Source organism: Equus asinus, chromosome 2 (assembly GCF_041296235.1).
Source record: "Equus asinus isolate D_3611 breed Donkey chromosome 2, EquAss-T2T_v2, whole genome shotgun sequence".
NCBI classification, from domain to species: Eukaryota; Metazoa; Chordata; class Mammalia; order Perissodactyla; family Equidae; genus Equus; species Equus asinus.
The window spans coordinates 78,174,588-78,287,072 of NC_091791.1; the positions used below are offsets into that span (position 1 = coordinate 78,174,588).

At 37.8% G+C, this 112,485-nt stretch overlaps 2 protein-coding genes across 5 annotated transcripts; both read left to right on the top strand.

The window, feature by feature from the left end:
- Positions 1–14,110: 14,110 nt before the first annotated feature.
- On the top strand, positions 14,111–98,422 carry LOC106827061 (zinc finger protein 33B). Of its 3 annotated transcripts, XM_070491959.1 has the most exons (8): positions 14,111–14,249; positions 18,587–18,645; positions 23,830–23,956; positions 24,243–24,338; positions 56,476–56,531; positions 87,177–87,321; positions 87,595–87,690; positions 93,927–98,422. In XM_070491959.1, exons 2-8 carry the CDS (start codon positions 18,631–18,633, stop codon positions 96,011–96,013), a joined length of 2,622 nt encoding a protein of 873 aa, XP_070348060.1. In that variant the 5' UTR covers positions 14,111–14,249; positions 18,587–18,630; the 3' UTR covers positions 96,014–98,422. The 3 variants fall into 3 exon arrangements, with proteins under 3 accessions (XP_070348060.1, XP_070348067.1, XP_070348077.1); XM_070491976.1 differs by lacking the exons at positions 14,111–14,249; positions 18,587–18,645; positions 23,830–23,956; positions 24,243–24,338 and adding an exon at positions 55,107–55,305; XM_070491966.1 differs by lacking the exons at positions 14,111–14,249; positions 18,587–18,645; positions 23,830–23,956; positions 24,243–24,338; positions 56,476–56,531 and adding an exon at positions 55,088–55,305.
- LOC139041296 (zinc finger protein 892-like) lies at positions 23,914–29,907 on the top strand. Of its 2 annotated transcripts, XM_070492102.1 has the most exons (3): positions 23,914–23,956; positions 24,243–24,338; positions 27,967–29,907. In XM_070492102.1, exon 3 carries the CDS (start codon positions 28,076–28,078, stop codon positions 29,591–29,593), a length of 1,518 nt encoding a protein of 505 aa, XP_070348203.1. In that variant the 5' UTR covers positions 23,914–23,956; positions 24,243–24,338; positions 27,967–28,075; the 3' UTR covers positions 29,594–29,907. The 2 variants fall into 2 exon arrangements, with proteins under 2 accessions (XP_070348203.1, XP_070348209.1); XM_070492108.1 differs by lacking the exon at positions 23,914–23,956 and having other exon boundaries at positions 28,564–29,907.
- Positions 98,423–112,485: the final 14,063 nt, after the last annotated feature.

Here is a 112,485-nt window from a genome sequence, read left to right on the forward strand (position 1 = left end):
ATCTTTACTCATTATTTGTCTGTTCAGATTTCCTATTTCTTCCTAATTTAGTCTTGATAGGTTGTATGCTTCTAGGAATTTTTCCATTTCTTCTAGGTTATCTAATTTATTGGTTCATAGTAGTCTCTCATGATCATATGTATTTCTGTAGTACGAATCGTAATGTATTCTCTTTCATTTTTGATTTTATTTATTTGTCTTCTCTCTCTTTTTTTCTTAGTTACTCTTACTAAAATTTTGTCAATTTTGTTACCTTTTTGTAAAACCAACTCTTATTTTTGTTGATATTTTCTGTTGTTTTTATGGGCTTGAATTCATTTATTTCTCTCCTATTCATTTATTTCTTATTTCTGCTCTGATCTTTTTTTAAATTAAAAAAAATTTTTTTATGGAAGTAACATTGGATTATGACATTATATAGCTTTCAGACGTACATCACAATATATTTTGAGTTCTGTGTAGATTACATCATGTTCACCATCCAAAAACTAATTATAGTCCATCACCACATATGTGAGCCTAATCACCCCTTTTACCCTCCCCTCTCCCCCATCCCCTATAGTAACCACCAATCCAATCTCTGTTGCTATGTGTTTGTTTGTTGTTGTTTTTTTCTTCTTGAGATCATATGGTATTTGACTTTCTCCCTCTGACTTATTTCATTTAGCATAATACCCTCAAGGTCCATCCATGTTTTCAAAAATGGCCGGATTTCATCATTTCTTATGGCTGAGTAGTGTTCCATCGTGTATACATACCACATCTTCTTTATCCATTCGTCCCTTCATGGTCACCTAGGTTGCTTCCAAGTCTTGGCTATTGTGTATAATGCTGAAATGAACATGGGGGTGCATGTATCTTTATGCATTTGTGTTTTCAAGTTCTTTGGATAAATACCCAGCAGTGGAATAGCTGGATCATATGATAGATGTATTTTTAATTTTCTGAGGATACTCCATACTGCTTTCCATAGGGGCTGCACCAGTTTGCACTCTCACCAGAAGTGTACGAGGGTTCCCTTCTCTCCACATCCTCTCCAACACTTGTTGTTTCCTGTCTTGTTAATTATAGCCATTCTGACCAGAGTGAGGTGATATCTCATTGTAGTTTTGATTTGCATTTCCCTGATAGCTAATGATGTTGAGCATCTTTTCATATGCCTGTTGGCCATCCATATATCTTCTTTGGAGAAATCTCTGTTCAGATCTTCTGCCCATTTTTTAATTGGGTTGTTGGTTTTTTTGTTGTTGAGTTGTATGAGTTCTTTGTATATTTTGGATATTAACCCCTTATCTGATATATGGTTTGCAAATATCTTCTCCCAGTTGTTAGGTTGTCTTTTTGTTTTGTTGATGGTTTCCTTTGCTGTGCAGAAGCTTTTTAGTTTGATGTAGTCCCATTTGTTGATTTTTTCTTTTGTTTCCCTTGCCCGATCAGAAATGGTACTTGAAAATATGCTGCTAAGACAGATGTCAAAGAACGTACTGCCTATGTTTTCTTCCAGGAGTTTTATGGGTTCATGTCTTACATTCAAGTCTTTAATCCATTTTGAGTTGATTTTTGTGCATGGTGTAAGATAATGGTCTACTTTCATTCTTTTTTTTTTTGCATGTGGCTGCCCTGTTTTCCCAACATCATTTATTGAAGAGACTCTCATTTCTCCATTGCATGCTCTTGGCTCCCTTATTGAATATTAGCTGTCCATAAATGTGTGGGTTTATTTCTGGACTCTTGATTCTGCTCCATTGATCTGTGGTCTGTTTTTGTGCCAGTACCATGCTGTTTTGGTTATTATGACTTTGTAGTATATTTTGAAATCAAGGAGTGTGATACCTCCAGCTTTGTTCTTTTTTCTCAGGAATTCTTTGGCTATTTGGGGTCTTTTGTTGTTCCACATAAATTTTAGGATTCTTTGTTCTAATTCTGTGAAAACTGTTGTTGGAACTTTGATAGGGATTACCTTGAATCTATAGATTGCTTTAGGAAGTATGGACATTTTCACTATGTTAATTCTTCTAATCCAAGTCTGCTCTAATCTTTATTATTTCCTTCCTTCTGCTAACTTTGAGCTTAATTTGTTCTTTTTTTCTAGTTCCTTGAAGTCTAAAGTTAGGTGGTTTATTTGAAGAATAATTTATTAATATATGAATTTTCCTCTCAGAACTGGTTTTGCAGCATCCCATCTGTTTTAATATGTTGTGTCTCCATTTCCATTTCTTTTGAGATTTTTTTTTATTTCCCTTTTGATTTCTTCTTTGACCCATTGGTTGTTCAGAAGTGTGTTATTTAGTTTCCACATATTTGTGGATTCCCAGCTTTCCTCTTGTTATTGATTTATAGATCATATAATTTTGTTCAGAAAAGATACTTGGTACAATTTCAATCTTAAATTTGCTAAGATTTGTTTGTGTCTTTCATATGATCTATCCTGGAGAATGATCCGTGTGCACTTGAGAAGATTTTGTATTCTATGGCTGTTGGATAGAGTGTTCTGTAGATGTCTGTTAAGTCCATTTTGTCTAAAGTATGGTTCAATTCCATTGTTTCCTTGTTGATATTTCTTCTGGATCATCTATTCATTACTGAAAGTGGGACATTGAAGTCCCCTACTATTATTGTATTGCCATCTATTTCTCTTCAGATCTGTTATTATTAACTTAATATATGTATGTGCTCGGCTGTTAGGTGTGTATATTTACAACTGTTATATCATCTGGATGAACTGACCCCTTTATCATTATATAATGACCTTCTTTGTCTCTTATTACCATTGTTGGCTTGAAGTCTATTTTGTCTGATATGAATATAGCTACCCCCACTTTCTTTTGGCTACCATTGGCATGGGATACCTTTTGCCATTCCTTCACGTTGAGTCTACGTGTGTCCTTAAAGCCAAAGTGAATCTCTTGTAGGCAGCATATGGCTACCTACAAGAGATTCTTGGGTCTTGTTTTTACTCCATCCATCCAGTCTGTGCCTTTTTATTTGTGAATTCAATTCATTTATTTTTAGAGTAACTATTGATATGTAAGGATTACTAATGCCATCTTATTGATTACTTTCTGCCTGTTTTGTATTTCCATTCTTTTCTTTTCCCTCTGTTTCTGCCTACTTTTGTAAATTGGTGATTTTCCATGGTGGTATGCTTTGTTTCTCCTTTTTTCATCATTTGTGAATCAACTCTGGATTTTTGTATTATGGCTACCATGAGGCTTACATAAAACATGTCATAGGGCCCAGCCCTGCGGCTGAGTGGTTAGTTTTGCATGCTCCGCTTTGGTGGCCTGAGTTCATGGGTTCAGGTCCCGGGTGTGGACCTACTCCACTCACCAGCCAGGCTGTGGTGGTGTCCCACATATTAAAAAAAAAAGTAGAGGAAGATTGGCACAGATGTTACCTCAGGGAGAATCTTCCTCAGGAGAAAAAAACATGTTATAGATAAAACAGTCCATTTTATGCTGATGGCCACTTATCTTCAATCAGCTACAAAGGCTCTGCCCTTTTACTTCTTGCTTTTATATTTTTGATGCCACAATTTACCACTTTTATGTTGTGCATTTATTAACAAATTATAGTAGCTATAGTTATTTTTAGTACTCTTTTTCTTTAACTTTCATATTATGGTTAAGTGGTTAACATACCGTCCTATTACAGAATTTGAGTTTTCTAAATCTGGCTACATATTTTTTGCCTTTACCAGTGTGTTGTATACTTTACATGTTTTCATGATGCTGATTAATGTCTTTTCATTTCAGCTTGAAGAATTCCTTCCAGAATTTCTTGCAAGGCACGTCTAGTGGTGATGAACTGCCTCACTTTTGTTTGTTTGGGAAAGCCTTTATTTTGCCTTCATATTTGAAGGATAACTTTGTCAGATAAAGTATTCTTGGCTGGCAAATTATTTCTTTCAACACTTTGAATATGTCATTCCAATCTCTCATGATCTGTAGAGTTTCTGCTGAAAAGTCCACTGATAGCCTAATGAGTGTTCCTTTGAAGGTTACACGCTTTTTTCCCTGGCTGCTTTATCTTTGATTTATGACAGTTTCATTATAATGTATCTTGGTGAAGGTCTTTTTGAATTGAGATAAAGGAGTGATCTGTTAGCTCCATTAACTTGTATGTCCAAATCTCTCCCCAGATTTGGAAATTTCTCAGGTATTGTTTCTTTAAGTAATGTTTCTACCCCCTTCTCTCTCTCTTTTCCTTCTTAATTCCTGATTATTCTAATATTTGTTGTATTGATGAAATTCCATAGATCAAGCAGGCTTTCTTCACTCTTTTTTACTTTTGTTTCTTTCTTCTCTTCTGTGTTATTTCAAAATTCCTATCCTCTAACTCACTTATTCTGTCTTCCAACTGCTCTACTCCAGTACAGATGCTCTCTATTGCATTCTTCATCTCATTCATTGAATTCTTCAGCTCCAGAATTTCTGTCTGGTCCTTTTTCATGATTTCTATCTGTTTGGGAAAGAACTCATTTTGTTCCTGTGATTCTTTTCCTGATATCATTGAATTATCTTTTGAATAGTTTTGTAGCTCATTGAGTTTCTTTAAAATGGTTATTTTGAATTCTTTATCAGCTAGATTGCAGTATTTTGTGGCTTTGTGTTGTTGTTGAGAATTATTGATATCTTTTGGCTTTGCCATATTTCCTTGATTTTTCATGTTCCTTGTCATTTTGCAGTCTGCTTTCACATTTTAAGTAGCAAATATCTGCTTAACTCCTTGCTGATTGCCTTCAGTTGGGGTACTGTTTGTTGGTGTTGCTATATCTCGGGTTTCCTAGGTTTTGTATGGGTAGACCCGCTCCACTCTTCTTGCTTCTTCCTGAGGCCGAATTCTTAATGTCTTCTGTTGTTCTTACAACTCACCAGGCTGGCTGCTGGAAAACTCTCTTGTTTTCCAGAAGGTGGTGCTATCACTTAAGTTTGTGGTTTTTCCCTTGCCCACAGACCCTGATACATTTTTTGAGAGCACTCTGATCATAAGACATTTTCTTGCCACTGCACTGAAGAATGCACACAAGAATGTGGTTGCAGAGTGAGAGGATCTTTGAATTTAGAACTTGGGGCATTGGGTGCACATAGACCAGGTGGGGAGATCCTCGGCGGGGGGTCGGGGGTACTCCCTGAGGCTTGTGGACAACTTTTTGCTGAAGTCTTGAAATTATGAGCAGGGACTGCATCACTTTGATGGTCTTTGAAATTCTTTTTTTTTTTTCCTGAGGAAGATTAGCCCTGAGCTAACATCTGCCAATCCTCCTTTTTGCTGAGGAAGACTGGCCCTGAGCTAACATCTATGCCCATCTTCCTCTCCTTTATATGTGGGACGCCTACCACAGCATGGCTTGCCATGCAGTGCCATGTCCGTACCCAGGATCCAAACCAGTGAACCCCGTGCCGCCGAAGCAGAACGTGCGCACTTAACCGCTGCACCACTGGGCTGGCCCCTGAAATTCTTATCTGCTTGTTTCCCTTTCTACTCCTTTCCTCCACTCAGGGAGGTCCCACTTCAGAACTTTGGGTACACGTACCTGGGGTAGCTGGGCACTCGCTCACTGCTTTCCACCTCCTCTACAATAGCGGTCCTGCCAATGGACAGCTTAGCCCCTTGCAGTGTCACCTTGGCTTGAGGGGCAGCTCTGGTGGAGTTTCTCCCTCTTCACTGCATCTAAACTCATAGCTTTCCTACTCCAGTGTCATGCTGGAATCTCTTCTGAGGCAAGCTGGACTTTTACAAATTCTCTCTCACCCATGTGTGTCTACCCCGGTCAGCACTCTCTAGGATTTTTCCCCTGTCTGTGGTGAGAGGGGTTGGGGCATGTTCACTGACTCTGCTGGATCCACAGCACTTACCAAGGTCTGTCTGTCTATTTTCAGGTGCACAGGTGGGTGAAAGTCCTCCTGGGTCCTTTGGCATATAGTGCTAGGTCCCAAAGCTCCCACTGAGTTTGTTCATGGATGGATGTCTAATTAGTTGTTTAAAAAGGAGGAGAGAGGCTGGTCTGGTGGCATAGTGGTTAAGTTCACATGCTCTGCTTCAGTGGCCTGGGGTTGGCCGGTTCAGATCCTGGGCATGGACCTATGCATTGCTTATCAAGCCACACTGTGACAGATGTCCCACATATAAAATAAAGGAAAATGGCACAGATGTTAGCTCAGGGCCAATCTTCCTCAAAAAAGGGGAGGGAGGGGGAGAAAGGAGGTATATCTTACACCACCATGATGCTGAGAACACTCTCCCCTGGTAATTTTTTTTTTCCTGAGGAAGATTAGCCCTGAGCTAACATCTGTGCCAATCTTCCTATATCCTTTTGTATGTGGGATACCCCCACAGCGTGGCTGGTGAGTGGAATAGGTCCACACCTGGGATCTAAACCCTCGAACCCAGGCTGCCAAAGCAGAGCATGTGGAACTTTAACCACTCAGCCACAGGGCTGGACCCAGTCCCTGGTAATTTTTTTATAGTATTTTTAGAGTTAGTATAGATTTTATATCTCTGCAGGTTTTTCCAACTCTTTCTTAAGATGTTTCACTAGTTTCTTGATTCTGTCTTCCTATCAGTTTTTCCTAGTCAGCCTTTACTCACTACAGAGCCTTGGTTGTGGAGACTGGAGTGGGAGCCGTGGTACTGGGATCTGTTACTTTTCTTCTCATTACTCACTCTTATTCTGCCCTATTGGCATTCTCTGTCTACAGGTAATGCTCAGTGTGAGGGGGCTTTTTTAACAGTAATTTCACAGTTGTGAAGTTATTTTGAATTATTTGATGAGGAAATTTTGGGAAATTGCTTCTGACACACTTGCAATTATCTTCAGTGAGTAACACTCTTCTAAATCATTCGAGGGTCAAAGAAGAAGTCAAAATGTAAATTGGAATGTACTTAAAGCTGAATGGAAATATCAAAATTTGGGGAGGTGCAAGTAAGGTAATATAGAGGAAAATTTATCTCAGTAAATGCTTATATTAGTAAAAAGAAATTCTCAAATGAATGATGCCAGACACCACCTTAAGAAACTAGAAAAAGAAGAGAAATTTAAACAAAATGAAGAAAAACATCAAAGTGGAAGTCAGTGAAATAGAAAATTAAAAAATAGGGAAAATCAATTAAATCAGAGCAAATTCTTTGAAAAAATTGTGAAATCGGGGGTGCACTTCTAGTTAGGTTGATCATGTCAAAAAACAATAGGCAAGGGACCGGCCTGGTGGCATAGTGGTTAAGTTCGTGTCCTCTGCATCAGTGGCCCAGAGTTTGAGGGTTCAGATCCTGGGCACGGACCTACACACTGCTCATTAAGCCATGCTGTAGCAGCATCCCACATACAAAAAATAGAGGAAGATTGGCACAAGTGTTAGCTCAGGGCGAATGTTCCTTACCAAGAAAAACAAATAGGCAAAATTACCAATATCAGGAATACAATAAAGGATATTACTTAGAGATTCTAGAGGTATCAAAAGGATAAAATTTTATACCAATAAATTCAACAGCCTAGATAAGAAGGACAAATTCCTTGAGAGATAGAAACTGCCAGAACTCAACTAACAAAAAATGGATAACTTGAATAATCCCATATAAATTCAATTTAATAAATTGAATTTATACTTTCTCATAAAAATATCCAGGACAGCATCATTGATAAATTATACAAAACATCTAAGATAGAAATGACACAAATTCTACACAAACTCTTCCACAGAATTCATGGGGAGAGTAATTCTCAATTCACTTTAGAAGACCAGCACTGCTCTGACATTAACACCAAAGACATTAAAAAAAAGAAAAGAAAACTATAGAAACGTATCCCTCATAAATAGTTTCAAAAATTCTATCCAAAATTATAGTAAATCAAACCTGGAAATATATAAAAAAAAGTATGATACGTTGTGATTAAATGGGATTTATCCCAGGAATGCAAGGTTTGTTTAACATTTGAAAATCAACTAATGTAATTTACTATACTAAGAGGGTAAAAACAAACAAACATTATCATCTCAATAGAAGCAGAAAAATCCAACGTCTATTTCTGACAAAATTCTCTGCAAACTAGGAAGGGACATTTAGAAAACTTACAACTAACACTGTATTTGATAGTGAGAGACTGATGCTTTACTGCTAAGATTAGGTATAAGGCACATGTGTGTATTCTCACCTTATCTGCTGAGTATTGTCCTGAAGGTTCTAGCCAGTGCTATAGGGCAAGAAAAAGAAAAAAAAAGTGTTCATACTGGAGTGGAAGAAATAAAAGTGTCTTTATTGTCACATGACATGATTGTATATGTAGAAAATACTACAGTATCTACAAAACAGTTGCTACAGGGCCTGCCCCATGGCCAAGTGGTTAAGTTCGCACACTCCGCTGCGGTGGTCCGGGATTTCACTGGTTTGGATCCTGGGCACGGACATGGCACCACTCATTAGGCCATGCTGAGGCAGCATCCCACATGCCACAACTAGAAGGACCCACAACTAAAATATACAACTATGTACTGGGGGGACTTGGGGAGAAAAAGCAGAAAAAGAGGAAGATTGGCAACAGTTGTTAGCTCAGGTGCTAATCTTTAAAAACAAAAACAAAAACAAACGAACAAGAAAACCCCAGGGATTAAACAAACAAACAAAAAAAACCAGTTGCCACACAAGCATATTTTGAAAGGTTGCATAATACAAGATCAACGCACAAAAGCTGATTGATTCACTAATGCTGACAACGAACAACGGAAAATTGAAATTTAAAAATTGACATTTATAATAGCATGTAGGGATAAATCTGACAAACGTGTGGAACCTGTATACTGAAAGTATAAAGTACTCCAGACAAAAATTAAAGGAGATCTAATTAAATAGATCGATACACTACATTCATGCATCAGAATATTCAATTTTGTTAGGATGATAATTTTCCCAAATTGATACATAGATTTAATGCAATCTGAGTCAAAATACCAGCCAGCTATTTGTAGAAATTGACAAGTTGATTTCAAAATTTATATGGAAATAAGATGACAGATCCGTACATGAAGGGCTCAATATCACTTGTCATTATGGAAATGCAAATCGAAACCATACTGAAGTACCGCGATGCACTAACTTGAAGATGTAAAGTTAAAAAGATTGATGATACCAAATTTTGACAAGGCTGCAGAGCAAACAGAACTCTCATTTTTACTGCTTGGAATGTAAATTGGTACAAACACTTTGGAAAACTGTTTGGCAGTTTCTTAAAAAGTTAAACATACACCTACCAGGTGACACATCTATTCCCTTCGTAGGTATTTACCCAAGAGAAATAAAAGCACGCGCTCACGGAAAGACATATACACCAATGTTTGTAGCAGCTTTATTTTTAATAACCCCAAACTGGAAACAACTCAAATGTCCTTCAACAAGTGAATGAATAAAGAAATTATGGTACCCATAAAATGAAATATTACTACTAAAAAGGAACGAACTATTTTTAAAAAAGGAACAAGCTATTGATACACACATCAACATGGATGAATCTCAAACTAATTATGGTGAGTGAAAGAAGCCAGTCAAAGAAAAAGTACATACTGTATGACTCCACTTAAATAAAATTCCAGAAATGCAAACTAATCTATACTTACACAAAGGAGATAAATGATTGCCAGTAGACATGTGGGGTTGCGGGGGAAAGGGTTCAGGGAGTGGCAAGAGGGAGGTCTTCCAGATGGTCACAAGGAAAGTTTTGAAGGTGATGGCTATGTTCTTGACTGTGGTGAAAGTTTCATAGGCTGATACATAGATCAAAATTATTAAATTGTACATTTTTAATACGTGCAGTTTATTGTGAGTCAATTAGGCTTCAATAAAGCTGTTTTCAGTTGTGGTGACTATATTGGTCTGCTCAGGCTGCCATAACAAAATATTATTAACTGGGTGGATTAAACAACAGAAATTTATTTTCTCAGAGTTCTGGAGACTGGAAGTCCAAAATCAAGGTGACTATTGGGTTGATGTCTGGTGAGAGCCCTTTTCTTGGGTTGTTGATGGCCTCTGTCCTCACATGGCCTTTCCTCTGAGTGTGTGCAGAGACAGAGAGAGATCTCTTGCTCTTCTTATAAGGCTGCCAGTACTATCAGATTAGGGACCCACTCTTATGACCTCATTTAACCTTTGTTGCCTCCTAAAGACGCTGCCTCCAAATACAGTCACATTGTGGGTTAGGGCTTCAACATATGAATTTGGAGGGGAACACAGTGCAGTCCATGACAGTGACCTAGAGGGAAAGAGGCTTAAATCATGATGTCTTTTCTACACGGCATAACACGTTGACACAAAATTAGTGCCTTAAAACAACACACAATTATTATCTCATGATTTCCATGGGCCATGAGTTCATGTATGGCCTAGCTAGATCCTCTGCTCAGAGTATCACAAAGCTGCAATCAAGGTGTCATCCAGGGTTAGGATCTCACCTTAGTCTTGGAGCCCTCTTCTAAACTAACCTGGCGTTAGCAAGTTCACTTCTTCACAGCTGTAGAACTTGGGATGGCTTGCAGCTTCAGTGCCAGCATGAGGCTCTCTTTATTCTTCTCTCTCTGACCTTTAGATTCCCTTTTAAAGGGCTTACCTGGTTGGGTCAGGACCACAAAAGATAATCTCCCTTTTAATTAATTTAAATTCAAATGCATAGAGACCTTAACTACCTGCAAAATCCCTTCACCTCTGCCCTAATCATGAGTGATTTCCTATCACCTTCGCCATATAGTTAAATGCAAATGACAGGTCTTTAAGAGTCTGGGTCTTTGAGGGTCATCTTACAATTCCGCCTTAACAAGTGATTTCAGATTTTGATCTGGGGAACCATGGATGTAGTTACCATTCATTGATGAAGGGTAATTCACATATACAGGTATGCAAGTATAAATAAATGTGTCACTTTTATTTTTTTATTTTTATTTTCTTTTAAAGATTTAATTTTTTCCTTTTTCTCCCCAAACCCCCCCGGTACATAGTTGTATATTCTTCGTTGTGGGTCCTTCTAGTTGTGGCATGTGGGATGCTGCCTCAGCGTGGTTTGATGAGTAGCGCCATGTCCGCGCCCAGGATTCGAACCAATGAAACACTGGGCCGTCTGCAGCGGAGCGCGCGAACTTAACCACTCAGCCACGGGGCCAGCCCCGTGTCACTTTTATTTTATGTTTGTTTAGTACCTGACTTATTCTCAAGACAGCTTGGGTGTTCACTCCCACAATTGATGGATGGACATACAAAATATACAAAACACATAAAGAAATAATCTCTTCCACGAAAATATGCATACACACAAGCTCCCTGTCACAATAAACACTTGCAACGTTCACATATCCTGACTGGAAACGATAGGTACAGTTTATTTGAGCACTTACCTTGTGACAGACACTGTTCTATCTCTATGAATGGAGATACTTTCCAGAGACCGCTGGAGTGTGTCTTTTTTTTTTTTTAAATTTCAGGATATAATTTGAATATCCCTTGTACGACTTAGTATACTTCTACCTTATCTCATTTAAAGGCTGCTGCTTGTTATTGTACTTTGTGGATGATTGTAATTTATTTTACCCATAAAATCTGTTGAATATTTGTGTTGACTCAAGTAAACTGTGAAGGACCTTTTTTATGTATGTCTTTAAACAATTATTATATTTGCATATAACCCCAGAAGTGGAATTACTTGAGTAAAGAACTTGCTCATTTAAAACCTGGCTACAGAGTAGCCTCTAGAATCTCTGATGAATTACACTGACAGTATAAATGAATGAGAATGGACAACTTTTCAAACTCATGTAAATCCTGAATAATATTTTTTAAAAAATTTTCCCTTTTTTTATGCCAAATATTATTCTTTAAACACAGAATTTAACTTTTTTCTCATGATGACTTTTCCCATTGTTCTTATTGTTCATTTGCATTTCTTTTCTTAAAACCTGTTTGTGTTTAGCGTATCTTTACTATAGTGTTGATCCTTTTGTTTATTTGTAAAACCTGCTTATTAATTAAAACAAATTACTTGTCTCTCATATATGTAAAAAACGTTTTCTTAGTCTATTAGGTTTTAAACCCTGTTCATTTCCCCCGAGATTGAAGTGTTTCATATTTTCCAATAAACCTTTTTGGTCATTAACTTTGTGGTTTGTCTTAATATCATGTTTTCCTAACCCAAGAATTTAACATGAAAAAAAAGAGTACATATTCTCTTTAAAGATTCTTGAATCCATGAGAAATGTATTTGTTGTAACATGTGAGGTATTCCAGGCATTCCATTTTTATTCCAGATGACTAACTAGTAGTCCTAACATGATTTATTGAATTTTCCATTCTTTTCTCACTGCTTTAAATATTACTTTATTATATAGTAATTCTCAGAAACCTATTCTTAAATACACTTATTCCTGGAATTAATCCTTTATGGTGTCTAACTTTTGAAAATACTAAGACAAATGCAATGGAAGGGGTACTTTATTCAAGCAGTTGCAATAGAGAGGACAATCAAAGAGAGTATCTCCCCAAACATGGGGATGGAGAAACGTTATAAAGGGGAGAGAAAAACTTTAGAATACTCTGTATAAGTTTGGTAGACTTTGGTCAAGTAGGTGTTGTGATCTTGCAGAAAGGAGTTGTTTTTCTTTGTAATTTAGCCTGTCTTGGTCTATTATATCCTGTTCTCAGAAGTGTGGACTCCAAGAAGGAATTGAGAGAAAGTGGGTGAGTTTTGATACCCAGAGAAAAAGAGTTAGTGTAAGTACACAGCAGAAAATTTCACAGTTCTCCAACATGGAATCAAGACCAAATGACTTTAAATATTATAGTAATACCATATAGGTTACAATTTGATATTATGACATTTTTTCAACCATTTTCTGGCTATTATTCAATTTTTCTTTCTTCCAGATGAAATTATGTTGTTCTGGAATTGTTCTGTTAGGTAAATCAAGTATACAAATGACAAAAAGGAAGAAACACATATTCAAAAATTTGTTTAGATTCTCAGAGTTCTGTCAAGGGTTATTTAAATTTTCCATGTACAAAACGTATGTTTATTTATTCAAGTCTTTTTCAATGTCAAAAGGCAAGTTTGAGAAGCTTCTTCATATAAGTTGTATCTTAAAATCTTAATTCTTTATTTGCTATTGTGAATGGAAGCTGTTTTCTATCTTACCATCATAAGAAGTAATTGATGTTATAAAATAATACTTTCCAAGAAAAACATTCAGGATATATTATGTACTGAAAGAATCATCATTAATTTTTACATCCACATGTTCTGATTCTGTGCACCTAGTAATTAAGCAAAGTCATCTCTGGGAGCTTTTGTGAATATTCACTTTTTTCTCTTTTTTTTGGTATGCACATCTTTTCTGGCTTATTTACAAATTTTTGTATTGCGTCCTTAATCCAAAATTAGTTTCCTTTTCTTCAATTTCGAGGCAAACTCTGCTTGGTAGAGATGTTATTTTCTTACTGTATTACTGAATCCCATTTTTAAACATTTTAATTAAATTCCCTATTCACAAGAACTGATAACTGACATATACCTTCCCTTAGTTTTGGGTCTAAAAGACAGTGTTTTAAATATATCTGTTTTTTTGTTACTTTTTCCTTCTTTTATCGAACCTTCTATTTTCAATCATACGGAATAATAGAGAAAAGGCGAAGACCCATATACCATTGTCTATATCGACCAAATTTCACATTTTGCCATATTTTTCTCATATTTTTCCTGAAACATTTAAAAATAAACTGGTATTTTTCACTCCTTAATACTTCAGTATGTATCTCCAAATCTAAGTACATTCTTTCACAGCGGATCCATATTCAAACTTCCGTAACTGCCCTCAAATGTCTCTTAAAGAGATTTCTTTTTCCAACCCAGGATGCAGTAAAGGACCACAAATTACACTTATTTGTTATTATAAGTAGAACCTAACCGGGGTGGCACTGAAAAAGCCAGAACTGCAGGCCTTCCAGAGCAACAATCCCCCAACCAACTAAACAAGATAGATTTATTCGCACAGTTACTTTAAGAAGTGGACGCGAAGGATTATGGGAAGCGCAGTCTTGCGTTTTATTTGCTTGCCCTGCAGAATTTTAGCCGTGGCAGCTAAGTGTCCTGCGCATGCGCCGCGTCGCCATGTTGTTGGTCTCCCTTCTTGGGCCTACAAATTTCGTGAAGCCCGAAATCCCTAAGTTTCCAGATTGCCCAACGACTCTCAGGATCTTGGTTTCCCAGCTTTTTGGAAGCAGAGGTTAGAGCGTGGGCCGGGCGGGAGACGGCGGTGCCCCGCGGTGGCGAGGAGGCCAGCGGACCCGCAGAGGGAGCCAGGACGGCAGACGAGGCCGTCTGGGTTAGGACAAGGGGCAAGAGGCGCGACTCGGGCCAGCTCAGATCCGGCGGCGCTGTGCGCGCGCCCGCGGGAGGGGGCGCGTGCGCAGAGCGTCCGCGCGCTCGGCCCGCGTGGGGTGGGGCGGGGCGGGCCGTGCGACCTGGAGCCGGCGGAGCGGGATTCGGCTTCTGGCTCTGTCCTGTAGCGCGCTGGGCGCAGCGTGCTTGCTTTGTCTTTGTCCTCAGTGGCTCTAGTTTGTAGGGACCGGTATTCTCTGGGACGATAAATTCCAAGAAATGCAGATTTGGGGTCCTGGGTGAGGGTTCCAAACATGAATTTGTTCTCCACTCTTAGAGCCTAATTTCCAAGGAACACACCCTCTCGTATGAGGTTAAGGAGCTGGGACTGCGGAAGCAGAAATCTGTCCTGGAAGAGACCCAGTGGGACATTTGATCTCTCTCTAGAGTTTCACAATGGAGAGACAGTCCCAGAAAGGGATAGATCCTAGAACTTCAGGGCACAGTAATTCCTTCTCTTCCTGTTGAGTGAGGTCCCACGACAACCACCACATAAAAGACAGAGACAGTGGACGCTAGGGTAAATTTCAGAAACCAGAGATGAGCGAGGTCGAGGAGGACAAAGGGCAGATTGCAAAGGAAATGTCATTTCCCTGGGGAGGTAAAGCAGCGTGGGCTGGGCAAAGAGGTCACTAGTCACAGCTGAGGAAGTCTCCCGAAGCCTTCCCTAAAAAGTCTCACCTTCCTGGGTCTACCCTCATTGGTTCTAGATTCTGAACTGAGTTAACAACATGTCCATCAGCACATATGGTAGCTAACAATCTGCTTCAAAGATTCTTTTGAGAAACTATACACAACTTTGGAAAGCAGTTTAAAAATAGACTTCCCCTCAAAGCACTTCATCCTTTTTATGAGAGCTTTCTGCGGATTATCTCCCTCGTGTATAAACAATGTTAGTGAGAACCTGGTAAAACAATATGGCTTAAGTACTTTTGTATGTTAGTGTTGCTGAAGGCCTAGTGTTTTTCATCTTTTTGGTGTAGTGAAATGTTTTTGAGTTTTATTTTCTTATTTTTAATGGCTTTATGAAATATAATTGACATAGCATAAAATTCACTTGTTTTACAGTTAAATTTATAAAATTGTGCAGGTACTGCCATAGTCTAATTTTAGAATATTTTCATCACCCCAAAAAGAAACCTCTTGCCATTGCCATTAGCAGCCACTCCCTATCCTTCCCCACCACCAAACACACATATACCTGCAGCCCTAATCTAATCATTATCTGCTTTTTGTTTCTGTAGATTTGCCTATTCTGGACATTTCCTATAAATGACATCATATGTGGTCTTTTGTAATTGGCTTCTTTCACTTAGCACAATATTTCTGAGGCTTATCCATGTCATAGTCCTTTAGTCCTGTTTATTGCTAAATAGTATTCCGTTGTATGTGTTTGTGGTTGTCCTGCAGAGGGTAGAATCAACCCCTCAATGCAAATTTTGGTTCTGACGTAAAGACACGCCAAAGAAGTAGAAAATGATTTATTATTCACATCATGGGACTTTCTGGGCAGAGCAAGGGAATACCCAAAGTAGTTTGAAAATGGCTTGAGCAGCTTGAGAGAGAGGAGTAGCAAGAGACCCTGGTTCCAATTGGTAGGGTAGGGCCCTGGAACAGTTCCTGAGTCAGCATCCTGGGCCTTGTGTGGTTTGACCCTCCAACCAGTGACAAGGGAGGGAACCCACGGGCTTTGTTATTAGCTTGTCTAAATATGGAACCAATGGGAAGGGAGAGGGTGGGGTTAGAAAGCTGTCAGTGTCAAACATCAAAAATGGAGTCAGACTATTACACTTCACCCCTGATGTTTGACTGAAATGTGCTATGTTTTATTTAGTTGATTTTGGAGTTAAGTAAGCTGTTACCACATTCTATGAGGCCTGCAGCTTGAAGCCAGTGAGAGAGATGCAGATTCTGTTGAATGAATGCCTTATTCAGGAACTCAGTGTTGTGCATTTCAAGAAGTGAAATGAATGCTTTGGTTACTATCAGTAATGTTTAAAACTTCAAAGAAGATAAGAAGTATTGTGGAGAGGCCTTGTATTGTTGCTTTAGTATGTGGAGAGGCATGTGTGACAAAGAATGTTCTCTGACCACAAAAGAATTAGAAATCAGTAACAGAAGAAATTTGGGGAATTCACAAATACGTGCTTAGAGGGAAATTTATGGCTCTTTACTTGTTGTAAGTCTGCTCAGATTTTCTATTTCTTCTTGAGTCATTATCAGTAATATGTGCCTTTCCAGGATTTTGTGTATTTCATCTGACTTATGTAATTTGTTGGCATACTGTTGTTCATATAGTCCCTCAAAATTTTAATTTCTGTAATGTCGGTAGTGATGTCTCATATTTGATTCCTGCTTTTGATAATTTTTTTCTCTTTTTCTGTGCTCACTCTAGCTAAAAGTTTATTAGTTCTGTTGATAGTACCAAAGAACCAACTTTTGGTTTTGTTTTTGTCTCTTTCTATTTCAGTTGTTTCTGCTCTTTGTTTTTTTACTTCTTTCTTCTTGTTTTGGATTTAATTTGTTCTTTTTCCAGTTTCCTAAGTGATTAGGTTGTTGATTTGAGATCATTCCTTTTAACATAGAGGTTTAGAGACATAAATTTCCCTCTAAGCATGTATTTGTGAATTTCCCAAATTTCTTCTGTTACTGATTTCAAATTCTTTTGTGATCAGAGAACATTCTTTGTGTGATTTAAATCCTTTAAAATTTATTGAGACTTATTTTATGGCCTAGCATATGCTCTATCCTGGAGAATGTTCCCTGTGCACTTGAGAAGTACGTGTATTCTGCTGTTGTTGGGAGCATTGTTGTAAACGTGTCTAGCTAGTTTATAGTGATTAAGTTTTCTATACAACTGTTAATATTCTGCCTAGTTAATCTATCAAATATTGAGACTTGGGTATTGGAGTTTCCAACTCTTATTGTTGAGTTGTCTCTTTCTCTCTTCAATTGTATCAGTTAGCTTCATGTATTTTGGGGCATTTTTGTCAAGTGTATATATTTAAAACATTGCTATTTCTGTCTGATGGATTGGTCATTAAAATATTCTTTGTAAAAAAAAAGTAACACTTTTTGTCTTAGAGTCTATTTTGTCTGATATTAGTGTAACCATTCTAGCTCTCTTATGATTGCACTTGCCTGGTATATATTTTTCCATCCTTTTATTTTCAACCTGTTTGTACCTTTGAATCTAAATTGTGTCTCTTCTAGACAGCGTAAAGTTGAAGCTTGTTTTTTAATCTCATGTGACAATCTGCCCCTTGATGGAAATGTTTAATCCATTCATATTTTAACGTTATTGTTTACTTGATTAGGTATATGTCTGCCATTTAGCTGTTTTTCCTTATATGTCGCATGCCTTTTTTGTTCTTTTGTTTCTCCTTTACTACCTTCTTTTTGTATTAGGTGAATGTTTTTTATTGTACCATTTTCCTTAAATGAATTTTTAAATAAATTATTTTTGAACAGTTTCTAGATTTACAGATTAATTGTGAATATAATGCAGAGATTTGTGTATACCCCACATTAATTTCCTCTGTTTTTAACATGTAACATTAGTATGGTACATTTGTCAAAATTTACAAACCAGTATTGATACGTTATTATTAACTAAAGTCCATATTTTTTCCTATTTCCTCAGTTTTTCCATAATGGTCTTTTTCTGTTCTAGGACCCTTTCTGGAATACTGCATTACGTTAGTAGTCGTGTCTCCTTAGGCTCCTCTTGGCCTGGTGATATTCAAACTCATCACTTCCTAATTTATTTCCTTCATTTTACTCCTATCTGTGCTCTTGAAGCTGTTTACCTGTTTTCTCAGTATGGTGGGATTATAATATAGTATATAGTGGTGTGCTGTTGCACACCTCTTCCCAAGTCTGTTCAGCAACATCTTGTTGGTAGTTTGAAATTGGCCATGATAGGAATATTTATGCCTCAGAAATTGGCAACTACAAGTCAGGGCTTCTTTTTTTTTTTTTGAGAGCCTGTTATTAAATATTTCACTCTATTGGTGCTACCTCTATGTGGCCATTCCTTCTCCTTTCAGGATCCCTCAGGACATTGTCCCACAGGAAGGCATTTTACCCACTGGTGTGCAGAGATTTTGTAGGCAGGTACATCCAGGAGCTGTAGGGGAGGCCAGTTCTCTTATGACTCATTTCTCTTTCCTTGTTTCTCAGTTGTATCTTTGCAGGTCTCTATAGTTTTTTAAGAACAGCAGAAAATGAACAAATTCCAGGTGAGTTTTTTTTTTAATTTCTTTGTTTTATGTTGGATTTTATGAGATGTACAAGGTATAACCATTAAAATGTAAGTGTAGGAATTAGTAAATGTCAACTTTGGGGGAAATATGGAGTAGCAGATTAGTAGCAGGGCAAAGGTAGTATGTCAGTGACTTTGAAGTCCTTATGTGAAAGTTAGTGTTGAGCTGTATGTCTGTCTCTGAGAGAAATAGCAGACGTTATCACAGGAACTGCATTGAAAATAAGAATAAGCCAGACTGATTCTTCTTGGAACATAAAAGGCTTTCCTGACATTGAAGTCTGAGAACAGCGTTTTTGTATCAAAATGGTCATGTAATACAAAATATTGTATTAGAACAACATTCTCATAACAACCTTGAAACAAATGAGGGCTGTTGCCTCTGATGGAAGAGAGCATGGTAGAAACAGAGGGTATATTGCCAAAGCTTAACTGGTATGGATTATCAAGGGACCGTAATACCAGGGTCTAGATAGAGCTGTTCTATGGTCCAGCTTAAAGCTGGGATAAAACCTGCTATCTGGAGGAGTGGTGAATGGGCAGTACAAAATAATTTACTGTAACCCTTCATAAGAAAGTTTTTGGTTTTTATTTAGGTTTTCGTATGCTGGTTTTTCAGCAGAAAGTTCAAATTATATTCTCTGGAAAATATTTCTGCACATCATTTTTCCATTTTAACTCATTGCATGCAGTTTTGGTTCTTTCCCATTATCTGCCTGAATTTGTTCTGGTGAAGGTCACTAGTTATTGATTGGCAACATTTCTTCTTTTCCAATAAAGCATTTAATATTTTAAATTTCCATCTAAGCACTGCTTTAGCTGCATCCCACAAATTTTGGTAAGTTGTATTTTCATTGTATGTAAAGTATTTCCCGTTTTCCTGAAACTTATGTTCAACCCATGGGTTATGTAGAAGTGTGTTGTCTAATTTCCAAGTAATTGGAGATTTCCAGAGATCTTTCTGTTACTGATTTCATGTTTGGTCGGAGAACATAATGTGTATGATTTCTTTTCTTGTAAATTTGTTGAGATTTATTTTGTGGCCCATAATACAATCTATTTTAGTGACTATCCCATGTGCATTTAAAAAGAAAGTATACTGTATAGTTGTGGGGTGGCATGTTCTGTAAACGTCTCTTAGGTTTAGTTCAGTGATGGTGTTGTTTGAGTCTTCTATATTCTTTCCAATTTTCCAATATTGAAGTCTCCACCTATTATTTTTTGTCTATTTTTCCATTCAATCCTATCAGTTCTTACCTCATATGTTTTGAAACTCTTTTGTTAGGTGCATACACATTTGGTTTTGTCTTGGAGAATTGACCCTTTCTCATTGTGTAATGGGCCTCTTTGTCTTTGATAATATCCCATGTTATGCAGTCTATTTTGTCTGATGTTAATATAGCTGCTCCAGCTTTCTTTGGGTTATTGTTTATATGGTATTTCTTTCTTTATCCTTTTACCTTAAATTTATCATATGTTTTTATAGTTAAAGTGAGTTTCTTATAGACAGTATATGGTTGGCCCTGCTTTTTTACTGGATCTGACTCTGTCTGTTTCTGGTTTGATTAGAACATTCAATTTAGTTTGATTATCAATATGGTGGATTAAAATGTTCCATTTTGCCAGCTATTTTCTATTTTATTCTTTGTTTCTTTTTGTATTTTTCTTCTCTTGGATTAGTTGAGTATTTTTTATTATTCTGTTTTATCTTTGCTATTGACTTACTATTTTTACTTCTTCTTTTAACTTTTAAAATAGTTGCCCTGGGGTTTATAGTATACATTTTTAATTAATCACAGTCTCCCTTTGAATATTAAACCACTTGATATCTAGTATAATGACCCTACAACAGTATATTCCCACTTCTTCTCTCCTGTCCTTTGTGCTATTTTTGCCCCATGCGTTTTGCTTTAGCGTACGGTATTACTACTACTTTGGCTTTAGACAGTCAGTTTCCTTTAGAGCAAGGATCAGCAACCTGCAGCCCATGGGTGAAATTCAGCTCACTACCTGTTTTTGTAAGTAAAGTTTCTTGGGAACACAGCCACACGTATTCTTCTATGTATTGTCTGTGGCTACTTTCATGCTACAACGGTAGTTGAGTAATTGCGGTATTTACTGTATGACCCACAAAGCCTAAAATATTTACTATCTAACTCTTTACAGAAAAACTTTTCCAACCTTTACTGTAGGGCAATTAAAAATTGGGGCAACAGGCCAGCCCTGATGGCCTAATGATTAAGTTTGGTGTGCTCCACTTTGGCGGCTTGGGTTTGGTTTCTGGATGTAGACCTACACCATTCTTATCAGTGGCTCTGCTGTGGTGGCAGCTCACATAGACAATAGAGGAAGATTGGTAACAGATGTCAGCTGAGGACAAATCTTCCTCAGCAAAAAGAGGAAGATTGGCAACAGATGTTAGCTCAGGATAACTCTTCCTCAGCCAAAAAAAAAAAAAAAAGTGGGGCAGGAGGAATTAATTTAATTTTTCCCTTATTTAGCCATTCCTATCACTCTTCATTTTTTTGTGTAGACCCAAGTTTTACTCTGATGTCATATTCCTTTAACATTTCTTGTACAGCAGTTCTGGTGGTGAAGAATTCCTTAAATTTTTGTTTTTCTGGGAAAGTATTACTTCTTCCTTCAAGATTTTCTCTCTCTGTTTTTTTAGCAGTTTTAATATGTGCCTAGTTGTGCTTTGAGGGGAAATTGTATGCTACTTGGTGTTCTTGAGCTTCTTGGATCTTTGGTTTGTTTTCTGTCATTAACTGGGAGAAATTTTTTTTTTTTTAAAGATTTAATTTTTCCTTTTTCTCCCAAAACCCCCTGGTACATAGCTGTGTATTTTTGGTTGTGAGTCCGTCTAGTTGTGGCATGTGGGATGCTGCCTCAGCATGGCTTGGATGAGCGGTGACATGTCCGTGCCCAGGATTTGAACTGGCGAAACCCTGGGCTGCCAAAGCAGAGTGTTCAAACTTAGTCACTCGGCCACCAGGCTGGCCCAAACTGGGAGAAATTTTAAGCCACTATTTCTTAAAATATTTCTTCTGTCCTATTCTTTCTTTCTTTTCTTGGTCCCAATTATGCATATGTCAGAACATTTGATTGTATTTCACAGCTTTGCGATGTTCTGTTCTCTTTCCCTTTTTTTCATTTTTTCTTCTCTTTGTGTTTCAATTTGGGTTATTTCTGTTGACCCATCTTCAAGTTCATTGATTCTTTCTTTGACTGTGCTGACTGCTGTTAAGTTGGTTGAAGATATTCTTCATCTCTGTTACTATGTTTTCATTTCTGGTGTTTCTATTTGGTTCATTCTCCTGAAATCACTCATCTAATTTTGCATGTTGTCCACCTTTTCTGTTAGAGATTTAAACATATTAATTGTAATTATTTAAAATTCTGTTAGTTTCAACATCTATGTCATATCTGAATCTGGTTCTTATGATTACTTTTGTCGTAGTAGTATCTTGTTAGTTTCCTTCCTTTTCATATGCTTCATGATTTTTGGTTGAAATCCCCATGTTTTGTGTTGACTCTAGACTCAGGTAAATAGATTTTATTCCTGGAAGTGGGTGTGACTTTCCTGCTAGGCTTTTAGTCCAGGGGTTGGAGTTAATCTAGTTAGGAGTTGGGCAGGACTTGAGACTCATTGTTTCTGTTATTACCCTCAGTGCACTACAGTCTTCAGATTTCTCTAGAGATACCTTGCATTTTAGGATAGGGGTTAGTTTGCCAGAGTTGTGTCTGTTAATTTCTGAGTTTTTAGGTTTTCTCTTTGATCTATGCCTCAGTGAGGGTCTCTCTGCATGTTCTTACTTATCTCCTGTCCCTCTGTCAGCCATATTCTATTGGTACTTGTTATTCTAAGCTTATTAGAATGTGGGGTTGTGGGAAGTGGTGGACAGAGTGTATGTTCTATTGTTCTGAGGTAGCCTCAGTCTTGGGTATGCTCTGTGTCCCTGGGTATTGGGGATGTGGCCTTGTTGCTTCTCCCACCCCTTCCCCAGCTCTGATTGTAGGCTCATTGCATAAACCTGCCCTTCCCACAGGGATACAGTAAGTGCCCAGTGGGATTCATGGAGAAAAAGCCTGTGAGAAGGTGCAAGCCCTGTCATTGTCTGTGACCATGAGTGTTTCACACTGTGCCAGCCCACACTCAGTCTTCATCAATTAATATGCCACCTATTCTCGTTGAGTTCTCCTTGCCTAAGGTCCAACTTGGGTAGACAAGAAGGTACACTTCCTCTCTTCTTGCAGATGCATTCTCTCCCTAAATTTGGGCCACTTGGGTGCTTTGCAACCTTGGCTCTCCAAAAAGTTAGAAAAAAAGTTGTGGATTTGAAGTTAGTCTGGGCTTGTTTTCATTGTAGGAAGGAGAATGATTCTCCTTCTTGCTTTCTACATCCTGGGGCGTAAACTGAAGTCAACCCATATGTTTTTAATGCCTCTAATATTTTGTTTGTACTATGTTGCCTCATAATCATAAAGAACATACATCCGTCATATTTAAGGCCTTAAGGCTTTTCCTTTCCAATTAAGCACAATCTATTGACACAAAATAGAGTTAATTTTTCTTTTCTTTCCTGACCCTAGTATACTTTTTATATATTCTAATATATTATAGTAACACCTTATGTTAGTGTTCTTGAGTGTGTTGTGTTTGTATAGTATTTAACCTTCTGAAGATTAGCTCTGAGCGAACATCTGCTGGCAATCCTCCTCTTTTTGGTGAGGAAGACTGGCCCTGAGCTAACTCCGTGCCCATCTTCCTCTGCTTTATATGTGGGATGCCTATCACAGCATGGCTTGCCAAGCGGTGCCATGTCTGCACCTGGGATCCGAACTGGCGAACCCTGGGCCGTTGAAACGGAATGTGTGCACTTAACCGCTGCGCCAACAGGCCGGTCCCCAGTGTTTTATTCTTCATATCCACAACAGCCAGGACATTTCAAGGCATAGAACATTAATAAATTAGAACAAAAGCAGGATATTCTATTATTTTTCTTTCTTCCACAAAGACTAATACAAAATAGTGTACATAGTCAGCATATTATAACATAAACTCTCAACAGTGAACCTGGTAAGAATTCCTTTCCATACATCTTTTCTGTGCTACCCTGATTCCAACCACTTTAGACTGAGCAGAAATGTACTGTTCTAGGGGTCGGTGTCATTTGGAGATGTGGCTGTGGGCTTCTCCCAGGAGGAGTGGTGGCACCTAAATCCTGCTCAGAGGACCCTGTACAGAGATGTGATGCTGGAGAACTACCACAACCTTGTCTCACTGGGTAAGCAAAGTTTCTATATCAAACTGTGTATAGCATGCATTTTATTTCTTAGGTACCAAAATTTGTGGTCTCTTGTGGTTATTATTGTTGAGGCTTTTGATTCAAGGGTCTGAGATTGTTAATCTCTTTTGAGCACCAGGAAGAATAGTTGTATTCTCACATCCTATAACAGGTGTAAATGAGCCTCATCAAGGTCCAGCTCCAGAAAAACTGCCTTCTTCCTCCTTTTGAGTTGCTGTAGCCTGTGCAACCTGGCCCAAATTCTGTGTCATTTTTTCTTCTACAGGGTGTTTCATTAGCAAGCCAGAGGTGATCTTCAAGTTGGAACAAGGAGAGGAGCCGTGGGTATTAGAGGAAGCATTTCTATACTGGAACTACCCAGGTGAGTTAGTGAGTACCAGGCAAGAAGAAGCCAGAGGCACTTAGTTCTAGGTGGTCAGTTTAGGATTTGGACATTTAAACTGTTTTCTAAGGATCTCTTCTTAGTGGACCTGCTCTGGAAGTATAAAAGGATATGTATATGTTAAAATTGGAAGAGGAAAGGAAAATACCTGAGAAGAAATGTAAGATGATTTTCTAGTTGTTAAAAACTCGGATAGTCCAAGGATATCATATATGCAGGCAAGTCAAGTAATATAGGCATTTGCATGTTTAATAGTACAAAGATGGAAACTAAGGAAGGTAATAAAGTCTACTAAAATTTAGTTCATGAGGAGAAGAAGAGAAGAAACACTAATTTCACTGTTACATGTAGTATATTATTACTTGATGCTATCTAAACAAATAGGTAATTAATTAATGGAATTACAGCTTCATACTTAATAAGATTAATTACCATAACAAAATTATAGCTTCCTGGTTTTACAAGATTATATTTTGGTTTTTACCTAAAAACAATGAAAAAATACTTTAATATGCCTAACGAACATTTGCAAACAAGGGAAAGTATGTCATGCTGAAAGGAAACCGTCAATAAATCCTACAAAGTCAAAATATGGCATTCCCTAGTTACAGTCTGATAAAACCAGAAATTGGTAACAAAGTTGTCAAGTATGCAATTCTTTTTTTCTTCTGTATTCTTGAGTGTTTTTTCTTTGTAAACTTCTAATATTTCTCATATTCTCACTTTCCACTGACATCAGTAAGAACCATATTCTTTGATACTTTTATTTTTTTTGCAATTCCTATTGTAGTTAGCGAGGTTTTTTTGTTGTTAGTGGTGGTGGTGTTATTTTTGTATTTTTGTTTTGCTTAGAACATCTCTTTTTTTCAGTAGACTGACAAGATAAATCTATGCTCCCCCTATTATTTATTTCATGAAATTTAAATTATTTGCCTTTCAGTGACTACCACATTATGGCTGGATTTGGCTGCCCCAGTTTTACTTTTCTCTTGCCCATACTCATGGTAAACATCATTTGATCCAATCTCCTCAGATGTCACTTAGACATACCATATTCTTTCCTGTGTCACACCTTTCTTCATTGTGTGCTTTCCCTGGCTGGACACTAAATGAATTAATAAACAAAAAGTGCTTTGAACATTATTTAGTATATAACAAAAGATTATTTTTACTCTTACTATGTTGCATATCTTTAAAGTGTAGGTTAAGTTTATTCTCTTCCAAGAAACAGCCCTCGAATGTTTGAGCCACGTAATCTCTTCTTTCTCTCGATGCTCAGCATGTAGCAGCAGGTCTTTCACAAAAAACTAAACCAAAGTCATATAAGCTGTTACCTAATAGTATCTAACTTTTTCACACCTGACTTATGATCTAACAAAGAAAATGGCCACTGTGTTACTCTTTCTTTATTTTTTTTTAAAGGTTATTTTATTTTATTTTTTGAGGAAGATTAGCCCTGAGCTAACTACTGCCAATCCTCCTCTTTTTGCTGAGGAAGACTGGCCCTGAGCTAACATCCATGCCCGTTTTCCTCTACTTTATATGTGGGACGCCTACCACAGCATGGCTTTTGCCAAGCGATGCCATGTCCACACCCAGGATCCAAACTGGTGAACCCTGGGCCGCCAAGAAGCAGAATGTGTGAACTTAACTGTTGTGCCACTGGGCCGGCCGTGTGTTACTCTTTCTTACTGTGGTGTATAACCTGAAATAGACATTTGGTAAACACATGTTGATTAGAATCAGATAGAGGGAAAAGCTCATATTTTGAAAGCACTATGAAGTAACTCTCTCTGAAAACATGCTCAGATATATTCTGATTCATCAGGTATAAAATGACAGTGTCTAAATATTGTATTTGAAAAAGCTCTTTAGGTAATGTTGATACACACAGCTTGTTGAGGTCTGTTTATTTAAAATCACTCAAGTTCAAAGGAAATCAGAGAGTTAACAACATTTGCTATGAGCATTGGTTATAGTTGGATCAGAGATTGGTGACCTGTGGCCTACAGACCTACCACATGTTTTTGTGAATAAAATTTCTTTGCAATACAACCATACTCATTTGTTTACATATGAGTTTTGGCTGATTTCACGCTCTAATAGCAGAGTTCAATCTTGTGACAGAAGATATGGCCTGCTAAACCTAAAATATGTACTATTTTGCTCTTTAAGGAAAAGTTTTCCATCTGCTGAATTGAAGAATGAAAATAGAATTGCATGAAGCATTTTAGATTCAGCATTTAATTGAGAAAAATTTGTCATATTCTCTCAAGTCTAAGAAGCTATAGTTTCTAACTGGACCATTATTTGATGAACTACTAAGGAAAAAATATTCTGCCCGTTGTACTGTGATCTGCTGGTCACAGGTCTGTAATCAATTATAAGATACATTTGATTTTAGAATGTTAAATATATGTGTCTTACAGTAGCTGCAATACTGTAGTTACAAAGTAGTGATAGCTAAGATTGTGTTAAAACAAGTGGTCTAGACAGGAACTACTTTTAGATTTAGAGTAAATATAACTTTTAAAAGTAGGAGGATTTGAAAAGGCATTTTTGAAGATTTAGAATAATTATATCATTATGTCATTTTTCTAGATACTAAATAGAGCCAAGGCTGGAATGTAAGCTGAGAGAACACACTTTGAGCTTGTTGTTGTGAGTGAGCAATTTAATGTTACGAAGAGCTGACTAGGGCAGAGGACAGTGACTGTGGAGTCATAGAGTGGTAGCTTGAAGATCTGATGTGCATTAAGTTGGTGTAAATTTTGTTTGCTGGAATGATGACTTGTTACAGTTGTCCATGTGGTACTTGGCTCAGGTCAGTGGTTTTTTTAGCTTGGGATAGACTTTGTTGCATTGAGTAACAAATGTGGACAAGACTTTTTAAATGGCAAATAAATATACATGTTATTTTCCGATATTGGGTTGAAAAATATGATCCTTAAATTCTAATATTAAATAGATAACTGAAATGTAGTAATATGAGATGTAAAATGTAAAGCAAGATTAAGTATTAGTATTGTGGCAGGGGCATCTGATCTAGCTTGCCACGAGATCACTTATGCTGTCATTGTTTTGTACTTTCTTTTGGACATTGATATTCCTGTGAATCATAGTTAGAAGGGGAATTAGAGTGCAAGCCAATGACTCTTCCCTTAAACATAAGGCAATTGGTGCATTCAGATATTTACTTTGCCATTAATGTGCAGAATGGAAATAAGGGAAAATTCAACTGGAAACATGAAAACTTGTCAGGATGTTACTAAAACAGTATGGGTTTGAAGGTGTTAGACCTACTCTGTAATTGTCTCCTCAATTTCTCATACTTTCCCCATCAACAACTTTGTCCACTGGTTTTCCTTGTCATTCCAATTACTCTTCATTAGCTCAGTAGGACCCATCCCATTCTCTGTGATTTTCCTCCTGCCTGGATCTACCACTCCAGTAAAATCTTCCATTCTCTATTGACTCTTTCTTGAATTTATATCTTCATCTCTATCCATTTTGAAATTTTTATTTGTAAAATGCTGAATAATTACATGTCTGCTTATTAATAGTTTTTCCTCCCTTTTTTCCCCATTTGTTTTCCCAAACAAACTAGACAGGGAAAAGGCACTTTGATCCTGAGAGACTACTGAAACCAAAAGTCAAATATATAAAAGGACACCTGTATCTTAGTCCAATTCTATTAGGCATTTGTTAAAATTCTTATGGTATGTTCAATATTTTCATTTCTAGAAGACTGCAAAGCTCATGACCTAACAGAGAGAATCCAGGAAAACCAAGACAAATATTTGCCACATGTTGCATTCAGTAACAAAACACTGACTTTAGGGAAAGGTAATGCTTTAAGAAAATCATCTAATATGATCACAAACTTTGTTCCTTCAAGAAAAATGCCCTATAAAAATGACTTACGTGGAATGAGTTTGAAAAATATTTCAATATCAATTGGTAGTAGTAAAAACTCCCCAAGAGAGAAGCCTGACATGTTAAATGTGTATGAGAAGTTACTTGATATTAAGCAGGAAAAAGCTCATACTCAAGAGATTTCTTATGAAAATAATCAAAATGAGAAAGCCCTTGGTCATAATACTGGTATTGTTCAGCACCTAAATATTCAAACTTCAGAGAAGACTTTTAAAGATAATAATGGTGGAAAAGCCTTAGAAAAAAAGACTGTAATAATTTCACACAGGCAAGTTCACACAGGAGAGAAACTCTGTGAATATAATGGACGTGGAGAAACCTTCTGTGAGAAGTCATCTCTCTTGAAATGTCATGGAATCTACATAGAAATGAAACAGTATGAAAGCAATAAAGTTGAAAATAGTTCCAGCAGGATGTCACACTTCACTCAACTTCAGGAAAATCAGAGAGGAAAGAGCATATTCACATGTTATGAATGTGGGAAAACATTCATCCACAAGTCAAACCTCACAGTGCATCAGAGAACACACACAGGTGAGAAACCCTATGAATGTACTGAATGTGGAAAATCCTTCCAGCAGAAGTCAGCCCACATAGTCCATCAGAGAGTTCACACAGGAGAGAAACCCTATGAATGTAATTTATGTGGGAAGTCCTTCAGTCATAAATCAGCGCTCACAGACCATCAGAGAGCACATACAGGAGAGAAACCCTACAAATGTAGTGAATGTGGGAAGTCTTTTTACCGGAAGTCATCCCTCACTCAACATGAGAGAACTCACACAGGGGAAAAACCCTATGAATGTAATGAATGTGGGAAAGCCTTCTGCCAGAAGTCAGCCCTCATTCAACATCAGAGAACTCACACAGGAGAGAAACCCTATAAATGTAATGAATGTGGGAAAGCCTTCTGCCAGAAGTCAGCCCTCAATCAACATCAGAGAACTCACACAGGAGAGAAACCCTTTCAGTGTGATGAATGTGGGAAAGTTTTTCACATGAAGTCAGCTCTTACTAAACATCAGAGAACTCACACAGGGGAAAAACCCTATGAGTGTAAGGAATGTAAGAAGAATTTCTGTCAGAAAGCTACCCTCACTAATCATCTGAGAACTCACACAGGAGAGAAACCTTACAAATGTAGTGAATGTGGGAAAGCTTTCTGCCAGAGATCAACCCTTACTAATCATCAAGGAATTCACATAAGGCAGAAACCCTATGTGGCAGAAACTGGCTGTGTTTTTCCCAATACCCATTTCCTTTTTTTGGTGGGTACACAACTAGTCAAGATTTTCTAGTCTTCCTTTCACCCACGTGGGGTCATGTGACCAAGCTCTGGCTCAGAATATGGGCCCAAGTGATATACATTATTTCCAAGCCTGTAAAAGACTGCATTTGGAATCTTTCCTACTTCCCACTTTTTTCCCCCCAGTCAGAGGGCAATGAAGATCATTCTCTGGACAACTTGGGAACTTGGGAGCTAGTCATTAGAGTTTATAGATTCACAAGTTGGGAGAAACGGGGGTCTCTGAAAGGCTTCCTGAGCAGAGTCCTTCCTTCTCTGTCATCACCCTTAAATCTTTTCATGAACAAGAAATAAACTTGTGTTGAGACGTTCTGTGTTTAGGTCTATTTGTTGCCTTTGTGTATTGTAGCCATCCCTTATCTCATATTCTCTGTGCATCTAATGAAAGTGTGAGAAACATTGCATGTCAGAGAATTCAGTAGGGGAGAAACCCCTGTCAATCTCCTACATGTTAATAAACCTTCATCAACAAGTCAAACATTTTGTAAATCAGAAATTTACAATGGAAAAACCCAAAAATGAAATTTTCACAAAGAAACAAATCTTATTGAACATTAGATAATCGAGAGTAGACTAAAGACTTACAATCTTGAAAAAAATTTTAAACTTTATATATCAGAGAACATGTAATAAAAGAAAATTGTCAGTTTAGGAAATGTGGAAAAAAACGTCATCTAGAAATAATCTTATTCTGGAAGCAATGTGTTGGATGCAATACTAAATATTTTATTAATAATATAACACTGTATGTTTACATCTAGTCATACTCACCCTGGAATATGTAGCTTTAAAAAAAGGCACAAGTGAATTGGATTGTTAGAGCATCCAGTGTTAAATGTATGTGAATAGCCTCTGAGCTCTGTCAGGCTTATACATGTGAATATGCTTTCTAACAACTCTTTTTTTTTTTGGTGAGGAAGATTGGCCCTGAGCTGATATCTGTTGCCAATCCTCCTCTTTTTACTTGAGGTTGATTGTTGCTGAGCTACCATCTATGCCAGTCTTCCTCTATTTTGTATGTGGGATGCCCCCACAGCATGGCTTGATGAGCGGTGTGCAGGTCTGCGCCTGGGATCCAAACCCACAAACCCCAGGCCACCTAAGCAGAGCATGCAAACTTAACCACTGCACTACCAGGCCAGCCCCTTTAACAACTATTTTGTGTATGCTTGATTTTTGTTTTAGACCTGAAAATAGGTATAGTGGAAATGATGTGCCTTTTCTCAAATAACTTTTGTAACACATATTAGGATTTCCTACACTAAAAACTATTGTTATCTCATCATATATTTACACCACAATATATATTTTAAAAGAAACATTGAATGCATAAAATAGCATATGGCATAAGTGTTCTCTGCTGTTTGGTGGCACATATAAATGGGTATAGACGTAGTTACCAAACTTTGCTTTCAGTAAATGATCCAAACAATGTTTCATAAAATCAAGATTTACTTAAAGTATGCAATGATCTGGCATACAACTGTTTGTTTATAACACACATCTGAGTTAATTTTCAAAAGTAGCCTTAAACAATAGTACTTAGTACCCTGTACGGATTAAAAGCAGTGCTTGTTGAAGAAATTATCTCCATTTTACATTTGTGATATATCTAAATGATACACTTCTGTAAACTTAAGTGTGAAGCCCAGATGATGTGTGAGCCACGAACTATCTACATTTGTATTTAGTGTTCTGCCACTTATTTATGGGACCTATGTAGTGATTTAAATCTCTCTCTGCCTCTATTTTCTCATCTGCAGAATGGAGATAATATCACCTACCTCACATACTGAACAGTTTAACTTGGAGTTTTCTGTTATTAGAGGTAAAGGCGTTTATTTCAGAACTTGAACAATAATTCCATCATATGAAAGGAATTTCTGCTTCTTGAGTTGATACCAGAAGATTCCTTTTAGAACTTTGCATTTTGTCAGTTTTATCTTCTCTTTAAAACATATGAAACAAATGTGTTTAAATTAAATTGAATGAAGTATTGACCCCTCTCTGTTGTTGCTTGATTAAATATGGTGTGAAGTAAAGATCCAACTTGTTTTTTTCCCAAATGAATAGCCAACTGATCTTTCACCGTTTAATTCATTCACCCCTATTTCACTGATTTGAAATCACTTTTTTATTGTATACAGAATTTTCCTTTGGAGTGGCTATTGCACTTGTAGGCTCTGCATTCTTGTCCACATCGTTCTACTGTTGGTGCATAACCAAAATGGGCCAGTCGTAGGTCACCACCCTCCTAGCCCTACATTGTATTTCATCGACGAGTACTTGACCTAAGTTGAGCCAATGACAGCCTTTTCTAAGACTTTTATAATTGGAGGCATTTATATTCCAGTTATGTGATGACCCTGGAACAGCTATATAAAGAAAATGCATTTGCAGTAAGAGTAAATAAATATGTAGGGAAATGCAGAATAGTAAAGAGAAGCTTGATGGTGAACAGGCTCAAGTAGTGTGCCAGCCGACAGTACTTTATCCAGCAAAGTTACCCGTCAGATATGAAGGCTAAATAAAGGCTTTCCCAGACAAAAACTGAGGGAGTTCACCACCCCTAGACCTGCCTTGCAAGAAATGCTTTAGGGAGTTCTTCAAGCTGAAATGAAAAGATGCTAATCAGCAGCATGAAAATATAGAAAGTATACAACACACTGGGAAAAGTGAAAAATAGACTTAGAAAACTGTAACTGTATCAGGATGGTGTGTTAACTGCCCAACTATGCTGTTAAGCTAAAGGAAAAAAGTAGTAAAAATATAGCTATTATATATTTAAAAAGTCATAGCTACTGTAAAAGCAGTATTGTGTAAATTGTGAGTGTATGCATCCTATATTTGAAAAGAACATATAGTGTGTTAATGTACAGCATTTTATGTGCACACATAGACATATATTATTTGACATCACATCTGAAGTCCTTAATCAGGTAAGACATTATAAATAAGGAGACAGTGACTTAATGAGAGAGTATTTATAAATATGACGATATAATTTTCCCTATCTCAATGAATACTTCTGGGTGCCCAAAGCAGAACCCTGGAATTCATCCTCAACTGCTTTTCTCTGTAACCTTCAAAAATTAATCAATTATTTTCCATTTCAACTCCTAAAGTATTTAACACGTGTGTTCTCTTCTTCCCCATGATCAGTAACATTTTGCCCTTGGGCTGACTGCAGCAGTGTCAGTGGTATCCTTCCATCCAATCTTATTTCTTCCAGTCCATCCCCCACAGTAGTCAGAATGAGTTTTTTTATGATGCCCTGTTTAGTAAAATCTGTGGTGTCCTCCTGCCCTGAGACCAAGGCTGAATCTCTTAACTTGCTTAATTACAAGTTCACCTTGACTCACTTCTGTTTACTCTCTGCTTTGCACCACCATGTATAAACTCCAGTCATGAATTTCAGTGGTTCTAGTAACATTTTGTCACCTCATACTTTGTGCCTTATCCTGAGCAATCTTCCTTTATGAAAACCAGCATAATGGTTTTGAGTTATATTCATGTTGATATATTTAGCTCTAATTGATTACTACCAACTAATATTACTATTGATTACTATTACTCCATTTTATTAAAATAACTTATTCTGTTGAAAGACACCATGTTTCTAATTTTTCATTATTATGAACAGTACTTTTGTGGACATTTTGTATTTATTTCCTGCAGACTCTAGAGCTGGATCCTCAGTCCACATTAAGAAAAACATTTTTGTGAACCTCTATAACTATAGCACCATATATTTGTTGATTCAACCCATATTTATCAGTCACTATATAGAAGGCATTGTGCAACAGTGAATAAAACATACGTAAGTCGTACCCTTGCAGAGATTAAATTCTATTGAAGCACGTCAGTCGGGGTCTGTTCAGAAGAGAGAAACCACAGCAGTGATCTGAACAGAAACAATGTGATATAAAGAACTGTTAACTTGGTATACAGTCGTTAAGGAGGGAACTGAAAGGGTCAAAAGAGAACACTAAGATAGCATGAAGGTAGTGAGGATCTGAAAGGGTAGAAATCTGTAATTCCAAATATTGAGCACTGTTGCTTCTAATCCTTTTAGTTAGTTCTTTCCCAGGCTTTGGGCAGTTCCCTCACACACGTGCTTTTATCGTCTCTGAAGCTTCCTCTCTGTGTAGCTCTACTCTCTAGTGCTTGGCCCTGCAAACTAACTGCTTTGGTGAATGCTATTTAGTGGTGTCCTTTTACCCGTAAGAAAGTAACTTCATCTGTGTCAAGAGCCTACAAATGAAACACAGGCTGGTTTATGTGCTGCGGGATCTTTCTTAGATGATCTTGTGAAGCATTAGGCCAGCTCTGGTGGTCTAATGGTTAAGATTCAGTGCTTTCACAACCGTGGCCCAAGTTCATTTCCTAGTCCAGAACCACGCTACCCATCTGTTATGCTGTGGTGGCTGGCTGTTGCTTTATGCTGAAAGCTATGACACGGTATTTCAAATACCAGCAGGTTCACCCATGGTGGACAGGTTTCAGCAGAGCTTCCAGACTAAGACAAGAAGAGGACCTGGCCACCCACTTCTGAAAAAATTGGCCAAGAAAACCCTATGAATAGCAGTAGAGCACTATCTCATATAGCGCCAGAAGGGGAGAGGATGGCACAAACAGGCCTGGCAGGGTTCTGCTCTGCTGTACACGGGGTTGCTAGAAGTCAGAATCAACTGATGACACTAACAACAAAATGAAACATTGTAGTTTTAACATTTTTATGTAATTTTAATTTAAAAAAGACTTTGGAGTATAATTTTGATGTTAACGTGACGTATAGAAGGTGAACCCCCCCACCATTCAGCAAATAATAATTATAGGAAGATACTTTGTGCAAAATATATGAAATAAACAGTGTATTAAGGCAGAAATACCTTTTGATGCTCATAAATAAATGTTCTTGGAGAATGCGTCCATTCTTCTTTACATATATTCCTGTTGTGGTAGGCAGAATAGTGGCCCCCTCAAAGATGTGCACATCCTAATTCCCAGAACCTGGGGATATGTTACCTTACCTGGGAAAACAGGCTTTGCAGATGTGGTTAAGTTAAGAATCTTGATATGGGGAGACTATCCTGGATTATCTATTCTGGGTGGGCCCAGTATAATCATAAGGACCCTTAGAAAGAGGGAGGTAAGAGAGTCTGAGTCAGAGGAGATGTGACAACTTAGACAAGTCAGAGTGATGCAGGACCACAAGCCAAGGACAGCCTCTAGAAACTAGAAAAGGCAAGAAACAGATTCTCCCATAGAGCTTCCAGAAGGAACAAGGCCCTGCTGACACCTTGATCAGCAAAATGCATCTTGATTAGTCAAATGAGACTTATTTTGGACTTCTGACCTCCAGAGACGTAACATAATAAATTTGTGTTGTTTTAGCTACTATGTGGTAATTTGTTATGGCAGCAGTAGAAAATTAAAACACCTATAAAAAGTTAATTTTGAATTATGTGGAGTGTGAATTTGTTTTTCTTGATTTTTTATTATTTTTCCTTAGGATAAGTAGGTACTTTTATGTTGAGATATAATTGACGTATAACATTGTGTAAGTTCAAGGTGTGCACTGTGTTGATTTGATACATTTATATATTGCAGTATGATCACCACTGTAGCATTAGCTAACACCTCTCTCATATCATATAATTATCATTTCTTTTTTGTGGTGGGAACAAATAAGATTTAGTGTCTTATCGACTTTGAAGTTCATGATACCATATTGTTGTCTATAATCACTGTGATGTGCATTAAATCTCCAGGACTTATGTATCTACTAGTTGCCAGTCTGTGCCCTTAAAGAACTCTACTATTCCCCCCATCCCTCAGCCCCTGGTAACCACCATTCCACAATCTGTTTTTACAAGGTTGGCTTTTTTAGATTCCACATATAAGTGAAATCACAGAGTGTTTTTCTTTCTCTGACATTTAATGTAGCATAATGCCCTCAAGGTCCATCCGTGTTGTTGCAAATGGCAGGATTTCATTCTTTCTCGTGGCTGAGTAATATTCCATTGTGTATACATATATACCACTTTTTCTTCATCCATTCATCTGTCAATGGACACTTACGTTTCCATGTCTTGGCTATTCTAAATAATGCCGCAATGAACATGGGGGTGCAGGTATCATTTTCAGATATTGTTCTATTTTTCTTTGGATAATTGATGGATCATATGGTAGTTCTATTTCTAATTTTTGAAGAACTTCCGTACTGTTCTCCATAGAGGTTGCACCAATTTATATTCCAAACAACATTGCACAACGGTTCCTTTTCTACACATCCTCATAAACACTCATGTCTTATCTTTTTGGTAATAGCCATTTTAACAGGTCTGAGGTGGCATCTCATTGTGGTCTTGATTTGCATTTCCCTTATGACCTTTTTATGTACCTGCTGGCCATCTGTCTGGAGAAATGTCTATTGAGATCCTTGCCCATTAGTAATTGGATTGTTTGTAATTTTGTTGTTGAATTGTATGAGGTCTTCATATATTTGGGATATTAACTGCTTGTCTGATGTATGGTTTGCAAATATTTAGTCCCATTCTCTTAGGTTGCCTTTTCATTTTGTTGATAGTTTCCTTTGCTCTGCAGAAGCTTTTTAGTTTTATGTAGTCCTGCTTGTTTGTTTTTGCTTTTGTTGCCTTTGCTTTTGACGTCAAATCCAAAAAGTCAGTGCCATGACTGAGGTCAAGGAGCAAATGATAATTATGTGACTTGAGAGAGGTGTTTTCTTCTAGGAGTTTTATGGTTTCAGGTCTTACATTCAAGTCTTTAATCCATTTTGAGTTGACTTTTGTGTATAGTGTAAGATAGTGCTCCACTTTCATTCTTTTGCATGTGGCTGTTCAGTTTTACTAACACCATTTATTGAAAGATTTACAATCCTTTCCCCATTGTATATACATGGCTCCTTTGTCGTAAACTAATTGACCATGTATGTGTAGGTTTATTTCTGGGCTCTGTATTCTGTTCCATTGATCTATGTATCTCTTTTTATGCCAATGCCATCCTATTTTGAATACTATAGCTTTGTAATATAGGAAATCAGGAAACATGATGCTTTCAGCTTTGTTTTTTCTCAAGGTTTCTCTGGCTGTTCAGAGTCTTTTGTGGTTCCATACAAATTTTAGGATTGTTTGTTTTTTATCTGTGAAAAATGCCACTGGAATTTTGATAAGGATTGCACTGAATCTGTAGATGAGCTTTGGGTAGCATGGACGTTTTGACAATATTAATTCTTCCAACTTTTGAACATGGAATATCTTCTCATTTACTTGTCTTCTTCAATTTCTTTCATCAATGTCTTATAGTTTTCATGGTACAAGTGTTTCACCTTCTTGGTTAAATTTATTCCTAGGTATTTTAATCTTTTTGATGCAGTTGTAAACAGGCTTATTTTCTTAATTTCTCTTTTTGATAGTTTGTTATTAGAGTATAGAAATGCAACTGATTTTTTCATGTTGATTTTTCACCCTGCAACTTTACTGAATCAGTTTATTTTTCTAACAGGTTTTTTGTGGAGTCTTTAGGATTTTCTTTATAATATAATGTCAACTAAAAATAGAGATAGTTTTACTTCTTCCTTTCCAATTTGGATGACTTTTGTTACTTTTTCTTGCCTAATTGCTCTGACTAGGACTTCCAGTATCATGTTGAATGAAACTGGTGGGAGTGGGCAACCTTGTCTTGTACCTGATCTTAGAGGAAAAGTTTTCAGTTTTTCATTACTGAATATGATGTTAGTTGTGGGCTTGTCATATATGACCTTTATTATGTTAGGTACATTCCCTGTATATACTTTGTTGAGAGTTTTTATCCTGAATGGATATTGAATTTTGTCAAATGATTTTTCTCCATCTACTGAGATGATCATATGATTTTCATCTTTAATTTTGTTAATGTAATGTATCACATTGGTTAATTTATGGATGCGAAACCATTCTTGCATTTCAGGGATAAGTCCCACTTGGTCATGGTGTATGATCCTTTTAATGTGTTGTTGAATTCAGAATTTGGCCTGGGAACTTTTGCATCTGTGTTCATCAGGGATTTGGCCTGTAATTTTCTTTTTTTGTAGTGTCCTTGCCTGGTTTTGGTAACAGGGTAATGCTAGCCTCATGAAATAAGTTTGGGAGCGTTTCCTCTTCTTCTATTTTTGGGAGGATTTTGAAAATGATTGAGAATAATTCTTCTTTAAATGTGTGGTAAAATTCGCTAGTGAATCTATCCATTCCTGGACTTTTGTTTGTTGGGAGGTTTTTGATTACCCATTCAGTCTCTTTCTAGTAACCAATGTGTTCAGAGTTTTTATTTCTTCATGATTAGGTATGTATGTTGTATGTTTCTCGGAATTGATCCATTTCTTCCAGGTTGTCCAGTTTGTTGGCATTTGATTGTTCAGAGTGGTCTCTTAGGATTCTTTGTATTTTTGTGCTATCAGTTGTAACTTCTTTCATTTCTGATTTTATTTATTTGCATCATCTCTCTTTTTTCTTGGTGAGTCTAGCTAAAGGTTTGTCTATTGTGTTTATCTTTTTAAAAAAACCAACTCTTCATTTCTTAGATCTTCTCTATTGTCTTTTTAGTCTCTACTTCATTTATTTCTGCTCTAATCTTTACTGTTTCCTTCTACTGACTTTGGGCTTAGTTTGTCCCTGTTTTTCTCATTCCTTGAGGTGTAAAATTAGGTTGTTTATTTGAGATCTTTCCTGTTTTTTTAATGTAGGTAGTTATCACTATGAAATTCCCACTTAGGACTGCTTTTGCTATATCCCATAAGTTTTAGCATGTTGTGTTTTCATTTTAATTTGTTTTGAGACTTTTTTGATATGTCTTGATTTCTTCTTTGACTCATTGGTTGTACAGTAGCATTTTGTTTAATCTCCCCATATTTGTGAATTTTTCAGTTTTCTTCTTGTAATTGATTTCTATTTTCATTCTACTGTGGTCAGAAGAGATGCTTGATATGCTTTTAATCTTTTTAAACTTACTAAGACCTGTTTGTGGCCTAGCATGTGATCTATTCTGGAGAATGTTCCATGTGCACTTGAGAAGAATGTGTATTCTGCTGCTTTGGCTGTAAGTTCTGTAAATGTCTATTAATCTGTCTGGTCTGATGTGTCATTTAAGTTCTATATTTCCTTATGATTTTCTGTCTGGATGATCTATCCATTGGTGAAAGTGGAGTACTGAAGTTCCCTACTATTATAGTATTGCTGTCTATTTCTCCCTTAAGGTCTGTTAATATTTGCTTTATATATTTAGATGCTCCTATGTGGAGTGCTTAAATATTTACAAATGTTATCCTCTTGTTGGATTCATCCCTTTATCATTATATAATGACCTTCTTTGTCTCTTAATTATAAGCTTTGTTAATAATAAAAATCTTATTATAATCTTTTAAAGTATGCAAATATACCTTTTTCAGGGGGAGACTGGTGGGATAGGTGTTTCTGTCTGCTCCCTCTGCACTGAGCCCCGGAGTGATAACCAGTTAAGTGCTGTTTTTCTTGTTTGTTATGTCCTGTTGAACTCATGAACACAAGCCCCACTGGCCACCAGAGCCAGGCTATTAAGGGATATCTCCTTTGGGCAGTACCTACAAAAACTGAGGCAACAGACTTGTGCAAAAACTCCTTTCTAGGTGATACCTTCACCTGGAGAGAGCAAGAAGGACAGAGTGAAGATGTCACTTGCCAGCCTCCCTAGTGTTTGGAGAGTATTGCAATTGGCCCCTTGATATGTGTTAAATTGGAAGCTTACCTTCAGGCTGCAGCTATTAGAGTAAGAAAATAGGGCTTTTTCACAGAAAGAATGGTTTCAGTCTGCTGTCTCTGCTGGACTTAGCCATGGTGAATCTACATAAGCCCTCTAAGAACTGTCTGTATTGGCTATAGCCTGTGGGTTTTGTGTATACAGGCCCTGTTGGTTTTTAAAGCTAGATACTTTAGAGGCTCATTTCTCAGCTGAAAGTCTTAAAAGTTGGGGCACCAGATGTGGGGTCTAAACCCTTTACTCCTCAGGGAGAAGCTGAGTTGTGAGTTCCCTCCCAGTTGTGTGTCTCCACATTGGGGTGGGGCTTATGGTGAGATTGTGTCTCCACTTCTACCATTTTGATGTGGGATTTTTCTCATTCAACTGATGTGTAGGAGATGCTCAGTTAGTTTCTGGATTTTTCTTTCAGAGGGAATTGTTCTGTATGTAGCTGTACACTTGGTATGTCCATGGGAGGAGGAGAATTTAGGAGCCTCCCACATTGCCATCTTAAACAGAACTTAGTATGGACATTCTAACAATATTAATTCTTCTGGTTCCTTAACATGGGATATCTTTCCAGTTGAGTTGTCTTCAATTTCTTTCATCAACATCTTGCTTTCGTTATACAGATCTTTCACTTCCTTGGTTAATTCCTACATATATTATTGTGTTGATGCTATTGTGAATGGGATAGTTCTCTTTTTTTTTTTTCAGATATTTCATTATTAGTGTATAAAAACGCAAGTGATTTTTGTATGTTGATTTTATATTTTGCAATTTTATTGAATTCGTTGATTAGTTCCCACAGTTTTTTGGTTGAGTCTTTGGGAGTTTGTACATTTAAGGTTATATCATCTGCAAATAATGACAGTTTTCCTCCTTCCTTTCCAATTTGGATGACTTTTATTTCTTTGTCTTGTTTAATTGCTCTAGTTTGGACTTCCAGTACTATGTTGAATAAGAGTGGTGGGTGGGCACCACTGGCCTGCTCCTGATCTTAGAGGAAAATCTTTCAGTTTTTCAACAATGTGTATGATGTTAGCTGTGGGCTTGTCATATATGGCCTTTATTATATTAAGGCACATTCCTTCTATACCCAATTTGTTCATTTTTTTCAATCATGAAAGAATGTTGTATTTTATCAAATGCTTTTTCTGTGTCTATTGAGATGATCATGTGATTTTTATTTTTCATTCTACTAATGTAGTTTATCACATTGATTGATTTGTGTATGTTGAGCTATCCTTCTATCCCAGGGATGAGTCCACTTGGTCATGTTATATAATCTTTTTAATATATTGTTGAATTTAGTATGCTTACATTTTGTTGGGAGTTTTTGCGTCTATATTCATCAGGGATATTGTTCTATCATTTTCTTTTTTTGTTGTGTCCTATCTGGCTTTGGTATCAGGGTAATGCTAGGCTCACAGAATGAGTTCGGAAGTTTTCCCTCCTCTTCAATTTTTTGGAAGAATTTGAGGATTGGCATTAATTATTTTATAAATGTTTGGTAGAATTTACCTGTGATGACATCTGGTCCTGGGGTTATCTGTGTTGGGAGAGTTTTGATTACTGATTCAGTACTCCTTATTGGTATTTCTTTATGATTCAGTCTTGGTAGGTTTTAATTGTCTAGGAATTTTTCCATTTCTTTTAGGTTATCCAATATATTGGCATAGTTGTTCATAGTAGTCTCTTATGATCATATGTATTTCTGTAGTATCAATCGTAATGTCTCTTCTTTCATTCTGATTTTATTTATTTGAGACTTGATTCTCTCTTTTTTTCTTAGCTAGTCTAGCTAAAGGTTTGTCAATTTTGTTTATCTTTTTGAAAAACCACCTCTTGGATTGTTGCTTTTTTCTATTATTTTTGTAGCCTCTATTTCATTTATTTCTGATCTGATTTTATTTCCTTCTTTCTGCTAACTTTGGGCTTAGTTTCTTCTTTGTCTAGATGTAAAGTTATGATATTTACTTGAGGTCTTTCTAAATTCTTAATATATGCATTTATTGCTATAAAATTCCCTCTCAGAACTAGTTTTGCAACATCCTGTAGGCTTTGGTATGTTGTCCTTCCATATCACTTGTTTCAAGATATTTTTTGATTTCCCTTTGATTTCTTCTTTGACCCATTGGTTGTTCAGACGTGTGTTGTTTAATTTCAACGTACTTTTAGATTTTGCAGCTTTCCTCTGGTTGATTTCTGCTTTCATACCATTGTGGTTAGAAAAGATACTTGGTGTGATTTCAGTCTTCTTAAATTTGCTAAGACTTGTTTTTTGTCTTCTCTTATGATCTCTCCTGGAGAATATTCTGTGTGTACTTTAGAAGAATGCATATCCTGCTGCTGTTGAATGAAATGTTCTATAAATATCTAAGCCCATTTGGTGTAATGTATGGCTCAAGTCCAACTTTTCCTTCTTGATTATCTGTCTGAATGACCTATCCTTGCTGAAAGTAGGGTACTGAAGTCCCCTGCTATTATTGTATTGTTGTTTATTTATTTCTTCAGATTTCTCAGTATTTGCTTAATATATTTAGGTGCTCTGATGTTGGAGGCATGTATGTTTATGGTTGTTATATCTTCTTGATTAATTGACCCCTTTATCATTCTTTGTCTTGTTACTATTTTTGGCTTAAAGTCTATTTTGTTTTGTGTAGATGTAGCTTCTTCTTTCTTTTGGTGTCCACTTGCTTGGAATATCTTTTTCCATCCATTCACTTTGAGACTGTCTGTCCTTAAAGCTGAAGTGAGTCTCTTGTAGGCAGCATATAATTGGGTCTCATTTTTTAATCAATCCAGCCACTCTGTGCCTTTTGATTGGTGAATTCAATCTGTTTACATTTAGAGTTATTATTGCTGTGTAAGGACTTACTAAAGCCACTTTATTAATTGCTTTCTGGTTGTTTTCTATTTTCTCTTTTCCCTCTGTTTCTGACTACCTATGTAAATTTGTGATTTTCTGTGGTGTTATGCTGTTTTCCCTTTTATTCTTTTGTGAATTTATTCCAGGGTTTTGCATTGTGCTTAACGTAAGGCTTACGTAAAATATCTCATAGATAGTAATGTCCATTTAAAGTGCATAGTCACTTAACTTTGCCTACAAAAGCTTCACACTTTTATTCCTCCCTTTTCTACTTTGTTATAATTGTGGTAACATTGGTTTATAGCATCATAGAAATTTTGGGGTACATCATTATATTTCAATTTCTCTGTGGATTATCTTATATTCACCACCCAAAGACTAATTACAATCCATCACCATACACATGTGCTTAATCACATAATCTCTTTGCCTCCCCCTGCCCACTTCTCCTCTGGTAACCACCAATCCAATCTCTGTTTCTACATGTTTGTTTGTTGTTGTTCTTATCTTCTATTAATCAATGAGATCATACAGTATTTGGCTTTCTCCCTCTGACTTATTTTGCTTAGGATAATACCCTCAAGGTCCATCCATGTTGTCACAAGTGGCAAGATTTCATCCTTTTTTATGGCTGAGTAGTTTTCTGTTGTGTATATTTACAACATCATGTTTAACCTTTCTTATCTTGATGGGCACCTAGGTTGCTTCTAAATCGTGGCTATTGTGAATAATGCTGAAATGAACATAAGGCGCATATATCTGTATGCATTCGTGTTTTCAGGTTCTTTGGATAAATACACAGCTGTGAAATAGCTGGATCATGTGATAGTTCTATTTTTAATTTTTTTAGGAATCTCCATACTGTTTTCCATAGTGGCTGCACCAGTTTGCACTCCCACCAGAAGTGTATGAGGGTTCCCTTCTCTCCACATCCTCTCCAACACTTATCTCCTGTCTTGTTAATTATAGCCATTCTGATGAGTGTGAGGTGATATCTCATTGTAGTTTTGATTTGTATTTCTCCAGTAATTAGTGACGTTGAACATCTTTCCATGTGCCGGTAGGCCATCTGTATGTTCTTTGGAGAAATGTCTGTTCAGATCTTTTGCCCATTTTTTAATTAGGTTGTTTGGGTTTTTGTGTTGTTGAGATGTATGAGTTCTTTATGTATTTTGGATATTAACCCCTTATCGGATATATGGTTTGCAAATATCTTTTCCCAATTGTTGGGTTGTCTTTTTGTTTTGTTGATGGTTTCCTTTGCTATGCAGAAGTTTTTTAGTTTGATGTAGTCCCATTTGTTTACTTTTTCTATTGTTTCTCTTGCCTGGTCAGACATGTTGCTGGAAAATATGCTGCTGAGACTGATGTTGAAGAGCATACTGACTATATTTTCTTCTAGAGGCTTTGTGGTTTGGGGTCTTACGTTCAAGTCTTTAATCCATTTTCAGTTAACTTTTGTGTGTGGTGTAAAATAATGGTCTACTTTCATTCTTTTGCATGAGGCTGTCCAGTTTTCCCAACACCATTTATTGAAGATTCTTTCTCCATTGTATGTTTTTGGCTCCCTTGTCAAAAATTAGCTGTCCATAGATGTGTAGGTTTGTTTCTGGGCTCTCAATTCTGTTCCATTGATCTGAGTGTCTGTTTTCGTGCCAGTACCATGCTGTTGTGATGACTCTAGCTTTGCAGTATATTTTCAAATCAGGGAGAGTGATACCTCCAGCTTTGTTCTTTTTTCTCAGGATTCCTTTGGCTATTCGGGGTCTTTTGTTGTTCTGTATAAATTTTAGGATTGTTTGTTCTATTTCTTTGAAAAATATCATTGGAACTTTGATAGGGACTGTGTTGAATCTGTAGATTGCTTTAGGAAGTATGGACATTTTAACTGTGTTAATTCTTCCAATCTGAGAGCGTGGAATAGCTTTCCATTTATTTGTGTCTTCTTCTGTTTCTTTCAACAATGTTTTATAGTTTTCAGTGTATAGGTCTTTCACCTCTTTGGTTAAGTTTATTCCCAGGTATTTGTTTCTTTTTGTTTCAATTGTAAAGGGGATTGTATTCTTAACTTCTCTTTCTGCTACTTCATCATTAGTGTATAGAAATGCAACTGATTTTTGTATGTTGATTTTGGATCCTGCAACTTGACCATATTCATGTATTATTTCTAAAAGTTTTTTGGTGGATTCTTTAGGGTTTTCTATGTATAAAATCATGTCATCTGCAAATAGTGACAGTTTCACTTCTTCCTTTCTTATTTGGATCCCTTTTATTTCTTTTTCTTGCCCAGTAGCTCTGGCTAGGAGTTCCAATACTGTGTTACATAAGAGTGGTGAACGTGGGCATCCTTGTCTGGTTCCTGTTCTTAGAGGGATAGCTTTTAGTTTTTCTGCATTGAGAATAATATTACCAGTGGGTTTGTCGTGTATGGCCTTTATTATGTTGAGGTGCTTTCCTTCTTTACCCATTTTATTCAGAGTTTTTGTCATAAATGGATGGTGTATCTTGTCAAATGCTTCCTTTGTGTCTATTGAGATGATCGTGTGATTTTTATTCTTCATTTTGTTAATGTGGCGTATCACACAGATTGATTTGCAGATGTTGAACCATTCCTGCATCCCTGGAATAAACCGCACTTGCTCATGGTGTATTATCTTTTTAATGTATTGTTGTGTTTGATTTGCTAGTATTTTATTGAGGATTTTTCATCAATGTTTATCAGTGATGTTGGCCTGTAATTTTCTTTTTTGTGTTGTCCTTGTCTGGTTTTGGTATCAGGGTAGTGTTGGCTTCATAGAATGAGTTAGGAAGCTTCCCCTCCTCTACAGTTTTTTGGAAGAGTTTGAGAAGGATAGGTATTAAGTCTTTGAATGTTTGGTAGAATTCACCAGGGAAGCCATCTGGTCTTGGACTTTTATTTTTTGGGAGGTTTTTGATTAGCATTTTGATCTCCTTACTAGTGATTGGTCTATTCAGGTTCACTATTTCTTATTGATTCAGTTTTGGAAGGTTGTATGATTCTAAGAATTTATCCATTTCTTCTAGATTATCCAATTTGTTGGCATATACCTTTTCATAGTATTCCCTTATTATCTTTTGTATTTCTGAGGTGTCTGTTGTAATTTCTCCTCTTTCGTTTCTCATTTTATTTATTTGAGCCTTCTCTTTTTTTCTTGATGAGTCTATCTAACGTTTGTCAATTTTGTTTATATTTTCAAAGAAACAGCTCTTTGTTCCATTGATTTTTTTTGGTCTGTATTTCACTTAATTTTGCTCTGATTTTTCTTATTTCCTTCCTTCTACTGATTTTGGCCTTTGTTTGTTCTTCTTTTCCCAGTTTCTCTAGGTACACTGTTAGATTTTTTTATTTGAGATTTTTCTTGTTTGTTGAAGTAGGCCTCTATTGCTATAAACTTCCCTCTTAGAACCACTTTTGCTGTATCCCATAAATTTTGGCATGTCATATTTTCATTTTCATTTGTTTCTAGGTATTTTTGATTTGTCCTTTAATTTCTTCCTTGACCCAATTGTTGTTCAGTAGTGTATTTAATCTTCACATATTTGTGGTTTTTCCCATTTTCTTCCTGTAGTTCATTTCTAGTTTCATACGATTGTGGTCAGAAAGGATGCTTGGCATCACTTCAGTTTTCTTAAATTTATTGAGACTTGTTTTGTGGCCTACTGTGTGATCTATCCTGGATAATTTTCCATGTGCATTTGAAAAACATGTGTATTCTGCAGCTTTTGGATGGAATGTTGTGTATACATCTAATAAGTCCATCTAGTCTAATGTGTCATTTAAGGCCAATGTTTGCTTATTAATCTTCTGTTTGGATGATCTATCCATTGGTGTAAGTGGAGTGTTAAAGCCCCCTACTATTATGGTGTTACTATTTCTCCTTTTATGTCTGTTAATAATTGCTTTATGTATTCAGGTGCTCCTATGTTGGGTGCATAGATATTTACAAGTGTTATATCCTCTTGTTGGACTGTTCCCTTTATCATTATGTAGTGTGCTTCTTTGTCTCTTGTTACAGCTTTTGTTTTAAAGTCTATTTTGTCTGATGTAAGTGTTGCTACCTCAGCTTTCTTTTCATTGCCATTTGCATGGAGTATATTTTTCCACCCCTTCACTTTCACTTTGTGAAGATCTTTAGGTCTGAAGTGTGTCTCTTGTATGTAGCATATATATGGGTCTTATTTTTTTATCCAATCAGCCACCCTATACCTTCTGATTGGAGCATTTAGTCCATTGACATTTAAAGTAGCTATTGATAGGAATGTACTTATTGCTATTTTGTTACCTTTTTAAATGAGTGTTTTAGTAGTTCTTGTCTGTTCCTTTCTTTTCTTGGTCTCTTCCCTTGTGCTTTGATGGCTTTCTTTAGTATTATGTTTGGGTTCCTTTCTCTTAAATTTTTTGTTTATTTATTATAGGTTTCTGGTTTGTGATTACCATGAGGTTCATATATAATAACCTATGTAAGTTGCTGGTCTCTTTAATTTGACCACTTGCTAAAAGCTCTACTCTTTACTTCCCTCCTCCCATGTTTTATATTTTTGATATCATATCTAACATCTTTTTTTTTGTGCATGTGTATCCGTTACCCTCATCATGGAAATAGATAATTTTAGTACTTTTGTTTTTTGATCTTCATAGGTGGTTCATCTGCTACCTTTACTGTATATTTGCCTTTACCAGTGATTTTATTGCTTTTTTTGTTTTTTTGTTGCATGTTTTGGTGAGGAAGATTGGCCCTGAGCTAACATCTGTTGCTAATCTTCCTCTTTTTGCTTGAGAATTTTGTTGCTGAGCTAACATCTGTGGCAGTTCTTCTCTATTTTTTATGTGGGATGCCACCACAGCATGGTGTGATGAGTGGTGCATAGGTCCACGCCTGGGATCCAAACCTGCAAACCCTGGGCTGCTAAAGCAGAGTGCATGAACTTTATGATGCCACTGAGCCGGCCCCATTTTTTGTTTTTGGTACTTTTCTTATTCCTATTTGTGGCCTTCTCTTTTACACTTAAATAAATCCCTTTAGCATTTCTCATAAGGCTCATTTCTTGGTGATAAACTCCTTTAATTTTTGCTTGTCTGGGAAACTCTTTATCTCTCCTTTCATTCTGAATGATAACCTTCCCAGGTAGAGTATTCTTGGCTGTAGGTTTTTTCCTTGTAGCACTTTAAATATATTGTGCCACTCCCTTCCAGCCTGTAAGGTTTCTGGTGAGAAGTCAGCTGATAGCCTTATGGGGTTTCCTTTGTAGGTAACTTGTTGCCTTTCTCTTGCAGCTGTTAGGATTCTCTCTTTATCTTTAATTTTTGATGCTTTCATTACAATGTGTCTTGGTGTGGGTCTCTTTGGGTTTATCTTGTTTGGTTCTGTGTGTGCTTCCTGTACCTGGATGTCTGTTTCCTTCCTTAGGTTAGGAAAGTTTTCAGCTATTATTTCTTCAAATAGATTCTCTGCCCATTTGTTTCTCTCTTCCCCTTATGGGATACCTATAGCACTGATGGTAGTGCACTTGATGTTGTTCCAGAGATCCCTTTGACTGTCCTCATTCTTTTAAATTCTTTTTTCCTTTATATTTTTAGCTTTGGTGATTTCCTCTAGTTTTTCATCCAGCTTGCTGATCCATTCTTCTGTATCATCTGCTCTACTATTGAGTCCCTCTAGTGAATTTTTCATTTTCAGTATTGTATTCTTCATTTCTGATGGGATCTTCTTTATATTTTCCAGTTCTTTGTAGAAGTTTTCACTGAGTTCATCAGTTCTTCTTCCAAGATCAGTGAGCATCCTCATGACCATTAGTTTTTACTCTTTGTTAGGTATGTTGCTGATCTCTGTTTCTTTTAGTTCTTTTTCTGGGGTTTTGTCCTGTTCCCTTTCTTGGTATGTATTCCTTTGTGTCCTCATTTTGCCTCTTCCTCTGTGCTTGTATCTATATATTGGGTCAGTCAACTATGTCTCCTGATCTTGGAGAGGTGGCCTTATGTAAAAGATGCCTTGTGAGGCCCAGCAGTGTGCTTCCCACTCTTCATCAGTTTCAAATGTTCCAGGAGTGTCTCCTGTGTGGGCTACTTGTGTCCTTCTGTTGTGGCGGGGTTGCTCCTCCTGCAGGTGCCCAGGAAGGCTAGGCTGTTCCCCAGCCAGCTCATTGTAAAGCTAAGCTACATGTGACTGCTATGGACCCTTCAGTCACTTTATCAGGTGTGGGGAGCCCCAGCACAGTTGGCCACAAGGTCTAATAACACATTCTTGTTGCAGTTTTTCTGTTCAGTGAGTAGGCCTCCAATGTGGCTAGTTACTAGGATCAGGGGCTTACAATTGCTGTAGGCCTCCAGACTGCAAGGCTGTTGTTAGTTCTTTCAGGATTGCAGCTGAATGGGGCTGGCCACAAGCATGAGAGTGCCCAATTGTTTCAGGCTTTGGAAGACGGGGCTGATCCCCTATGTGGCTGTTTGAGAAGCACAAGTCTGCTGCACCTGACAAGCCCCACTGCCCACAGGGCCACACACTCCATCAACATAGTCCTGCCCCCTGTGTGTACCCCAACCCACTGAAGTGGACCCAGTCACCCCACTGCAGAGGCCCCACACAGTCCGCCAATACAGGCCTGCCCCTTCTGCACACCCTGCCCTTCAGAGGCAGACCCACTCACCTGGCTGCAGAGGTTCCAGGCACCCCACCTATGTGGGCCCACAAGTTGCCTGAGGGCTTGCTATTGGGTGGGGCTAGTTCCTAGGGTGGGCTGCCTGCCCTGGCTGAGTTGGATTAAATTGGTGCTCTAGTGGGTGGGGCAGACCCCTGTGCTAACAGACCAGCTAAAGAACTCCAATGGCATCTGCTAGAGTCTGTGTCAGCACACCTGCACTAGGTCACAGTAATGGCTGCCACTAATGTCTCAGTTCTTGGGACAGTCTCTCCTCTCACTGATATGCACCCAGAGCATGTCAAATGTGTCACTTTTCACTAAAGTACTGTGCACATTTCTTTCTGGTGATTTAAGGTTGCTTTCCAAAATGGGTGAATTTGTGCATGGGCCCTTTAAGAACAGGCTATTTTTCCCTTTATATCTGATAGCTTTTCTGGGGGTATTCCTCTTTGTTGTTAATAGCCAGCAAAACCAGCTATTATGACACTTATCTTGATTGTGCTGAGTCTAAAAGCTGCTTATAGTGGTAACAACCCCCGTTCAGATCCCCCACTCCTCCAGGGAAGGCTTCATAACTTAGGCTTGCTCCCAGCCAGCCATAAAGTGCTGCAGCTTGAAGCTGGCTTTTTTCTCCCCAAAAGGTATTTCTTCCTCTTCCACCTCAGTCAGCACTGTCCCTTGTTGTGGGGGGTTCTTTTTTCCAGTTTTCAGTTATCTGTCAGGGGTAATTGTTCCAAGGGCAGCTATAAAGTTTTTGTGTCCGGGGAGGAGGTGAGTTCAGAGTCCTCCTATGCTGCCATTTTGACACTGTCCCCCCTTTTATACTTTTGGCATCACTTTTACCTTTTTTTTAATATTATATGTCTATTAACAAATTATACTAGCTATAATTATTTTTAATACTCTTTTCCTTTAACCTTTATACTATAGATAACACACCATTCTATTATAGAATTAGAGTTTTCTAAGTCTGATTGTATATTTGTATTTACCAACATTTTGTATTCTTTCATATGTTTTCATGTTGCTGGTTAGTGTCTTTTCATTTCAGTTTAAAGTGCTCCTTTTAGCATTTATTGCAAGGCAGGTCTTGTGATAAAATTCCTCAGCTTTGTTTTGGAAAGTATTTCTTCTTCATATCTGAAGAATAACTTTGCTGGATAGTGTATTCTTGTCTGGCAAAACTTTTTTTTTCAACCCTTTGTATATATCATTCCACTCTCTCCTGGCCCGTAAGTTTCTGCTGAGAAATCACTGATAGCCTAATTGGGGTTCCTTTGTGGGTTACAATCTTTTTTCTTCTGGCTACTTTTTGCATTCTCTCTTTATCTTTGTTTTTTGGGCAGTTTCATTGTAATGTGTCTTGGAGAAGGTCTTTTTGCATTGAGAGAATAGTATGATGTATTAGCTTTGTGATCTGGTATGTCTAAATCTCTCTCCAGGGTTGGGAACTTCTGAGCTATTATTTCTTTAAACTTTCTTCCCCCCTTTCCCTCTCTTCTCTTTCTGGAACACAAATTATTCCAATATTTGTACATTTGATAGTGCCCCATACATCACGTAGGCTTTTTTCATTCTTATTTCTTTGTTTTCGTATGATTGGATTATTTCAAAATTCCTATCCTGTAGCTCACTTATTCTATCTAACATTTGATCTACTTTCATGTGGATGCTCTCTATTGTATTTTTTTCATTTCATTCATTGAAGTATTCAGCTCCAGGATTTCTGTTTGTTCTTTTACATGATTTCTATCTCTTTGGTAAATATTTCATTTTGTTCATATATTTTTTTCCTGGTTTTATTGACTTGTCTTTCTGAGTTTTCTTATGGCTCCTAGAGTTGCTTCAGAACAGCTATTTTGAATTTTTTTATCAGCTCTATCACAAAATTCTGTGCCTTTGAGCTTTGTGTTTGGAGAATTAGTGCTGTATTTTGGTGATGACATGTTTTCTTTATTTTTCATGTTCCTTGTAGTTTTGTGTTGCTGTTTTCACATTTGAAGTAGCCGACACCTTCTAAAGTTTTTACTGTTTGTCTTCAGATGCTGTTCATTTGTGTTGTCATATCTGGGGTTTTCTCTGCTTTTGTATGGTTACACCTTCTCCACTCTTTTTGCTCCCTCTTGTGGCAGAATTCTTAAGTTTTTATGTCTTCCCAGAATTCTTAATGTTTTATGTCTTACCCCTCACCAGGCTGGCTACTGGAAACCTTTTTGTTTTCCAGAAGATGGCACTATAGGTCAATTTGTGGTTTCTTACTAGCTCACAGGTCCTGGTGTGTTTTTCTGATAGCACTCTGTTCACTGGCCTTGCTCTTGCCACTGCACTTGAGAGCATGCACAAGGAGCTGGTTGCAGAGTGATGGGAGGTGTGTGTTTAGCACTTGGGGTACTGGTGGTGCCTGCAGACCCAGTGGGGAGATCCTTGTTGACATAAGTCCACAAGCTCATGGATAAACTTCCCATTGAAGTCCTGAGCACAGTCACCAGGAACCGTGTTCCTTTAATGCCTTTTGATATTCTTATTGCCTCTTTCCTGATCTCCTCCCTCCCGCCAGTCATGGAGTTCTTGCCTTAGTACTCTGAGTGGAGAGAAACAGTCTAGCTGCACAACTAGGGTAACCCCACATTCACTCACTGCTTCCCTTTTCCTTGTGGAAGAGGTCACCACTGCCTGACAGTCAGTCCCATGCAGAGTTGCCCTGAGGGAGGTTTGGTGTTGGCCAATTCCTCTTACCATGTCCACTGTGTCCAAACTTGTGCTTTTATTTTTTTGCTCCAATGACTTGCTGGAATCTCCCCTTGGGAAAGCTGGACTCTGGCAAATTCTTTCTCTTCCATGGGTATCTGCCCAGGTGAACATTCTCCAGGTGTTTTCCCAACTACGGCAAGAGGGGGATTGGGGCAGGTTTGCTGGCTCTGCTGGTTCTGCAGCCCATACTAACTTCTCTCTGCCTATTATCAGATTCAGTGACGTGCAAGACTCATTCTGGGTCTCTTGGCATATGGTCCTGGATTCCAAAACTCCTGCTAAGGCATATTTGTTAGTGGATGGATGTCCATTTAGTTGTTCAAAAAGAGAAAAAGGAGGAGTGTCTTACTCCACCATGATTCTGACGTCACCCTCTGGTACATTTTTTTAAAATGTGATCTTATCTTAAATATTCTTGTGGAAAGCAAATTTTTAATTTGAAAATATTTTGTGACCACAGCCTATGTAAGTTAGCATACTTCTGTATTATCACTTTTAATGATTGCATAGCATTCCATTATATGGACTGCCCTAATTTATTTTACTTAGGCAAACTTCAAGGACATTTTGTTTCCAATAGTTGCTTTTATAAATTAAATTGGAAAGAACTCTGCTGGTCATTTAGCTATTGCCTGTTTGCACTAAATCTAGCATTCTCTGCTCTGCTTTGAGATATTGGTACTGGGATTACATAAACCACATTTCACACTTGTCCCCTGGCTGCCTGTTAGGTTCTGCTCTGAGAGGTCCTACAGGAAGTTTGGAGGGCAGGATTACAGGATAAGGAACTTCTTCCTGTTTGCTGGATGCTCTTGTCAACATCACTCCAGCAATAGTAGCCCGTCACTTCGGCCATTAGTTCCAAACTCCAGCTTCTTCTTTTGAAAAAGTATTTTTAAAATTGAGATATAATTTACATATCATTAAATTCACTTCTTTAAAAGTGGAAAAATCATTTGTTTTGAGTATATTCACCAAGTTGTGCAACCATCACTACTATCTAATTCCAGCACGTTTTCTCACTCTCCAGCTTCTTTTAGCTCTCCCAGATTTAGTCACATTGATCCTTCTCTAACTATCAGCACCTGCTGAGCAGAATGCCCCTCAGAGTCAGGAGCCTCAGAGGTTTTTTCCCCACCATGCCCTTCTGAAAGGCTTGCAGTAACTGGAAGACACCCGTCTGAGGGTCTGACTTCCAGTTCTAAATGGCTCTTCTCTGCGTACCTGAGATGCCACCATGACTCAGGCACTTCCTCTTCTTCAGATGTCTAATCCTAGCTCTGTGGGGCCACTCTTCTGAGTGGCTAAGTTCTTAGAGCTTCGACCTCTTCCATTTGCCTGGGCTGGTAGCTGCTACCTGCAGCTGTCACCCCTGTGTAATCTCAGTGTTCACTTTTGCCTTTAAAACACCTCTGTCTATTAAATTCTCTCTGTTGTAGCATTTGAGTGGTCTTTCTTCCCATCTGGACCCTGATTGATGTAAACAATCTTGTACATACATCAATGAAATTAATTTTATTATTATAAAGGCATGTATAGTCATGTAAGTGGAATTGCCATATTAAAAATCCTTTAAAGTTTGATAAAAATGAGGTTCCAGAGAGTTTACATGATTTAAACTCACAATAAAAGTGAGTGGGAATAAACATTTGCTGAAGCTCATAGCATAACTACACATTACTTTTCTATTTAATCTTTTTGAATCTTATATTGCAAAATGGTATTTTATTTATTCATAATTTCACCAAACTGGAAATAACTCAAATGTTGCTCAACTGGGGAATAATAGATAAGCAAACTGTGGTAAATCCATACCATGGAATAGGACTCAGAAATAAAAACCAACAAATTTATCGATACATCAAACAGCATGTTTGAATCTCAAATGTATTATGCTAAGTAGAGATACCAGATTCATATTGTGTTACATACTGTATGATTCCATATATATGACTTTCTAGAAAAGGCAAACCTATAGGCATGAGGAATAGATAGTCGCTGCCAGAGGTTAAGAGTGGTGAGCGACTTTGACTTCAAAAGGGTAACATGAAGGAATTTTTTGGGCAGTGATGAAACAGTTCTGTATTTTGACTGTGGTGGTGGTTACACAGGTCTATGCGTTTGTCAAAACTCATAAAATTGCACCAAATAGAGTGAACTTTTGTGTATATAAATTCAAAAAATTTACATCTCAATAAATGATATCATACATGTTTTTACTTAAACATTTACATTTCTTCAATTTTCAAAATGGACTTTTTCACACATGTATTTATTTGCATTTTCTTTTTTATTATATTACTGCTCAGTTCTGTAGTCCATTTAAATTTTTTCTTCCTATTGATTTAAAGATCTCCTTATTAATACATCTTTTCTTTCAAATAGTAAAAACAATTTACCGGCTTATTTGTTTGTAACTTTTTTTAAACTACAACTGAGTTGTTTGTTATTTTCTATAATAAAATGTATCAGATATTAAATTTATGGTTTCTGTGTTTGGTGTCACAACTTTCCATCTAAGTTTATTTTTTTTTACTAATGTAGTGGTTTACTTTAAACATTTCAAGTCTTGAATCCATGTGAAGTCTATCATTTGTGATCTATGGTCTAAGCTTTATTCCAAATTGTTGCGAATGACTTGCTCTTTGGAATACTCCATTCATGCCTTCATTCTTTTGAAATGCTACATTTATTATACTACATTTAAAAAATATTCTTAATTATGGCCGTTGTGTTTCCATAAAGCAGATGCCAAACTATTATAAATAATAGAGCAATATTATACATATTGATATTTTTTAGGCATTTTTTTCTCTTTTTTGAAATGCTTTCTAGCTGTTAATTTAGATTTTTATTTATTCCAGGATACTTGAGAATGCTTTTGTAAAGTGCACAATATGTATGTCGAAGAGAAAAAATATATATACAAAAATTAGTTGGGATTCTTATTGGAATCTTGTCAAAGAGTAGTGAATCTTTCTATTTACGAAAGGGTATATCTCCATTTATTCACGTAATTTTAATGTCACAAAGGAAAGAATATGTTTACGTAAACGAATAACGATATTTTCTTTCGGCTTGTGTCTCTTTTCTGATTTATCTATAATTTTCGTTTATTGCTTTCATGACTTTCATAAACTAGCTTTCTTATCTCCCCCCACCCCCGGGCTTCTTTTTCCTGAGATAATTGCTGATGGTGTCAGATATTATTTTTTTATTGTATTGATGGGCTCTATTTCCTAGTATTTAAAAAAGTGAAAGTGATACGCAGGTTCCTTCACAGCTCTGCGTCTAAACGGTACACTGGCTGCACAGACAACTCAGTTGGAATCCGTAACTTTCGGGGAACCCCAAACGGGCTCTGGGCTCCTTGGAGAACTATCTCAGACGCCCCAACTTCCCACGTGCTAGATAAGGCTGCGGTGTTATCCAATCCCGAGCCGCTGGTCGCGGAGACTCGAGGAAAAAGTAGCTCTAACGTTTAGCGCTGACTGTCCGGCGCTGCGCTCGGGTTTCTGCGCATGTCTAGTTCCGCCTTCGGCGTCCGTGCACTTCCGCCTTTTCCTTCTGCTTTCCTCAGGCCTCGCGTGGGAGGCGGTCCCGCGCCGCCGACTCCGGCCGCTCTTCTGGGGCGAGTGCTACGCGACGAGGTAGCCGCGCGTGAGCCTGGGAGGGTTGGACGAGGGCAGAGGGAGGCCCGCGCGGCTTGGGGGTGGTCGGTGCCGGCCGGCGGGGAGGAGCCCCGCGGAACCCCGGGGCGGCGGGGAGGGGGCGTCTCCCTCAGGACAAGGGGTCGAAACCCCCTCGTGACCAACCCCTGCGCTGTGAGGCCCGGTTCTGGAGGCCGCAGGAGGGCATGTGCGCATGCGTGCCCGGTGCACCGAGCCCGTGGGAAGGGGAGGCGCTGCGGGGACGACGTGTGCGCACGCGTGACGGGTGGTTGTGCGGCGTGGTCTTGGCAGAAGGGCTCGCTCGCTAGGCTGATTGAGCCATTACCAGTCTGTAGACGGACCGCATTCCCTTGGTTTTCCGTTTATCCTTTCTGGATTGTGGGGTGCTCTTCAATCATGTCCATTACTGCATCTTGATAGGTGCTCTTACTCTGTCCTGACTTGCACTAGCGCCTAAGGATCTTCAAGAATTATCTATTTTTGTTTCACTTGACAGAAAAAAATTATTTTTGCTCCTGAAGCTTAGTGACTTGTTCATGTTTACGGTTTGTTAGTGGCCAAGACCGAAAGTCGTGTCTCCCGGTTCCTAAGACTGTACTGTCTACTTTTTCATACAAGTAAAAGTTTCTTAGAGAAGATCTTTTTGAGAAACAGCAACAAAGGTAAAGAAATTAAAACATAGACCTTTTCTTGAAGCACTGCTTTTTTATACCTTTCTGTGGAGTCACTAACCAAAGGTTTGGTAACATTAGTAGGAAAATTGGTAAACAGCCTAGTCCTGAGTTTTTTTTTTAAACAATAGTTTTGGTGAAGAGTTAATTTTTATTAGGTGTAGTGTTATTTTTTTTTAACCAATTTTGTCATGTAAAATATTTTGTGAACACCAAGGGAGGTTTAAAATGTTAAATCCTTAGGAAGTAAAAACTTACATTTGCCCAGTGAAAAATTTTACGCCCAAGAGCTGCATGATTGTATTGGAGTCATGCTAGATAGGTGGTCTTTGAGCATCCCTCTGTTCCTTCTGAAGGTCACGGGGCCGTTGCTGTTCTCCCTATCTAGTGCGTGTGTCTAGCTTTAGAGGGCAGGAGAATTCAGAATTGCCAGGCAGGCCAGATTTTTCATGACTCCATTCCTTTTCTTCTAACCCAGCACCTTCAGAGTTGTCTACATTTTTGCAAGAGCAGCCGAAAATGAACAAATCCCAGGTAAGTTGTTTGTTCATTCCCCACTTTGTTTTATAATGGACTTTGTGAGATTTGTAACAGTGCGTATGTTAAGGTGGGAAATTAGTGATAGATGAAAATCAGACTTCGCAGAAAATAGAAATTAGCAAGCAGATCAATAGGGCTAAGTTGGCTTGTAGATATAGGTTGGTCATTACATATCTTAGTGTTTCTAAGTGACCTGCAAATAATCTCTGATGTTTCCGATAACCATGGCAGAAAGGGAGACACTGTATTTTGGATCCAGACAGACTGATTGCTTTCAAGACGTAGAGACTTCCTGGAAGATGTCTTTTTTGGTCTTAACATACGGTCACATAGTGAATAACTCCAGTGACAGCCCCGAAATGAGTGCCTAAAACTGCTCCTCACTGAGAGTAAAGGAGTCCAAGATATGGTTCAAGGACAGTTGTCCCTTGGTGTCCGCGGGGATTGGTTCCAGACCGCCCCCGGGGCAGATACCAAAATCCGAGGATGCTCAAGTCCCTTAGTCGGCCCTCCATGTCCGTGGTTCTACATCCGCAGATACGGAGGGCTGACTAGTCAATTTTGTGATAGTCTTGTTTGATCCTGGTATAAAACCTGGTAGGTTTAGAGGAATGAATGGCCTGCGTGCCTGTTCCAGAAACTCTCCATAGCTATTTTATCTCAGCCAGGCTGTGCATACAAGTTGTGCAGCAGGTGGTTCAAAGTTAAATTCTCTGGTAAATGTTTCTGAGCTTCTCAGTCAGATTTTACCCCATAGCATTCTGTCTTGGTTTTTCCCCTCTGCTTTTCAGAATCTATCCAGGTAAAGGTCACCAGTGACTTGACTGTAGTTGCCTTCCTTGAACAACTGCTCCGTCACCCTACTGACTGCTCTTTCTGAGACAGCTTCCTTTGTTGGCTTCTGATACCACTCTTCTGACGGCTCCCTCTTGGGATCTTCCTTATTGTTCCCCCTAGTTTAGTTCCAAGTTTTCATCCTTTGTCTACTAGTCTTCTCATTTTATCTCTATATGTATATTGAAAAAAATGTAGATAATTGAACAATACTGTTTATTGTTTTAGGTGCTTTTAAAAAATATGTAAATTATCTTAATGTATATATATGATAACATTCTCCCCCAATCCCCCAATAATTTGAGATCTATCCATATGTAGTTTATTCCTTTTAATGTTATATTTTCCATTGTATGGCTAGACTGTATTCTAAATACTGTATTTTACTGGCAGACATTTAGGTAATTTCCATTTTTCAGTAATAATGGTGTGAATATCCTTGTCATTCTCTCTGCACAAATGCAAGTGTATCTGCCGACTCCAGCGCAGTGCTTCTTAAAGTGAGGTTCGTTGACCGGAAGTGGCAGCATCACCTGGAAACTAGTTTGAAATGCAGATTCTCATGCTCCATCCCAAACCTACTGGAAGAGAAATTCTGGGGGCGAGGCCCCGGCAATCTGTGTATTAAGAAGGTGTCCATGTGATGCTGATACCCACTGAGTTTAAGAATCCCTGCTCTGGGGTCCTATGATTAAGATTTTTGAGTTATGGGATATGAGGATTTCTAATTTTTCTGGGTATATTGTTATTCATTAGAAAACTACTTTTCTTCCCTCCTCTCCAGATATGTAAATTATTTCTATGCTAATGGGTGAAAAACTTTTCTGTTCAATTTTCATGCATCTGGTTATTGAGATTGTTCAGGTTTCATAAATTTATGGCTCTTCAGGTTTTCTTCTGAGTTTTGTAAGAATTCCATCTGTATTTTAAAGGGTAATCTTTTGTTATAGTTGTTACTAATTATCTTCTCTCAGTAGGTAGGCTTTTTGTCTTTTAACTTAATGGTGTCCTTTCTGAAACTTTTATATTGTGATAGAACTCTTTTGTGTCTTGTATTTTTTATTCTTATTTTCCTTACCCCAGGGGCCTAATGAAATTTTGTTACATTTTGTCTAAGAATATCAAATTTGAAATTTTTTTTTTTTAATATTTAGGACATTAATCAGTCCAGAGGTTTTTTTTTAGTATAATCTGATGAAAGGATCTAATTTTATATTTGTCCTTCTGTAAAAAATAAGCAGCACAATAAAAGGATATACTTCTTGACAAAGGACTAGCAGAGTAGGTCTGAGTGGGATGCCTGCCATGTTTTTTCATTATGCATGCAGCCGGCATTGGTGTAAGGTAGATTTTGTCATGTTCACAAAGTATCCTTTGAGTCTTACTTTATTAAAAATGAGAATTTAATTTTTCCAAATGTCTACTTAATATTTTATGGGTATGATGATAGCATTTTTCTTTTTGGATCTATTGAATTATATTTCCACATTTCTTAATAACTAATGTTTGTGTTCTGAAACAAGCCCCACTTGGTCAAAAAGTATTACTCTTTCTTTTTTTTTGCTGAGGAAGATTAGCCCTGAGCTAACGTCTGTTGCCAGTCTTCCTCTTTTTGCTTGAGAAAGATTGTTGCTGAGCTAACATCGGTGCCAATCTTCCTCTGTTTTGTATGTGGGATGCCACCATAGCATGGCTTGATGAGCAGTGTGTAGGTCTGTGTCTAGGATCCGAACCTGCAAACCCCAGGCTGCTGGAGCATGTGAACCTAACCACTACACCAACGCACCAACGAGCTGGCCCCCAAAGCTTTTTGATAGATGCATTTAAGGATATAATTTCCCTGTGTGCCACTTTAGCTGAAAAATCCAAGTATCAATATGTAGTGTGTGTGTTTTTTTCCTACACAGGTTTCAGTTTGCTTTCTTTTCCTTCTTTGGTCAGTAAATTAAAATGTACATTAATTTTTAATAAATCTTTTTTCTGTATATATAGCAGATATAAAAATGTTCACAAATCTTAAGTATAGAGCTCAATGAATTATTCTAAATCCAGTGCCCATATAACTAATACAGAGGTCAAAACAAACACTACTAGCACTCCGGAAGCTTCCCTGGTACTCCTCTCATAATCCCCAATAGCTTCTAGTGGATTCATTTGCATATAATCTGTGGCTTCCGTGGTAGAATTGAGTAGTAAAGTCACAGACCATCTGGCCCTCAAAGCCTAAAGTACAGTCTGGCTCTTCACAAGGAAAAGTTTGCAAATCTCTAGATTAGTTTATGAAATTTGTTAGTGTTGGTGTTATTTGTGTCCTGTTTAAAATTAATTTTCCTTACTGCAAGCTCATAAAGGTAATCTCCTGTGTTATTTTTTAAATATTTATTGTTTTTGGCTTTCACATTTATTTTAATGGAACTGATGTTCACTTTTGTATGAGTAGGCATCAGGTTACTGTTTTCCTGTAAAATTTATCTAGAATCAGTTTTGAAGAATGACTTTCCTAACTGTTTTGCAGTGTCACATATGTTATAATCATGTGTACATCTATGTCTGGGTCTTTTTTGGACTCTATTCTGTTCCATTAGTTTGTTTTGTCTCTTATGCTAGTATCACATTTGATAAAAAGTGTTTATGTTTAATGGTGTATGTCCTTTCACATTTTTTCCTCTTTAGCAGAATCCTGGCTTTTCTTGGCCCTTTGCATTCTCATATAAATGTTGTTAGTATTCACAAAATAACCTGCTGGGACTGGGACTTTCTTTGGGGTTGGATTGAATCTGTAAATAAGTTTAGGGAAAATTGCTAATTTTTTGATGTTGAATCTTCTAATCTGTGAACATGGTATATTTCCTACATTTGTGTAAGTCTTTTTTTTTTTTTTTGAGGAACATCAGCCCAGAGCTAACATCTGCTGCCAATCCTCCTCTTTTTGCTGAGGAAGACTGGCCCTGAGCTAACATCCATGCCCATCTTCCTCTACTTTATATGTGGGATGCCTACCACAGCATGGCTTGCCGAACGGTGCCATATCAGCACCCGAGATCTGAACCAGCGGGCCCCGAGCTGCCGAAGCAAAACGTGCGCACTTAACCACTGCGCCACCAGGCCGGCCCCAGTGTGGAAGTCTTAAGTAGTTTTAAAAGTGTTTTGTGGGGGCTGGGCCCCATGCCCAAGTGGTTAAGTTCTCAGGCTCCACTTTGGCAGCCCAGGGTTTTGCTGATTTGGATCCTGGGCGCGGACATGGCACTGCTCATCAGGCCATGCTGAGGCAGCATCCCACATGCCACAACTAGAAGGACTGACAACTATAATATACAACTATGTACTGAGGGGATTGGGGAGAAAAAGAAAAATAAGTGTTTTATGTAGAGTTTTTGCATACCTATTGTTAGTTATTTCTATGTATTTAGTATTTTTATTAATATACATATATTTTTAGTTGCACTTTCTAATTATTTTTTCCAATTTTTAAATCTTTTTTTCTTTATTGTACTGCTAGGTCCTCTAATATATAATACTGAGTAGAAACAAGAGTAGGCTTCCTTGTCTTAATTCTGTTCTCAAAGGGAAAGCTTTCCTTTCAATTCATGATTTTTGTTGTATTTTTTGTATTTCTTATCACATCAAAGATGTCCCATTCTATTTCTAGTTATCTAAAGCATTGTTTTTTTTTTATGAGTCCCTTTTAGATTTTATCAGATGGTTTTTGATTTCTATAGAAATCATCATATGATTTGTCTCTTTTATTTTCTTAATTAGTGAGTTACGTTAATTTTCAAATGTAAAACTAATTAGATATTCCTGAAATAAACCTAAATGGGTAATGTTATACGTTCTGTATGTTATTGGCTTTAGTTTGTTAATATTTTGTTTGGGATTTTTGCATCTGTGTCCATGAAAGAGATTGACCTGTAAGTTTTTTGGGGGATGTAGTCTTGTTAGATTTGTTGTCAAGATTATGTTGAATTCATAAAATAAATTCTTGTGTATTTCCCTTTGCTGTCTCCATAAGAGTTTGTTTTATTTTTGTTGCTATTTCTTCCTTAGGATTCCTTACACTGTGAGGCCAGCTGTGCCTGGAGTTTCCTCCATGGGAATATTTTAAATTATAGAGTCAATTTCCTTAATAAATATGGGACATTATATTTAAAAAAAAATAAATTTGGATAAGTGGTTTTTTCTACGAATTTGACCTTTTTTCCTAAATTTTCAAATTTATTGATTCAAATTACTTCATTATATTTTCATACACTATACGACCTGTGTAGGGATGTTCTTTCTTCATGTCAGATATTGGTGAGTAGGCTTTATATCGTCATCAGTCTTGCCATGGCATTGTGAGGTCTTTTTCAAAGAACAGATTTGCCTTTGTTTTTTCTCTCTTTATTGTATGTATATGTTTTTTAATTCATATATTTCTGACTGTAATATGTCCTTCCATGTCCTTACGTTGGGTGTATTTGCTCTTTTTCTAAAGAAGATGGATACTTAACTGATTTTCTTTTTACTTTTCTAGTATGTGCTATTAATACACTTTTTTCTAAACATGACTTTTGAGCCATCTTTCTCAGGTTTTGATACGTTGTATTTTTGATAAGTCATTTAAAATTATTCTCAAATCTCCATTTAGAAATGTATCTCTTAATTTGTAAACACTGGGAAATTTTCTAGTTGTTTTCATTAATGATTGCTATCTTAAACACTGTGCAAAAAGAACATTCTCTGTGTGATATCAAATCTTTGAAGTTTGTTGAAATCTGCTCTATGGTCCAGAATGTGGTCAGTTTTGGTACAGAAGGTCCGTGTGAATCTGAGAAGTATATATATTCTGTAACTTGGGGGTGCATTTTCTCCTTTGAAGGTAATGTTTCCTTTATCTCTGGCTGTTTTCAAGGTTTTCCGTTTATCTTCAGTCTTTCTCGTAGTATCCAGTTTTCTTGTTGAAATTCTCCATCTTGCCATCTTTTTTCCTTCATTATTTCAATGACAGTTGTTAAATCTGGGTGAGATAATTCCAGTATCTCGAGCTCCCATGCGTCTAAGCTTGAATTTCGGGAAAAAATGTACTAGGTCATTCATTCTGCAAATATTTTTTGAACACCCGTTATGTGTTTTAAGTGTTTGGAGTACATACTGTGAACAAAATAATCTGCTTTTCTGGAACCTGTTTGGAACCTGAAATATTCTAGTTGGACATGCTGAATTACTCTTTGAATAGACCATTGTGAGTTGTTTGCCAGTGTTTTATTTAGAATATTTGTATCAAAATTAAATATGAACTCTTCTTGAAAAATATTTTGTTTTGATATTAAGTTTATGATAGTTAACAGGTATTTTCCTATGGTCTGGGGTGTTTAATTACATGGATTATCATTTTATTATGGTGGCTAGACTTTTAATTCTAAAAACATCTGGCACTGGTGATTTTTCCGTGGTAGATCTTCAAGATCTTCAATTGATTATTAAATCATATTTCTGATTGTTAGTCTTTAGACCAGTTTTCTGTTTCTTTCTGAGTCAATTTTGGTAGTTTAAGTTTCTAAAGAAAACATCTATTTCCTCTGAAATTTAGTATAATATTCTCTTTTGTTTTCCTATCTCCTCTATTTTCATGGATATGTGAGTGTGTCTTCATTAAAGTGTCCTCGTACTTACAGTAGTTTTTTTTGTATGTGATGGGCTTTTATGGTATTTGGTACCAAAAAAGATAAGTGAATTATTTCTCTTCCTGGAGAATCCTCTTTGCTCATTTAATTATTTTGGCTCTCAGTGTTACCTTATCTGATGTAAATATAGCCAAACCTACTTTTATTTTGCTTATATTTTATGTGGCTTATTTGGTATTTGCTTGTCATTTTATTTTAAAATTTCTTGATCTTTTCTTGCAAATAACCTCTGACAGATTTTCTTTTCAAATCAGGTATGTCTGTCATTGGTAAAAAATTTAGCACGTTCACATGACATCTTATAGCTTAGTTGTTTTTTTTTTGCAATTTAGTTTACTGTGTTATCTTAGCATAATAACATCATTGATATTTTGTATGTTCTACTTTATATTATAGTTTTTTTCATACCTTCTGTTTCTTTACTTTTTGCACTGCTGGTCAAATTTTTTTTTTTCTAATTTGGTAGATTGCTGCTTTTCTGATTACCAGCACATTAACAACTTATAACTGAGTCTGTATTTCTTTATTAACGTATCTATGTTAGAATGTTTTCTTGTCAACATCTTTTGATTGTCCATTTCTCCTCTTTCGTCCAAGGTGGAAAAGAACTTCAGAAAGATTTTTGTATTTCCATGTCACTCCCTAACAAGCTCCTTGGTTTTGTTGTGGTGTTTCGGAATCTTTTTTTCAATCTGTAGTTTCACGAATAGTATGTCAATTCTATTTCAGGAACTTAGTCATTTTATACTATAAATTTCAAAAAATATTTGTATTTTTTCCTCAGTTTATTCAAGAAAAATACACATAAGTCAAATGTCAAGCTTGATGAATTTTTATGTATGTATATACCTAAGTAGTTACCACCCAGTGTCCATAAGGTCCGCTGGTACTCCAAGATCATTATTCTAACTTCTGTTATTATTGATTAGTTTTGCTTGTATGTCCGGCTTTCACTCACTGTAGTAACTGAGAGATTCATCTGTTTTGCTGGGTGTATCAGTTTTTTTTAATGGCTGTATAGTGTTCCTCTATATGACTATACAACAGTTTATTTCTCTATCATATTGATGGACATTTGGACTGTCTCCAGATTTTGGCCATTGTAAACAAAACTGCTGTGAACATATATACAGCCTTTTTGGTTGACAAGAATAGTCATCGATGTTGAGTATATAACTAGGAGAGGTTACTCCATACAGTCAGGCATCACTTAACAGCGGGGATAGATTCTGAGAAGTATGTCGTTAGGCGATTTTGTCGTGCGAACATTGTAGAGTGTGCTTACACAAACCTAGATGGTATAGCCTACTACACACCTAGGCTATATGGTACTAGTCTTATGGGACATGTGCAAAACGTTATGTGGCTTTAGTAGAAAGTCCCAAATATTTTTCCAGAGTGTATGTATTTACTTATAGTTCCACTGGCAAGGTGTGAAGGTTTCTGTTGCTTCATATACTTTCCAGTATCTCCAATTGGTATTTTCTGACTTTTTCACTTTAGATATTTCAGTGAGTATAGTGGTGTGTCATTGTGGTTATCCTGTGAGAATAGAATAGGAGCTAGGTACTAGATAGGGGCACAAGGGAGCTTTTGGTCTCAGGTAATGTTTTGTTTCTTGATCTGGATGCTGGTTATATGGGTGTGTTTACTGTGTGAAAATTGAGCCATTTGTGAACTTCAGTACAGTGTGCATTGTTTTTATATATATTCAATAAAAATTACAAAAATCACAAAGGAAGAGGTGGTGATAAATTGTTTATCTAAAGAAGTCTCAAGACTATCATTAAGCTAAAACCATGAGTCACAATCTGATTACTTATTTCACACATGGAGATGAGAATTCTTCTGCATGTTTCCTTCCTTAATTTTCTTATATCTGATGCTCTTTTGAAACTTAAAGAAATTGATTGATCTTAATTATTTTTTAACTTTATTGAAAATAATTAAGAAATATAATTGTATATATTTAAAGTGTACAATGTGATAATACAATACTACATTGTGGAATGATTACCAAGGTCAAGATAATTGACAAATCCAACAGCTTACATAGTTAACTTTTTTTTTTTCTGTAATGGTGAGAATGCTTAAGATATACTATCAGTATCTTTCGAGTATACAATATTGTATTATTAGCTGTAGTCACTATACTGTGCATTAGGTCCTCCAAAGTACTTATAACTAAAAATTTCTACCCTTTGACTTACATCACCGTATTCCCCCCTGCCAGCCCCTGGCAACCACCATTTTATTCTGTTTCTATGAAATTGGCTTTTTTTTTTTTTAGATTCCACATAGAAGTTATACTTTACAGTATTTGTCTTTCTTTATCTAACTTATTTCATTTAGCATAATGCCCTCAAGGTCCATCCATATTGTCTCAAATGGCAGGATTTCCTTCATTTTTGTGGCTGAATAACATTCGTGTGTGTGTGTTTGTGTGTGTGTGTGTGTGTGTGTGTGTGTGTGTGTCTGTATCCCCCGGATTTTCTTTATCCATTTATCTGTTGATGGCCACTTAGGCTGTTTCCAGGTTGTGGCTATCGTGAATATGCTACAGTGAACATGAGGGTGCAGATATCTTTTTGGGATAGTGATTTTGTTTCTTTTGCGTTTATATGCACAAGTGGAATTGCTGGATCATATAGTAGTTCTGTTTTTAATTTTTTGAGGAACCTCTATAGTGTTTTCCATAGTGGCTGCACCAGTTTACATTCCCACTAAGCAGTGCACAAGGGTCCCCTTTTCTCCATATCTTTGCCAACACTTGTTAACTATTGTCTTTTTGATAATATCCATTCTAACAGCTGTGAGGTGATACCTCATTGTGGTTTTGATTTGCATTTCCCTGATGATTAGTGATGTTGAGCATCTTTTCATATACCTATTGGCTGGCTGTCTTTGGAAAAATGTCTATTCAGATCATTTGCCCACTTTTTAATTGGATTATTTACTTTTTGCTTTTGAGTTATATGAGTTCTTTATATGTTTTGACTATTAACTCCTATCAGATATATGGTTTGTGAATATTTTCTCCCTTTCTGTAGGTTGCCTTTTCAATTTATTGATTGTTTCCTTTGCTGTGCAGAAGTTCTTAAGTGTGATGCAGTCCTACATGTTTATTTTAGCTTTTGTTACCTGTGCTTTTGGTGTTTTAACCAAGAAATCATTGCTGAGAATGATGTCAAGGAGCTACTTGCCTACGTTTTCTTCTAGGAGTTTTATGGTATCAGGTCTTATGTTTAAGTCTTTGAGCCATTTTGAGTTAATTTTTGTGAGCAGTGTAAGATAGGAATACAGTTTCATTCTTTTGTGTGTGGGTATACAGTTTTCCCAGCACCATTTATTGAAAAGACTGTCCTTTCCCCATTGTGTGTTCCTGGTGTCTTGTCAAACATCAATTGAGCATATATGCATGCGTTTATGTCTGGCATCTCTGTTCTGTTTCAGTTGACTGCAGCTGTTTCTATCACTGAAATCTCCCTTTCACTGCAGTTGGTATTCCCTCTAATGTAACTTAATTAGTCCTTCATTAATTCATTCAGCAACCGTTTCTGAATATTTGTTATGTGTTGTCTTGTGTGCCAGATACTGAGGATTCTGAGAAGAATGAGACACAGCTCCTGATAAGGAGAAACTCTTAGAAGTGTGTAGGCATTCAAACAAACTCACATAATTTTGACATTATTATAAGTGAACAACACAGATAGAAACAAAATCCTGTTTTGTTTTCCTTATGATTTTTTCTGGTTTAAGAAAGGGCAGGATTTTCAAGCTTAAAATAATTGTTTTTTATGTTGTGATTTAACCTATTTTCGTTTATTATTGTTTGGTTTTAGTCCCTGCATCCCACAGTGTATTTATTCACTATACTTTTTCTTGTTGGTTCTTCATTCATAGTTTATTGATTTATTTTGTTTTGTTTTTTTGACACTGAATCAGTCAACTTAGAATGCAGTATTCTGTTGTAACATAAGATCCCTAAATTTCATTTTTGCTTATGTCCATGATCTTACTGGGTAAGCTGTGGCTTTCTGTTCCATGTACTCTTCATTCTGGGGTCAAGGATGAAGGTTGATGGCTCTGAAAACTTCTACCTGAAGTGACACACTTTACCACTTTTCATCGGCCAAAGCAAGTTATGTGGCCCAGCTTGCTGTCAGTGGGTAGGAATTATAATTCTGTAGGGACTGGCTGGTGGGATGGGGCTTAATTGAGAGGTGAAGCAAATATTTTGTCACTGATACCATTACCAAGTGACTTTTGATGATTTACTTTTTATATTTACTCCCTCTAGTGGTTCAGTTTTCTATTTTTATTCTAATATCATTTAAGTTTTTTTTTTTTTCTTTTGAGGAAGATTGGCCCTGAGCTAACATCCGTGCCCATCTTCCTCTATTTTATATGTGGGACCCTGGCCACAGCATGGCTTGATAAGTGGTGCATAGGTCTGTACCTGGGATCTGAACTGGTGAACGCCAGGCCACTGAAGCAGAGTGTGCAAACTTAATCGCCATTCCACCTGGCTGGGCCCTGTTATCATTTAAGTTTAAACTCAGGTTTAAGCTTATAATTTCCTATCAAAATATAAAAGGGTTTTTATTGTTAGTTTATATCTTCTTCACATTTACTTCGATTGTCTTCCACTATCCTGTTTTGTGGGAGTCATCTGAACTATTTTGTTTTCTTTAATGAGGACTATTTTTAATATTCTTTTTAAGACAGTTGATTAGAAATCAGAGCTACGATGGTTGAATATATCTTTTTGAGTGGTGAGTTCTAACTTTGAGCCTGGGTACTGTGTTCAATACATTTTCTGGATTAGCTAATGCAACCCTACAATAGCTTAATGTTGGAGGTACTCTTACTATACAACGTAGTGAGGGTTTATATTCAGGATCTATATGGAATAGTTCACTTGAAGAATATGCAGTTTGATGGTTGACAGATTTGAGATATCTTGAGTCTGAGCCTACTGGAAGTTGCTTATTCTTCTGAATGAGGTAGAATCTGCTAAGTTGGTACTTGAAATGTCAGAACTGCCTGCTAGAAATGATACTGCAAGTTTTCTCAGTTGGTCATTAGGCACCTGCTGATTTTGAAAATTACTCAAAAAGAACTTTGTGTTCTATCGCCAGTTTTATCATATTGCTTTACCTAATGTCTTCATAAACTCGTGTTACTTTACTTCTCAATCAGTGTACTCTCTCATTTGAGATATTTAAGGAACCTCAGCATCAACAGATAGATTTTATTTACATGTTCTTTATTATTAGCAACTTAAGAAAATGTCACAATTGCAACCTCTTTCCTTTCAGAAGTGATGAATTATTCTGTTGTGAACCATATAGCTGCTGGCTGTGGATTTACCAGCAGCTAGTTATTGCTGGTTTCATATGTTCATTCACTATTTCATGTATGCCATTTTCCTCCTTATCTGGATTCTGGTTGTTGGTCTTTTAAAAAATCTGCTATTGACCTTACATAGAGTAAATTGTGTAAGTCGCATTCATCATAACTGTATCTTTTTTTTTATTGAGTTAATGATAGGTTACTATCTTGTGAAATTTCAGTTGTACATTAATGTTTGTCATTCGTGTTGTAGGTGCACCAATTCACCCCTTGTGCCCACCCCCCCACCCCACCTTTCCCCTGGTATCCACTAAACTGTTCTTAGTCCACATTTTTAAATTCCCCATATGAGTGGAGTCATACACAGATTATCCTTCTCTAGCTGGCTTATTTCACTTAACATAATTCCCTCAAGGTCCATCCATGTTATTGGAAATGGAATGATTTTGTTCTCTTCTGCAGCTGAGTAGTATTCCATTGTATATATGTACCACATCTTCTTTATCCATTCGTCTGTTGATGGGCACGTAGGTTGCTTCCATGTCTTGGCTATTGTAAATAATGCTGCAATGAACATTGGGGTGCATAGGACTTTTGGGATTGCTGACTTCAAGCTCTTTGGATAAATACCCAGTAGTGGGATGGCTGGATGGTATGGTAGTTCTATTTTTAATTTTTTGAGGAATCTCCATACTGTTTTCCATAGTGGCTACACCAGTTTGCATTCCCACCAGCAGTGTATGACGGTTGCTTTTTCTCCACAACCTCTCCAACATTTGCTACTGTTAGTTTTAGATATTTTTGTCATTCTAATGGGTGTAAGGTGATATCTTAGTGTAGTTTTGATTTGCATTTCCTTGATGATCAGTAGTGATGAACATCTTTTTATGTGCCTATTGGCCATCCGTGTATCTTCTTTGGAGAAATGTCTGTTCGTGTCTGCAGCCCATTTTTTGATTGGGTTGTTTGATTTTTTGTTGTTGAGTTGTGAGAGTTCTTTATGTATTATGGATATTAAGCCTTTGTCAGATATATGACTTGCAAATATTTTTTCCCAGTTAGTGGATTTTTTTTTTGTTTCAATCCTGTTTTCCTTTGCCTTGAAGAAGCTCTTTAGTCTGATGAAGTCCCATTTGTTTATTCTTTCTATTGTTTCCCTTCTCTGAGAAGACATGGTATCCAAAAAGATCTTTTTAATACTGGTGTCAAAGAGTGTACTGCCTACGTTTTCTTCTAGAAGCCTTATGGTTTCAGGTCTCAGCTTTAGGTCTTTGATCCATTTTGAGTTTATTTTGGTGAATGGTGAAAAAGAATGGTCAATTTTCATTCTTTTACATGTGGCTTTCCAGTTTCCCCAGCACCATTTGTTGAAAAGACTTTCTTTTCTCCATTGTATGCCCTCAGCTCCTTTGTTGAAGATAAGCTGTCCATAGATGTGTGGTTTTATTTCTGGGCTTTCAATTCTGTTCCATTGATCTGTGCACCTGTTTTTGTACCATTACCATGCTGTTTTGATTACTGTAGCTTTGTAGTATGTTTTGAAGTCAGGGATTGTGATGCCTCCCGTTTTGTTCTTTTTTCTCAGGATTGCTTTAGCAATTCGGGGTCTTTTGTTGCCCCATATGAATTTTAGGATTCTTTGTTCTAATTCTGTAAAGAATGTCATTGGGATTCTGATTGGGATGGCATTGAATCTGTAGATTGCTTTAGGTAGAACAGACATTTTAACTATGTTTATTCTTCCAATCCATGTGCATGGAATGTCTTTCCATCTCCTTATGTCGTCATCCAATTCTCTCAGAAAGGCCTTGTAATTTTCATTATATAGGTCCTTCACTTCCTTAGTTAAATTTACCCCAAGGTATTTTATTCTTTTTGTTGCGATTGTGAATGGTATTGAGTTCTTGAGTTCTTTTTTCTGTTAGTTCGTTATTGGAGTGTAGAAATGCTACTGATTTATGCAATTTGGTTTTGTACCCTGCAACTTTGCTGTAGTTGTTGATTACTTCTAAGAGTTTTCCAATGGATTCTTTGGGGTTTTCTATATATAAAATCATGTCGTTTACAAACAGTGAGAGTTTCACTTCTTCCCTCCCTATTTGGAGTTCCTTTTATTCCTTTTTCTTGCCTGATTGCTCTGGCCAGGACCTCCAGTACTATGTTAAATAAGAGTGGTAATAGAGGGCATCCTTGTCTCGTTCCTGTTTTCAGGGGGATGGCATTCAGTTTTTGCCCATTGAGTATGATGTTGGCTATGGGTTTGTCATATATGGCCTTTATTATGTTGAGGTAGTTTCCTTCTATGCCCATTTTGTTCAGAGTTTTTATCATAAATGTCTGTTGGATCTTGTCAAATGCCTTCTCTGCATCTATGGAGATGATCATGTGGTTTTTATTCCTCAGTTTGTTGATGTGGTGTATCACGTTGATTGATTTGCGGATGTTGAACCATCCCTGTGTCCATGGTATGAATCCCACCTGATCATGATGTATGATCCTTTTGATGAATTGCTGAAATCTGGTTGCCAAAATTTTGTTTAGAATTTTTGCATCTATGTTCATCAGTGATATTGGCCTATAGTTCTCTTTTTTCATGGTGTCCTTGTCAGGTTTTGGTATCAGCATGATGTTGGCCTCATAGAATGTGTTAGGAAGTGTTCCATCTGCCCTAATTTTTTGGAATAGCTTGAAAAGGATAGGTATTAAATCCTCTCTGAAAGTTTGGTAGAATTCCCCAGGAAAGCCATCTTGTCCTGGCGTTTTATTCTTTGGGATGTTTTTGATTGCTGTTTCAATCTTTCCTTGTGATTGGTGTATTCAAATTGTCTGCCTCTTCTTGAGTGAGCTTTGGGAGGTTGTAGGAGTCCAAGAATTTATACATTTCCTCTAGGTTATCCATTATGTTGGCATATAGTTTTTTGTAGTATTCTCTTATAATCCGTTGTATTTCCACAGAGTCTCTCATTATTTCTCCTCTCATTTCTGATTTTGTTTATTTGAGCTTTCTCCCTTTTTTCCTTTGTAAGTCTGGCTAGGGGATTGTCAATTTTATTTAAATTCTCAAAAAACCAGCTCTTTGTTTCATTGATCCTTTCTACTGCCTTTTTCATTTCAATAGTATTTATTTCTGCTCTGATTTTTATTATTTCTCTCCTGCTGACTTTGGGCTTTATTTTTTCTTTTTTCTCTAGTTCAGTTAGGTGTAGTTTAGGATTGCTTATTTGGGATTTTTCTTGTTTGTTAAGATGTTTCTGTATTGCGATGAATTTTCCTCTTAATACAGCTTTTGCTGTATCCCATATGAGTTGGTATGGCATGTTATCATTTTCATTTGTTTCCAGGTATTTTTTGATTTCTTCTTTAATTTCTTCAGTGATCCATTGCTTGTTCAGTAGTGTGTTGTTTAGTCTCCACATCTTTGTGCCTTTCTCAGCTTTTTTCTTGTAATTAATTTCTAGCCTTATAGCATTATGATCGGAGAGGATGCTTGCTATTATTTCAATTTTTTTAAATTTGTAGAGGCTTGCCTTGTTTCCCAACATATGGTCTATCCTTGAGAATGTTCCATGTGCACTTGAGAAGAATGTGTATTCAGCTCTTTTAGGGTGAAGTGATCTATATATGTCTGTTAAGTCCAATTGGTTTAGTTTTTCATTTAGCTCCACTATTTCCTTGATTTGCTGTCTGGATCTGTCCATTGATGTGAGTGGGGTGTTGAGGTCCCCTACTGTTATTGTGTTGATTTTAACATCTTCCCTTAGGTCTGTTAATAGTTGCTTTATGAATCTTGGTGCTCCTGTGTTGGGTGCATAGATATTTATAAGCATTATTTCTTCTTGATGAATTGACCCTTTGATCATTATATATTGTCCCTCTGTGTCTTTCTTTACCTGTCTTATTTTGAAATCCACTTTGATATAAGAATTGCAACGCCTGCCTTTTTTTCCTTGCTATTAGCTTGAATTAGTGTCCTCCACCCCTTCACTCTGAACCTGTGTTTGTCCTTGGGGCTGAGGTGTGTTTCTTGGAGGCAACGAATTGTTGGATCTTGTTGTTTAATCCATTTCGCCACTCTGTGTCTTTTTTTGGAGAGTTCAGTCCGTTTACATTGAAAGTGATTATTGATGCATGTGGACTTAATGCTGTCAATCTGTCGCTCATTATCTTGTTTTCCTGTGTTTCTTTTCCTGTGTGCTTTAGCCTGCCCATTTAATACTGCAACTTCTTATGCTGCGTTTCTTAGATTTTTCCTTATTTATGATTTGTGACTCTGTTCTGTATTTTACTTTAGTGTCTACCCTGAAGTTTGTATTTAGAATCTCGTGTATAATATAGTCTATTCTCTGGTGGTCTCTTACTTGGCCAATACTGATTTAGACCCTTTGCTCTTCCTCTCCTAAATAATTATTTTCATTTCTTATTCCAACTCGTGTTATGAATTTGTAGTTAGAGTGATAAGATCGTCCTTGCTTTGGTAGTTTCCTTACCTTTACCCTAATGCTATAGTTGAATATTTGCTATCCTGTTCTGGTTCTATCCATCGGTCTCCCTAGTCTGTGGATTGTGACCCCTTTCTCCATTTTTTCTTTTTTCAGGTATGAGAGCCTTCTTGAGGATTTCTTGTAGGGGAGGGTTTTTAGTTACAAATTCCCTTAACTTTTGTTTGTCTGGAAAAGATTTAATTTCTCCCTCATATCTGAAGGAAATTCTTGCTGGATAGAGTATTCTTGGCTGAAGATTTTTATCTTTTAAAGCTTTGAATATGTCACTCCATTCTCTCCTAGCTTGTAAGGTTTCTGTAGAGAAATCCACTGGAAGTCTGATATGGGCTCCTTTATAGGTTATTCTCTGCTTTTTTCTTACTTCCCTGAGTATTCTTTCTTTATCTTTCCATCTTGCCAATTGTACTATGTGCCTTGCAGTAGTTCTTTTTACATTGACAAATCTAGGAGATCTGAAAGCTTCCTCTACACACATTTCTCCGTCAATCCCTAGATTTGGGAAGTTCTCTTCAATAATTTCGTTAAGCACACTTTCTGCTCCATTTTCGTTTTCCACGTTCTCGGGAATTCCTATGATCCTTAAGTTCTTACTCCTCATTGAATCCACTATCTCTCAGAGATTTTCCTCGTTTTTTTAAATTCTTAGTTCTCTTTCTTCCTCTGTCTGGAGCCATTCAGCCTGTCTATCTTCAATTATGTTAATTTGCTCTCCTGTGGTGCCTACATGGGCATTCAGGGAATCTGTATTCTGTTTTTTCTGGTCCATTGTGTTTTTCATCTCTAGTAATTCTGTCTGATTCTTCTTTATGATTTCAATCTCTTTTGTGAAGTAACTCCAGAACTCATTGGCTTGTTTCTTTTTCTCTCTACCTCATTTAGTTTTTTGATTATAGCTGCTCTGAAATCATTATCACTTAGTTTACCTAATTCGAAGTTCTCAGCACTTAATTCTATGTTTTTATTGTTTTCCTTCTGGTCTGGGGCTTTCATAAATTGCTGGATGGTAGAGGAGCGGTTTTTTCGCATGGTGGTGGAATTCAGTTGCAGTTACAGCCTGTCGCCACTAGATGGGGGTCGAGAGCTGCGTGTTCTGAGCTCTCCACCTTTGGGCAAGATGGCGGCGCCCAGTGCACTTTGCCGGGAGGGAGGGGCTGCTATTCTTGTACACTGATCTGGATTCGGATCAGTTCTGTTCTCTGATCTCCTGAGGCCCTGGGTTTATGGGGTCCCTGCGCACGGAAGCTTTCCCCCGTCAGTGGGTTTCCACTGAAGCAGCGGCAGGAGTCCTGGATTATCCCCCGGTCGCCCGGCCCCTGCCCCACTCCTTCCTGGACCCACACAGCAGGGATTGGAGACTCTGTGGGGGGAGCAACGTTCTCTCCTATCCGTTCCAGTGCCTCCGAGGCCTTCAGCAAGGTTTATGATCTCCGCCTTCTTGGTATTGTAGGTTTCTAACGTGTTGGCATTAGATATATTCTCTGAAATTCAGTTTTTCCAATTCTTTGTTGTATTTTGGAGGGGAGAGAATCCTGGGTTAGCTCACCCCGCCGTTTTGCTCCGCCCCTTCTGGCCATCATAACTGCGTCTTGCTCTTTTTTTTCTTTTTTTGCAAGAGAAAATTAAAGCTTTATGAGGAACCATGGCCCAGGATCTTTCTTCCCAAAGGAAGAAAGGGCACTGAAGAAGTGGGGTACACATAGTGGTTATATACCCCCCAAACGGTGTTTCACATGTGATTGAAATGTCCCTCCCACAGTAGTCACAAGATTTCCCTGTCAGCACAGTGCTTGATGGACACAGCAGGTAGTGGTCTGCTATCTTGGTGGGTGTAGTAGGAGGCAAGTTGATTGGAGCTGGGTGGTCACAGGTGAGCGCAGCAATCAGTTCCTAGCCTAAGGAAAGATGCTTAATCCTTAAGAAATGCCAATGTTGGGAGGGGGAGGGAAGTCAGTTACAGGAGGTTACCAGACTAGCACAATAAAATGCAGATTTAAGTTCTTGCCTTTGGTATTGATTAAGTTTCTAGAGGGAAGGTCATCTCCTTTCTTCTTCCTGGTACAGAGAGGGAGGCACCTTTTACAGATAGAGATTTACCTTACAAATGTCAACGTGTCCTAACAAAGGGCAAGTTACATTCCTCAGATCCTCCTTCCCTGTCCCAGTTTATCAAAAGCAATCAGCCTCAAATAATTCTGATGCCAAAGAGACATATCTTGGGGTGGCCAATTTCAGGTCCTTATAGTCCCGCGTTTCAAACTAAAAGTTTCACAGTCCAGAAGCTGAGTGGTAGATTGTTTCATCTCACTGAACACATTTCTTAGTCCTGGTAATAGGTCAGTCCAGTTAAAGTCATTTTAGAAGGTGGCGATGCAGGTGGGCTCCCAAAGTTAGGCCCATATTTTGGAAGCAAGCAATCAGGTATTTAATAAGTACTTCTATGGAAATAAAAGAAAAAACAAGGTTAATGGTTGGAGCAAATTATAAGCTAGTTCCTGAGTCCAGGAGGCAGCCAGTCAAGAAGACTTCTAGATGTCAGAGTCAAAGCATCTTTAGCAGCTTGAAACGTCTCTGATGATGTCGTCAGGCATTCAGATATCTTTCTGAGTGGCTTACAGCTTACAAAGCAACAGACAGGAATCTCTCAAGTTTCCATCAAGTCGTTCAGCTTTAGTTGGTAAGGCTTCAGGAAAAAGAGCATGTTCAATTCTCAATGATTCCAAATGCAAATGAGGTAAAACATTGAAAACATTAGTTTGGAGATGTGTAACCAGGTATTTCAGCAGAAGAATTCAGGATCCAGTCCAGTTCACAGGTAGAAAAAAAACCTCGAAGACAATTAACAGAACTAAGATCTAATATCCACAAATGTGTATTATAATTTTTCACTGAAACAATCCTTCTCTCTAAAATCATGCTAATTTTTACCAAAGATAGCCAGATTAAGACTAATTGGTTTGCAAAATAAGTTTAGTTTCAAGAAACTTGGCCCAATTATTTACATAAGTGCAGCAAGAATAGCAGTTGATCAGATAGGCTCTTAAATCTGCTTTGCTGAAAGTTTTTTATGAGGAATCTCAGATTGAACCTTAAAGACTTCTCGAGGCCAGGAAAGCCAAGCCAAGGATTTGTCGTCAGATTTTGCCTGCAGTACCTACAGATTTGGGTGGATTCCTCTCTTCTCGAGGTCCCCCAAAATATTATGAGGTTCCTTGCACCTGCCAGATGAGCAAGCTTCCTTACTTACCAGGTAAGATTGCTGGAATCTCTCTCCGTAAAGCAAGGTACCAGGCCCATATTTCCACGTGGCTTATTTCAGGAAAGTCCAATCTTTGTTCCTGAAAAACTGTCTTGTCATATCCGAGCCTGTGTGTTTCAAATATGACATTCCAGTCAAAGCTTTGGCAAGATAACCAATGTGTCCTGTTATAAGGAGAACAGATTCTTATTGAACTTATGCAAATAGCTATATTGCCATGAAATAACCATACTCACTCACAAAGAGTTTCCAAACTCTGGAGGGATCAGGTAGGGAGAATAAGATAAATGCTTCAGTTTTGCTCATAAAGGTATAATTTCACTAATTGCTGTAAGTCATAGTTAGCATAAGAGAAAAGATTTCCTTAAATCTGAGAAAACAAAACAACACATCAAAAACAATATTTCAAACAAAAGTCGTAAAAAAAAATTATAATCATCCTCAGTTCATTCAGTCCTGTATAACCGGTTCTTGATCTTAATCTTCTGTTAGCAGTTTTATGAGGTCATCACTTTCTCCATTAGATTTCTGTAATTTCTTACCCAGAGTTCAGTTCTATGATCTGAAAGTTTATCAGAAACCTGTATTCCAGAGTGTCAGAGTCCTTTCGATTAATCCCTCTGAAGATGAGACATATTTGCAAAAGCAAAAATCAGAGTAAAACAACTGACTGTAAACAACAAAAGACTTAAAAATGACAATTGACAGAGAAACTTGGTTATTTCTGTGATATACAAGACCTTATAATATTTAGAATTATGGCTGATAGCCAGGACAGATCAGAATTTTAGGAATGTTATATAATTTCAGAACATTTATATTTGTAACATTTACCCACATAATACCAACTAAGAAAGATTATCATCACTTATCTGACAATGCTTCCAATGTAATTTAACAGACCAAATAAGACTAATTAGTTTAGAATCTTCCACCTTATAGGAAGAGAGCAAATTTCTCTGTGAAGTCCCTGTGGCCCTCTGAAAATCCCCAGAGAAATCCTCTTCCTTCATCCAGGTCAAAAGAAAGCCTTTATTCAGGACTTGAATTTTTTTTTTTTTTAAAGATTTTTATTTTTTCCTTTTTCTCCCCAAAGCCCCCCCGGTACATAGTTGTGTATTCTTCGTTGTGGGTTCCTCTAGTTGTGGCATGTGGGACGCCGCCTCAGCGTGGTCTGACGAGCAGTGCCATGTCCGCGCCCAGGATTCGAACCGACGAAACACTGGGCCGCCTGCAGCGGAGCGCGCGAACTTAACCACTCGGCCACGGGGCCAGCCCCAAGACTTGAATATTTTTGAGGAAGAAGCTTGTCAAAAATATCAAAAGGTTTTAAAACACTCATTTAAAGTAAACAAGATCAAGAGATTGCTGATCTTGTCATTGTAAAACAAGGGTCACTGAAACAGTGCCTTCATAGTATTTAACCAAAGTGACAATAGCAAAAAAAAAAAAAACCTTAATAGACGTCTGTCTTTTGCACCTAGGAAATTATCTTGGAACTAAACGTAGATCTTCTGGAAACTTACTCAGAAGGAAAAACCTTTTATAATTTCTTTATCAAGAGCAGACTAAGAGTTTAAGAAAATTATCCTTTTAAGAGAGAAAGTCAAATTCTAATTTTTGTACCAGTTTACTTTTTCATATTGAAACCCATTTACTTAGATTCGTTTCAATCTTAACCAACTTGACCAGGTACAAAACTCTTTTCAGAATTTCTATAACTTTCTTTTGCATTCAGAATTTGTTCCATGCTTTCTTTCTTTTTTCCTTTCTAGTACATTAGGACAAATTTATCTTTCTTAACCAATCAAATATTTCCATTCTTTATACCCTCTTTGCTAAAAACACACATTTTACATTCCTTGAATTCAGAACTGTTTTTTTTCTTATTAATTTCCAGTAGCTTTAATTACATGTTAATTAGAACTTTTAACCCTTACAGACCCTAATAAAAAACTAAAAACTAAGCAATTAGGAACTATCTTTTATATGAACATTCTAAACACTTTTCATAATTTCTAGAAACATGCCACTTTACAATAAAACACGAGGCATACTTTCCAATAGACCCAAACGCTTTTAGCCTCTTTGCAATAAGAAGCCAAAAGTAGACAAACTTACATTTAATAATTAATGTCTAGTATCTTATTTGGAAATGGTCTAGTTACTCAATGAATTTTATCATTCATTTAAATTAATCTAGCAAAACTTCAAAATGTCAAGTTACCAAAAAGACTTTGGAAATTATTTTAAATACACATACCATAAACTATAATTATTGCTAAAAAAAAGTTATCTATAAACTCTTATTTCATTTATATCTAAACCATTTGTTCCCAATAATGATGTTTAGATTACCCACAAAAACTTTGAGACATTAGACAAACAGCTATCATTTAAAGCTATTGTGCTGACAAATTTGTAACAGGGGTAGCATGAGCTTTTATTTTTCTTCTTTTTAAACTAGTAAACCCAGGCTGCATATTTGCATCATATGCAGTGCTAACTCTGGAGGATATATTCAAACATGTTAATCAAACCAACAAACTTAAACTTTCATTAACCAAAGATTAATCCATATCGTCTTAACTTAAAAGACATTGGGTTAATTTCTATTGCATTTAGAATTTATGTAAGCGCTTACTTTAAGCCAATTAAACAGAGCTCTTAGTTTTGGCCTTAGCATCTGGAAGTAATGTCACACATATATAGACACACAGACGCAGAGTTTCCACAGCTATTGTTAAAAAAAATCACTCCATGAATCTGGTACAATAATATAAAGCTCCCTAGTTGTGAATCCGAATTTTGTTCTGAGCCTTTTACTAATATTTGTGGAGAAGACACTCAAGATGCTAGATTTTTTTTCTCGGCAAGGGTACGCTTATGACATTTCCCCTCTTTTTTTTTCCCCCTTCAGTCTTAGGAATTAGTGATGGGCTAGATAGTAGTTCCTGGAGAGGGGAGATGATAATCCTTTTTGAGATAAAGGAACTGGGTGGAATCTGAACTGCCTCTGGAGCTGTATTTCCAGTCTTGCAAGGATTTTCCAAGGACACTTGGAAGTTACTGGGTTTAACTTAATGACATTCTAGATTGAACTACCTGTCCAACTACATCACAAAGGCACAGAGAAACTCCTCAAGTTTTCTCCAAGCTGGAGTTTCTGGGGCATAACCCGTCCAACTGAAAGCATTTCCAACTAGTTAAAATGCACCCAGGGGATGAGTCTCTGGGGATGCTTGAGACATTCCCCATGGCCGTAAAGCTGGTGTCCAACTGACAAGGCCAGAGAAAGGATGCAAAGGCGCCTGAGTGCAGGCATCAACATAGTTATAAGATCTAGTCAAGTTCCACTTAGCCCAGGGCACTTAGTCCCTGAGCCAGCACAAGGCGAGCCAGACAGGGAAGCAGGAGGCAAAGGCCTGGAGCCAGCTGGAGGCTGGGGCTCCCAGCGCCAGGGTTGAGAGTTAACTCCCTGGCAAAAAGTTTTCAAGTTTTCGATTTTACAGAAGGTCCAGGTTCTGGTTAGGTCCACCCTGAACTTAACCTCGACTTGGTGACAAGAGAGAAGGTGACAAACAAAGGAAAAGAGATCAGGCCTCACCCTCATGGCCTTTTCCCCAAGGATTATCGAGATAGAGGTCACTTAACAGTTCCCATGCCAGGGCACAAAACACCATCAGGACAGTTCACAGAATAAATCACAGGTCTCCTATCCTCATAACTGACTCAGTAGGCCACCTAAAATGCTTAACGAGTCAATCGCCAAGAGAGGGCTCCCCACTTGGTTGCCGGGGTGATCAGGCCCGGAAACCAGAGAGGGGGGGCTCCCAGAGGTGGAGGCTTTGACACTTTAGATTTCTTTCTTTCTCAATTGCAAAGCTTAAAAGGAGCCAAAAAAAATGACCACTGTCACTTTAAGAGAGAGGAAAGAAAAGGTTCCATTACCTTGAAAATCTCCTGAACCTAGGGCAGCATTCTACCCGTTCTGCCTGTGGGGTTCCTATAGCAAGGGGTGATGGGGGCATACCCCTGCATTGCCTTTCTTGTATACCTTCCCTATTATGCCTGGCAGTCATAAGTGCCAGGTGAATTGTCCCAAAGATAAAAGAACAGAGAAAAACAGTGAAGAATTTTCCGCTGGTCTGGGGGACAGTCTACCCAATTGCATCCTGGAGCTGTTCTCCCAAGAAGGGGTTCCCATACTCAACCAAAGGTTAGAGTTTGGTACTTTCCTTGAACTGGAGTCCCGATTGGGAGTTTCCCGCAGTTCGAGTGAGCCATAAGGGAGGGATGCCAATCCAGCCTTAGGAAAAGAAACCTGTCATGGGAGTCTTGGAGATTGGCGGCCATCCTGATGACTTAAGTGGCCGACCTGTGCCCATGTAAAATTTGTATATTAGAGATAGAGTCAGGAAGGAATGGATTAATTCATTCTCCATCACCCTCAGGCTTAAGGTACTGATTCTCTTCAGGCTGAATGGCACACTTTGCCCCATAGAGTAGCCATGGGCAGCAAACATGGGTTCATACAGCTGTCCGAGAAGGTTCCTGATGGAGCAGTGAATTTAGATCCATCCTTGAAAAAGAGAAAGGCACAAGGAAAACTAGAACTTCAGCTCACAAGCTGGTGAAGCAAGTGGGCTCACCAAACCAAGGAGTCAAAAGAAAGACTTCCTGGACTCAAGGCCTGGAAATAGTGCTCCTCTATTCAGAGAACAGTGTGGGGAGAGGGCCCATGGGCAGTGAAGAGCTGCAGCATGGGGACAGGGCCCATGGCCAGGACTTGACACGTCTTAGTCTTATAATATTGCATAAGGAAGTATTCCCAGTCAGACATTTTAAAACATACTCAGGCAAAGTTGATATAACCTCTTTATAAAGAAAATCAGCTCAAGCATTCCAACCTTTATAATCTTATCAACACTTAGACCTTTATATTTCACCAATCCAATTATAACCTGAGTCAGGGTTTAAACCTAGTTATCATTTTCTGTGTTTCCTTTTTAATTTGGCTTTTTTCATAGATACCAATAAAAATTATGATGAGAGCGCTCACAACTTTTTCCCCCCAATTTAGAAGTTTTCCGAATTTAAATGATCCATCATCTTGCTGAATTGACGAGTAGGATCTTAACAGCGACTCAACCAAAGCTTAACCAAGGACACAAAGAGGCGTCCCCAAAAGAGATCCAGAAAGTTCACTCCCAAAAATAGCCTAAGAAAGTAAAGGCAAGCAACAAAGGTTGAGACGACAAAGGCCCCTTCTGAAAGCAACTGGGACCTCTTATGACAAACTCCCCCAAGAGCTGAAACAGCCGGACAAAGAGTGTGTCCCGGAACCCCAGTCTACTTGACTGGCCGCCAAGATGTGTGCCGGTACATGCATCCTCCAATGGCAGAGACCAGAAAGTTCACAAAACCAAGCTCTCAAGACATAGAATAAGACAAAAAGCCCAGACAACAGGCTTATAGAGATGCCTGTGTCTTATGACAAACAAAAAGACAGAGACAAGGAAAAGTACTATCTCTGGGAGGAAAAGGATCTACAACCAGTGAGTACTCAAATCCTAGAGTTGCTGAATCCAAGAAGCTAGCCTCACCAACATTTTCTCCTGCTAATCTAAATTTAGAAGAGCAAAAAAACTCACCACTCTTGCTTCCATTGGACTCTGCCGGCAGAGATCCGGGAGACTGACGTGGTAAAAACTCTTACCTTTTGCCAGCTCTCGTCGGGAGTCCGGGATCTCTGGGCTGCAGCAGTCCAGGAGCAAGCAGTGTCCAGCCAGTGAAATTTTATCCTGCCAGCTACACCAAAACTGTAGGGGAGGAAGACATTTTCTCTTCCCAAATGTGGGTTTGTCTGGCCGGAGAACGAATTAAATTCACATGAGACAGAATAGCAAGAGAAAATTAAACAAAGCTTTATGAGGAACCATGACCCAGGGCCTTTCTGCCCAAAGGAAGAAAGGGCACCCTATCTTGCTCTTTTTTTTAAACATGTGTACATCCTAGTAACTTTCACCAGATGAAATGTGAGCCTTCTTCTTGGTGAGTTAAACAGGCTACACCAGAAGTAGTTGTCACACAAAGCATAAATTTTATTTACAGCATGCAGCAAATAAAATGGAGACCATAGGAGATATTTCACAAAGCTATGGCTCCCTGAGCATGGGTAGTGGGTGCCTTTTATTTGGGGAAGGGGATGAATATGAATAGAGAAAGCTTTATCTTGGGGTATGTGCAGAACTTCCTTCTTGTGTGTAGCACCTTCTGTACATGTGTCTTTCTGTGCGTGGCACCCCATCGCCCTCTTGGATCTTTCTGGTTTGGGCTGGTTCTCTGGTTTGGCCATCTGACAACATTCTGTCTCAGTGTGCCGTCTTAGTTCCTGTAAGTAAGCATAACTTCAAGACAAAGTGCTAGGTATGTAAAGTTGTTTTAAGGACTTCCCAGTTACTTTGAGGAGCTACTAACTGCTGATGAGACTTTTCTTTTTTAAGCAACTAAGCGACAAGCAACTCTTTAAGCCTAAGTCAGTCTTTAAGCAGCTCGGTGTAGGTAACTGGTGACATAACCACCAACTAGATCAAGATATTTAATGTTTTCACTGCCACTGAATGTTCCTTTATGACCTTTCCAATGTTTAACAACAACCTCCCTTTCCCTGAGGTGGGCACTGTTCTATTATTATTGGTTAATATTGGCTGTTGGTGAAACTCAGATGTATAGAATTGGTGCGTACACTTTTATATCAGGCTTCTTTTGTTCAATATGTGTTAGATGCGTCCATGTTGCTGCGTGTTCCAGTAGTTCATTCCTTTTGTTACTACAAGGTAGTCCACTGCATGAAAATACTATAATTTATCCATTCTCCTCTTGAGAGGCATTTTATTATTTTATATCTGGTAGCTTTTTAGTTGTACCATTTTGTATTTTTTTTTTAGTTTTTACTCTGGATGTTACAATATGCATTTGTGATATTGTGATATATAGTCAGGAATATGTATTTTGGTCTTTGTCCAGGGTTCCTGACACATAGCTCCTAAGACTCTTGTAATATCCTCAGTGATATGCACTTTAGGGACATCTTTTTTTATAGTATTTAGTTTTTGTTCCCAGTTCCTGAAATGATTCCATAGCAATTAAGGTGAAATTGGTGCCTTTGGTTACTCATAACAAACCCCTTTCAACCACACCTGAGTTTATGTTAATGAGGTGACTTTGGAATGCTCCTAAGGATGAGACACTGGTTGCCAGAATGACCATGGGATTAGAGGGTTGGAACTTTCAGTCCCACCTCCCAACCTCTGAGGATGGTAAAGGGGTTGGAGGCTGAATTAATCACTAATGGCCAGTAATTTAATCAATCGTGCCATGTAAATGAAGCCCCCATAAAAATCCCTGAGCTGTGGGATTCAGAGAGCTTCCAGGGAGGTGCTTGGAGGGTGGTGCACCTTGAGAGGGCATGGAAGTTCTGTTCTCCTTTCCCTGTACACTGCCCTATGTGTCTCTTCCATCTGGCTGTTCCTGAGTTGTATCCCTTTATAATAAACCGTTAATTTAGTAACTAAATTGTTTTCCTGTGTTCTGTGAGTGAATCTAGCAAATTACTGAACCCAAGGAGGAGGCTGTGGGAACTCTGACTTATGTACAGTTGGTCAGATGCATAGGTGACAATTTGGACTTGCAGTTGGCATCTGAAGTGGGAGTAGTCTCGTGGGACTGAGTCCTTAATCTGTGGGATCTGCTGCTGTAGTGTCAGAATTGAGTTATTGCTTCGTGTGGGAAAAACTTCCACACGTTTGGTGACCAGAGTAGCATATGAGTAGAGTAAAACAGAGGAATTAAGTTTTTCCTCTGCCGTATTCTGAATTTGTTTTTGTCTACCTTAAATTAGTGCTTTACTGCTTCATAGACAATGCAAGAATTTTAAAACTGTTTAACTTCATTTATCTTGTTGCTGGAGTTGTGATATATTTTACTTCTGTGCGTGTCATAGATTCCAAGACATTACTTGTTGCTCTAAATTCCATTTTCAGTTTTCTTCATTCCTTCTTGCAGTTTTGTGCTTCTATGAGGTATTATTTTCCATAACTATAGTATTTCTTGTTGTGTATGTGTCCTGTTGACAATTTTTTGACCTCTATGTGAAAAATATATTCATTTTATAAATATTTTTGCTAGGTTTAGAATTTCCTAGTGGTGGTTTTCTTAGCTCTTTAAAATGTCCTTCTATTTTGATTTTCTCATTTGCAAATTGCCTATTCAAATCTTTGCCCAGTGTCTTCTGACTTCCATAGTTTTTATGAAAATAGTTGCTGTCAGTTTTGTTCTTGAGATGGCCTCTCTTTTTTCTCATTAATTTATAAAATTTCTTTCTATATTAGAAATAGGATTTCTTTGTTAGATCTGTGTATTCTGAATGTCTTTTCCCATTCTGTATATTCCATTTTTATTCTCTTTTGATAAGGTTAGATTCTTAATATAGTATGATTAATATAATTTGTGTTGTGTTGAAATCTTCACCTATCCCTAGGTCATGAAAGTATTTCATGGTATTTTCTAAACTTTTTACTGGTTTACTTTTCAAATTTAGATCTATGAACTGTCTAAAATGGATTTCTGCTTACACTTCAGATCACAGTAAATACTCATTATAATTAAACTATTTATTGAAATAATTGTCCTTATGTTACCCTAGTCATAAGTCAAGTGACCATATATATGTGGGTCAATTTTTGGGCTCTCTTCCATTTTGTTGATACATTTAAAAATCCTTATGCCTGTGTCACAGTGTTTTAATTATGGCACATGGATAATTATACTTGATATATAGTATTTCTTCTGGCTTTATTTTCCTTCAAGATTGTCTTATCTATTCTTAGCCCTTTGCATTTTTGCATATTTTGGAATTAGCTTATCTAATATACAAGGAAGTATATGCTGGGATTTTGTTTGAGATTGCTGTGAATTTGTACATCATCATGGAGAGAATTGATATTTTCATAATATTGAGGCTTCCTATCCAGAAATTTATTATATGCCTTCATTTATGTGGGTCTTTTTTATTTTCCTTCATTATATTTTGTAATTTTCTTTGTAGAAATTTTCATATTATTCATGCTATTGTTGATGGTACCTTAAAAATTTTATTTTCTGAAATTTGTTAAATTGAACTTGTATCCAATTTCTAAGACTTTAATTTTGGATACTTTTATTTGTTTTTTTCTGTGTATAGGATTGTTTTGCCATGTTACTCTTAAGAACTTTCAAAAAATGTTGACTAAAATTGGAGCTAGCAGGGTCCTTATTTTGGTCCTAGTTTTAAGTGGAACACTTTCCATATTTCACCATTAAGTGTGATATTTGCTGTGGATTTTATAAAAATCCTTTATCACACTGAGGAAATTCCTTTCTATTTCTAGTTTGCCAAGAAGTTTTTTTTTAAATCATGCTTTTTTGTATCTACTGGGATGATCATATCATTGTCTTTAAAACTGTTTGTTCTTATTTTTATTTCCACCTTTCAGAAAATTCCTGCATGGTCTTCATGGCCTGTTCTTTCTCTGTAAGCCAGTTAAAAAGTGATTTTCCCTCAACTTCCATTCTTGGTTATTTTCAGTCTCTTAGTTCTCTCAGAGTTTTCTTATTCATTCTTGATGACTTCAAACACCACCAAATTATTAATGTCTACAAAATTCTTATTTTCATTCTAGACTTCCAGTATTATGCTTTATTTTTATTATATATTAACCATATCTTTCTGAAATACAGTGCCCAATCTATTTTCTCTTTTCTGGCTAATTTTGTGACACTGTTATCTGTTCAGCTGTTCATGCATATACCCTGAGGGAACATTTCCTTTCTGCCAATGAATTGGTGACTACATACTGTTGCTGTCTGTCTCCTTTATCAGTGCTCTATTTGCATCCCAGTTTCTAACAGTTTATGTAAGTCATGTTGTTTTGTCTTTTGGCTTCCCCTCCCATTTTTAAGAGAATTGGTTTTATAAATAAAAACTTAGTCACATAACTTTAATATATGCTCAAGTCAGTTGTTTGGCTCCCCTTTCTCCAGAACCGTGATCCCTAAAGTAGAGGCATGCGTTCTAGATGATATCGAAGAGAATCCAGTTGGATATCTTCTTGTAAAAATGTTCTACAGACATTTTGAGTACAACAATTCCAAAATTGTTCCCTTTTCATTTGCTACACAACCTAATTATCTCTGAATTGAAAAGTTGGAACCTAGAATGTGTATTGTAGCGAAATAAAATATTAGGCTGTCTTTCTGCATTTTTAAGTCTAAATAAGAATGAAATTAAAATTGTAATATATCTATTTCTATAATTTATAAATAAAAACTTCTGTAGTGCTAAAAAATATTTTTTAAAGTGGAAAGTGATCACATACTATGGAGAGTATTGGTCTAAAATTGCTCTGTAATCCATTCCCTGAATATCTCCATGGCCGTTTGTCTTATCACAGCCGCAGGCTGTATTCTCAGCTCCTATGCTGGGTGCCCTTTTGCTCATTTCCTGAATGTGTTAGAGGCTGCCTGCGTTTGCATGTGCCATGGCTGTGTATTCATGAAGAACACAGTATTACTCTTCATCTAGCAGCTGTTCTTCCTCATTGAAGCTCAAAATAGAACTAATTTTGCTCCTCAGTTACGTTAGTCTCTCTTCTGTGTACTTTGACCATAGCGTTTGTGGCATATTACTGCATATGTTTTCTTACCAGATGAAAAGCTCCTTGAATGCAAGAAGATTTTTATTAATCGTAGTATTTCCGAGAACTAGAATAGTTCCAGATACATTGCGAGGACTTGATAATTTTTTTACATGAATAATACCTTAATGCAATGGCAGAATATTTCTATTATGATTTCTCTTCTTCCCCCAAAGTATAAAGCAAAACAGACATTCTGCAAACCATTTTGGTAATCTGTAAACAGTAACCATGGTAAGGATTAGTTCTCATACAACTTTTTCCATGTCACCTAATTCTGAACATTTCAGATTGAACAGAAATTCCAGGGATCAGTGTCATTTAAGGATGTGACTGTGGGCTTCACCCAGGAAGAGTGGCAGCACCTGGACTCAACTCAGAGGTCCCTGTATAGAGATGTGATGCTGGAGAACTACAGCAACCTTGTCTCAGTGGGTAAGATTTGTTATGTAATTCTAAATAGCATCTTAAAATTCTTTTAATTATGAAGCAGATGGACACTCTCTAAGAGTTTAGACATGTTTAAGGTTGGAATTCAGGAATCAGTGTTGATTGATCATTTTTGGGCACTGTGAAGATATTTGTTTACCTCTCCAGTGAAATGTTCAATGATACCTTCACTGAGCAGCTCCAGAAGCTTCTTCCTCTTTCAGAGGCCCTCAAGTCTAGGCCACTTGGTCCAAGTCCTAAATTATTTCACTTTGACAGGGTATTGTGTTACCAAACCAGAAGTGATCTTCAGGCTCGAGCAAGGAGAGGAGCCATGGATATCGGAGGAAGAATTCCCAAGCCAGGTATTCCCAGGTGAGTTAATGTGTACTGCACAGATGAACTTCAGAGGATTTATTGTTTCCCTGTGGTTAATCTAGAGGTTGACAACTTTGAAATGTGTTTTTCAGGAATATCTCTTTAGAAGTCCTGATCCTTGGAACTGACTAAGAATACTCATTTTTGAGTCCAACCTCCAGATGCCACTCTCATAAAAAATGTTCTTTTTCATTCGCTTTTTGAAAATTTACCATTTTGACATATATCAACAGTCTAGTCTTTAGCAACCTCGTTTTACTATTTTCTTTCTTGGTTACTCTGTGTTTCTCAAAGCAATTTCACTTGCCCACCTTAACTCCATTGCACTGCGTTTTTGCTGTGAGGCATTCTTTCATATATTCACTTTCTGATTCACATAATTTTTTAGTACCTGTATAATCTAAAAGTTGAGAATATAGTAGTGAAAAAAATATATGTCTTAATGAGTTTATATAAGTAGTGCTAATGGCCAACAGGTACATGAAAAGATACTCAGTATCACTAATCACCAGGGAAATGCAACTCAAAACCATAATGAGATATCATGTCACACCATTTACAACAGCTAGCATCAAGAAGATCAGAGATCAGGTATTGGTGAGGATGGGGAGAAAAGGGAACACTTGTGCACTGTTGGTGGTGATGTAAATTGTTTCAGCTACTATGGAAAACAATCTGGAGGTTCCTCAAAAATTTAAAAATAGAAGCACCATATGATCTGTCAATTCCACTTGTGGGTATATACCCAAAATGAAAACAGGATATTGAAGAGATAGATGCACTCCCATGTATATCATAGCATTATTCACACTACCCAAATATGGAAACAGCCTAAGAGCCCATCATTGGATGACTGGATAAAGAAGATGTGGTGTGTATATATTGATATATATGAGTATGTATACACAGACACACATACACACACACAAGGAGTATTATTTAGCCATGAGAATGGAGGACACCCTGCCATTTTTGCAACAACAGGGATGGACCTTAAGCACATGTGGAATGCTAAGTGAGATAGGTCAAAGACAAGTACTGTATAGTATCACATATATGTGAATCTAAAAAAAAGCCAAACTCAGAACCAGAGAGTAACATGATAGGTACCAGGGGCTGGGGGGTGGGGGAATAGGACAGGTATTGTCTAAGGGTATAAACTTGTAACAAGTAGTAAATATGTCCTAGAGATCTAATGCACAGTATAGTGAATATAGACAACGATATTGTATTATAATTATCAAACTTACTAAGAGACTAGAACTTAATTATTCCCATAGGAAATGATAATAAGTAACATGAAAGAGGTGTTAATTACCGCTGTAGCGATGGGAATCTTAGTACAGTATGTAAATATATCAAATTAACATGTCATACCCCTTAAATTTGAGTTATATGTCAAATATATTTTAATTTTAAAAAGTAGCTAAACACATAAACACATACATATGTGTATTAAATGCCCTGTGGTGGTAAAAACTATTAAAGAAATTAGAGCAGGGTTAAATTGATTGAGTGTGCTGTTACCATTAGAGCAGAATTTGAATGAAATGATTGTGTGAGCTGTGAGGATTCTGCCTCTTCTCAGCAAGGGTAATAGCAACTGCTAAGCCCATGGGTAGGAATGTGCTTGGCATTTTTGAGAAATAGTGAAAAAAGTCACAGTGGCCATGGGGGAGTGGTTAATGGGAAGAGGGGCAGGAGATGATGTCAGACAGCTGTAGTCCAAAAGATGAGAATATCATGAGTCTTATTAAAGATTTTAATTTTATTCCTAATTTATTAGTATATTTTGGCAAATGAGCAACAAATTAAGTTTGTGTAAGATCTTTCTTATCTCTATGGAGAAAGTATTGGGAAGAGCAAAGCACTTAGAGAACTCATTAGGGGACTGTAGTTTTCCTTATGAGTTTCTTTATGAGTTTACGTACTTTTCTTTATGAGTGGTTGCTGTCTTTGTTATGGTCACTTAGACAAATTTGGAAGGCATGGACGTAATGTGAAGAGGTTGGATTCTCTCTGTATTTGGAAAGTGAGGCAATAGCAAAAGAACTAACATTTCTATCATCAGAGTAACAAAAGGAGAGGTGAGTGGTACTTCAATCAAGTATTTCAAGAAATAATGGTTGAAAACTTCTCCAATTTGGCAAAAGACCTGCTGTTTCTCCCGTATATCTGAACTTTTCCTGTTTCTTTTATATGTCTTGTAATTTTCTTGAAAAATGGATATTTTAGATAATATTTTGTACGTACTCTGATAACTGATTCCTTTTCTCTCTCCAGGGCTGCTTGTTATTTTGCTTGCTAATTTATTTGTTTAGTGACTTGGCTGGACTATTTGAGTGAAGTGTTTTCCTCCCAAGTATTCTGTCTCTGATCTTGCTTGTCAGGGAGCTCTGCCTTGGGCATGCACACTCTCCTTAGAATGGCAATGGTGTTAACAGAGTGCTCTTCGAGTGTCTCTGTGATGGTTAATTTTGTCTGTCAGTTAACTGGCAGAAGGGATGGCCAGATAACTGGTAAAACTTTATTTCTGGGTGTCTCTGGGGGGTGTTTGGAAGTGATTAGCATTTGATTCAGTAGAATGAGTAAAGAGATCCACCCTCACCTATATGGGTGGGCATCATCCAATTCCTTGGGAGCCCAGATGGAACAGAAAAGTGAAGGAAGAGCAAATTCTCTCTCTATTCTTGAGCTGGGACCTTCTCCTGCCCTCAGACATCAAAGCTCCTGATTCTTGGGCCTTCAGACTTCAAGACTTACACTAGCAGCCCCCTACTTTTCAGGCCTTTGACCTTGACTGGGAGTTATATCATTGGCTCCTAGTTCTCAGGCCTTTGGAGTTGGACTGAATTATACTACTTGCTTTCCTGGTTCTCCAGCTTACAGATGGCAGACTGTGGGACTTCTTGGCCTCCGTAACTACATAAGCCAGTTTCCTTAATCAATCTCTGTCTCTCTCTCTGTCTCTTTCTTGGATATATATGTTTATCTTATATATCCTATTGGTTCTGTTTCTCTGGAGTACCTTGATTAATAGTCTGTTTCTCTGATCTCTATGTTAACTTGTCTGCTCTCTGTTGGTGTCTTACCCTGCTTTTTGTCTCTACTAATTGTTTGTTGTTTCCAACAATGTCCTGGTCATATATTGTTCTACAGATTGGTCCAATTTTTTTTTGCAGAGAAAGATTGCCCTGAGCTAACATCTGTTGCCAATCTTCCTCTTTTTTTTTTCTTCTCCCTAAAACCCCAGTGTGTAGATATAAGTCCTTCTAGTTCATTTATATGAGCTGCCACTAAAGCATGGCAACTGACAGACAGGTGGTATGGTTCCATGACCAGGAAATGAACTCTGGCTGCCAAGGTGGAGAGTGCAGAACTTTAACCACTAGACCATCAGGGCTGGCCCTTAGAAGGGACATTTCTTAACCTGAAAAAGGGCATCTGTAGGAAACCTCCAACTAGTATTGTGCTTAATGATAAAAAAAAAAAACCCAAAGATGAATAGTTTCTTTCCAATATCAGGAACAAGACAAGGATATCCACTTGTACTCAGTAATGTAATGTAATCTATCTAGTGTAATCACGGAAGAAGAAGAAATGGAGATCAGAGTGGAAAAGAAGAAGTAGAACTGTCTTTAGTCATAAAAAAATATGTTTATGTACAAAATTCAATGGAATCTACAGATAAATGACTAGAACTATTAAGTAAATATAGTTTGGAGGATACAAGTCAGTATACAAAAATCAATTTTATTTCCATATGCTTCCAATGATAAATTGGAAATTGAAATTTTAAAAAGCAGTGTTTGCGGGGGCTCTCCTGGTGGCATAGTGGTTAAGTTCGCACACTCAGCTTTGGCCACCCGGGGTTCTTAGGTTTGGATCCCAGGCGCGCACCTAGCACAACTTGTCAAGCCACGCTGTGGCAGTGTCCCACATAGAAAATGGAGGAAGATTGGCACAGGTGTTAACTTCATGACAATCATCCTCAAGCAAAAAGAGGAGGATTGGGAACTGATGTTAGCTCAGGGCCCGTCCTCCTCACAAAAAATAAATAAAAAGCAGTATTTGCAATAGTGTGAAAAATATCTTTTGTAGGTATGTCTGGCAAAAGATGTGAAAGACCTCAGTGAAAACTATAAACCATTGCAGAGAGAAACTGAAGACCTAAATAAATGGAGAGAGAGAACTGTGTTTATGTATCAGAATGCTCAATATTGTTAATATGTTTTTCCCCTTAAAAGTCTTTTCTCTACATTCAGAATAATCCTAATCTAATTCCCAGCAGCCTTTCTTATAGCAATTAAGTAGATCACTGTAAATTTTATATAGAAGTGCAAAAGAGCTAGAGTAATTACAACAACTTTGAAAACTGGAAGGTAAGTTGTAGGGCTAATGCTGTCTGATTTCAAGACTTATTATGAAGTTACTATAAATAAGACAGTGCAGTGTTGACATCAAGACAGACCTCATAGATGAAGTGGATCAGAATACAGAGCCCAGAAGTAAATCCATTCATATATATCATAATGTCAAAATTTATCAAATTATATGGTTTAAACATATTCAGTTGATTCATCAACAGCACCTCACTGAAGCTAGTTTGAAATTGCCAAGGAAGTTTCTAAATGGCTGCTCTCAATTTCTGTATTTATCTCATCACATTGTACTTGTTACATACATTATATTGACTTGCAGTGATACACAAACCCCACTTTTGAGTACCACTGCTTTAGGGACACTTTTCCAAATATTCACCAGGGATATATAGAGTTCACCTGTCTGTATTGTTCATAATGACAGAAAAACAAAATCAACCAGACTGTCAAATGGAGGAATCAGTATGTACATTACAGTATATTCTCAGTCGTATTTTATCTATATTTATGTGCAACAATGTGGATGAATTTTGGAAACTTAGAGTGAGAAAAGCAAGTACAGAAGTATACTTACAGTATAATATATTAATAATTATAGAACGTGGAAAATTTTCAAAGAAATAAATTTTGATTAAATCCAGTTTCATGATTTTGGAAGATTTTTCAGTGAAGGGAAAGGATTTGTATGGCTAAAAGGCACGTAGATATTTTCAAAGATACTGCTTTTCTTGAATGGACTGTATGGTGGATGATATAGTATCAGTGTACAGTTTTGAGTGAGATCCTGCCTTTATTCTTAGGTTTCTGGTGAGACCTTTCTCCTCAGCTTGCAGACACCGCCTGCTTGCTGTGTCCTCACATGGCCTTTTCTCTGCCCACAAGGAAAGCAAGAAAGCTCTGGTGTCTCTTCCTCTTCTAATAATGATACGATTCCTATCAGATTAGCCCTCTATCCTTATGACCTCATTTAAACTTAATTACCTCCTTAAAGGCCCTGTCTCTAAATATGGTCACACTGGGGATTAGAGCTTCAACATATGAATTTGAGAGGGGGACACAATTCACAATTCTGTCCATAACAGGCTGTTTGTAATTTAAGTCCTTTTCTAAGATCACTTTGTTGTTTTTACAATTTTATTCTTCACTTTGTTCAGCTCTTGCTTTGTTATTTCCTGTATGCTTCACAAATCCCTTCTTTTGGATTTCCCAGTAGTTTGAGCTCTCATCTATCAGAACTGAGGCATCATCTCAGTATTTTCCCACTCAGAGTGGGACTTCCCCTTTCTGGGAGTAATTTTATTTGTGTTTAATTATCTCTAAGTTCTTTGCCTCTTCTTTTACATGAGTTTGCCGCAGTCTCCAGCTCACTCTTTCCATAGATGTGAGTTCTATATCACTTTCTTCTATATTTGAATATTTATTTCCTTACTTAGTGGTGATTTGAAGTTAGTAGTATTCTGTGTTTCCTAATTATGCTGAAGTCATGAGTTGTTGTAGCTAATTTTATTTGGTTTCCTTATATTAATCCTTATAGTTTTTTGGAGGATGGATACATGGAGAGATTCAGATTTAAACAGTTACTATGATTCTTCAGACATTGGAAACCAAATGTACGTGTCCTAATAGCCAGTTTCCTCTCCCTTTTCCACTGTGCCAGGCTTTTTGTTTCTTATTTTTGTTTTTTCACTTCAAACCCAAGAAATAGAAAAAAGAGACGTTTGCCGTTATTTTCATCCATGGAGACCAGACAAGAAATCAAAGTCAGCTACAACAAAGGACATTTGTGTATAGGTCACATTCCATAAGAAATGTGTTTCTTTATATGATAAGATTAATTTTTCTTATTTCTAGAAGTCTGGAAATCTGATCACCTGAAAGAAAGGAGCCAAGAAAACCAGTCTAAACGTGTGTGGGAAGTTGTATTCATCAATAACAAAAAGCTGACTAAAGAACAAGGTAATGTGATAGGAAAACCATTTAAGTTGGACACAAATTCTTTTCCTTCCAGAAAAATACTCTGTCAGTGTGACTCATGTGGAGTGAGTTTCAACTGTATTTCGGAATTGGTTATCAATAAGAAAAACTGTTTAGGAAAAAAGACTGATGAATTTACTGCCTGTGGAAAATTGCTACTCAATATTAAACATGAGAAAACTCATCCTAGAGAGAAAAGTGAATTTTTTAAAAATGGAAAGACTTTCAGTCACAATGAGGACCCTGTTCAGCATGAGAAGATACAAACTTTAGAGCAAAATTTTGAATATAACATATATCGAGAAACCTTCCTTGGAAAGGCAGTATACAATACACAGAAGAGGGAGATCACAGAAGGGAATGACTGTGAATATAATGAATATGAGCAAATTTTCTGTGATAACTCATCCTTCTTCTTACATCAGATAACCCCCTCAAAGGAGAATCACTATAGATTTAGTGATTGTGGGAAATCCTTGTGTGTGAAGTCTACCCTTTTGAAACATCATGGGGCCCATATAAAATACTATGAATGTAATGAAAGTGTGAATAATTTCAAGGGGAAGTTATACCTCTCACAACTTCAGAAAACTCATAAAGGAGAGAAACACTTTGAATGTAATGAATGTGGGAAAGCTTTTTGGGAAAAGTCCCACCTCACTCGACATCGGAGGATACACACAGGAGAGAAGCGCTTTCAATGTAATGAATGTGGAAAAACTTTCTGGGAGAAGTCAAACCTCACTAAACATCAGAGATCACACACAGGGGAGAAACCATTTGAATGCAATGAGTGTGGGAAAGCCTTCAGCCACAAGTCAGCCCTCACATTACACCAGAGAACACATACAGGGGAGAAACCCTACCAATGTAATGCATGTGGGAAAACTTTTTACCAGAAGTCAGACCTCACTAAACATCAGAGAACACACACAGGGCTGAAACCCTATGAATGTTATGAATGTGGAAAATCCTTCTGTATGAATTCACACCTTACAGTACATCAGAGAACTCATACAGGTGAGAAACCCTTTGAATGTCCTGAATGTGGGAAATCTTTCTGTCAGAAGTCACATCTTACACAACATCAGAGAACTCATGTAGGGGATAAACCCTATGAATGTAATGCATGTGGGAAAACTTTCTACCATAAGTCAGTACTCACCAGGCATCAAATAATCCATACAGGGTTAAAACCTTATGAGTGTTATGAATGTGGGAAAACTTTCTGCTTGAAGTCTGATCTCACAGTACATCAGAGAACTCACACAGGGGAGAAACCCTTTGCATGTCCTGAGTGTGGGAAATTCTTCAGCCATAAGTCAACCCTCTCTCAACATTATAGAACACATACAGGGGAGAAACCCTATGAATGTCATGAATGTGGAAAAATCTTCTATAACAAATCATACCTAACTAAACATAATAGAACACATACAGGGGAGAAACCCTATGAATGCAATGAATGTGGGAAAACCTTCTGCCAGAAGTCACAGCTCACTCAGCACCAGAGAATTCACATAGGGGAGAAACCCTATGAATGTAATGAATGTGGAAAGGCTTTCTGCCATAAGTCAGCTCTAATTGTACACCAGAGAACTCATACAGAAGAAAAGCCCTATAAATGTAACGAATGTGGAAAATCTTTCTGTGTGAAGTCAGGACTTATTTTACATCAGAGAAAACACACAGGGGAGAAACCCTATGAATGTAATGAATGTGGGAAATCCTTCAGTCACAAATCATCCCTCACAGTGCATCACAGGGCTCACACAGGAGAGAAGTCTTGTCAATGTAATGAATGTGGGAAAATTTTTTACCGTAAATCAGACCTTGCTAAACATCAGAGATCTCACACAGGGGAGAAGCCCTATGAATGTAAAATGTGTGGAAAAACCTTCTCTCAGAAGTCAAACCTCATTGTACATCAGAGAACGCACACAGGAGAAAAATCTTGTGATTGAAGTGAATGTTAGAAATGTTGAGCCACAATTCAGCATCCACTATACTTCAGAGAATTCACGCTGTGGAGAAAGCTCTGTTGACATCCTGAATGTTCAGTAACATTCATCCACAGACTGGCCTTATTTTACTCCAAAGTAATGATAGGGAAAAATCTGTGCAACAAATATAGAAAGTCTTGTTAAGAATTAAAATTTCATTTGATGTCACGTAGCTAATACTGGTATAAAATCTTACAGATTTTTTGATTTTGTAAAAGTTTCTAGCAAAAAATACCAACTAGTTTATGTCAGAATTTATGTTGAGGAGAAATCTGTGAATTTGAGACATATAGCTTGAAAATTTTGTTTAGAAGTAATGTAACATTAGAAGTTGTGCTTTGGTTTTGATGCCTTGGTTGTCTTTAGGAAATATAACAAATTATAATTTATAGATGTATATTGTGCAATGTAAAGCTTTAAAAACTAAAAAAATAGTAAAATGAAAAAATAGACTCACAAGAAATTGCAACAATAGTACATAGAATTCTCATGTGCCCTTCACCAAGCTTCCTCTAATAATAATATTGTACATAACCATTTCTCAAGTATAGGAAATTGATAGTACCCTACTACTAAGTCAGATACAGACCTTATTTAGATTTCGTCTGTTTTTACATACATTCTGTGTGTTTATGTGTGTATTTCTATGAAACTTTATTGTTTGTAGGTTTTAGTAATCATGAACACGGGTTACAAAGTCAAAAAGGAATCTGGAATCTGTACGCGTGAAAGTTACAAAGGAATCAGGGTTTCACCACAAGACGTTCTCTTGTGTTAGTAATCATACGCTTTCTGCCACCGTAATCCTGGCAACCATTTGAATATGAAGCTTTTTGAAAGAAGAGATAAATTTAATGATTAGGGCAACAACATTAAATGCATAAGTGAAATATCCCTTACGTTTGCTGGACTTATGTATGTACAAATGGTGTGGTATGTAAACTGTATGTGTTTCATATGCATAATGGAACTTGTTGTAATTGTGAGTAGGAAATAGATGCTCCTAGTTGAGCAGTTGTTACAATGTCAGGCACATCTCTCATGTTTGTAGGGCCTGGAGCAACAGTTTAACAGGATGCCCATGAAGCTCGTGTCTAACCATTTAAAACTTATAAATCAAAATAACAAAATGTTAAATAAAATGTATTCTGTGCATGGGAATATCTAGGCCCTAGTCCCATTGCCCGCTTTCTCTTTTCACCCATGTTTCATCCCAAACCATGAGCTGCCTTGAGTGAACATATGTGAATACTGTAGCGCTCAGCCTAAATTTTGTCCAAACCCTCTGAAAGCAATTGCCCTCCAAGGCAGGGTCTGCAAAAGAAGTCTCAGTCACACTAGATGACACTCAGGGCTGTAAATTGGGCTGTAAACTCAGCGGTCCGATGTACCCAGAGAGGTCCTCAATGACTGCATCCTCAATGACTTTGACAACATGAGAAGGTGGGTTGAGGCTGGAACAGAGCCAGAGTAGAGCTAGAGTGGGGCTTTTATTGGCAGTGTAAAGGTAGTATACTAAATCACATGAGCAGATTATATAAATAATTAGGTTACACAAATAATCTAAGATTACACAATCTAATGATCTTAGATTAGACAAATAGTCTAAGCTTCCATCTTAGGAAACTAGAAAAAGAGCAAAGTAAATCCAAAGTAAGCAAAACAAAAATAATAGTAAGAATTGGAGTGACAAAAATAAGAAGAAGAATTGGAGTGGAAATCAATGAAGTTGAAAACAGGAAACCAGTAGAGAAAGTCAGTAAAACCAAATGCTGGTTCTTTGAAGAGGTCAGTAAAATTAATGAACTTATGGACAGGTTAACTAAGAAAAAGAGAAGACTGCTAATTGCTAATATGAGAAATGGAAGAGAGCCATAACTACTGATCTCATGAACATCAGAAAAATTATAAAGGAATATTGTGGACAACTTTATACCCACAAATTTGATAACGTGGATAAAATGAACCAGTTCCCTGAAACACACAATCTGCCAAAGCCCATGGAAGGATAAATCTGAATAGGCATATATCTATTAAAGAAATTGAATCAATACTTAATTTTCCAAATCAGAATATACCAGGCCAGATGTGTTCACTGGTGAATTCTACCAAACATTTAGGGGAAGAAATGATACCATTCTCTACAATCTCCAAGAAAGTACAAGCAGAGGGAATACTTCCTAACTCATTCTGTGAGGCCAACATTACCCTAGTAGCAAAAGGAGGCAAAGACATTACAAGGAAGGAAAACTACAGACCCCTGTCTCTCATGAACATAGATGTAGAAATCCTCAACAAAATCTTAGCAAATTGAAGTCTACAGTATATCAAAAGAATTAGACGCTGTGACCAGGTGGGATTTATTCTAGATATACAAGGCTGATTCAACATCTAATAACCAGTTAATGTAACCTATCACATCAACAGGCTAAAGAGGAAATATCATGATCATATCAATAAATGCAGAAAAACATTTCACAATATCTTAACGCCCATTTGTGATAAAAAAAAAAGTTTCAGCAAACTAGGAATACAGGGAACTTCATTAACTTGGTAAGGAATATCTACAAAAAAACATACAGCTAAGCATCATACTTAATGATGAGAAACTAAATGCTTTCCCAGTAAGATAAGAAGGTCCTCTTTCACCACTTCTTTTCAACATCCTTCTGGAAGTCCTAGCTAATGCAGTAAGCCAAGTAAAGGAAATAAAAGGTACACAGATTTGGAAGGAAGAGAGAAAACTATGTTCACAGATAACATGATTGTCTATGTAGGAAATTCCAAAGAATCAACAAAAAAACCCTCCTGGCACTAATAAGCAATTATAGCAAGGTCACAGGATACGATGCTTCGCAGGTGATAAAAACAATTGAGCTGGGCCGGCCCGGTGGTGCAGCGGTTGGGTGTGCATGTTCCACTTCAGCGGCCTGGAGTTCACTGGTTTGGATCCTGGGGGCAGACATGGCACCGGGTGGCAAGCCATGCTGTGGTAGGCATCCCATGTATAAAGTGGAGGAAGATGGGCATGGATGTTGGCTCGGGGCCAGTCTTCCTCAGAGAAGAAAGGGGAGGATTGGCAAATGTTAGCTCAGGGCTAATCTTCGGGGAAAAAAAAAAGAATTGAGCTATCAAGTAACAAAAACCATGGAGGAACCTTAGATGCATGTTGCTAAATGAAAGAAGCCAGTCTGAAAAGGCTTTATACTGTATGATTCCAAGTATAATGCATTCTGATAAGGGCAAAACTTGGGAGACAGTAAAAAGATCAGTGGTTGCCAGGGGTTCAGGGTGAGGGAGGGAGAGAGGGATGAATAGGTGGATTACAGGATTTTTAGGGCAGTGAAACTATTCTGTAGGATACTGTAATGGTGAATATATGTCATTATTCATTTGTCAAAAACCACAAAATGTAAAACACAAAGGGTAAACCCTAATGTATCAGTATTGGCTCCTCAGCTGTAACAAGTGAACCACATTAATGGAAGATGTTAATCATAGCGGGAGCTATGGCGGAAGGTAGAGGTGAAGGGGTGCGTAGGAACTCTGTACTTTCTGCTCAGTTTTTTTGTAATGCTAAGACTACTCTGAAAAATAAAGTGTATTAAATCAATAAACAAAACTGCTTGCATATAGCAATATAGACGAGTATATGAGAATACTTTTTTATATATTTATAAAATTAAAAACTCACATCATTCAGTACCAATTTTCCCACGTTGGGGGTAAATGCAGTCTCAGAAATCATACTGACAATCGCTAAAGCATATTTTCAATTACAGCTTTCTACTTTTCTAAGCCTTATTTCTTTTGGAATTATCTTAAATTCTTTGCCTCTCTTTATATCTTATTTCTGTACTGAAGTGTTTGTCAGTCATGTTTTTGCACTGCAACTACAGTCACCACTAATGAATATTTAAGTTGTTTTTCTAGTCTTAAAAATAAAGTATAGTAACTGTGGCCTGAAATTAAGCCCTGTGTAATAGACTCTCTTGACATCTGAAACCAGTGGGGCCTCTAATGGCCTAACTGCAAGTTTCCCTCCCCATTCTCCTCCCACAGATAAGATCCTGTAGTCAGACAATCTTCCTTCCTTATCAAGGGGATCAGGCATAGTTGTTGCTTATCTCTGAGTAGCAGGTTTCACCACCCTACCAGCCTGAAGAATTATTCAGACAAGCTATTCACATCCTTTCACAGGAAACCAGGGGTTATTGCACCCTCTTGATACTACAGAGCCACTTCCCATAACCCCTAGTTGTTCCCTCTGTTCCCAAGTGCAGTACCTCTGTGGCCTTGCATGGCAAGTGGTGGCCTCCTCCCCTGGCCTCTCACTGCCTCTGACTAATAAACTTATGTAGATCGCATCAGTCCAGTGCCAGGTGTCATGTGTTCAACCATTCCATCACCTGAGGGCGGGAGTGAATGGTGGCAGTTAATACAATTGGCATGATGAACAGGATGGTCCATCCAAGACTGAGGGCACCTCATCAATGTTAATTAATTACTCTTAGCTAACTAACTGCTTCCATGATTTGGCAGAGGCTACATGGGACAGAACCACCAGTTGTTGGCAGGCTTGCACTTTGGCCTGTACTGCACTGCATTCTTTTTTGGGTGTCACTGTCTCTTCCCACCGTAAAAGGCTCTTGTCCCTAAAAGAATTGTTAATTGGCTTACTGTGTGATTTGCCATTGGGTTCAGTCTATTTGGCAGGTGGTCTCTGAGGCTCCTGCCTATAGACCAGTGACAACACGGCACCCCACTGGTCAGCATTGAGCCCCACCTGCCACGGGTCCAGCTAGAGCTCTCTGGTTACAGCATATAGCCTGGTGACCATCCCTGGCTGCTCAGGGTACCCATACATACCATTGTTGTTGTGCATCACTGGGATGGGCATATGGATGGCCCTTTGTGCAAAGGTAGGAGACTACCACTCGAGGGAGAATTGAGCACGGTATCCCAGTTGCCTAGTGAGCTGTTATTGTTCAGGCAAGGGTAGCAGCCTTTCCTCTCTCTGCTGCTCTTTCCCTTGCTGCCATCACACACACTTGCCTGATGCCTAAGGATATCGAGATGCACATTCATGGTAGCCTGTGGCCCAGACACTGATGAGAAAAGAAAAGGAGACCAGTCCTTTTCAAATTACCAGAAGAGGAAACTCAGCTAGTCTTCAAATACAAAAGCCCTGGTCAATGTACCTGGGTTTTGCTTAGCCCTGCTGTTAAAAACACACCAAAGAACTAATCTTGCAGTCATGGGGCTGGATGGCTTTGACCCAGGCTGTAGACAAAATGACCTTATTGTTTGTGGACCCTGACTCCAGGGAGATCGACTGGCATTCTCTGGAAGAGGAGGCAGCTACCTATGAGCCTGGCTGGTGGGCTCTGCTCCTTTCCTTTGTAACCATCCAGAAGGTCCATATCATGAGTAACAGGATAGAGATAATAACTGAAAGCCAAGGCTTTACATGGCTAGAAATCCAAAATAAGCTGAGAGAATTTATACAGAGAGAAATGAGAGAGAGAAGGAAACCTGCATGGCAGGGAAAAAAGAGGCAGTCATAGCAGAGGATAACCTCTGGGTTATGGGCCCAGCATGCTTCTGCTGCACCACTCTGCTGCCTATTACTGTGTTGCAAAAAAAATCCTTATGCTCATAGTTAGAGGGGAAAACACCACCCTTTGGCACAGCAAAGGGGTTAATTCAAATGCAACTTAAGCCATATGAAGGAACCATTACCATGGCACAGGCCTCTAACCCTGACGATCCAACTGGAGGCCTTCTGGAGAAAGGAATTTGTAAATTTGATCTGAGTAAAAGGAAACGCCTTGAAGTAGATCCAGTGACCACAAAAAGAAAAGAAATAGAAAGAATGAAGGGAGGGAGGGAGAGACTTAGATACAGGGAGAGGAGACAATGGAATAACTGAAACAAAGGTCCACAGTTTGACCTAACTAGAAATCCAAAATTTACTAAAATAATGTATACAACCAAAGATAAAAGGGCACTGATTGGCTTTTGTATCTCTACTATGTAGTTTCTGAATTAACTTTAATATCTCCTGAAATGTACCATTGACGAACTTGCATGGCCTTAATACAGGGCTCAAATTATACTTATACCTGGGCATCCCACTAAATTTAAACATGTTACCATCTAAAATCTTAGAGGAGTTATTGAATATAAAATAGGTGCTATAGACTGAGTGTGTGTGTTCTCCTAAAATGCATTATGTTGAATTCTAATCCCCAATGTGATAGTATTTGGAGTTGGGGCCTTTGGGAGGTGATTAGATTATGAGGACGGAGTCCTCATAAATGGTTGGTGCCATTAAAAAAGAGATTCCAGAGAACTCCCTTGACTCTTCTGCCATGTGGGGACGTAGGAAAAAGACAGCCATCTATGAACCAGGAAGCGGGTCCTCACTAGACGCTGAATCTGCTGGTGCCTTGATCTTGGACTTCCCAGCCTGCAGAACTGTGGGAAGTAAAATTATGTTGTTTATAAGCCACACAGTCTATGGTATTTTGTTCCAGCAGCCCAAACAGACTGAGACATTTAGGACAAATGGGTAAGTTTCACATTAACCAATAGAATTATTGCCTGAGTTCCCCATGGTCATAGCATCCATTGACTTAATTTTAGCACAGTCCCATAGAAGGCATAGGTGCTCTGAGCCAATGAATAATACAATTAAATTTTTGGCACTTACAAATTGGGTTGACAAAATGGGACCCCACGTACTGTACACCCCAATTGAAAGCATCGTAAAGACCTATTTCGGGAAGAAGTGATTATCACCACTGCGTCTCTGTTTAATAGTCCAGTTTAGCCTATTCTTAAACCTGGAAGTAAAATTATGGTGCTTCACAGTGGATTACAACCTTAATGCTATGGTCCATCCTTTTAGGACCTAGTACCCAACGATATTGAAATTAGTGCCTCCATCCAAATAGCACTAGTAAATATTTTTTATTACAGTTTCAGCTAATATGTTCTGTTCAGTACTCGTTTCAACAGCCTCTTGGCCACAGTTTGCCTTCACCTCCAATAGAGACCCAGTATACTTTTACCAGGCTACCCATGGGATACCTCACCAACTCTGCCATTGCACACAGTCTTTGCAGGCAATGCCTTTAACTGCATCCAGATTTCTCCAGGAGCACAGGTGTGACGTTACATTGATGACATTCTCCTCTGAGGAAATTAATTTCTCAGATTCGTTAGGGACATAGAAAAACACAAAAGAACTCATAAAAAGGGAATAAGTCATTTCCCCACAAATAACACAAAAATCTGCCACCTCAGTTAAGTTCCTGAAAAATTACTTGTAAACAGAGGGCTGCTCCATTCCTGACACTGTGAAGAAACAGCTATTGACTTTAAATTGTGCTTGTGGCACACACAGTGTTAATACAAATACATCTTTTAGTCCTTTTGGGGTTCTGCAGGCAGCATATTCCGCACTTAAAAATTTTACGTAATCTCACTGATGCTGTTACTTTCATATCGGCCCAACTTGTACAGGGCCCCCTCCAAAAACAGGCTCAAGAATAAATGCAAATTGGAATCAACTAGCACTCCCATTAGTGCCCCCAGAGACTCTCTCTGTAGAGGCTTTAGCAACTTCCTCTCACACCTTCTGGAGTCCAAGGCTATAAGTAGTACCATGGTGGTGGATGGGGCATTCTGCAAATTGGTTGTTAGTTTTGATAGATGCATTGCAGGCAGGAAAGGCAAATCCATGTACAGAAAAGATCTTTTCCAGTAGGTACAAAGTACTGTCCCATTCATGATGGAAATGGTCTAATGTAATCAACCTGATACCAGGTAGCCAGCTGATCCATCCAGGAAATGGTGCCAAGTTAGTTGTTAATTGTTGGTCTCTGCTGTTGGAAGATTGGGAACTTAACAATGACTTTTGCCAGATTGGCCTTGGTGAGTTGAAGTCCCTGTTGCTGAGCCCATGTCTGATTTTCACTGCTGCTGCAGCCACTTAGTTCACGAACCCACTTATGCAATGATAGAAGTGTCTGGGGAAAGGGGCTGGCTAGCGGAATGAGATTGACATCCACAGAACATGTCCTTTTATCCACCTGATTATTAAATCCTCTGGTGAGTCACCCTTTGGTGAGCGTTAACATGGGACACAAATACCTTCATACTCTGTGCCCATTTGGAAAGGTCTGTGCACATGCCTCTTTCCCAGAACTCCTTTTCAGAAATTTTCCAGTGTACTCCTTCCAAGTCTTTGATATTCAGCCAAACCATTAGCCACTGTGCATGAATCAGGGTAGACCCATAACTGGCTATCTCTCCTTCCAGGCAAAATAAATAACAGGGTGTACTGTTCAGATTTCTGCCCGCTTGGATTATTTCCTTTCACCACTGGCTTTCAGGACCATCTCAGGGTGGGGCCGTGGTGCTGAAAACCATGGAGAATTATCTAACTCAGGCCTGAGTTTTTTTGTTTCTCAGTTAACTGGTCACAAGGAACTCCTCATGAGGCCATAGCTGTGAATTGAGAGGGGAATGGAATATAGCACTAGTGGAGGTTGTAGGCATACTTGTCCCTTCAGGACCTGCTGGAGCCTAATGTTGTATATATCATTTCCATTTAATGATGAAGTGCTGCTGTGAACACCCAGTTGTATGGCTTGATGGATCAGACAGCACTCAGTTTTTGATGGGCAGCTCAGGTCGCATGGTAACGTGGCAGCCCATGATTCAGTGTTCCGTCTCCACTAAGGCCCATGAGCAAGCAAGCCAAAAGCTGTTCCTCAAAAGGAGAACAGTTGTTGAGAGAGGATGGTGTGGCTTTGCTTGAAGAATCCTAAGGATATGCACTGAGATTCACATATTGGGGCCTGCCAAAGGCTCTAAACAGGATCCTCATCCACTATTGATACTTCAAGAAATGTTGGATCTGCCGGATAATATACCTCAAATGGTACAGCAGTTTGCTTGACAGGTTGGATTTGTTATAGAACATTCTCTTGTTCTGGACCCCACTCAAAATTGGTAGCTTTTCTGGTCAGTCAGTAAATGACTTGGAGTAGCAGTCCCAAATGTGGCAATATGCTGTCTCCAAAATCCAAGGAGGCCCAATAGTTGTGCCTATTTCCTAGTGGTAGGAGGGGCCAGATATAGCACCTTCTTCACCTTGGAAGGAATGTCTTGACAGACCCCACATCATTCGACCCTTAGAAATCTTACCAAGGTGGCAGACCCCTGAATTTGTGGGATTTACATCCCACTCTCAGACACACAAGTGTCTTACCAGTGTGTTTTGAGTAGTTGCTAATTCCTGCACAGTAGGTTCAATCAGCCTTGTATCATCAATGTAGTGGACCAGCAAGGTGTATGGTGAAAGGAAAAGACAATCTAGGTCTCTGTAGACTAGACTATGATGTGGAGTTGAAGAGTTGATATACCCTTGCGGCAGAACAGTGAAGGTGTATTGCTGGCCTTGCCAACAGAAAGCAAACTGTTTATGATGGTATTTACTAACAGGTATAGAGAAAAAAAAAGCATTTGCCACTGAATAGTTGAACACCAGGTGCCAAAGGAGGCGTTCGTTTTTTCCAGCAGCAAAACAACATCTGGAAATGCAGCTACAAATGGAGTCATTGCCTGATTAAATGTATGATAATCTACTGTCATTATCTAGGACCCATTTATCTTTTGCACAGGCCAAATAGGTAAGTTGAATGGAGATGTGGTAGGAATCACCACCTGGATCTTTTCAGACCTTGATGGTGGCACCAATATCTGTAACTGCTCCAGGAATGCAGTATTACCTTTGGTTTATTATCTTCATAGGTGGAGGGAGTTCTAGTGACCTCCACGTGGCCTTTTCTACCATAAGAGCTGTCACTTGACAGATCAAGGAACCAATGTGTGGACTTTGAACATTTCTGGTGTCTTTATTCCAATTATGACTTCCACAATTGGAGAAGAGAACTACACTATGGATTTGAGACCCCTGGGTCTACTGTGAGATAGACCTGAGCTGGAACTCCATTGACCACTTGACCTCCATGAGCCCTCACTCTGAATGGTGTACTATAGTGACTTTTGGGGTCAGTAGGAATTAGCATCAGTTCAGAGCCAGACTTCCTCCAAAAGTCTGATTATTTACCCCTAGCCCGATGCATAATCACACTGGTAAGTGGATGTGGGTTCCTTTGGGGAAGGCTGGGAGGAAGATTATCAGTATACATTTTTGACCATGTAATGGGTTCTTCCTCAAAAAGACCTGGATGCTACTCTGTTCAAGGGATGCTCTGGGTATGTAAACTGGCTCAAGGCTGGGAATTGATTGAGGGGGCATGACTCTCTGTTGGTGATTCAAGTCATACTTCTGTTCATTATACCTAGGCATTTTCCACTTAAATGAAGACTAACGGGCTTCCCATCTATTTTAGTTCTAGTTATAGCATGACCAACTAGTGAACACCAAATATCTCTGCAAGCCAAACTATTCTGATTTGCTGTGGCTCTACTGTCCATTACAGTAACCATATCCATGTTTTTAACAATTAAGTGCCACAATTTGCCCCTGCCACCTTGGGATCTCAGCATCCCCATTGGGTTTACATCCTCAATGGAAGGTAGCAGTTCTCCCTGTAATTTCTAATTTACACAGAAGAGCAACCAGAGAACTCTTCGAGGATTCTGGGGCTTGCCTGACAAAAGGCATGTCCTCTGGACCTTCTGAGGTTGGTGAGCAAGTTGTACATAAATACACTCTAACATTCCGATCCTCCTAAGCCTTTAGATACTTTCCTCTATAGTATACCAAGGAAGTTTTGGCATTTCAGCTTCTCTAGTGTAGGTCTGTATTTTGGTCAACCAAATCAAGCAAACAATTAGAGCCATTACTAGCCCCTCGAGCTAAAATATGCAATCCAAAATATCAGCTTAGTGGGCCCATGTCAATAAATTTAGCCTTAATCCAACTTTATATTCTTTCCACTCTGATCCCAAACTTATTTCCCAGGTTTATGTTAATATAAAGTTGTGAAATTAAACACTTCTTTTAGTGTGTATCACAACTCTTTGTGGGTCACAATTTGTACATTTTGCATCTATTGAGACTTATGTTTGGTTATAGGTATAGAAGCAAGGAGAGGTAATGGAGGGTAGGTCTTGAAGAGGATCAGAAGTTCTTTGCAAGACAACTATGACAGGGGAGGCCATAATAGGTTCTTAAGGGCAAGGGAGACTAAGGTATTTATAGGCATTGAAGATCCTCAGCTGTATTGAAATCTGCTCATATTTCCCCATCCCACTTTTCAGGATCCTATTCCTTCCCAATCAATGCCCTAACTTTAGTAAGAGACCCTGTAAGGTTGGGAATTCAATTTGCATTGTAATTAAACCTCCCAAAGGATTCATCGTTGGGTTTGGTTTTCATAAATCTCAGCCCTGCAGCTTTAGTGGTAAGAGCTTCTTTCAGGGCAGACATGGAAGCTTTAAGGTCCCTTATGTGGATCTTGAGCTGAGAATTTCAATCCCTAAGCTTCTCACATTCTTTCCCCAAGTTTTCCAGCACATTTAGAAGTTAACAGCTTATCCCGTTGTACTCCTTAAATTCACTAAAATATCTAGAGGAGCAACTACTTGATCCTGCCAGAGCTTTGCTTTCTATAGGCACTTGATTACAGACATCTAACGGTAATAATTTGAGTAACTGTATTGCCACTGCCTACTATGGACTATCAGTGCCCTTTACCGCGGTAACAGGGTCATTGATGGTTTTAAATCTAAGTCTAATCAGATTACAGAATCTAATCCGGAAAATCCAGACCCAATTCAGAAAAACCAGACCCAATTTGGTACAAGTTGATGATTCAGGTAGGATTCAATTAGAGACACAGAACCATTAGGAGAGTGTGTATGTTTACAGGGATTTGTTACAGGGCTTTGGCCTTAGGCAATTGTGGGAACTGGTTAAACAGTCTCTTTAAGGTCATTCTCTTCATGTCTGATGAAAGCACTTCAAGTCCACAAGACATACAATAAGGAAAGGAAGATGGATGTGACATGGAAGAGTGCAAAAACAAGCTAGAGCTCACAATCATGACTTGAGTCAGTTATTGCTTCTTATCTTCATGGTGTGGTGTCCTGCAGAACCTGGGGCCCTTAGTCACAGAGGTAATCACATATACACACAGTGGTTCAGGATTGGAAAAGCTGAAGGATCCAGCTGCAACAGGCACAGGCCTAGTGCTGTCTCATGCCAACGAGGTGGTCAGTAGTCAGCAACAGCATGTGTGAGATACAAAATGACTGCTACATCCCTTATGCCCACCAGATCTTGCATAAGAATCTCTTTTATGGTCCACCCCAATGGGATACATACAGGAAAAGGAACTCTGGGAAATGTATTCAGCCTAGCCAAAGTAACACATTACAAAGCAACCATATTGGCCTATTAAGGAACTGTGAAATCAATTCAATGAATCAGGGCTAATATTTTTAAAGAAATAGAATAAAATATATATCAGAATTTATTGCAGATCTAGGTAAATATTGTTTCATGAAAATTATTTATAATCAGTTGTGTGTTGTCATGGACTGAATCGTTTTCCTCCCTAAATCCATATGTTGAAGCCCTAACCCCAATGGGATTGTATTTGGAGAAAGGATTTTTGAAGAGATAAAGTTAAATGAGGTCATAAGGATAGGGCTCTAATCCAGTATAACTGATGTCCTTATAAGAAAAGGAAAGGACACCAGCGATGTGCATGCACAGAGAAAAGGACATGTGAGGACACAGCAAGAAGGCAGCCATCTGCAAACAAAGGAGAGAGGTCTCAGGAGAAAACAAACCTACCAACACCTTGATCTTGGACTTCCAGCCTCCCGAAGTGTGAGCAAATGAATTTCTGTTGTTGAAGTCATCCAATCTGTGGTATTTTGTTATGGCAGTTGCTATGCTCTGAATGTTTGTGTCCCCCCCCCCCCCAAAATTCGTATGTTGAAATCTAATCCCCAGTGTGATGGTATTAGGTGAGCCCTTTGGGAGGTGATGAGGTCATGAGAGTGGAGCCCTCATGAATGGGATCCCACAGAACTCCCCAGCCCTTCCGCCAGGTGAGGACACAGTGAGAAGGTGCTGGCTATTAACCAGGAAGTGGGCTCTCACCAGAACTCAACCATACTCGTGCATTGATCTTGGACTTCCTGACCTCCAGAACTGTGAAAAATAAATTTTTTTGTTTATAAGCTATCCAGTCTGTGGTATGTTGCTGTAGCAGCCTGAACAGAGTAAGACAGCAGCCTTAGCAGACTAATGCATATGTGTATTAAAGATTGAATCAGTATTCTGACTTTTTAAAAATTAAGATAATTTCTTTAGAGTGGTTTTAGGTTCATGGCAAAATTGAGAGGAAGGTACAGAGATTTCCCATATATCCCCTTCCCCAACACATACATAGCCACCCCCATTATTAACATTCCCCACCAGAGTGTTACATATGTTACAATTGATGAACCTACATTGACACATCATAGTTGCTTAAAGTCCATAGTTTACATTACAGTTCACTCTTGGGTTTGGACAAATGTATGATGACGTGTATCCACCAGTATGGTATCATCCAGAGTATTTTCACTGCCCTAAAATCCACTGTGCTCCACCTATTCATCCTTCCTTCTCCATCCCAACCCCTGATCTTTTTATTGTCTCCATAGTTTTGCCTTCTCTGGAAACTCTTTGTCCCACTTTCCTACTTTAGTTTTTTGCCAAGGTATCATTTAGCATACAAAATATTTTACTTATTTTCTTTATTGTTTTATATTCCTTCACTAGAATATAAACTCCATCAGAACTGGGAGTTTTATCTTTTTTACTCACTACTATAAATTTAGTGCCTAGAAGTGGCATGTTGTAAACACCCAATGTAAATACTCAATGAGTGAATGTTTGTGTTTATATTGGATCATGAATTAAAATGTATTTCTTACTATAATTTGGGGTTAAAAATATTTGCAAACTTTGGCAGTTTCTTACAAAGCTAAGCAGTTTTATCATACAATTCAGCCATTGGACTCGTAGGTAATTACTCAACTTATTTGAAAATTTACATTCACATCAAAACCTTCATATGAATGTTTATAGCAGGTTTATTCCTAATCTCCAAATCTGAAAGCTGCCACCATATCCTTCCATAGGTGAAACGATAGACAAACTGTGGTGCATCCATACAAGGACTATCATTCAGTGATAAGAAGAAACTAAGTGTTAAGTCACTAAAAGTCATGAGAGAATCTTAAATGCATATTGCTTGGTAAAAGAAGCCAATCTGAAAGGGCTACACAATGTATGATTCATATTATATGACATTGGAAGAGGAAAACTCTACAGACAGTAAAAGGATCAGTATTTGCAAAGACTTCAAGGGGAGATTGGGAGGGTTGAATAGGTGAAGCACAGATGATTTTTTTTCTGAATGGTGAAGCTATTATTCTGTATGATACCATAATGATGGATCCATGACATTATGCATTTGTCCAAACTCATGGAATTTTAAAGCACAAATAAGGAACATTAATGTAGGTAAATTAAAACAATCATTGAGGAGTTCCAGGGACACCAGGAAGGAATGCAGACTATGACAAAAGAATCTATGAAACAACCTCACTGAAGGAGGTGGGAGGAAAAGGTGCTGACTTAAGTAACTTTGGAAATGAGTGGAAACTATAAGGGTCATGACAGAAGGAACTGCACGTGTGCACTCTACTCCAGTTGATGAAGTTGTTTCACGTGGGGAACAGGTTAACAATTTTGGTACAGCTATACATTTATACTGGAATAGGACAATTAAGTAAGTGGATGGCAGATGGATGAGCCAGGTTTATCACTAGTGCATCGGATGCTAGAATGATCCATTTGGCATTGGATTAGAGTTGGAAACATCAGTTTGAACTCATTTATTTAACTTAATAGAGATACATATGGTTACATCTGGAAATTTTATAAATATGTTTATATGCACATGTTAGTATACATGAAATATTTCCTTGCTCTGTCAGTGGAGAGAATATAAAAGCACCAAAACCCTAGTAGCAATATGTACACACAGTGCCCAGATCTTGGTTTCTAATACCATTTTCCAGTAGAAGGAACCAGGGCTTCTTGGAGAAATTGCTGATTCTAATACTGGGGCAGGTAATATATAGGAGGAGCCTGGAGCATCTTATAGTACAGAAAGTAAGGAAGTGTTAAAAAAAAAAAACCGTTTATGAGGATATGACAAATGGCCACAGGAGCCAACTGAAAAAGCTCCCAGTTGCTTAACATAGAGCACTTTGAGCAACAAAATATAAATAGTATTGTATTATTACCCTATTATAAAATAAACATGAGTCCATACTGATATTAACAGATTATCAAATAAGTAAACAAATGGAGGAGAAGAGACAGATCTCCTATGTAGAATTCCAAATAATTTATGTAGCTTGCTACCCTCAAGGAGGGAGAGCATAACTCCCCATTCCTTAAGTGTAGCTGTGTGCATGGTTACTTCCTTCCAAAGAGTATAGTATGGAAATAAGGAAGTAAAAATCTAACTTGACCATGGAGACCTGACAAACACTACCTTAGCCTGGTGATCAAGGTCAATATCAACAGGGATAAGTCATGTTGGTAGTATGTACCTTTGGTATGATATGATGAAAATGGCACTTTACCTCATGCTCTTCCTCCCCAAATCCCCAAACACAGTTTAATCTTGAGAAAAAGATCAAATTCCAGTTAAGAGGAATCCTGAAAAGTATCTGGCCAGTATTCTCAAAGCTGTCAAGGTCATACAAAACAAGGAAAGTCTGAAGAACTGTCATAGACAAGAAATGCTTAAGTCAACATGTCAACCAAATGTAATGTGATGTTCTGGATGGAGTCCTGGAACAGAAACAACATTAGGTAAAAACTAAGGACATCTGAATGAAGTGTAGATTTTAGTTAATAATAATGTTCAATACTGGTTCATTAATTGTAATAAGTGAACCCTACTGATATGAAATGTTAATAATATGGGGAACTGGATAATGTGGGTTAAATTGGAACTCCCTGTACTATCTAGTCAATTTTCTTATAAATCTAAAATTATTCTAAACTTAAAATCTGTTTCTAAAAATGTAATAGAATTAGAACATCACTATTTTGCAGACTCCAATGAATTAATAGTATCATCAGTTGCTACATCACAAAAAGAGAGAGGCTACCAGATAATTATGTGCCTCCTGAAAGAACACACACTACTATCTTGCTAACGTGATCACTCCCAGTGTGATTTGTCCTCTCAATCTAGCAGTGAGTATCCTCCTGAAATACAGAGGACAGAGGCACATGGTGAACTGCACCATGAATATGTAATCAGCAAAATCCAGACTCCATCAAGTCAATGCTCCAGGGTTTTCAA

Bases quoted from the DNA above. Each gene is read 5' to 3' on its own strand.
- LOC106827061 (XM_070491959.1), top strand. The intron at 87,322-87,594 runs GTAAGATTTGTT...TCACTTTGACAG, and splicing joins CAGCAACCTTGTCTCAGTGG to GGTATTGTGTTACCAAACCA. The intron at 87,691-93,926 runs GTGAGTTAATGT...TCTTATTTCTAG, and splicing joins CCCAAGCCAGGTATTCCCAG to AAGTCTGGAAATCTGATCAC.
- LOC139041296 (XM_070492102.1), top strand. From the start codon at position 28,076: ATGGTATGTTCAATATTTTCATTTCTAGAAGACTGCAAAGCTCATGAC.